General features: G+C 35.8%; 13 protein-coding genes and 2 long non-coding RNA genes across 19 annotated transcripts; 7 read left to right on the top strand and 8 right to left on the bottom strand.

Annotated features, from left to right (window-relative positions):
- Positions 1-3,628: 3,628 nt before the first annotated feature.
- On the bottom strand, positions 3,629-6,072 carry LOC133860373 (uncharacterized). The gene is made up of 4 exons (XM_062295995.1): positions 6,033-6,072; positions 5,688-5,757; positions 4,569-4,650; positions 3,629-3,949 (listed from the first exon to the last, which is right to left on the bottom strand). The coding sequence occupies exons 1-4, from the start codon at positions 6,070-6,072 to the stop codon at positions 3,629-3,631; spliced, it is 513 nt and encodes a 170-aa protein (XP_062151979.1).
- A 2,450-nt stretch (positions 6,073-8,522) lies between these two features.
- On the bottom strand, positions 8,523-11,502 carry LOC133861747 (transmembrane ascorbate ferrireductase 1). The gene is made up of 4 exons (XM_062297546.1): positions 11,129-11,502; positions 9,531-9,579; positions 9,034-9,233; positions 8,523-8,927 (listed from the first exon to the last, which is right to left on the bottom strand). Exons 1-4 carry the CDS (start codon positions 11,270-11,272, stop codon positions 8,619-8,621), a joined length of 702 nt encoding a protein of 233 aa, XP_062153530.1. The 5' UTR covers positions 11,273-11,502; the 3' UTR covers positions 8,523-8,618.
- Positions 11,503-18,801: 7,299 nt separating this feature from the next.
- On the bottom strand, positions 18,802-23,742 carry LOC133860372 (uncharacterized). Its single transcript, XM_062295994.1, has 8 exons — positions 23,362-23,742; positions 22,822-22,980; positions 22,360-22,656; positions 21,774-22,064; positions 21,543-21,665; positions 20,978-21,446; positions 20,436-20,872; positions 18,802-18,852 (listed from the first exon to the last, which is right to left on the bottom strand). The coding sequence occupies exons 1-8, from the start codon at positions 23,740-23,742 to the stop codon at positions 18,802-18,804; spliced, it is 2,208 nt and encodes a 735-aa protein (XP_062151978.1).
- Positions 23,743-32,270: 8,528 nt separating this feature from the next.
- Positions 32,271-36,378, top strand: LOC133861743 (uncharacterized). Its single transcript, XM_062297541.1, has 7 exons — positions 32,271-32,404; positions 32,507-32,707; positions 32,794-32,916; positions 33,046-33,083; positions 33,183-33,285; positions 33,449-35,589; positions 35,822-36,378. Exons 1-7 carry the CDS (start codon positions 32,336-32,338, stop codon positions 36,066-36,068), a joined length of 2,922 nt encoding a protein of 973 aa, XP_062153525.1. The 5' UTR covers positions 32,271-32,335; the 3' UTR covers positions 36,069-36,378.
- Positions 36,379-38,231: 1,853 nt separating this feature from the next.
- LOC133860371 (protein SHORTAGE IN CHIASMATA 1) lies at positions 38,232-49,935 on the bottom strand. The gene is made up of 9 exons (XM_062295993.1): positions 49,551-49,935; positions 48,306-48,398; positions 48,128-48,214; positions 47,953-48,024; positions 44,766-46,753; positions 43,859-44,066; positions 41,299-41,793; positions 38,577-40,232; positions 38,232-38,462 (listed from the first exon to the last, which is right to left on the bottom strand). The coding sequence occupies exons 1-9, from the start codon at positions 49,857-49,859 to the stop codon at positions 38,364-38,366; spliced, it is 5,007 nt and encodes a 1,668-aa protein (XP_062151977.1). The 5' UTR covers positions 49,860-49,935; the 3' UTR covers positions 38,232-38,363.
- Positions 49,936-52,228: 2,293 nt separating this feature from the next.
- LOC133861613 (low-temperature-induced 65 kDa protein-like) lies at positions 52,229-54,091 on the top strand. The gene is made up of 4 exons (XM_062297401.1): positions 52,229-52,354; positions 52,443-52,775; positions 53,001-53,753; positions 53,891-54,091. Exons 1-4 carry the CDS (start codon positions 52,279-52,281, stop codon positions 53,899-53,901), a joined length of 1,173 nt encoding a protein of 390 aa, XP_062153385.1. The 5' UTR covers positions 52,229-52,278; the 3' UTR covers positions 53,902-54,091.
- A 12,694-nt stretch (positions 54,092-66,785) lies between these two features.
- On the top strand, positions 66,786-69,258 carry LOC133860370 (protein FAR-RED IMPAIRED RESPONSE 1-like). The gene is made up of 3 exons (XM_062295992.1): positions 66,786-66,864; positions 66,968-68,037; positions 68,134-69,258. Exons 1-3 carry the CDS (start codon positions 66,786-66,788, stop codon positions 69,256-69,258), a joined length of 2,274 nt encoding a protein of 757 aa, XP_062151976.1.
- A 40-nt stretch (positions 69,259-69,298) lies between these two features.
- LOC133860132 (uncharacterized) lies at positions 69,299-70,303 on the top strand. Its single transcript, XR_009898867.1, has 5 exons — positions 69,299-69,392; positions 69,480-69,548; positions 69,638-69,763; positions 69,845-70,143; positions 70,233-70,303. It is a non-coding gene; the product is annotated as an uncharacterized LOC133860132 (long non-coding RNA).
- Positions 70,304-76,122: 5,819 nt separating this feature from the next.
- On the top strand, positions 76,123-84,163 carry LOC133861740 (pentatricopeptide repeat-containing protein At3g60050-like). 4 transcript variants are annotated; one of them, XM_062297536.1, is made up of 2 exons: positions 76,123-76,258; positions 76,386-78,455. In XM_062297536.1, exon 2 carries the CDS (start codon positions 76,486-76,488, stop codon positions 77,935-77,937), a length of 1,452 nt encoding a protein of 483 aa, XP_062153520.1. In that variant the 5' UTR covers positions 76,123-76,258; positions 76,386-76,485; the 3' UTR covers positions 77,938-78,455. The 4 variants fall into 4 exon arrangements, 1 of the variants encoding a protein (XP_062153520.1); XR_009899070.1 differs by adding an exon at positions 83,620-84,163 and having other exon boundaries at positions 76,136-78,064; XR_009899071.1 differs by adding an exon at positions 80,748-80,893 and having other exon boundaries at positions 76,136-78,064.
- A 228-nt stretch (positions 84,164-84,391) lies between these two features.
- Positions 84,392-85,443, bottom strand: LOC133861741 (heavy metal-associated isoprenylated plant protein 39). 2 transcript variants are annotated; one of them, XM_062297537.1, is made up of 3 exons: positions 85,259-85,443; positions 85,040-85,121; positions 84,392-84,836 (listed from the first exon to the last, which is right to left on the bottom strand). In XM_062297537.1, the coding sequence occupies exons 1-3, from the start codon at positions 85,265-85,267 to the stop codon at positions 84,595-84,597; spliced, it is 333 nt and encodes a 110-aa protein (XP_062153521.1). In that variant the 5' UTR covers positions 85,268-85,443; the 3' UTR covers positions 84,392-84,594. The 2 variants fall into 2 exon arrangements, with proteins under 2 accessions (XP_062153521.1, XP_062153522.1); XM_062297538.1 differs by having other exon boundaries at positions 85,040-85,118; positions 85,259-85,440.
- A 4,838-nt stretch (positions 85,444-90,281) lies between these two features.
- LOC133859226 (heavy metal-associated isoprenylated plant protein 31) lies at positions 90,282-91,136 on the bottom strand. The gene is made up of 2 exons (XM_062294553.1): positions 90,823-91,136; positions 90,282-90,725 (listed from the first exon to the last, which is right to left on the bottom strand). The coding sequence occupies exons 1-2, from the start codon at positions 90,908-90,910 to the stop codon at positions 90,397-90,399; spliced, it is 417 nt and encodes a 138-aa protein (XP_062150537.1). The 5' UTR covers positions 90,911-91,136; the 3' UTR covers positions 90,282-90,396.
- A 13,377-nt stretch (positions 91,137-104,513) lies between these two features.
- Positions 104,514-116,500, top strand: LOC133861736 (uncharacterized). Its single transcript, XM_062297534.1, has 6 exons — positions 104,514-105,254; positions 106,361-106,953; positions 112,411-112,603; positions 114,751-114,815; positions 115,035-115,245; positions 115,772-116,500. The coding sequence occupies exons 1-6, from the start codon at positions 105,069-105,071 to the stop codon at positions 116,132-116,134; spliced, it is 1,611 nt and encodes a 536-aa protein (XP_062153518.1). The 5' UTR covers positions 104,514-105,068; the 3' UTR covers positions 116,135-116,500.
- A 1,951-nt stretch (positions 116,501-118,451) lies between these two features.
- LOC133861750 (uncharacterized) lies at positions 118,452-119,428 on the top strand. The gene is made up of 2 exons (XR_009899072.1): positions 118,452-118,602; positions 118,719-119,428. It is a non-coding gene; the product is annotated as an uncharacterized LOC133861750 (long non-coding RNA).
- A 1,731-nt stretch (positions 119,429-121,159) lies between these two features.
- LOC133860369 (uncharacterized) lies at positions 121,160-129,793 on the bottom strand. The gene is made up of 8 exons (XM_062295991.1): positions 129,365-129,793; positions 128,854-128,995; positions 127,304-127,395; positions 127,033-127,126; positions 123,484-123,683; positions 122,301-122,513; positions 121,563-121,822; positions 121,160-121,477 (listed from the first exon to the last, which is right to left on the bottom strand). The coding sequence occupies exons 1-8, from the start codon at positions 129,671-129,673 to the stop codon at positions 121,327-121,329; spliced, it is 1,461 nt and encodes a 486-aa protein (XP_062151975.1). The 5' UTR covers positions 129,674-129,793; the 3' UTR covers positions 121,160-121,326.
- Positions 129,794-137,406: 7,613 nt separating this feature from the next.
- LOC133861456 (E3 ubiquitin-protein ligase PUB23-like) lies at positions 137,407-138,981 on the bottom strand. Its single transcript, XM_062297250.1, has one exon. The coding sequence runs from the start codon at positions 138,927-138,929 to the stop codon at positions 137,727-137,729; it is 1,203 nt and encodes a 400-aa protein (XP_062153234.1). The 5' UTR covers positions 138,930-138,981; the 3' UTR covers positions 137,407-137,726.
- Between the last annotated feature and the right edge of the window lie 3,096 nt (positions 138,982-142,077).

Genomic DNA, 142,077 nt, shown 5'->3' with positions numbered 1-142,077 from the left:
TATTTTTTTAGATCAAAACCTAATCTGTTAAAGCTATTTTATAGCTCAGATTGTGTGCCATCTCCTAAATCAAGCAGAGGCTTATGTAATGTATAGGCATTTTTCTGTTGTTTAGGTACCTTTTGAGCGGCTGTGGTCTGTAATGGTTTGAGTCTGATTTTGCCTGGGTTGAGGAAACTCTAACTCCTATGCCTCTGACTTTGTGTATTTGGGAATTATTATAATCATGAACATTCGACCATTTGGTCTCTTTTAATATATTGGAAGGGATTTTCAAAAAAAGAAAAAGAAAAAGGATTCTTTCAATATACAACAAAAATTAATAAATAAACATGATCATTTAGGAAAAGAAAAAGAATGTTAATTTCCTATCCTACTACTCCACCAAACATTTCCATTGGAGCTTGAATCCTCTCTCCTATGGCCTATGGAGAAGCACAAGAGATCCTTCTCATCAAGTCTACTTCATCGCTAAGAGGGAAGAGATTTTAACCATTTCATTTCATGGTTATAATTTAATATTGTTGTATCTAATGATGTAGATAATGATGTCAGGTGATAAATATATTAGCATGTCATTCAAAAATTTAAATGATATGGCATTATTTACACTGATAGTTGCAACAACATTAAATTGTAATATAGAATGAATTTTCTTCCTTTCAAGTGAAATTGAGAATATCATGAAGTATGGGAGTGGTGGCTGCCCCTGGGTGGGCACAATTCCTTTATTCTCTTGCACTTGAGGGGGCTGCCAGGGCCGTCTAGCCGAGAGGGCGGCTAACTTTCTTTCTTTTTCTTTTTTCTTTTTTCTTTTATTTTCTTCTTCTTCTTCTTCTTCTTCTTTTTTTTTTTTTTTCAATTCTGTTAGACAATCAACCAAAAAAAAAAGAAGCAGAATTTTCTATTTGTTGTTGGGGTAAAATTCAATGGAGTCAATTAATAATGTAAAAACTCGTAGAGCAATTTATTTATGATGGGGTAAAATTCTAAAGAGTATAAGTGTATAACTATATTTTCATAATTATTTTGATTATTTATTTGATAACAGAGGTTTTATTTTACAAGTAGCTGAAACACATGTTTAGAATTTTGGGTTTAAAGTTAACTGAAATATTGAAGTTGAAAAAAAAAACACTAAAGCGTGTGGGGCCCTGGGTGTGATAGCATTTTCTTTTTTCTTTTTTCTTTAAACAGACAATTACAATTTCCAACCTAATTTTTTTAAAAAGGGAAATTTTAAATTTAGGTTTTCATGAAAATTTTAATCTTCAAGTTTTCAATTTTGATAATTAAGTCCTTAAAGTTTATTCTAATTTTAATTTTTAAATATGTCTCCATGTCAACCTAGTGTTCAATTTAATTAACGATATACCACATCAAACCAATTAATTAATGCCATGTCACTTTTATTTCACACGTTATGTGCCAACTGCACGTGCCATATGACACAATTACTTTAAATAATTTTTTTATTATTATAACCTTTTTTTCAAGTTTCATTTTTATTTAAAGTATATTTGTAATGTGAAGTACTATACCATATGATATGCACAATTGACAAATGACATGTTAAATGAGAGTCAAATAGCATTAATTAATTAATTTGATATGACATATCATTTATTAATTAGATGGTAGGTTGCCTCCAAGGGGTAGCTCAATCTGCTGGAGACCACGCCTCATGAAGCGAAGGTCACTAGTTCGAATCCCCCCTCCCCCTTTTGTGTGAACATGTCAAAAAAAAAAAAAAAAAAAAAAAATTAGATGGTAGGTTGACAAATGAACCTTTTATTTTTTAAACCGCAGGCAAAGGAGTACATTTTTTTTAAAAAAAATTGATTTTAAAGGCTAAATTGTAATACTATCAAAAACTTAACTGAATTTTTAAATCACACATTTTGGAATCGCAAATACGAACGGACATTAAAACCTAAATGTTAAATTTGATTTTTCCCTTAAAAAAACCTAACCAAACTTTTGACCTTTACTGGCTTGGCAATAAATTAGTTAACCATTTTAGTAATTAGGTGCCCAACACAGGGAATGGGATCCTGTTCGTTTCAAATGAAATAGATGTTATCAAATTTATGGTAAGGATTTAAAGTCAATATATTTAATGGTGTACATGATTTTATATTATTTTAAATTTTAAAAGACGTGCTAATATTGACTTCATATACACCATTAGATGTACCAACTTTAAATCCTGACATTTCATTTAAAATTGATACTATCCATTTTTATGGCGATTCGACTTGGCATGGTCTATGTAGCTTAAGCTGCAGCATTGATGTTTCGTGTATTTGAAGAGTTCAATTTAATAAATTATAGCTATAGGAACTATAACATGTGCATTGCTTAGCTTATTGACCCCTAGCCAATATTTCAAACTATAACTATAAGACGTGCGTTATTGAGTTCGAATTCTGTCTCTTTCATTTACCTCACATTTCAATTAAATATTTCATGTGCTAAGCCTCAACTATTAAATACGGAGTTTGAGCTCACAAGTGAGGGAGGGTGTTAAAGTATTAATTAGATAATTAAATTTATCACTCTTATCAACTCAAGCTTTTAAAATAAATGATAATTTAACATTTATCACGTCTCTGTCATTGAAGATGTCATATATTAGACCTCTTAAAAGACCGTCAAACCTCTTTCCTACGGAGGGAGAATTTCCAGAACCCCTTGGGGTTGTATTTTAAATAGTTTATACTATCTACTGCAACAAATTAAGAAAGTAGACACAACTAGAGGCTATCATTTGTTCATGGAAATCTTAAATTCCAAGCACAAAAAAGAGCTGTGGAATGTGTATAAAACCGAATAAATTTAGTTATCCTATAGTCGGAAAATTAAATTTATACCAGGGGCAATTGTTTTTCAAGGGTAGGCAGCCAAACTCTTAAAGCATTTCCTCAATAGTATCATTTGAATTGAATTTGCATCATCATCATTTGAAGTAGGGGTGTATAAGCAGAACGTTTATTAATCACTAACCGCATAACTATGAATAACTACAACTAGATAATCACGTAGGTTTGTTGCGGTTACCGATTATAAGAATTGATAAAAACGATTAATAACTGGGTAACCGGTTTTATACTGTATTATATATATTAATAGTAATTAAGTTAGAGAATGGATGAAGGTCAAATTAGACTTAGTGCAGTTCACAAATTTTCTATGGTTCTGGTCGACCCACAGTTACACTTGCGTGGGAAGTTGCTGAACAAGAAACATGCTTGATATGTGTCTTTGCTAGGCACACACAAATGGATGGATGAGTTGACTTGGTGTTGTAAGTAAAGCATAATTTGACAGAGGCTATGACATTCCTAGTTCTTGTAACAATTTTACTAGCAATTATGTCTTCAACAGCCCCTTAACAACTTGCAGCATGGCACAAGCGAATGTCTTTAAAATAACTGATATTTTGGAAAGTACGATGTAGTTGAAGTCAAGCTTCATTCTTAATTTGAAAAGGAAAAAAAAAAATTTATCCGTTGCAGAAAACCGCTAATAGGCTTGTGGTTGCCGTTATTTAAAATAAATAACCGTCTAGATCAATTACGGTTGCGATTAGGAAGAAATAACCGCAACCGTAACAACTTTTTCAACCCTAATCTAAAGTAGAACTAGTGCAACCAAAACACTTCTTTGGATTCTTTGGAAGATAACCACAACCTGAACACTTGTTTGGATTGGGATGAGTACCACTGGCATCATACTTATGGGCCCTCTCGTTTGTCTTGAGATCTTTCTTCTCGTGTTTAGATTCAATTACTGCCTTTTTTCCTTCTAATCTCTCCTTGGACCGAGCTACCTCGTTGCAAACCCATTCCATTTTTCTGTGCTTTGATGTTTCTACTTCTAACTGTTTCTTGTGCATTAACCTCTCTGCTTCTAACTGTTTCTTGTGCTTTAAAGTCTCTGCGTCTATCTGCTCATCATGTGTAAAGTAGGTCTAAGTTATAATCGTCTATTGTCCATCTATTTTACGAATTTACTATTGAATCTGTCGGAAATTTACAAAAAAAAAAAAAAAAAAAGGAAGAAGAAGAAAAGAAAAGAAAAAGTAGGAAAATTACAAACTTTGTCCTTGAAATTTGAGGTCATCACAAATAACTCTTTAGGGTTTAAAAAATGACAAATAACTTCATGTGGTATGCCTACATAACAAATAATCCCCTCCATACAAATTTCGGCCATTTTTTCATTAGGTTCATTTTGAAAAATTATACATTTACCTTCAAAAAAATTATAAAAATAACACGAAAAATAGAAAATAAAGAAGAACTAGCGCTGGCGCCACCTCAAGTAACCAAACCTGTAGCGGCCAAGGCTTTTTTTTTTTTATTATTTTTTTTTTTTTGTAATAAGTTTTTAGGATAAATGTATAATTTTTTTCATTTGATCGAAAAATGGCCTGAATTTGTCCTTACAGAATTATTTGTTTTTTCTTTTTAAGGGTAGGGGGTGGGGGGTATGAAGAAAGTCGATCGACCTTAAGAAATAATGTCAGGGAAAAATTCATCTAATGCCATTGATTTTTCGGTTACCTCGATCTGTGTCTTCTTAGCATGTAGAGATACTAGCTTTGTTTTGTGCTTTTCCTCAGCGACAGCTAGCTCTCTCTGAGCTCTGACACATGCAAATTTTAGTAAATATACATTGAAGCATTCTGAGTTCAACTCATCATGAAGATTTATAGGATTAACAAATCCAAAGGTGTTTCTTTCATTTAAAGAAAAATCAAGAAGAAATTGGAATAAGAGGTGTTTTTCTTTTCCTTCTTTTTTTTTTTTTTTTTTTTTTGGGAATAAGAGTTGAATTCTGAATAATGTTGTAGATGTTCGAGATTTAACCTTTTTATCAAATCATTTTTAATTGAAGATAGGGGCTTAAGAAGAACCAGCCCATATTCAATACAAAGGCATGAGAGGGCCCAATGAGTTAGAAGAGAGATGCTAGGGCTATGTTTTGCAAATCACTCCCATTTTTATTTAAAAAAAAAAAGTTAACTCTCAAACATTTGATTTTTATATTACATCAATCACTTTTTAACAATTTTCTTCACTTTTATGTCACATCAATTACTTTTTAACAACTTTTTTCATTTCTTTTATACAAAAAATTCAAAATTTCTCTATACTTTGTATCACATCAATTATTTCTTCTTCTTCTTATTAATTTTTTTTTTTTTTTTTTAAAAAAAAAAAAAAAAAAACACAACCTAAGTGTCTACCAAACACATCCCTAGGTTTCTCAACACCTTTTCCAAAAATTTATCTTATGTGATTTATTGTTTTAGTAAATAAAAGCATAAGGGGATGAGATCGTGACACATTAGTTTAGAACTAATTTTTTGAAAAAAGACTTGAAAACCTAGGGTTCATTTGGATATGTAATTTTTTTTATTATTATATTCTACGATTCTTTACTATCTTTAAAATTGTGAATATTGAAAAAATTTATTTTTTAAAAATTATGTTTAGATGCTTTAGAGAACATGAGACAAAATTGAAAAAAGTTGAATAAAAATTGATCGAGTAACATTTAAATTTAAAAAACCTACCGAGACATTTTTTTCAAAAATAATAAGAAAATAATGAAAAATAAAATGCTACCCAAACCTGCACCAGCATTTCTCAAAAATTAAAACCCAAGAAAGCACTTACCTGTTCATTGATTTGGTCTTTTCTTTATCCACCCATGCAGCGAGTCTTGGGGTGTATGTTCGTGCCTCCGCTATAAGGAAGTAGAGAAGTCAAACAATTGGACAATGCTCGATTAAGCCGATCCCCTATTAACACATACTTTTATATATATATATATATATATATATATATATATATATATATAATGGAATCATATGTTTGAATAAAGTGAGGTTCAAGCCAAACTTTGTTATTAAAGTCTAATATACTCTTTCACATTGAACCAACTCTAGTATGAATGAATCATAGTTTACATGAAGGGTTAATTAACGAGTGAATAAGAGATATAATAGACCTTTCAAATACCATGATCACGCTTAGGTAAAGTTGTCATTCTAATCGTCATGTTATCTTTTGCTTAAAAGAAGAAGAATAAGATATAATAGACCTTTCAAATACAGGCACTTTAAAGATCTAGTAGTGGGAGTACTTTAATTAAGATTTTAGCCTAATTTATACTATTGGGAACGGAGGAATGAGAGGCTGGTATAGGCCATGCCTTTAGGTGAAAATAAATAAATAAATAAACTACCAGCCTCTAGCAACAAAATTTTTTTGACCCCTGACTCTTGCCCATAATAGTTATGGCTCCGTCCCTGACTCCCAGTACTATCATGCTTCAATATGTACCATGATCAATAGAACCTAAAACACCGCGAATTTTTCCTTTAAATTAATCTTGAATAAATATATATGCTCACATATAAGACTAATTAAAATATCAAATACAAGATAATACACCTTCAGACATCTTATTACTCTTTGAGGCTGTCGAAAAGTGGCTTAAGTTTTAATTTCTTGTCTATCCAACTACTCTTGCTTTCTAGTATATATGTGAGAACAGGAACATGGCGCCCATATATAGGTTTGTCAAAAGCGAGCACCCATCAGATAATCATAAAGATAGGTTAAGCACGCTCTCCTTCCAACAAATATTCTCTTTATTTCAAATAATCTAGATATTATTTATTAGATGATTAGGATTTAAAGTTGATTGATCTATCGGTGTATATAATTTCATGTTATTTAAATTTTATTTAAAAGGCGTGTCAACATTAATTTCATATGTATCGTTAGATATATCAACTTTAAATCTTAACCATAAAATAAATACTATTAATTTCATTTGAAATCATTCATACTTAATTACACCAAATATTTACGGTGCAATCTACGAAGTACCAATGGAGTACCCATAAGAAAGTCATAAAGACAGGCTAAGCACTCTTTCCTTCATGCTTGTAATTACACCAAATATTTATGATGCAATCTAGGGTGTACCATCCATATCTCAAATATTTGATATTGTTTATCCATAAGATGTTATTTCACGCATGCATGGGAACTAGCAATTAATTTGGTAAATTAAAAAAAAATATTTGTTTTATTGAATCGAAATAATGTTAAATCATTCTATGATTTTGAGAAATGCTACAGATTTCAAAACTTTTTCCCAAATTCTTGTTGCCAAATGATTTGGAACTACGTTCATTTAAGACAAAATAATAATAATAATAATAATAATTGGGTTGCAGCATTTCTCATAATTTTAAGCGAGCGTCCGTTGCCTGATCACTAGGAGCCAGTGTGTTGTTTCTTAAATTTTTTTGCTTTCCCTAGTTTTCTTTGGGTTGTTAACATTATCTTTACCATAGGTTTTGTTTTGACCATCATCAGTATTTTCTTTGCTACAGTGGTTTATCTTTGGGTTTGCTACTGCAGTTATTTTTTTGCTGGGCTAGAGATTGAGCTATTGGACCTTTCGAGATTTGTGGCCTTTCTTACGCCTCTAGGCTGCACCATACGTGGTGCACCTCATCAAACCGCCTTAACTGGCAACCACTTTTCTTGGTCTTTGTATCAATAATAAATAGGATCGCGTCATTTATTTGATAAATTTTCATTTAATTTCTATTTACCACCACTGATGAGGTTAATTCGGAGCTCTTTGTTGGGTTGTTCAACCCTATATTTTTATTTGTTGTAATTTCTTGTTGATGTACTTAAAATATATATATATACAAGGCCATAACTGTCCACACTCTTTATCTTCTTTTTTCTCTACACTATCCTCATCTTGGCCATCCACGTCTACATCTACCTTGGCTAAACCATTTGTTTATTTCGATTTGAATTTTTTATTTTGAACTAAAATTATAAAATTTAATAATAATACTCAAGATCGGCTAACATGCAAACTCGAGCTCGAGCTCTCCCAAAATTTAAACAAACCAAGTTAAAGCAAGCACTATTCGCTCAAGCTTGACTCATTTATAGCCATAGGTTTCTTCATTTTCTTTTATTTTCTGGAAAATAGTTCTCTTATTTGTGATACCATCCGAACCTTTTGATCATCGATCAGTTGCAAGAATTACTAAAAAAATCTTTCAACGAAATTATTTTTAAAAAAAATTGGTTTAGCTAAATATTTTTTTTGGTGTTTGGTTTGTACAAAAAATCAACGACATTGAACGATGGCCAGTGAGCCAGCGGGTGAATTTCGGCAAAATTCAATGATGGTGGAGAATAAACTGCGATAGAGTGCGTGCAAAAATGAAAAAGTTCAAACTGAAAAAATAGTTTACGAAAATAAAAAATGAAAACCATTTTACTGATCAACTTAAAGAAGCTAAGGTTTTCGTAGTTAGCTGAAAATGTTTTTGATTTTCCCAAGAGTTTCGATCATAATAAACACTGAAGAATATGAAAAACTTTTTCCAAAAAAAGTTTTCCGTCAAAACAAACTGAGCATAAAAAAAGCGAGTAAATGGAGAACAAACTCAAAATTACAACATATAAGAAACAAGACACAATTTATATCCAGAAAATAGAGATAGTAAAACATATATCCTTGTTCCATACAATATAATCCATCAAATATTAAACAACATCTTAGACTGTTATAGGGGAATAGCCCTGGTCTTCTTCTTCTACCGGAGCATGAGAAAGAACAGATAATACAACAAAGGCTCCAAATAGCACTGTAATAACGGCAGTGAAGTTGACAAGGAAGGCCTCGGAGCCATACTTAGCGAGCCCTGAATTTTCCAGGAAAGTAAGCTTCTCTAAGAACCCTAATGCAGCGTTGCCGACAGCCAACACGTAAACAAGAATCCCAAATACCACGTGCCAAGGAAGAGACACGGTCCTAAGCCCAATCGGCGCTCCAGGGTAGAAGAAGATCACGAACCCATATATCCACTGCATATAATTATTTTCTTATGATTTTAGGCCATCTTTTTTTAAGAAGAAAACTCAAATAAATAATATTATGAAAAATTAAATAAATAAATTGTTTGTTTATTACCTGAATGCCATAGAGGACAATAATCCCAATTCCAAGCCAGGAATGCAAGCTGTAGAGATTAGCAATTGCGCTCTCATTATGGTATTTGAATGCAGCACAAATTCCCACGATACCAAGTATCAGAGCAATAGCATGGAGCACGAGATGTATCAACTTCTTCACATCTTTCCTCAAAGGAAGTGATTTATAGCTAACAATTGCTGCATTTTTATTTTTATTTTTTTTAGGAAAAATTAATATCCACTGTATATTATGCAGCAGTAACCGAGATAAAAGAATAATGCTAGGAACAATCTTTTTATCCTTTCAATATTGATGTAACTTTTAAAATGATCACCATTGAATTTATAATGAATTATTATTGAATTTTAATTCAATAATGATTATAAGAGTCCCGTCCACTTTAAAAGAATAAAAATAAAAAGATAATCTCTAACATTATTCAAGAAAAGTACGTAATTAACCTCCATTTTAAAGATGTCATATAAATTAATTACCTTCACCCCCAATGATAATTAATCCTACCAACATCAGGAAAGGATGAATCTGTGGAAAGAAATGGACGTGTGAGACTTGCAAGGATGCCCAAAAAGCAAATAAATAATGAATAATCTAGCAAATAAATATTGCGTGCGACATTTAATAGACATGTGAAAAGACATTATTAGCCATTGAGATATGATATATTGCTACCTCAAGATACAACTTTTAACCACCTCTGCTCACGTAGTAACGTTTATTACTACTTAAAAAAAAAAAAAAAAAACACTAAAACTAGCTAAGGGATCACCTTACCACGTGAACAAAATAATCAAAAATTGTGTCTTAAGATGACAAAATATCACATCCGGGCCTTCACCACGTTTCTTGGGATTCTTGGGATTGGGCAGATAGAGCTAAAATAGAAAAAAAGAAAAGGAAACAGAGCCAAATTTGAGAGTACTCATTTCCAAATTTAACCTCAATGCGTCATCTTTATTCTTATTCATTTACTCGGTCCGAAGGAAACGACGCCGTCACATGAAGAGTAACATGCCAAAAACAATGAATTAAAAAATTCCTGAAGAGTAACAACAGAAGACCTCTAGTCTTTCATTTGGCACCACACGCATGCAAAGCACGTGGGTCTTCCGGTTAAGCATGCCATGAAGAAATCCGAGACGTCATTAATTTTTTTTTATACAATAATATGATGTGTTCAATATTTTTATTTTTTAATTTTTCTTTAAAATATTAAATACATTAATATTATTATACAATTATTATGTACATATTTTAATAATATTGGGTAGGTATCGTATGTACGAATATATATATATATATATATATATATATATATATATATATATATATATATATATATACACACATTAAAAAAAGACAAAACAAGGTTGAATGGTAGTTGTCACTTGTCGTGCGAAGGCCAGACGCTACTGCCCTTCTAAAAAAACAAAACATGCAGGCTTGGACAAACTGGCTGTGGCAAATATAATTTTCCATTCAATAGCCTTACGAAAAATCTTTTATCGATTATCATACTTTGGTTTAAGTTTGAACCACCGTATTTGCGAACACTAAACAGCCTGTTTAGTGTTTACACCAAAAGGATATATGATTGAAGGGTTGAAAGGGTCCAAGCAGGTTGGATGGGGCATCCAATACCATATCGACAAGGATAATTCCAAATGCCAACATGAGGAATCAAATTAAACTTATTTAATTATGGCATATGGAAGGCCATAATTAATCCTCCACCAACCATTGTTTAATATTGTAAAAGTGAGGAGATTAAACTCCATTTTAATACCAACTTTGTTGTGTTTTTTCTAAAGACGGATGCCGATCGATTGGAGAAAAAATAGGGCCGGCGCGCCCAAATCACTGACCAAAAACCACAACAATTTCCCAAGCCCTACGCACAAACGAACAAACCCAACCCTCCCATATATAGAAATGACTAAAATCAAACAAATATCATCTGAATCCCACAAGAGAGAGAGAGAGAGAGAGAGAGAGAGAGAGCTTCTACCATAACCAAACCCTACAAACTAGCAGAGACACAGAGAGAGAGAGAGAGAGAGAGAGATGGACTTACGTTAAAGATGAGGCTCTTGTTGGTAGACTTCCATGCGAAACCACCTCTGAAATCTATTGTCCAAACCAACACCAAAACCAGCCCCGAAAATCCCAGCGCGTGTACCACAAAAGTGAACGGAACAGCTGGTACACCTAAGGCCATTGCTTCTCTCCCAAGACTCTCTCTCTCTTCTTTCTCTTAAATCTGGAAGGAAAAAGATGGAAAATTGTGCATCTCTATTTGTAATTTTGTGGTTACGTCAGTTGTCTCCGCTGCCAGTTATTTAACCAGATGTGACCGTCGGATAAATATCTTTATCACCGTGGGATGGATGCCACGTTGGTCACTCCAATTGGAGACTTTTGGGGCCTGGGTGTTCCCTACTTCGTGTCTTTTCCTCTACCCTTCGTTCCTTGTTTACTTACCCTTCCTAGTTCCTGCCTTTGCCAACTCCAGTATTTCGTCCAGATTACCGTGGTAATAGCCCTAGTGGCTTTATGAGGGAGGTTTTCGTTAAAAAAGACACAAAGAAGAAGAAAAAAAAAAAGTATAAATTTTAAAAATATAATACTTTTTCGAATTATTTTAAAAATAATTTCCCAAGCTCAACTAACAATTTCTTTTTTCTTTTTCTTTTTTTAATGAAAAAGACGGGTGTGAGTCATCTTTTTTTTTTTTTTTTTTTTTGAGACAGTGAGTCATCTTTGTATACCATTCTGTTGATTTTCGGATCTATATATATATATATATATATATATATATATATATATATATATATATATATATATATATATATTTGTATTAAATGGTGGTTGAAGATAGTGGAGTCCAAAAAGTAGTCGTCGGTGGTTGTGTTTGCATGTTTGTGTTCAACGGAGACAGTGGCGGACCCAGCCTTATAAATGTGAGGGGGCCAAATTGAAAGAAGAAAATTTTGGAGGAACAAACTAAAAAAATAAACAAAATATAGGGTAAAATTTTATATATATATATAGAAATTTTTTTTTTTTTGGGGGGGAAATTTTGGGGGTTGGGGGGGCCAAGGCCCCCCCTAGCCCCCATATAGGTCCGCCAATGAACGGAGATTTGAGAGTTTTGGGCATCTAAGATTTCACTAAAAAGAAAACAAGAATTTAGCGTCGTTTTATGCACTAAATAGTGCCGTTTAATTTGTCCAGTAAAAGACGTTAAATTATTTATTGCCATTTAAACAGGAAATTACGCTAAATATAATGTCGTTTACTTTTCAAACGACGTGAAATTTAAATTAGCACAGTTTAAACAATAAACGACACTAACTTATTAGTTTTATTTACTATTCAAACGGCGCTAAATGTGAATTTAGTGTTATTTGAATAGTAAAAGACGATAAACTCAATTTTTTTGCGTCGTTTACTGTTCAAACAACACTAATTCTTATGGTGAAAAATTTAGTTATATATTTTAACTTAATGTTTTTAGAGATAGGAAGAGAGAGAGAGAGAGAGAGAGGAGCTCATCTGTGTAGAGGAAGCTTGTGCTCCTGTGCAGGAGCTTCCTGCGTTGGAGCTCTCAACTCTTGCAAAGAAGAAGAAAAAGAAGCGGATGAGGAGGAGGATCTTTCTATTTTTATTTTTTTTTTATTTTTTTATTTTTTTTAAAAAAAAATTATTCATATTAGTGTTGTTCATTGTTCAAACAATGCTAAAAATTTTGTGCTGTTTGAGATCATGCATCTTTAAATTAGCATTGTTTAAACAGTAAACGGCTCTAGCTAATCTAGAATCGTGTCTCTATGTTTAGTGTCATCTAACAAATGATACTATTCAAATGACGCTAAATGAATAATGCTGTTTTTTGAGCCATAAATAACACTAGCTATATAGATAATGATATATTCAAGATTATCAGTAATGAAGAAATCATGCAGCGGTTTCAAAATATGAAGATTCATCGAGAACATGCAACTGAATAAATTAATGCTTGAAATATTTTTAATTAATTATTATTTAACCTTTTTTTTTAATCTTGACACCTTTGAATTAAAATCATGACTAAGGCCACCGTGTATATGCCCTTGAGGAGTGATTAAAGGCAGACAACCAAGGTGTTTGGGAAAAAGTCTAATGGGGGTAAGGAAAAATTTTGAGGGTCGACCTACCTCCGCCCCTAGTACACACCAATCCTTCATCGACCCACCAACCGCTCATTCCCGTCTTTAGTCGCAAATTAATCATCAACATCTTTTACAAAAAGATGAGATCTGCTTGGCCAAGTTAAAAAACTTTATTTACGAAATCCCCTCATACATGTGGGAGGTTTCAAAAATTGTTATATATATATATATATATATATATATATATATATATATATATATGAGTCTGTCGTGTGGAAGTTTAATACACAATTTTATGATAAGACAACAATAAGCATGGAAAATAATCAATAACCAGCAGATCAGAGATTTTTTGGCCAAAGGAAATCCTTTATGCTGTCGGGGTTCTCACATGTTCAAAAATACAAACCATACTCTAATAGCATATATATGAACAGGAGCGGAACCCGGATTTTCGATAAGGGGGGATGAGCTTAACAAGTGATATTTCTAGAAGTATAAGATTTTTGTTAGAATTTCATTATAGCTTTTAGTAGTACTAACAAATTATATTTTTTATTTTTTATTACCACTAACAATAATAAAAAAATAAAAAATAAAAAAAAACTTGTATTTTATACATCAAAGTATAGTAAGTACCCTTTCGATTCGAAATTATAATTTTAAATTTTCACGATATCACAAACATACAATAGTATAAACTACTGATAAAATAAATGAAGCACAATTTATAGGGTCCAAAAAAAAAAAAAAGTGGTACCTTTGAGCGTACACTATTTTTTTTAACAAGATCCCCCAAAACTCCCAACAATAACAATAATGAGAGTCAAGTCATAACAATATTGTTCCAAAACCTAAATGATAAACCTATTTAAAAATTAGAACATATTTGACCAAATATATAAAAGAGAAACCGAGAAAGCACATAGTCCATTAAAAAAAGACTACTCTTAGAAAACACATAATCCATAATTCGTACAGCTACTAGTAAAGGAAAAAGTAACAAAAAGAAAAATTCCTACGGATTATTTTTAATTTATTTCACAATTTAATAGAAGCCAAAATAAACCCTAACATGATCAATAATTTTTCTTTTATTTTTTCCCCCTTTTTAAATTTATAAATCATGCTCCCCTTTTTCTAGGCTAAAGAGGATGGTCAAATATCTCTGCCGACAGAATCATGTATCCTTATATCGTGCCAATTCTGTTCGTTTGTTTTGTTTCTCTATTTTGATCTAAGAGTTAATCATACATCCCTCAGTAAAGTTTCGCATAATTTTTTTCAAAAATAAAAAGAAAATTCAACTAAACAAAGGGTGGAATAGGATGGACCTCAGAGGTCGCGACCAGCATGGGGCTTCTCCAGGATCAAAAGGGTGCTTCGATTTCTATTGTTTCTGCTTTGCAAGCAAAGCTATTCCATGCTCTATCACGAATTTGTGAGCTTGAAGCTGAGGAGCGATCCTCTAAGAAAAAAGTGAAAGGCTTGCTGAGGAAGGTTGAAGAGGAAAGCTGGAAAGGGTTTCACGGTTGCTGAGGTGAGGAAGGTTGTGAGCTTGCAGACTTGCAGTTGTTGATTGTTGTTGGTACAGTTTCTGGTATGGTGACGTGTCTCTTGGTGATTCGCCTCCTCCCTCAATAGAACTACCTCGATTCTTGCAAAATAACAAACAACTAGTCGGGGATGCCGACTACGCCCACTCCGATGCCTAAGTCAGTTCAAATCAATTTTCTGGAGAATATTTGTTATCTCAAAAGCTCAGAGAATATATATTTCATACTTGGCGTAGTTGTCTTATTTATAGGCTTGTAGTTGCAGTTCTACTAGGATTCTTGAAGCCCAGTTGAACTAGGAGTTTGAGTCCTAGTTTGTTTGAATCTTAACCTTATCTTCAGGAATTTGAATAAGGCGACAGAGTTCAAATTGGATAGTACTCCTGCCTCTTCAATCTTAATTCCACGTTATTGGCAGTCTTATCCCGTTGATAATGGGATAGAGGCTTATCCTTTGTCTTCCGGGATACTAGCCTTATCTTACTCTAAGACAATTGTAGTATACTTTGACCAACCCCCCGAGGAGATATCCGAGACATGTTCGCTCCGACCGGACTAGGAGATCTTAGAATATCATCGCATCGTAACAGAGTTGTAGAAAGTCCGAGGTATTACTATACCGAGGCAATCTTTTTATACCGGGTTGTGATGAAAACTTCCTCTGAGGCGTAAATATCCGAGATATGTTTGCTCCGATCAGACTAGGAGATCTCGGGATATTTATTATCATTACTAAGTTCAATAGGACCGAGGTGTCATCATACCTAGACGATCTTCTTCTATTGGGTCGTAACAAATATCTGAGATGTAACTCCGAGATGTAGCACTGAGATGTTTCAAGATTAGGATCCACGTGTCCTCAGGGTCAATTTTATCCCCAACAGTTACCCCCCTAATTCTCTAATTTCAAAAATGAATTGAAATTAAGGGAATTATTTATTGTCTGCGAACCTGTTCTCTGTTATTACTTTTGTCAGAAATGGCGCATCTTTTTAATAGTTTGAATGTTTGAACCTTACCGCTTCTTTTTCTGCTAATGACGTAAGCCCTGACGCCGTGCTATTCCTCTATAATCATAACGTGATATTCTCGAGGTTATGTCATTTAATTTCTGGATCTGAAACGTACAACCCTTCGGTTTTCGAAGATACTGAAATGATGGCGCCTCTTTATATTTCGGACGCGTGAGGGAGTATTTAATGTTTGGACTACTTTCACTATTCATCCTTTGACATATTTTCATACTCTTTCTTTATCCTCCATTGTCGCCATCTTCTTGAGTTTCTTTTCTTTCTCTGAAACTTCTACCCCTCCTTTCTCTCTCTGAAATGGCTCCCAAGAAAGCTACCTCGAATATTCCCCCTACCTCTCGGGTTCGAACCAAAAGGTCTGACGGCTACGTAGACCTTTCTCCCCTGGAGAGCAGGGTGGAAACCGCCCTCTTTGAAAGGTATGAGGGTGTTCTACGGCTGAATTACGACATTCCTTCGACGGTGAGGATGTTCTATCAAACCCCTGGGGCTCGACTTATTGATGGCGGTGACATCATTCTGTTTGAAAGGATGTTTCAAGCCAGACTCCGGTTACCCTTCCCAGAGATTGCCCGGGACTTCGTCCTCTTTCTGATGGTTGCTCCTAGTCAGATCATGTCCAACGCCTAGAGATATCTATTCGCTTCGTACATCCTTTGGAGGCTTGTATTGAAGAAGGAGATGAAGATTCTTCAATTCTTGAATATTTATAGATCGAGGCAGACTTCAGAGGGAATGATCGAATTGTGTGTCCGTCACCCCCCTATATTCATCAAACTTAAAAGTGGGTTGACAAACAACAAGTTCTGGGAGCAACAATTTTTTTGAGTCTCTGGGGAATGGGAATGCCCCAAAGGTACTTTTTTGCCCGAGAACCGTAGGATGTCTCGGACCTGGCAATTGTTGCGGCCTGATCGAAGTAAACCCCTTCAATTAGCATATCCGACCGGGAAGATGTCATGAAGATAAGCAACTGGTCTGCAATTAGGGTTAAGGCCGAGAAGTTTGAGGAAGTTGATTTTGACAATCTTGTGACCGAGGAGAATTTGAGGCAATTTCTTGGATACAATATTCCGAGGGACAAGAAGACGATCACCAAAAGAGGAGCTGTCAAGAAAAGAAGTGATGCACCTCCATCTCCGAGGCCTGTCATCAAGAAGAGACCTTTTGGCAGAGCTGAAGAAATTCCTGAGGATGTTCCTTTGAGGAAGAAGCGGAAAATCCTTCTGGCCGCCTCAGGTGTGAAGAGAACTCCTCCGAGGGTGTCCATGGCTGGAACCAACACCGAAGAGGGATCAGCGAGCTTTCGAGGTTTCGTTCCGGAAGTCTCCCCTACACAAGAAGCTGGCTCTTCGCCACATTTTGTCTTAAGAGATGAGTCTGGCTCGGAGGCATCGTACCAGGGCCCTGATACTCCTCTTGAGGAAACCAATGCCGAAGCCTCCACAGTAACAAGTTCGGTGCCAGAGAGATCTGAAGAGGAGGGCGAACCGATACCTGAGGCCCATAACGTGCAAGTCACGCGTCGGGTGAAGCACCCGGCGAGGAAAAAGAAATTCGATGCCCGAGATCGTCTGGTCGAAATAATTTCTGAGGCTAAGCGGATGTGGGGTAAGCCAGTCATAAGGCCTTCTGATGCCGAGGAGGTACGGCAAGAGTCTGCCCCTTCGGGTGAAGAATTTGTTGAAGAGAGGGATGAGGATGTTAGCACCCCCCAAAATGAAGTTTTCGTCGAAGAAACTGTGGAAGAAGATACTCCTCAGACTCCTTCATCAGAGCGTCTAGGAACTCCCCCACCCCCCAGCTATGACTGCGAAATGGGGGATGCCACCCCTCAAGAACCATACATAGCTCCTGATCAGACCGAAGCCCAAATGGGAACACCCGAGAGGGAAAATACTGAAAAGCCAGGAAGTTCTCAGCAAGCGGGTGTTCAGGATACACCGGGTGCTGGTCTTGAAGTAAGGAGCGTGAATCAATCCGAAACGAGCCAACATCTCAGAGAGCCTGAAGGATCTAGGGTCAATACCGAGGCCACCACTCTCGTGGCAGATCTGCATCTCGATGCTTCTAATAGGAATAGATCCCATACCGAGGCCAGCACTGTTGAATTAAGGCCTAATGAGTTTGAGGCAGCCTCGAATACGGAAGCCGCTCCTTCTGTGGGCCCTAGCTCTTCTTTTAGACTTTCAACGAGCTTTGAAGTCTTGGGCAGAGGCCTTCTTGGTCATCCAATGGAGGCCATAAAAAATCTAATCCTCGAAGGGTTCCTGGGAAATGCAGGGGTTTCCTCCCCCGAGAAAATTGCTCAAGGCATTCTTATTTCCCATTACCAGGTAAGTTTTCGAAAACAAACTTTTGTTTTAACCAATTTTTAGCACTTCATTCTAAATTTGCTACCTTCCTTTTTATAGCTTTTGGTGAAGATGACAACCCTCTGGCAAAGGTATGAAAATCGTCAAGTGCAGCCTACTGCTCCAGCTCCAGAAGCACAAGCTCGGCTCTCGACCTTAGAGAAGGAAGTAGCAACTTTGAAAGCTCTCCTTCAGTCCAGGGACGAAGAGCTCGCTTCCCGGGACTTGATTATATCCGAGGAGCGCTCCGCTACATCTCGGTTAAAAAAGGAAGTGTTTGAGGCAAATGAGCGGTATACTCGCTCTGTTGCAAGTCTTTCTGCTGAACTTGATCATACCGATCAACTGGCTTCTCGCTTGCGGGCCGTGCAAAACGAATGCTCCGAAGCGTGCAAGAATAGTGAAAATGCTGAAGCCGAAAAGGAGAAGCTGAAGGCCGAGGTTGAAAGGCTCGAGGCCGAAAGAGACAAACCTATCAAGGCACAGGACCGTTCGGAGAGTCTTTTGATCAGACTTAGGGCTAGATATGATGCAAGCCAAGCGAAACTGAAGCGCTATCTGAAGCAGCTAAGCTATGTGCCATTTCTTCGAGACCAGAACTGGGCTCGGGGATTCAACTGGGGGTTCGAAAACTTTTGAACTTTGGTGACGAACTCTAAATATAAGTTCGACCCCGAAACTGTTGGGCCGCATCTAGTAGGATTTCCTGACGAAGCAGTCCAAGAAATGGAAGACTTCGATAAAGAATTTATGCCAGATGTTCCGAGTTGGGGCACTGGCACATCGGATCCTTGAGAGGATCCTCTTGAAGAAGCTGCAGTCTAAGGGTTGTTCCTCGGGCCTGAATTTTTCCTTCTTTCTTTATGAAATCTTTGTAACCTGTAAAAGATTTTATATATCACTGAAATGAAATCATTGAATTGAAATCTTAACCTTTCAATTTCTTTATCTCTGAATTTAGATGATCCATATTTATAGCATCCGGAGACCCCCGACTGAGGGGTTTCTTGTCTTGGTATCTTTTCCATAACCCTTTTGGGTCGTCCGAGGAAAGGACTTGGGCCGATTCTATCTTGAATGTTCTTATCCTTCCGAAAACCTCCAATCTCGCCGCGGTATCCTTTTCATAACCCTTTCGGGTCGTCCGAGGAAAGGATTCGGGCCAATTCTTAATCTTATCCCTTCGAAAACCCCCAATTGAGGGGTTTCTTCCCATTGAATCCTTTTCATGACCCTTTCGGGTTGTCTGAGGAAAGGATTCGGGCGGATTCTTATCGGGATATCCTTAACCTTATCCTTCGGAAACCCCCAACCGGGAGGTTTCAACTTTTTGTATCCTTTCCATGACCCTTTCGGGTTGTCCGAGGAAAGGATTCGGGCGGATTCTTTTCTGGATATCCCTAGCCTTATCCTTCGAAAACCCCCAACCGGGAGGTTTCAACCTTTTGTATCCTTTCCATGACCCTTTCGGGTTGTCCAAGGAAAGGAATCGGGCGGATTCTAATCCTCATCCCTTCGAAAACCCCCAACCGAGGGGTTTCTTCCCATTAAATCCTTTCCATGACCCTTTCAGGTTGTCCAAGGAAAGGATTCGGGCAGATTCTTCCCTGAGCATCCCCACCATAACTCTTTCGAGTCGTTCGAGGGGAGAAGTCGAGTGGATGTTGATGTAGCTTGATCATCTTTGGAGAAGTTTGATGAAGAAGTGCTTTCATTCTGTCTCGGACTGCTGCTTTATTCTTAGCAGAGATCAATCAATACCTGGGGACTGTCTGTTCTTCCTTTCTCTCGGTGTTGTACTAACTGAGAAGTTTCTTGCCTTGATATCCTTCCCATAACCCTTTCGGGTCGTTCGAGGAAAGGAATCGGGTATTTATAGCGTTATACCTTTAGTAACCCCTAACCGAGGGGTTTCTTCCCATTGCATCCTTTCCATGACCCTTTCGGGTTGTCCGAGGAAAAGATGCAGGTGGATTCTTTTCTAGGTATCCCCCCATAACTCTTTCGAGTCGTTCGAGGGGGGAAGTCGGGCTATTTCTTAGACTTCTACAATTGTTGATATGAATTGGAAAGAGATCTTCTTTATTGAATATAAAATTGTGGAGAAAAAACAAAGAATTACATATAATATTTCTTCAAGTGCTCGGCGTTCCATGATCTCGGGAGTATCTTCCCTGTCTCGGTCATCAGGCGATAAGCTCCTTTCTGATGGCATCCTACTACCTTATAGGGGCCTTCCCATTTGGGTGCCATTTTGCCTTCCGTTGGATCTTTTGTCATTAAGCTCACTTTCCTGAGTATCCAATCTCCGAGCTGAAACTTCTTTGGGACCACCAATTTATTGAAGTACCGAGCTATTCGATTCTGGTATGCTGCCCATGTAACTTGAGCGTCGTCTCTTTTCTCCTGTAAAAGATTTAGATGTAACTTGGCATTTTCGTCGTTGAGCTCAGGATTGTAGTAAGCTACACGAAAACTCGGGGATCCCACTTCGGCTAGTATCACAGCCTCGGTCCCGTAGGTGAGTGAAAATGGCGTCTCGTCTGCTGGAGTTCTTTTTGTGGTTCGGTACGACCAGAACACCTCTGGAACAGATTCAACCCATGCTCCTTTCTTCTTTTCAAGCTTTTTCTTCAATGTCCTTACCAGGGTCTTGTTTGTCGCCTCTACCTGCCCGTTCGCCTTTGGATAAAGTACCGAGCTATAATAGTTTTGGATACGAAGTTCTGAACATCACTTCCGAAATGGTTCATAGTCAAACTGCTTACCATTGTCTGGGACAAAAGCATGAGGGATCCCAAACCAACACACCACCGACTTTCAGAGGAAACTTGTGATATTTGTTGTGGTTATAGTTGCTAACGCTTTTGCTTCTGCCCATTTAGTAAAATAGTCTACAGCTACAACTAAAAACTTCCGACTCCCTTTCCCTACAGGCATTGGGCCGACAATATCTACCCCCCATTTCACAAATGGCCATGGAGAAGTGAGGGGAGTAAGCTTCTCGGGACTTGTCTTCATAATTCTTGAGAACCTCTGGCATTTGTCACAGTGCTTTACAAGAAGAGCTGAATCCTTACTAATCGTAGGCCAATAATAACCTGCTCGGACGGTCTTTTGTGCCAGCATTCTTCCTCCCGAATGATTTCCGTAAACACCTTCATGGATTTCCTTAAGAACATAATCCGCCTCAGTCTTAGGGAGGCATTTGAGCAGGGGTTCGGAGTATCCCCTTTTATACAATACTTCTCCGAGGAGGCAAAACCGTGTTGCTTGTATCTTTACCTTCCGAGCCGCAACCTTGTCTTCGGGTAGCAACCCATTTCTTAAAAACTGAATAATCTCTGAAGCCCATTATGGTTCATTCGGCGTTGTATCTACTTCCATAACGTTAACCTTCGGGGTTATCGATGGCTCGGTCAAAACGATAATCTTCCTTCTAGACGCTTCAATCTCTTCATCTATTCCTGATGTAATCTTTGAGAATTCATCTGCTCGAATATTTTCATCCTGAGGTATCTTCATGATGACGACCCTTTCGAAATAAGATTGAAATTGGCGAACCTGTTCCAAATATCTGGCCATTCAATCTTCTTGTGCTTCAAATTGACCTTGAACTTGGCTCACCACTACTTGAGAGTCACTTCGGATTTCAACAGTAGTTGCTCCCATCTCTCGGGACAATGCCAAACCTGCTATTACAGCTTCATACTCGGCTTCATTATTCGTTGTGACAAAGTCCAGTTTTATAGCAAAACCGAACTCTTGACCTTCAAGATTCCTGAGGAGGACACCTACCCCGCTTCTGCCCCGTGTTGAGGAGCCATCCACATACACGACCCAGGTTAATTCTTTTGGAAGTTCTTCCGCTTCGGGGATGTTGCAAAATTCCACCAAGAAATCTGCCAAAACCTGTCCCTTGATAGACGTCCGAGGATGAAACTCGATATCAAATTGTCCGAGTTCCACCGCCCAGTTGACTAACCTTCCCGAGAGATTAGGCTTTTGTAGAACCTTCTTCAACGGATACTCGGTTAAGACTCAAATAGCATGAGCCTGAAAGTATGGCCTCAATCTCCTAGCTGAGATAACCAAAGCGAACGCCAATTTTTCGATCCGGGGATATCTTTCCTCTGCTCCATGAAGTGCTTTACTCGTAAAGCAGACGAGTTTTTGAATACCCTGCATCTTCTTTGACTAGAGCCGAGCTTACCGCTGAGGGGGATACTGCCAAATAGAGATAGAGTATCTCCCCTTCAGTAGGGCGGCTCAACAATGGAGGGTTCGTTAAGTATTCTTTCAACTTTCTGAAAGCTTCCTCACATTCCTCACTCCACGTAATTGCTTTTCTTAAAATTTTAAAAAAGGGAAGGCACTTATCTGTTGACCGTGAAATGAAACGGTTTAGGGCCGCAATCTTTCCTGTCAGCCGTTGGAGTTGCTTTGTCGTTCTCGGTGCTTCCATCTCAAGGACAGCCTTGACCTTCTCTGGGTTTGCTTCAATGTCCCTCTGTGATACCATGAACCCCAAAACATTTCCTGAAGAAACTCCGAAGGCACACTTCATAGGGTTAAGCTTCATCTTGTATTTTCTCAGAGTCCGAAAAGTTTCTCGGAGGTCTTCTATGTGTTTGGTTTCCTGAATACTTTTAACCAGCATATCATCTACGTATACCTCAACTTTTCTGCCAATTTGATTCCGAAACATCCTGTTCACTAGTCGCTGATAAGTGGCTCCCGTATTCTTCAAACCGAAGGGCATCATCTTATAACAGTAGAGTCCTTGGTCTGTGATGAAAGTAGTTTTCTCTTGATCTGCTTCTTCCATGTAGATCTGGTTGTATCCCGAGAAAGCATCCATAAAGTTTAGGAGCTCATGTCCAGACGTTGAGTCGACCAACAAATCAATCCGAGGCAAAGGAAAACTATCCTTCGGGCATGCCTTATTCAAGTCAGTGAAATCTACGCACATCCTCCACTTACCATTAGACTTCTTCACCAGTACCACATTGGCCAGCCACTCGGGGTAATCCACCTCCCGAATAAATCTGGTTTTCAATAACTTCTCTACCTCTTCTGCAACAGCTTGATTTCGTTCGGCGGCAAAAGTCCTTCTTCTCTGTTTCACTGGCCGATGATTTGGGTCCACATTCAGCTTATGGACAATGACCGAGGGATCAATCCCTGGCATATCTTCATGGCTCCAGGCGAATACATCACTATTGCGCCTTAAGAAAGCCACCAGATCTTCCTTCATGAGTTGGGGGAGTTGTGATCCAATACAAACTTTCTTTCCCAGATCGCCTATTTCGAACTCCTCCAAGCCTTCCACGGGCTCCCCCAACGGTGATTGCTGTTTCCCATCCTCCTTAGCTTTCTCACCCAGATTGTGCTGCCTCGGGGTACTTTTCAGGGACAAGTTGTAACAACGTCTAGCTTCCTTCTGGTCTCCCTTAACCACTCCAACTCCTTCTTCTGTCGGGAACTTCATACTGAGATGCGGTGTTGAGGTCACAGTTTTTAAGTTGTTGAGAGTTGTCCTTCCAATAATGGCGTTATATGCTGAAACTCTGTCAACTACCAAGAATTTCACCATGATGACCTTTTGCCTCAGATAAGTCCCTCCTGTCACAAATAGATCGATCGAACCGAGAGGCAGCACCTTCTCTCTAGCGAAACCCTATAAGTGGCATGAGATCGAGACCACTTTCTCCCGTGGGACTCCCATGTAGTCAAAGGCTGACTTAAACAGGATATCGGCCGAGCTCCCTCTGTCAACAAGGATCCGCCGAGTCTGATAATTTGCTACTGTTAGGGTGACTACAAGGGCGTCTGTGTGTGGAAGTGAGACTCTAGCATAATCATCATCCGAGAACCCTACAATCAGAGGGTTGTATTTCCAAGACTTGGGGGGCTTTTGGACCGAATACACTTCAAAATCATCCAGCTGCCTGGCATATGCCTTCCGAGCCCAATTGGACTCTCCTCCTCCTCCAAGCCCTCCTGAGATGGTGTGAATGATGGGAAGGTTGTCTTGCTGCTCCACCCGAGCTCTACTCCTGCTTCTTTCTTCCCCCCGAGGCCGAGGTGCTGGTTCTCTGCTTCTTCCTCTTCTCTCTTCCTGCCTCAGTTGATAGTTTCTCTTTTCACTCCGATCTTCTTCTCTTCTAGGCCGCGGGTATTGGTCCCGCTCCTGTTGGTTTCTCTCGTTAACGAGAAATCGAACTAGGTTCCCATTTTCGATGAACTTCTCAATCAATTGTCTCAGTGATACACACTACTCGGTCAGGTGACCATATGAATTATCGAAGGCACAGTATTTGTGAGCTAAACGTGGAGGCGGATCTCCTTAAATGGGCCTCGGCCTCTGGTAATTCAGATCTTTTTTGAGTTTCATAAGCACCTTGGTGAGGGAGGCATTTAATGGAGTCCACTTGTAATCTCCGAAATTCTTCTTTGTCTTCTTGTACTCCCTGGGACCAGCATCTCGTATGGCCTTGGGATTCTTCTTTTTCTTGGGTATCTCAATGGAAGGCTGTTGTTGCTGCTGAGAATTACCGAGAAGGGCTCGGAGTGTTTCCTCCTGATTAATGTACCTGTCCATCTTCACCATAAAAGTATGAAGATCCTTCGGTGGTTTCAACGCCAAGTCGGCCATCAACGGTCCATCTTTCTTCAATCCTTGGAAAATCGCGCCGTAAATGAATTCGTCTGGCGCACTTTCTGTCTCCAACTTTTCCTGGTTGAATCTCCAAAGATAATCTTTCAAAGATTCGTTTGGTCCCTGTTGTACAGATAGTAGATACCCTCTGGGTTTCCTTCTGGTCCTACCGGACACAAACTAGGCCAGGAACTTCCTTCCAAGGGTGTCGAAATTATCAATTGACCTTGGGAGAAGGTTCCTAAGCCAGTCTCGGGCCTTTCCTGACAAGGTGAGGGGAAAAGCTCGGCACGCCACAGCGTCAGGTGTCTTGTGCAAGGACACGTGAGACCGGAAATTATCCAAATGCTCCACTGGGTCTTCACTACCTGAAAAAAAAAAAAAAAAAAAAGAAAAAAAAAAAGAGATTTCGGGTACCTTAAACCTTCCGGGCAGGTCAAAGTTGGATACTTCCTCGGTAAAAATAGACTCCTTATACTGTAAGAGGTTATCCACAAGAGAGTCTTTCCCGTCACGCTTCTGATCCATAGTTATTGATAGTGCATCATACTTCGCGTCCAGGTCCAGTACCATCTGCTGTAGCCTTTTTTCAGCATCTGTTGGTGGGGGTGGAACCGGGTTAATGGGCTCCACACGGTCCTCGGTCCGTGGCTCACCTTTCTCTCCTGACCTTTCCAGGTTTCCATTAGGATTTGTTCCTTCAACCGCATCATGATTCAATAGTGGTGGAGTCTGAGCAGCTATCAGCAAAGCATTCTGAGCCAGCAAGTCCTCCACATTCTTCTGCGCCTGAGCCAACTGTTGGCTCAGTTGGGTTATTCTGGCCTCTGGACCGGCAGACTCTACTTCTCCGCGGACATCATCTCGACCTAGATTTGGACGTTGCGCTTCTTCTTAGGTTTCGTTTTGAACCGGATTAGAACATCTCGTAGTCACCATCACAGATTTATTTTTCGTAAGAACAACTCTTTGTTCCCACAGAGGGCCCCAAACTGTTGGTACAGTTTCCGGTATGGTGACGTGTCGCCTGGTGATTCGCCTCCTCCCTCAATAGAGCTACCTCGATCCCTGAAAAATAACAAACGATTAGTCGGGGGTGCCGACTACGCCCACTCCGATGCCTAAGTCAGTTCAAATCAATTTTCTGGAGAATATCTGTAATCTCAAAAGCTCAGAGAATATATATTTCATACCTGGCATAGTGGTCTTATTTATAGGCTTGTAGTTGCAGTTCTACTGGGATTCTTAAAACACAGTTGAACTAGGAGTTTGAGTCCTAGTCTGTTCGAATCTTAACCTTATCTTCAGGAATTTGAATAAGGCGAAAGAGTTCAAATTGGATAGCACTCCTGCCTCTTCAATCTTAATTCCACGTTATTAGCAGTCTTATCCAGTTGATTATGGGATAGAGGCTTATCCCTGATCTTCCGGGATACTGGTCTTATCTTACTCTAAGACAATTGTAGTATACTTTGACCAACCCCCGAGGTGATGATATCCGAGACATGTTCGCTCCGATCGGACTAGGAGATCTCGGAATATCATCGCATCGTAACAGGGTTGTAGAAAGTCTGAGGTATTACCATACTAAGGCAATCTTTTTATACCGGGTTGTGATGAAAACTTCCTCCGAAGCGTAAATATTCGAGATATGTTCGCTCCGATCGGACTAGGAGATCTCGGGATATTTATTATCATTACTTAATTCAATAGGACCGAGGTGTCATCATACCTAGACGATCTTTTTCTACTAGGTCGTAACAAATGTTCGAGATGTGACTCCGAGATATAGCACCGAAATGTTTCAAAATTAGGATCCACGTGTCCTCGAGGTCAATTTTATCCCCAACAATTGTGACTTGTAAGCTTGCAGACACAACAGACGTGCTGGTCCTTGCTGCTTGTAGACGTGCAGCTTGGCAATGCAGGCTTTGATTGTGACTTGTGAGCAGGGATATTTTTGGTTTTCCAAAATAAAAGAGGGGTTAAAGTAAAGAAAAAAATTTAGGGGGGACAAAAAAATTATTTTGAGGGGACAAATTTATAAAATTATATATTTTAAGCTAAATTTTAAAACTTTTGCACGTGGTTCCGCCCCTGTTAATATGAATCTCTAAAGAAGATATTTAAAAATTCCTCCCTGCCATGTCAAAATTTTCCTTAGACCTTATTTGTTTTGCACTATGATGGGTTCAAGGTTCATAAAACTATAGATGATACAACAAAATATCAGATCCCTTTCGATTTACAAGATTCATTTTCACTCGATTGGGATTTTGGAAATATGTAATACAGTACTAGTACTGTAAGATGCTGCTGTAAATCCTTGGAAATTGGAAAATAACTGAAATATATATATATCATTAGAAACAAGAAATGAACCCGCCAGAACTTCATTCATGAAACAAGAACGTGCAGTTTAACCCAGAGAAGTGGAGGGGTTTCAATGTCTAAAATAGTAGAGAGAGGGTGTTTACATGTTGATGGCACAATTGAATTGGTATAGGTATAGTAATGAAGAGGTTTTTTCCCTGTTAAGAGATTTGTGTATAAATTTAAAATAAAATAAAAGCGGAAATAAGAGAGAAAAAAGAGAAAGAGAATTTTTACGTTGTTCGATTTATGACATATGTCCACAGAGTAAATTCCAAAATGCTACATTGTGCTCAATATATAACTTAATTGTTTATAATACATAGGTCCCTATTTATAGTTGAATAAGTCGACCTATACAAATAAACCTAAATCGATTTATACAAAGAAACACAAATCGACCTATATTAAGAAATATAAATCAATAATATTATATTAAAAATATATTTTATTCTAACATTTCCCATCGGCATTCTTCTCTTTCAAAAGGTTTATGTGAGACGATTTTTGGAAGATGCTTATGCTAAGCGAAAATGGTCGAAGTATACAGCCAAGTGAAGCGGCCGGAGTCAAATTGTTATTGTCGACTTTTCTACTTACAGCTTCATTTTTTTTTTTATTCCAGAATTCTTCTGGCCGTACATAAGATAATTTAAATATGTTACATGTAATGATTTTCTAAATGACACAAGCAAGTCTTGTCAGGAGATTGAAATGCATGCGTCTTAAGTCTTAATTAAATATTACTTTATGATAATAATTGGATCTCAATGTAATTTATTATTATTATTTAGTTTCTACTTTCTTCATAAAACTCAAATTAATTAACAATAATCTCATACATAGTCACATTGTTGATCCGTCTTTATGCAAATAAATTAAATTTTATGATCTAAAACTCCCTTCCATTATATATATATCCTTTTCATGAGTTTGAAATGCAACAGGCAAATGAAGAACAAGGAGCACATGTACATCAAGCTTCTATTTAATCAGTTGGGCCTTCATTTAATTGATGAATACGATTAATTATGCTCGATCTTTACAGCTAGCGTGGCTTTCGTTTCCACTAGCTATATATGATGATTATTAAGTGAAGAGAGGTAATTTCTTTATCTTTTCTTAATAAAGACAAATTAACTAGCTAGAACTTGATTAGGAATTTTTTATTTTATTTTATTTTATTTTTTGTAAATACATTACATAACAAGAAAAAAAAAAAAAAAAAAAAAGGTTATATGAAACAAAAATTTAAGAGGGGTTGGGTTCCTAACAACAAACCCAAACAAAAGAAACAGTGTCGAATATTCTGAAAACAGAAAATAAGAAATGGGTTCATAAATGATTTCAAAGGAACCATAAAGGAACCAATCCTCTATATTTTGGACAAAAGCCAAAAAATTGATCGTATAAAGCAGTATAAGCACCAAAATAGAGAGCGTGTGCATGGGCATATATAGTCGTCTCGAGACCCTTCAACTCTATCCGAACCCACAATACAAGGAACGTGTACTGAGGCATGACCCTCGAAATACCCTTTAACCCTACTCGAACCCCTACTTGATAACAATAACAACTACCGAAAAGCGGTTGAGGATGGAGAGCCTCCACAACATGATAATACCAAAAAGGAACACGTAGACTAAAACCCAAAAACAAAGACCAAAAATACAGGGAAGGAAGATGATGGTGTGGTGCGTCTAAGGAGGGCTGAAGGTGAAAGAAATTAAACTAGATCTGAGTTGGAAAAATCCAGAAATGTTGAGAACGGTTAAAACAGAGATACAAGCAGCATCCAAGGCAATTAAGTTTGAGACAACGTGCTTAATTCCATGCAAACAATAATCAGTTTGGGCAGCAGGTCTATCAATTAAGAGAGTAGGTTACCGGCCAGCAAAGACTAAAGCTCATATTTCTTGTAGCGATATGTATTAAAACTCGTAAAAGATATGGATAAGGGGAAGTTTAGGGTGAATTAACGGGCAATGCCACTGATGCAGCCCAACAAGTAGCTCTCAGCCTTTCAACGACAAAGTTTTTTTTCTTTTTTCTTTTTCAAAAGTAATTCTTAAAGGAACGTATTATATTATATTAATGTCAAGATTTTCTTTTTCTTTGTCTTTTAATGGTTGGGTAGGGATAAGATAATTTAACTACCTTGCTGACTGGATCAAAAGGTTGCTCTCAGTCGACAAATAATTATGCCCTCAAACAGTGGCCCTTAATTAATTGGTAGCCTCACATAGAGCATGGAACAGCAGCCATACATGGCACCTAACTAACGTACGCTCATCACCCATACATATGCTTCCAATAGTTGGAATGATGAGAAAATAAAAAGATAATATGTGCATTACGACGACGTAGTGAATTTTTTTTATTTTTTTGTTACAGTAAGGCTCTGCTATGTTCTCAAAGGCTCAAGCTGATGAACTTCTTTTATTTACCTGAAGAAAAGAATAAAGTTATCTTTTGGCTACTTCAATAAGAAGTTAAGAACCGTTGTGATTTTAGCATATCTGACCCCAAATATATGCTTTTCTGCTACTTTAAGAATAATTTAGCTTCTAATTAACTAACATCTAATTGCTATTCAGTTCCAACAGTCTTTTTTTTTTTTTTTCTTTTTTTTTAATAAATTAATTATTAGATATGTATGATTCACATAAAAGAAAACATATCTAATAATTAATTTATAAATAAATAAATAAAAATTAAAGAAATCACGTGTCCCTCGCTTTCAATTGAAATTTGAAAACATGGAAATACCAGCTAAAACTCCTATTCATCCAACTGGATGGTGGGAGAGAGAGCACATGCTCCCACGTGTTTACAGAGCAATTTAAGTGGGGTTTGACCCCAAGTAAGGCACCAAATAATAATCTTTAGGTATCTTGCCAGTTGGAGAGGATATGATATTGACTTTAAAGGGATATGATATAATTGCCAAACCACTCTTTTTTCTTTCTTTCTTTTATTTATTTATTTTTTTAAAAAAAAATAAATTAAGTACTGATAATTACAATTTTGGCCGTTCGTTTGAAATGAGTAGCTTTGATAAAATGTATCATATCCGGTACAAAATCCTAGATATTGCTCCTATCTCCCATTTTTTAGTTATGGGGGCAAATGTGTGGGAGCCAAGGCGTTTTGGCTCATACTAAGTAGGTATGTAAATCTCATTATATAGGTAGATAATACTTTTATTCCGTATTTGCATTTTACCGATAGTAAATTTTAGTAATTGTATCCACACTTTACAAAATCCACCCATAACCACAAATATTGGACGAATTTTTTGTACTAACAACCGATAACATCTACTTTGCATTTGGGTTCTTTTTTTTTTTTTGGCTTTTTTTTATGAGTTTTTTTTAAGATAAGCTTAATTTAATTTTTGAACTAAATATACTTATAAATTGTAATATGAAAATACAAATTGAATTGGGATTCTGTCTCTAAGTCTCCTTAGAAGTCAGAGCATAAGCGTGAGGCGACGACAAACAACCAAAATAAGCCTATATTACATATGTAATTGTTAATCAAATAAACCGGTTGCCCTACTCCTTTCCCTAAAGGACTTATTAGTTTTATAAGACAATTATATATATGGGTATGCAGATGCAAATATTATCCGTCTTTTTCTACCCATATTCTGCTATTCACCTGCATATCCCACTCGGAATTAAAAGTTGAAAATCCGCCTGTAACCCATGCGAATAGGCAAATAGCGGTACAAAACAACTTTTAACTGCCCTCTTAAACACCCTTAATCATTGGGGGCAAACACAAGTATTAGCTTTGGGAGCTTCGGCCTCTTCAAAATTTTAGAAATTTCTTTAAAATCTAATTTTGTTTTATAGGATAGATTCCCAAAACTTATTTATTTTCTCCATTTTTTTTTTTATATATAATTTTGACCCCCAAATTAAAATTTCTGGTTCTGCCCCTTAATATCATTGCGTCATTGTTTTATTCTAGGGCAGATATCAACCTCTTCCTCTGCCATTAAATACACTAATACCTCTGAATCAAAAAATAATAATAATAATAATAATACACTATACTTCGCGATGCTCTAAAATTTTTGTCACATTTATGTACGACGGGCTCTTTTAAGAGTTAAGAGAGAAACTTGAGGAAAAAAGAACGAAAGAAACATTGAAAAAGAGAAGAGAGACAACATATGAAGGAAGAGTCAATTTCCGAATTTTCGTTAATATCATTACCAAATTACATTTCCGAATTTTCTTAAAATGTTTGATTTATTATTTTAATGTAAAACTATTCCGTTTTAATTTAAATGTTTGTTTTCTTTTGAAATATCCTAAAATAAAAATCCAGTTTTCAAAAGTGAAAACACTCGCTTTGATTCTATATTAAACAAGAAAAAGAAAAAGTAAGATTCTCACTAAAAAATTGATTACGCTATTAATTATTTAGTGGATCTTCTAAACCATGTTGAATAGTTAATTACCTAGAGGGAGCAACTTCAGAGGCACGCCAACTGGCGGTGACTTCGGTGTATCTATTTACTGGGCAGATGGACAAAACTATTTCCTTCATGACATTGATCAATCTTTTCAATCAAATTCATTTTTAGACTCCAAACCTTATTTCCACCAGAAAAATTCCATATTCATATTCATTCAATTTATATACCTAGAATTCGAAAAGAATTTCCAATTCTCTATTATATCTAGGGCATTAAATATTATATGCAATAAGCAATCATAAAGGCGGCACTGAAACCATACCTAAAAGGATGACTTTACCGTTGAGGTACTGTACTGGGTCATTTATGTCATTCAATATCTCCAAGCCTCCTGCTTTATGCAAGCAAAAATTAAACCAGAATGTGATTGAGTCATGTTCCTTGGGATAATACGTAAGAGAAGCTTCCTATTTTCTACTGGGACTTTGCCATTTCTTTATCCAGTCCGTCTTCAACTTCTTACTTCAGACCTCTTCAGTTAGTGTTTTAAGCTGGAAATAAGGTTTGACAGGACCGCAGCCTTCGTTTGCTTTCAGAATATTCTTGTATACCACACTAGTTGAAGATCATGACAAGTCATTACTTCTCCAAATCCCAGTGAGGTGAGTGAAACTTGTATGAAGATTTTCCAAGATCTGAAATAGACACAAGACCAGAAACATGTTCAAGTCATGGAGCAAGAAGAAAAAGGTCAAAACTTTATTCAAATTGGAGTTTCAGGCAACTCAGGTATCAATTCCACCAAGGAAAAGAAAACGATATTTCTTCTTATTTATCATATCAGATTCTACTGAGACATGATCTTACCCAGCTTTCCATCTCCATTTTCAGGTGCCAAAATTGAAAAAGTCTACACTGACGATATCTTTGGTGCCAGAGGATGTTGGAAAGCCGACAGTGAGACTACAGAAAGCTGCAGTTCAAGATGGAACCTGTTCGTGGGAGAATCCTATCTATGAGACAGTGAAACTCATCAGGGAACAAAAAACAGGAAAACTCCATGAGAAGATCTACAATTTCATTGTTTCAACTGTATGGAATGGTCGCAGCAGCTTCTCAGCTTTTCTCCTCTTTCCTATTGGGTTTTCTTAGCAATTCCTATATGTTTATTCTGGCAGGGATCATCAAAATCAGGTTATGTTGGAGAAGCTTCAATTGATCTCGCAGATTTTGTGGCAGAGACCAAACCGTTGACTGTTTCTCTGCCCCTTAAGTTTGCAAACTCTGGCGCAGTACTACATGTAACTCTCTCTCTCCATTTTGTTTGAGCTCTGACTATCAATATCACAATTAATAAAACCCGTGTCGTTGGATTGTAAAACGCTTGAATGATTTCTCATTCCTCATTGTTAAAGTAATTATTGACACAGGTGACAATTCAGAAGATGGAGGAAGCCAATGACCAAAAGTAAGTAGGAAGCACATATCATTAACGCTCTATCCATCATAACTTCCTCATTCTTCTTGGCTCTCTTTTTTCGTGTGTTAATGGTTCTGCTAAACTCAGAGATGGTGAAGAGCATGGAGCTCCATTTCTTTCCCATGACGAAAGCTTGAAGAACCAACCAGGCAATTGCAGTCCAGATGAAAACTTGTACAATTTTGCTGAAGTAAGTTGTCACGTCATATTTCTCTTAACTGTCTTCCTTTAACAATGTTCAGGAGTAGGACAACAATTTCAGTTACCTTAAACATCAAAACATCAAAAATACTAGGAACAAATGGCATCATCTGGAAAGTCGTTACTAAGTTATTTCTTGCTTGTTTGCACAGGATGGGTATCTGAATGAAAGCGCATCCCAGATTGCTGAACAAAATGGCATCTTCAGAGCATCTACTGGCTCTAGTGCTACATTAGCATCATGCTGGGATATTAATTCTATACAAAGTTCACAACCAGATCTTGGATTGAGAAGTAGCAACATCCATAAAAAGGGAATTGCCAATGCCATCACCACAAGAAAACATGCGCATCAGAGATCAAACACATATTGCTCAGTGGATTCAGCCTCGGATGGAAGTTTAGTTGACTCAACAAACAGCCTTGAGGAAAACCTTACAAGAGAAAAATTGCAAGACGCTTCAGATGATTCCATTGGAAAACTCAAAACTGAAATTGCTACTCTAATGAGGCAAGCAGAAGTATCAGAAATGAAATTACAGTCCCTTCGGAAACAACTTGTGAAGGAGAGGAAGCAGGGAGAGAATCAATCAAGACAAATTATTAGCCTTAAAGAGGAGAAAGATGCGCTCGAAATAGAATGTGAACAACTCAACTCACTGCAGAAATGTATTGTGGAGGCAGAAGCTCCAAAAAGATTGCATTCTGAGATTATAGATACAAGGGTTCAATTAGAAGAGGTGAGGCAAGAGCTTAATTATGAAAAGAAAATAAGTAGCGATCTTCAATTACAACTGCAGAAGACACAAGACTTAAACTCTGAGTTAATTTATGCAGTGAGAGACCTCGAAGAAATGCTGGAGATAAAAAATAGGAAAATATCAGATATTTCCACTTCCAAAATGAATGGGGATAAGAACCCAGAAACACTGAAAGAACTGGCTGAAGAACATAATGATTCAAAAGAAGTAGACTTGTTGAAGGAAAATATCAGAGACCTGAATGGTGAAATAGACTTCTACAAGAAACACAAGGAAGAGTTAGATATGCATATGAAACAGCTCACCTTGGACTTTGAGCTTTTGAAGCGGGAAAACTATGATATCTCATTGAAATTAGAGCAAAGCCAAGTACAACAACAGATGACACAAAATGAATGTTCAGTGTCTTTGGCTACAATAAAAGAACTTGAATCCCTGATAGAAAGACTAGAAGAAAAGATCAAGAAGCAGGCAGAGGACTTATCAGAATGTTTGTTCTCCATCAATGAGCTTGAAGGTCAGGTTGATGGTTTAGAGAAAGAACTGGAGAAGCAGGCACAGGCATTTGAAGAAGATCTAAATGCTATGACATTTGCCAAAACTGAGCAGGAACAGAGAGCCATCCGAGCAGAGGAGGCCATGAGAAAGACGAAGTGGAATAATGCTGTTACGGCTGAGCGTCTCCAGGAGGATTTTAGAAGGCTTTCTGTGGAAATGGCATCTAAACTTGATGAGCATGAGAAGCAGGCTATGAAAGAACTGACAGAAGCTAATGAACTACGCCTGCAGAAGAGAACTCTGGAAGAACTGCTCCAGAAATCCAATGAAGAGCTCAGAAAAATTAAAGATCAGAATGAAGTACAAAAGCAAGATCTTTTGAACCAAATACATTTGAATGAAAAGCAAATAGAGAAGATGTCATTGGAACTAGCCCAAAAGTCCCAGCAACTTGAATATGCACAAAAGCATGAGAGAGAAAATCATAAGGCTTTCTCGATGGAGATACAAATGCTTAGAGTAGAGGTGGAAAGGCTCACAAAAGAAAAGTACAACTTCTATGAGCAAGCAGAAACGGATAAAATTAAGACATCGATTGGTGAAAAAGAGATGCTCATGCAATCATGGAACAAAGAAAGGGGTGATTTGGAGAAAAAATTAGCTTTAGCAAAGAAGGAAGCAGAAAAAATACATGAAGAATTTAGTAGTATGAGGTCCTTAAAAGATGAGAAGGAAATAGTGAATAATAATCTGCTGTCAGAAGTGGAAAAACTAAGAGCCCACCATGACGAGTTAAAACATAACTTGTACAAAGAAGAATTGGAGAAAGAAAACTTGAGGAAACAGATATTTCAACTGAAGCATCAGCTAGTGAAAAAGGAAGAAGAAATCACCAGTATTGAGAAGAAGCTCATGAATTGCAATGGAGAGTCTGAAGAAAGAGAAAATGGCATGAAAAACCTGCTGCTTTCTAAAATGAGTGCTGCAGAAGGCATGTCAATCCAAAAAGAAGTTAGTGTAGTGCCACATCAAAGGTACAAGCATTGAATTAAGTGAACTTCAAGTCCATATCTTTTTAACTCAATCCATCGCTCCTTTATAATTACTATCTGTTACCAATATATTTAGCTTTTATGCCCAGTCGAACATTTAATTTGTACTAGGCAACTTTTATCATAGGTGGCAAAGTTGAGTTTATATTCACTGATTATTTTCTTTCACTTCTTTTTTTCATCTACCTAATTATTTTTAATTGTGTTTTAACAGGAGAGTAGAAACTCACTCGGAGAAAGAGCTGAAAGTCTCCACTTTCTATACTAAGGATGAGTGTAATTGTACCAACTTTTCGTCTGAAGTGGCATTACTGAAGGAAAGAAATAAATGTATGGACAAAGAGTTGAAAGAAATGCAAGAGAGATATTCAGAGATAAGTCTCAAATTTGCAGAGGTAGAAGGTGAGAGGCAACAACTAGTGATGGCTGTACGCAACCTCAAGAATGGTAAGAAGAATTAGCATTCCAATGTGCTGGATATCAGAGACTGGGAGCTAAGCAATGGTAGAGCAGCCAGATATACTAAGCAATTGAGCGTCAAAGCCAGGTGTGACCATTACTTTCATTAAAGTGTGGTCAAGAAAACAATATCAAGTACATCAAAGTTATCATTCGTTTATTGCTCATTCCTCCATTTTGGGACAGTATAAGCAACCAGAAAATCAACCTATTCTGCTAATATACTCAGCTGCAGATCAAAAAAATCCAAGCCAGTAGATCTAGTCAAGAAAAATGTATTATTTTATAATTATCAACTCAATTCTTGCATCATGCAGCCTCTATTCATTCATTTATGACATTCATTAGAGGATGTAGTTCTAGGAGACAATCAAATCTCTGGAATTTGGCACTTAAAAAAGGTTTCTATTGCTCCAAATGACAGTGAAACAAAATTTGAAATGGTTATAATTTTTTTTCTTAAGAAAAAAGGAGTAATCCCATATTCCAGATTATATTGTTCAGATTTAAAGCATACTGCTGTCAATGAATTCATACTCATACTAATGCCAATGATCTTTAGACCAAATGTGTCCCCTCCTGACATATATAAGGGTTGGAGGGAGACCTGAGGGATTCAACGGTTCGACCCCATACAAGTGTGATAGTTGTAATTGCTAATTCATATTCATAAGTCATGCCACCAATGATTAAAATTGACACTGAGTTTGGTTGGGGCAGATTTAGATTTGTCATCTAATTCCTATACTATGAGATATAAATTGCTTTATCAGAATGGTCTTTTTGGTTTTTAATTAATCGTCTATTTTTATGGTTTTGGAATGTATAGAATTATGCAATCCAAATTCACTGGCATATGGCACAGTATAACCAAGGAGAGTTAATACAAAGCTTTCAATCTCATTGCATGCTATGAAACACATCATGAAAAAGAGCTTTAAAATGGTTTCTAGCTTTACAAAAAGTAAAAAGATTGACTATGTTCACTACTATTATTATGAAAAGATTCTCGAGAATTAACATCAGCTTCTGGTTTTAAATATATGGGTATGAACAATAAATAGACTATATGAGTAAAAAGAAAAATGGTAAATTGCATTTTACCACCCTAAACTACAGGTCCTCTCTAAACTTTAAATTCGAGCAGTCAACTCCCGATACTATGTGATTATTTGTGATGTCTCTTCATTGCTAAAATTTCTCCAATTTTCTATAATACTAAAGTTCCACATGTTTATCACGAGATCACTGAAAAGAAAAGAATAGAAGAAAATAAGCACGTGAATTTCAAGATTATTATAGAAATTGGAGAAACTTCGATGGTAGAAAGGAATTGCAACAGACCCCATAGTTTAGGAGATTGATCGCTCAAATTTGAAGTTTAGGGGGAAAGTTACAACTAGCCTCAAAGTTTATGGTTGGAAAGTGCAATTTACCTAAAAAAGCAAGTGTGCTTTCCTTTTATGTCACTAATGAGAATACTAAGACAAATTCTTGAAGATAGCATCAACATATAGAATTGTCAACTAGTCTCCTGTGTTTTTGAAAGTTGAAGTATTTGGAGATCTGAAGATCAATATTAGTTGTCAGTTTGATCTCTTTAATTTCCCACAAATTTCCTCACATTAAGTTCACTTTCCCTGTTCGAAGTGGTTTTTCCTTTTTCCACTTTCTACTAAATTATTTACTCACAGTTAAATAAACAATATGAGGAAAGGAGTTGAGTCCAAAACATATACTACGTGCTGCACAGAGAGACAGAGAGAGTTGTATCTGGTGTAAAGCTTAATAAAGTTTTTGTATTCAAGCTTGAATAAGGCATTCGAGAATGCCTATTGGGTCTTTGCCAAAAGCTTTTATGCATAAACAATAAATCAGTGAAGTCAATTCTATATTATTGACCATATCTTCTAACTTTTAGCATAAACAGGGTATCAGATGCAATGTTCGAACTTACCGTTAAAGAGGCCAACTGTAGATCTGCTTCAGAAAGTGTTGCAGTATTCTACTCGTAGCATGGCCAGGGCATCAGATGCAAAGTTGAAGCTTATCATTAAAAGCCCACTTATATATATGTTTTAAAACATGTTTCAACATCTCCGTCATGTTGATGCTATTGCAGCAGGTTCAGGCTTGCTGGCTGCACAAAATAACCAAGTTAAATGACACCTATAACACTCAATATCTTTCTATGTTTAGACTGAGAAAAAATACCATTGTTATGTGCAGGATTTCAGAAGATTTTTTTCATTATGATCCTAAGTCAATACACTTTGCAGGAAAACTTTCTTGCCATCTTATAATTGATTCTGGAACTTTTTCCTCAGACCATGAGTTTTATCACTCCAGACGAGCTTGGTTTGGCCTCCACTTCCATTCTTTGCAAAAGATAGTGTCTGAAGTTGATTGAGTGCTGAGTGTTAAGTTGTATTAATATAAACAGAACTGCTGCAATGTTGTATGCATTAAAAGGAAACTGTCTATGATATGAAAAGGGAGTATAGACACACCTGTCGTGCTCTCTTATCAGCAGGGGTCCATGTGGGAAGAAGAGAGGATGAATTTTTATTTTTTTCGGATGAGCTTGATGACAGTATAGATTGCTTCTGTCTCTTTTGTTCTGGTATCTTTCTAGGACTGCTGCCTCCTCGGTACTTGAAAAAATCAAGAATAGAAGGACTTCTTCTTTTAGAAAATTTTGATATATTCCCTGAATACCCCAAAGAAGGAGAAGACATGTCACATGGAAGGGACTGCTGACGCAATCTACTCTTTTCCCTGATTCTGTTAAGAAACTCTATCGTCCAGGGTGAATTTTGATGTGGATGGGCTGAACTGAGTGCATTTGAGAGGGGTGTTCCACCATAAGATGACATTCCATTCTCTTGGAATGATAACCCCTTTAAATTTCCTGCAGATCTCTGTGTTAAGCACTCCTCTAAGAGCACCCCACATTGTTTTACAGGCAAAATATCATTTTTTAAATCTGTACTTGAGTAATCATTAGCTCCTTCTGGCAAAGTTTGCCTCTGATCCTCCTTAAAACTCCAGATATCTGAATCTGAGTTGATCTCAGCAGCCATTGAGCAAGGAGGGTGACTGCCTTTACCAAATGACAACTTTCTTACAGTTTTATGCTTTCTTGTGGAATTGTTATCCATCTCAGGCACCAAAAGAGAGACATTCATGGAGTTACCGATAGAAAAACAGTCCTGACCTGATACAGGACTCTCAGTTAGGTCAATAACTTCACCGATAAGATTCTCAGATTTCTTGATGCTACCCCAATCCAAAGTGTTCATCGTAGCTGAATCTGATCCCTGATTTTGACCAAACATGATATCACCGGAAGAGAAATAAGCCTTTTTTATCTCAGTTGATATGTTATGACTCTTAGAAAACTGAAAACCGTATGGCTTGGTAACACTGGAGGGATTTATCGTCATCCCCATATCCAATCCCAATTTTTGACCAAAAAATACATTTGGAGGTTGAGGTAAACTAGGTTTACTGATCTCATCAAATATCTCGGGATCTTTTGACACCCATGGATTATATGGCTTGGACACTGTAGAAAGTTCCAAAGTGTCGTCAGTGAATTGGTTTAGTGGCGAAAAATGTAGTATTTCATCCATACGTCTGTCAATTTTTTGAGGGCTACCACCATATTTTCGTCTTTTTCTTCCAGAATCCACATTAAAACGGCACCTTTCTGAGTCAGGACCAGAGGATACTGAGGAGCAGTCTGTCATTATAGATTTAGAATCCTCCAGCTCACCATATTTGCACAAAGCACTAAACAATGTGACACTCTCCTCAGAAACATGATATTTTTGGATTGCATGGATCCTGAATTCATGCGACCATTCAAGAAATTCAATGAGAATACCTCTTGAAGACAGTATTGCATGAGCTGTCAAAGGATTAATGGACGGAAATTTAGTAAGAAATGATTCTGCAAGAGTTTCTGACTCAGGCATTTTAGGATAAAGGCCCCTAGTCAACTTAGTGGCATAACTAATGCAGCTCAATATAATTTCATCCGTCAACTCAGATGAATAGGAGCAAAAGAGCTGCAAATCAATTCCCAGGCTCGCTGCCGCAGCATAGAGTCCATCTGAGGATTCCATTATTGTGGAAAGGAAGCTGCTTTCTCCTTCAAAGACCTGAGAAAAAATATTAAATATACAAATGAAGGGTTCAAAATAAGTTCAGTGCATGAGTCATAACTGTCAAGAACAATCAATAATAAATTTTTTGATAAGTAATAATCTATAGTACCAACTTTCATCTTCCAACCAACCATCTAGACTATTCTACCTCACTGTGCAGAATATGATAAGCAAAGTTTTCAATTTTGTGATTATATACTAGATTCCATTACTCTTGCCAGTAAATAAAGCAGTTCAAAATTCCACTTAATATTAAATTGGATAAACCAGGCCAGGCCAAGCGTACAAAAGCAATTATATATTAGAACAAATCAACACTTTTTGGTCTTTTTTTTTTTAAGCAACAAAACTTTGTCAAAAGCAAACACCACAATGGTTAAACCCTGGTACATGGGATGTATCAGCTGAACAAACTCATACTATTTAAATATGAAACCATGTCAGGATATATCCTTATGAGGTGATTTTCTAGATCATTTTCATTCATGCCCATAAAATGTCTAAAGTCGTTTACAAGAATATCTCTAATACATGGACAAAATAAAGGAGTTTAATTCATAAAATGCAGGAGTCATCATGGAATGCTGATGCTATGTTAAACCCTATTCCAATGTATCAGTAATTTTTTTCTTATTTGAAGTAACCCAACAACATCAAAGAAATTCTGAAAAAGAAATATATAAACCCATGCGTCTGTGCATCCATTATTGTTGCCTTTCGAGACAAGGGCTGAAACAAGCTGATATGAGTTGAGTATTAGGCTGCTCAAGCCTGGATGAGGTATCGTAGGAGCAGTCTTGAGTGAAAAATCAAGTTAAATGGTAGGTTACTCAAGATCCTTTTTTTCTTTTTCTTTTTTTTATTTTTATTTTTACAATCTGAGCAAAAGGCTCCTAGATAGGCCCTTACTGAGAACATCTCAAGCAAAACTCAAAGAGCTCAATTTGTCTTAGAGCCCTGCTGGGGAATTCATTAGTTTCTCCATAGGATTGTTTGACAAATAAAAGATCAGATTTAGCTATACCCCTAGGTAAACCAGTCATATAGGTATGGAAATTACCAGAATGCAGCCATCGAATGCAAAACTCAGCAACGTTAAAACATTTGTCGCAATATTCTCAATGCACAAAGGTAAGCATGAAAAGGCTTCATCTAATGCAGTTGCTTTCTTTCCAATGTTTCTGCAATCATACCACACTAGGCAAATAGCAGAACTGATTATAACATCCACTGGCAAATCTGAATCTCGTTCCACAACTTGCGCTCCTTCTTTCTCCAATGCAAGAATTCTTTGGTAGGTACTTCTTCGGGATACTATCATTTCCTTATTACGATTTTGAGTGTTCACAATAATGACTGTTTCAGGGGAAGGCACCATGCATTGCGATATATTCTCTGATTTCATTGGAAATGGCACAGTGGGAACTGGCAGAGGCATACGGCAAACTTCTGCTTCATCTGCAGCTCCTGAAGATCCCATATTAAGCTTGTCCTCAATGGGTAAAAAGTTTAACAGTTTCTCTAGCTTCTGGATGTTCATATCCTCATCCTCTTCCTAGGATACAACTAGTGTAAGCATAGTTGAATACTGATAGGTCAACAACATGAACCAAAAATTGACAGTAACATTAGAAAGAGACAGCTTATTCTGATATAGAGACAGAGCATCCCTTTAGCAGATCGGTATCATGAAATCTTAATCCATTATCAAAAATAGTCTCAAATTTCAAGTTATCTAATGTTCATGAAAGAAAGCCACATTTTTGTTTGTGTCTTAAAAAATCATATCCAACTGTTATGCCACTAATTCTTCACAAGGTAATTTATCTTGTTAAAGCGAGAAAATGACCAATATTTTCAAAAATAAAAATTTACAGGTATGACACTTGGATACATCAAACCATTTTATGGCAGAAAGGCCCCTCTGTTAGCGTTGACCATTAGAATGGATGAACAACCAAATTTGACCAAAATCTTCCAAAAATACCCTCACTTTGACCATTGAAAAACCAAATTTACCCTTTATAATTATTAATCAATAATAATAAAAAGAAAGGGGGTGGCTGAAGCCACTGGGGTGGCTCGCGGCCAACCCCAGAGTGGTTGGGGGTGGCTCATGTGCCACCCCCAAAGGTGTTGGGGTTGGCTCGCAAGTCACCCCCATGAGTTGGAGGTGGCCGCGAGCCACCCCTTGAGTGGTTAAGGGTGGCTCGGGAGCCACCCCCAGAGGTGTTGGGTGTGGCTCGCAAGCCACCCCCTCGTCCTTGATTTTGGGTGGCCAATCCACCCTCATGGGGTGGTTGGGCCACATTTTGGGTTGTACCCTTTTTTTTTAATTTTTTTTTATTTTATTATTTTGGTTTTTAAAAAAATAGGGGTATTATAGGAAGGCTGACAGAATGGTAGTTTGATGTATCCAAATGTCACTCCTGTCAGTTTGTGGGGCTTTTTTAAAAATAGTTGATAGTTCAAGAAGCTTAAATGTATTTAACCCCCATAAAAACTATTACACCTTTTGCAAAAATACTTCCAAACTACCATTTTCGGTACTTAGCATTCCAAATCGATACTTTTATAAGTTTTTAACACCAAAATCTGAGGAAGAGTGCAAATTGACATGAAACTATCGATTTAGGGTGCTAAGTACCGAAAATGGTAGTTTGAAGGTGTCTTCGTAAAATGGAAGATAGTTTGGGGGAGGGGGTTAACTGTAATTTCACCCAAAAAAAAATTCCAATATCTCACTCAAAATATTTTCCCCACTTTCATGTTTTCTAGATCTTAGTGGACCCATAATATATTATCAGTTGTAAGCATATCACTGTTTGCAACAACTTTCTGATTCTATATTGAATAGGATTAAGTTTTTTATTTTACAGAATGATTTAGTCAATAAAAACAAACAAAAAAAGAAGAGGAATTTGACCAACCAATTTAATGGACACAAACACACATCATAAAAAGAAATATTTGGACAAGTAATATGCTTGTGTTTCTTCCCAGGACTTTGCTGTGGCAGGACCAACAGTGGGTCATCACCTTTTCTCTAATTGCTACTTTTTGGTGTCATGAAACCAGATAAGTTGCTACCCCATCAAAGTGAACCCACAAAAAGAAACAAGCATCTTGATTAATGGATCTAGCCCCATGTCCAACCGATGAAAATGTAAATTACTTAAACTTTTTATCCTATCCAAAATAGTATACTGTAAGGTAAAATGTCATACCAGACAGTTCAAATGTCATATTCATCATTCTGCTTCAAAAATTATTTTGCTCCGTTTTTGCAAATTGAATAGCATATATCTACCTTTAACTTGAATTTGAATTCAGCAAACTTTTAGTTGGAACCAATCTCAGGCACACGTTTGTACTTCACTGACATATGCTAGTCAAACCAAACATATTCCCATGGAAACATCAACACGTAACATTCCATATTCATCTTGTAATATTACATTTCACTCAAAATTGTGCCACATGAATATGAGTAAATATGAATAGAATGACATTTATACACGACTGACATTTGACAGTTGATTAGCCAAAGACGTGCATGTAATTTGACAAATAGACAGATAAGATATATGTGTCTTTATGCATGTAAGCCAGAGACCTACCATTATTATTTCAGTATTCTGAGGCATATCAACACCTTCACAAAGTGCTTCACAAGCACTAAATTTATCCAGTTCCACTCTCAAGAAGTGAAGAGGGGGCAACCCAACCAACTCTGAGGAAAGAGAGGATACTCTAGAAGAGCCATGTGAACCTCCATATTCCAAGATTTTGCTGAACTTGTTGAAGGGAAATAATGCAGAAACATGCCTTGAGTAATAAGAAAGGAATTAATATTTGCAGTTTTAGAACTCCTTCAAAATACATATAGCTTACAATAGGCATTTAAGCATACATTGCAGTTCTCCACTAAACACAAAACTGATCCACACTTGCACAAAAACAGACATTCTAGAAATATAAAATCCCCAAACTATCAAAAAACAGATACTTAACACAGTTATTGTAAACAAGCAGCAGGAATGGCATATTTCCAAGTCCGATACCAATGCAAATTTTAGTTTAAGGGAAATGAGGACAATAAATTACTGATGCAAACGAAATAAGCCATAGCAACAAGAAATTGGACGTAAATTCTACCATCGCAAGGATTTTTCCCTCATTTGACTCTCACTTCCAAGAAAAAGGATTGGCAAGACACTAATTTAACATTTTTAATTTTTTTTTCTCGCAGAAGCGCTGCACAAGCTAAATATGATTGAAATCCTTTTTCGCAGTAAAGAGGAAACAAGAAAACAAATAGATGAATCAGAAACTTCAACAGATATAGACATAGATGATATTGTTCAGAACTGAAAACAATCAGGCATGTTAAAGGCAAATGCGAAGCTCTATGATCTATCAAGGGTGAGTACATCGTACAATATCTTACGAGACCAGTGCCATATTAAAGATGTCCTATTAATAGGGATTCTGTGGAATAACACAGCTTACGAGAGTAGAACTTACTCATGGGATACCAATAGGCAATCTGTAACCAGCAGGGCATCCATTCTAGTATTTGTGAATTCAGTTTTGCACAGATCTGATTGATTTGCATGTGCATAATTATTCTGGAACTCACTAAATGATAATCCCATGGACATCAACAAACTCTTCAACGATCGCCAGAAAATTTCTTCAGCCACAATCAACACTTTCAAATTCCTCTGGGTAGTGTTTGAATGTAAAATCTTCTGGACACAAGTCAGTGAGGGATGTGAGTTAGTAACTTCTCTGTCAACCTTCCTGTGTGCATCTTCAATCAAGGACCATAGGATGCCTAGTCTTGACTTTAAGCATTCCAAGCTTTGACATAACTTGTCCACATATAGATGAGCTGGATGGATGCCATAGAAACACATGTACCAAGCCATCTGTTTAATTGCACATAAGGTAACAAATACCATAATGTTTCCATCTCTGTGAGAAGTGGTTCTTTTTGCGCTTGCTTTCTTAATGCGGTCCATTAACTTTTGTTTTGGAAGGCTGAGCAATTTAAAACTATCTGCAGCTAGAAATGGGAGATCTGTCTTTACCAGCTCTCTTTCATTCTGCAAGATGGCTAGATAGCTCTGTTCAAAGTTGTCTATGATGGCCAGAATAGTATCAGACAGCTTAACTTGATACAACAAAATATTGCTCTTCTGCAATTGTACTCCAGTGGATGCACATGCTGCCCTTGAGTTACTGGATGGAATCTTGGGAAATTTAGCATTAGTGTCAACTGCCTTAATAGCAGAGTCATTATTTTCCCAAGCATTAGCTTTCCGAGGATTCAAGAAAAAATCAAGATCATTAAATTGTGACATAGACTTGAATAACAACGAAGCCCTCTCGTTATCTTTTTCAGTTAAATGTTCTTCAGGTTGTGGACATTCATCATCCAACAATTTGTTTGAAGCAGCTCCCACCATATGACCAGTAGGCACAGAAATTCCATGAAAAAGCAACTTTTGTGATTCCTTCCTTTCTTCTGTGTTTGGCCCATTCAAAGCATTATCTGAGAAAACAAAGTCAAGTAGCAACGTCCCATCATCAAGAGATTCCAGATCAAAATCAAAGCTACGTGAATCTACCTCCTCCAACATACTCTGATAGGAAGAATAGATTCTAGAGTTGCATTTATCTTCTTCCAAAAGGTGCCAATCCAAGTATATCCCATCAGATACAGATAGAGGCAATGGATTTAAGTCAGCTAGTACTTCCACAACAATGCAACATAGTGACCTTAACTTTTCATGATCAGAGAAAAGTGGTACAGGCAATGATTTGAATGTGTTATCTACAAAGGCTAGCTCATTGCTAACAATCAACTCGTTGAAATTCTTAAAGTTCATGTCTTCCCTGAACATCCAGTCACATGTTTCTGGTTCATCTGCTCTCTGTGTTGTAAAGATTTCAAAATGTGGAGATGAGTCCATGTCAAGGAACTGGAATTCCTGAAAAATAACAGGGCTTACTAAGAAGGAACAGTCAACATGTGATACCCCTTCACATGAGGAGTTTCCTTGAGTCTCTGAAGATTCCATGACGCTTATGAAGTCCATTTCTGGGAAAATGTCCACTGATGCCAGCCCAGGTTCCAGGCATTGGTTTGATAGACAATGATCTGAAAGAAATTTTGATATATCATATTCCCTAGAACCCAAAACTTCCTCGCCATTTATGGCCATGTTATCTTTCTGAAGCCAACATTGGGGTTCAGTGTTTTCAAGAAGTGAAACAAGTTCTTCCTCTACAGACAAGTATGTGACACTTTTCAGACTCATCTCATCAACTTCTAGAGAGGGAAATACACTTCTTTGGAAGCACATTTGATCCTGAACAAAACTCTCATCTTCAAAGACATAAACCTTTTGCTCCATGTGCAACTCTGCAGTAACATTTTCAACCGAATAAATCAATCCTTGAACCTCATGAGGGGACTGCATTGGAAGTGCTTGCCTAAGAATTTCCTGCAAAAAAGACCCAAGTTCGGAAACAAATCAAGTTGTAATTTTTTTTATTGCAGAAGTCCTAAACAGATAACAAATTGCAAAAACTGAAAAATGACCCCTGGATGCTGTTAGACTCCATATAGAAAATTCTTGTTCTAAAATATGCTAATGTTGTGAGGCAGCAATAACAAACAAGTTACCATCAAAAAATTAAAATATAACAAAGTAACTACCAATATACTTTAAATGAATAAAGTATCTCTCCTATTTTGCTTTCTTGTGACCCAATCATAAAGGTTTCATGTTTTCATGCTCAAGCCACAAGGCTAATCCTATATATATTTATATAAATCATGTGTGGGGGGAAACAACTGCAAGAAAAGTAAAACTAATTTGGCATGAGTACCTAATCCTATCAAAATCTGAAAACCGTTTTTACTTTTTGTTTCTCATCATAAATGAAATAAATATAGACGGCAAAAATAATCTACGACAAATGATTTTTACACCATGTAACCTACGATGACCTGTAATATTCATGCTAAAGGATTCAAGTCAATTCACCTTCTGTTATAGGAAGTCCAACTAAAAGCCTCTTAGAGAGTAAATAGTTTTCCTTTTGCTTTAGTTTTTGGAATTTACATAAAACCAACACAGGAGCATGGGTAGCATCTCGTACAGATAGATACATCTCACTCTCTGTAAGCAAGCGAAGCAATCAAGTAAAGCAAGCTAGCAAGGAGGTTCATTAGGGTTTTTATTTGTTGGAATTTCCAGTTATCTTGGTAGGAATTTTATATCTTTATTTCTGTCTCCACAAATAATTTTTTTTCCACAGGGGATCGTGATAGTGCTCCGGTGCAGGATTTCACATCTGATTATCTAGGCCAGAGGAGGCTCGAAAGACCTCTCGTCCTAGCAGCCGATCACTTACTAATAGCTACTACCAGATAAGCATAGAAGATTAACAGGTAAGAGAAGTAGTCAGTAAATAGATATACAAAAAGAAATCAAAAAAACAAAAACAAAAACAAAACAGGGAGGCTACTCAATGATGTCTTCCTGAGACAATTTGAAACCAAACAGCAAGGACATACACACACACTGCATTATCCTTCATCAACTACAAATGCTGTGGCAAAGGGAATTAGAACGGAAATATATTTTTTAGCATATTATACAAATACTATGAGTTATAAGATGGTTAAGATATATACCAGATTAGTTTCATTGTTTGGAACTCCAGACGAAATTTGCATCTGCTCTTTCTCAAAAAAGCAGGCATTTTCCTGCAAAATTCAGCCACAGTTAGGGAACCAAGAGCACATCCCAATAAGTTTCAAAAAGATGTGGAAACCAAATGATCCATTCTTTTGTAGACATTCATTCTACCAAAAAATCATCCAGCTCTGGTGTTTCGAATTGGATTACTTCATATCTTCTTGCGTCCTTATCATAAACAGCAATCCCATTATCCTTCTGCAATGAAATGAGATATACTCTAAAGAAAACCCCTGAAGAGACCAAACAAGAGCATGAAATAAAGCTAGTGAGAAAGCCATTATCATACTTTTGGTTTTGGCAATTCAGTCTCTAGAGTTTCAGATCCAGAAGTTGTTTGACTCTCCACTTCCTTCTCTTCGTAGAGAACCCCAGCTTCTTGCTGCAAGTCAACACAATCTATATAAACTAAAAGGGATCCCAACGCGCTAAACTCCCAGATACCTCAAAATCCTTTCAACCAAACTTGCACGAGAATTTCAAAAAATGTAAGTTCAGATTCAAAAAACTTTTGCTTCCACCTGGTTGTGTCATTAATGCAAGAACTGTCATAAAACTGAATTTCTGAACCAAAAAGATCAAAATTAAGCTTGGAGTAGAAGTTTTGAGAAAACAAACGAGTTGAAGAATGATAACTTACTCTCCTCCTTTCGGTTCCCCAGAGAGGGGGGGAAAAAGGCTAAAAAGAAAGAAAATTAAATTATGACTTCAAAACTTTTGTTGTTTCCATTTTCGATATATCACATAGCTTAATAGCTTCTTGCGGATCATGCATTTACTTGAATAGAATGTTTTGCCTTTGATACCGAATTGATTTAGGGTCCGTTTGGATTTGCGATTTCAAAAAGTGCGATTAAAAAATAGCGATTTTAAAATGTGCGATTTAAAAAAATGATTTTTTAAAAACGCGGTTAAGCGTTTGGCAAAATCGTTGTTTGGCCTTTAAAATTGCAGTTTAACCTTTTAAAATACTACGTTTTCAAAAAAGCACCCCATTGCCTGCGATTTGAATAAGCACTTTTCTGCGTTTTCAAATTGCAATTTTTTAAAAACACAGTTTCCAAACGGTTAATTTTCTGCGATTTGGTTTAAAATCACATTTTTTCTCTATGAAATCGCAATCCCAAACGCACCCTTATATAACTAAAATTTCTCATCCAAAATCGAAAAAAAAACATAAACATCATATTCACATTCAAAAACGGCTTTCTCGAATGTTGGAAAAACATTACTCAAGAAATAATCGAGTACATCCAAATTACACTGGTTTAGAGTAAACTCAAGGGTTCAGCCCTAAAAGACATAGTAAAAAATCTTCGTTCAAGTTCCAAAGCAGAATTAGTTAAATTGTGAAGAACAACACACTTGGAAAACAAAAAGGCCAAAAACAAAAGCAAAAAGAGACAAAATCTAAAATCAAATATAGATAAATCAAGCTCACTTTTCACTTCAAATAGCAAACCCTAACAACTTCACTCGAACATTAAAACAGCAGAATCAGGCAAGAAGAAAGCCAATTAATCTGGCGATTCACCTGCAAAAGGCGACTCTCGTCGAAGCAAGCATTGCAGCTCTGAGACGGAACAGAGGCACCGAAGTCTTCGATTGTGGCATCGTCGATATGGTCAGGGAGAACGGCGGAGAAAAACTTGGGGAGAGCGGAATGGATCTGAAAAGAGTGGATTGGGAGGAAGACGTTGAGGGGCGAGAGGAAGGGGACGAAGTCGTGGAAGGTGGAGAGAGGGGCAGGAGAGAGACGAGGGACTGGGAGGTGAAGGAAGGTTAGGGGTTCTAGGGTTTGGCTCGGAGAGAAGTAGTCGACGTTGAGGAAGCGAGTTCGCATTTCAGAGAGAGTAACAGACTGATTTTGGAAATGGAATTGAATTGAGTTTTGGCGGTCACGTTTGGGGTGGCTTTTATATCAGGGGTCGCGAGGGTCTTGCTAACTTGCGCTCTTGATGCGCATTGTGCACAATTTGTACAGAGCAGAAATAATTGAAAAATAAAATAAAATAAAAAACTTTTTCCTTGTTAAGTTTATTTTAAGGATAATTGAACCATTGGTCTCTAGAGTTGACCTAAATTACGAATCATTTCTTGTGATACAAAAAGTTCATGAATGGTCCTTGTAGTAACTATAATTACGAATCACTCCCTAAACTTGTTTTTCGTCCACCAAATTAACAGAATCCGTTATTTGTCACGTCATATAAATAGTGAGACAACTTCTAAATATCATTTGTATTATAATCTAGTAATGGACTTTGTTTACTTGGTAGACAAAAAACAGATTCAGAGAATGATTTGTAATTATAATACCACAAAGAGTGATTCATAATTTAGACCAGCTCTAAGAACCAGTAATGCAATTATCACTTTATTTTAACTCAAGTAACTAAAATCAAAACGTAAAACGACTTATCAAGGATTCTTTTCTTTTCTTTGTAATTGTAAGATTTATTTGTTTAACCTTTGAAATCTGGGTCAGTAGTGGACATTTTCCCAATATACTTACCAAGTTACCATGCATTGAAGATGAGTACTGGATGAGTTAATCAAAAACAAGAATTTGAGAAATCATGAATGCAGGAAACATAAAGGGTTACGTTGGGTACGTGTTGCGACTTGCGAATTCCGTTGAGTGTCTTGGTATAAGAGATGGACCAATCTATCGTTAAATTTAAAGGTGAATTTATAAAAAAAAAAAAATATGTAAGAGGATGACACCAAACACATATATTGTCTCTTTGATAAAATATTTTTCTCTTCTCGCTTTATATATAACATAGAGAAATGCTTATTTGTATTCTAGCGTACATCTGCGTTGAGTTGGCATGTTCCATCTATCATTGATGTTCTTTTTTTTTCCTTTTAATTAATGGTAGTTGAAGCATGCCAACTAACAAGAATGTACCTGAAAATAGATACCAGAATTTTTATTTGTTTTTTAAAAAAGAAAATTAGAGTGAAGTGTGTCTATACGTACTCTACATTAAGAGAAAATTACAATTTAGTACTCCAAACTGCCGGCCGTTTGCAAGTAACCCCACGAACTACTAACGTTTAGACTCCAACCCCCCAAACTACCAAAAAGTTTTTAAAATGCTCATTTCATCGAAATATGCATATAATACCCCTGCCACTTACCATTTTTCAATTAAAAAAAATAAAAAACTAAATGGCCACCCTCAAGGGCCAGGGGGTGGCACGTGGCCACCCCCGAGCCTAGGGGTTGGCCAAGAGCCACCCCCCCCCCCCCCCCAAACACTTATTTTCTGTTTTTTTTTTAAAAAAAAAAATAAAAAATAAAATTTTATTTTGTTTTGTTTTTGAATTTTTTTTATTTTTTTTATTATAAGACAGATACTTTGGATCCTGCTTGGACGAAACGGAAGATATTATCTTCCCCAATAAATAGAGGTAAGTCTTGTTCATTAACATCTCGATCAGGTGTACGCCATGTAGACGAAGCCTCTAGCCGGCCCCACCTTAGAGTGGTGGTTGGGTCGAGGTGCTCCACTTAACCCCTACCTTCATGCTTATATTATTCACTTCTTACGTGAAAAAATGCGTCCAAAGGAGCTCAGGTTGATACAAGATGACCTCTTTGCTTATTATGTTTTAATTGAAAAATGACACGTGACATAAATATTATAGGTATATTTCAATAACATTGACATTTTTAAAACTTTTTGATTGTTTAGAAGCTAGAGTAGAGTCGACAGTTCATAAAACTACTTGTAAAAAGGCTTGCAGTTGTATTTTATAGTGCTAAACTGTAATTTTTCACTATATTAATGTGATGGTCCAAAAACATTACTTCACGGGGATGCTATTGGTCCATAATCTGTGGACGTGTGTAACGGATGTGTTCCTCTCCCGCTCGCTAAACGTAATGCTCTATAAAGAAGCCGTTAACTCTGGAGAGGATCCATACTCGATAGGATCCAAATGCGTTAACTCTCTAGGCTATCCAATCCCGCTCCTGATAAGATCGTCCACTACAAAAAGAATATTGCCACACGACGTTGTGCCACGTGTACAAGTACTTACGTACCACGCGTCACCGAACTGAGACGTGTCCTTGTTGCTACACGTGTCCTCACCGATAAAACGCCAGACGGCCCAGACCCGTGCAAAGGTGGCAAAGCGGTGTGTTTTGGTCTTCTCTATATAAACTCTTCAAGTTTTGTCTTCTTCGTATACTATCTGCTTCTTGGACAGTAACTACAACAACCAAGCAGATTATTTTCTTTGAAAATATGGATTCACGTATAACACATCCTGATCATGGTCACAATTACGATCATGACCCCCATAATGCTGCTCTGCATCCTGGTAAGGTCTCTGTTTAATTTCTGGGAAGTATATATGTAATCTGTGTTAATTCTCTGTTCTTGTGGTGATTGTGAATGTTTTGTTTCAGTGGCCCAAGGTGAAGATGAGCACGCCCATGAGAGGAAGTCGGTGATGAAGAAGGTGAAGGCAAAGGCAATGAAGATAAAGGACACGCTCAAGAAGCATGGCCATGGTCATGACCACGACCATGATCATGATCATGATTATCAACGCGTTGGCCATCATATTGCTGATGATCATGATCTTGATGAGGAAGATGACGAGGATGAAGAAACAGTTGAAGACCCAGAAGTTCATGGTGTGTCAGAAGAGAGATACGTTACCAAAATCAGTGAGCCAATTACATTATCACATTCTCCAGGAGTTTATGGGACCAAAGCCACTGATCCAACAGGCACAGGTCAGACCATTTTCTATACTGTTATATATGTGTGTGTGTACGTATACATTAAATTAATTCATTTTCACTTCTTCGAAATATCTACTAAATTAATTATAATCTCATACTTTTAAATCTCGTGAAGTATTATGAAAAGAGCAGCTTATAAATTTATTGTGAAGGAAAAGAGTACAATGAAATTAGCGCGCAGTTTTGAAGTTGAATCATTTATGTATAATGCATCAGGTGGTGAGGTAGCAGGAATCACCCCAATACTTCAGTCATTTGTCAAAATGAATGTCCATGATGAACCGGATCCAAAATCCGCTGGAGTAGCAGACCATAACTTGCCCATTTCAACCGGCAATCAGTTTACCAATTTACCTACTGGAAGCCATGACCAGTTCTCTCCAGAACCAGTTCCCCCCGAGCCAGAGGCGAAAGCCTTCCGAGATAAACCTCAACTCCCAGAAAGCTTTACTACCAAACTGGAAAACTACCCACATGATGATATATCCGGGAAACCATCAAACCAGAGCAGCTACGCTGAGAAAATCTCATCAGCTGCCACCTCTGCCATCGCTGACAAAGCAATCTCTGCGAGTAATGTTGTTGCTTCAAAGCTCGGATATGGTGAGAAAGATGACACAACCAGGAATGAAGACAAAGGAGTAGTGTCTGTGAAGGACTACGTTCTGGAGAAGTTGAGGCCTGGTGACGAGGATAGGGCGCTATCTGAATTGATTTCAGATGCATTACACAAGCAGAGGAGGCCGGAAGAGCCAGAGAAGGCAAAGATGCGGCCTGTGGGGAAGGTGACAGAATCAAAGGAGGTAGCAAGCCGGTTAGGCACCAAGGATGAGAATTATGGGAAACGGACGCAATCGAGCTATCTGGATAGCCAGGGAACGGGTGTGGTGGATAAGCTTAAAGGTGCTGTTGGTTCATGGTTCAGGTTACGTGGAGAGTCGCAATCCCAAGTTCCTCAGCAGCCGCATGGTAATTATCTGGGGAGCCGTCTTTACTGGTTTTAAGGTTAACCAATTTGGTATAAAAGCTCTCTCTTTAGACTACTAAAGGAAAGGAAAGGGCCTTTCATTCAACTCTTCTTTTAATTTGTTTCAATAACATTGCAGGTGATCTGTGATCATGAGGGTATTTCAAATTCTGCTGGGGGAGATGTAGGATACAGTAGCCATACTGAAGAAGGAAGAAGGCTTCAGGAGAACTAAGAAGAGTTGATCCTTAAAAGTTTGTTTTTTAATCAAATGTATGGTTTGGTGTGGATATATAGAATAGCAATAATAAGTGAATTGACATTACATTTGTGGCTGCTAGCTAGTTTTTCCACGAATCGGTTTGGATCTACTTACGATGTAGTGTATGCATTAAATTGGTACCTATAGATCGAAGCCAAAAGGTTGGATATGCATGGGTTTTTATTGTATATATCCAAGTTTCAACCAAATTCAGTTAAGACATCTTGGTCTGCCTGATCAAAATTATAGGAAATCTCTCAATCTTGGGTTTCGAAAACTTCTTGGATCGATAAACATATATAAAAGCATATATACTAGGAAAAACAACACAATAATTCTATAATTTTGTCTAATTTAGAATACCTACAGATCGCCATTAACTTGATGTGAATAGAGTTTTCTAATGTATAGAAAGGAGAGGGATCATCATCTTCATATATATATATATATATATATTTTCTTTTTATCATAGATTAGGGGTTACACCAATTAATTTAGTGATCACTTAATACTATTACATCTATCAGTATGTCATTATATGTATAGGGTATAACTGTATATGCCTAATCCATTTCAGCAAATTTCTATAATCACTGGAAGCCCAATTATAGAAATTTATTCTAACATGCATCGATATCCCTTCATTTGGCGACATTTGATTACTAGAATAAATTCAAGACTTCATTTTCAAAAACGACTCTCAGGTTGAATTACGTACTTAGTAGCTTGCCATTCATACACACAATTTAAATTAATTAATGATAACATCTTAATTAGAAAGTAGAAAAATATAACATCTTAGTTTTATGATTTAGTCTAATAAGAAAATCCACATCAGACCATGGAAGCTATTACACCATTTAATAACTTCACACTACATACATGCACGCGCGCACATATAAAATCAATGCGGTGGTATTTGTAGTATATATGAAAATAGCCGAAGAAGATCCTCTCCAATTTGAGAAATAGAGAAGAGTTATTTTATCTTCAAAATTTTACATATAACATATTTACATATGACCAATCATTGTGCCAATTCATTCTAAGTTTTTTTTTTTTTTAGAATAATGTTATTCTTCACATTGATATCGTACCGCATTACAAAAAAAAAAAAAAATTACTAGCGGCGACCTTTTGTCGCCGCTAAAAGTCTTACTGTCGCCGCTATTAATCACTTTACATGTCGCATCTATAACTTTTTTTTGTCTGCGCTAAATAAGTTTTGAACCAAAACCATGTATCGTCGTTATTTCTCTATTAATAGCGGTGACAATCAATAGTAGGAATCAAGATGTCACTATTATTGGTCAATCAATAGCAGCGATCAAGATGTCGCCACTAATACCATTCAGTTTTTTAAAAATATATATATATTTATATAATTATCTGCCAAACTTGCCATTAAGCTCCTACATCATACAAGTTTTTCACACCGTATTTGAGTAAAATATGATTTACATTCAATTAAAAATATGAATACAAGCATAAATGTTCAAGCCTAGAAATTGAAGTTCACATTGGACATAAATTACATAAGGATCTCAACCTAAATTACATGGCTTGTTCAAAATAAAATGGAATCAATAACGAAGTCTGACAACCTGAATTCCACCGAAGAAGAAATAGTTTCATAAGTGCTAAGGGGGCATCGCTCAGGACACGTTCGAGGAATTGGGGGAGGTGTCATACCTACACAATCAAGTTCCTCTCATGCACGCCATGCTACCCAATCTGACAACCACAATGAGTGCAGGATCAAATAGCAAGTGTCAAAGAAAAAACAACAAGATAAGAAAAGATTGGAAGAATCATTATCTCATATTTCTAGGCTGAAGGCATCACATGCTACTATGCAGGCACATTGGCATCATATCCAATTGTCCCTACATAGTAGCATGTGATGCCTTCAACGTAGAAATATGGGATAATGATTCTTCCAATCTTTTCTCAATCTCTTGCTCTTTTTTCTCTGACTCTTGTTGTTTGGTTGTCCACTCATTGTGGTTGTCAGACAAGATGGCTTGGCGCGCACGAGAGGAACTTGACTGTGTAGGTATGACACCTTCGCCCCATTCCTCGAACGTGTCCTGAGCGATGCCTCCTTAGCACCTGTGAAACTATTTCTTCTTTGGTGGAATTTAGGTTCTTGGAGTTTGCTATTGACTCCATTTCATTCTAAACAAGCCATATAAACCTTAACTAAATAACTCTTGAATGTTAATTATACATACTAATTATGAATAAACATTTCATTTACTTACATATAGCTTCTCAACATCTGGGTTCGCAATTGGATATGATGTCTGCATAGTAGCATGTGATGCCTCCATCCTAGAAATATGGGATAATGATTCTTCCAATCTTTTCTCAATCTCTTGCTGTTATTTCTTTGACTCTTGTTGTTTGATCCTACACTCATCGTGGTTGTCAGACTAGGTGGCGTGGCACGCACGAGAGGAACTTGACCGTATAAGTATGACACCTCCCCCCCATTCCTCGAATGTGTCTTGATCGATGCCCCTCTAGCACTTGCAAAATGTTTCTTCTTTGGTATTTTAGGTTGTCAGAGTTTGCTATTGACTCTATTTCATTTTGAACAAGCCATATAAACCTTAGCTAAATAACTCTTACATGTTAATTATACATACTCATCATGAATAAACATTTCATTTACTTACATATAGCTTCTCAACATCTGGGTTCACAAAAGTCCCGTTCATTCTTGTATGGGTGTCCTTATAAATTTTGATACGCTTGGGCCTTTGAGAAGTAATCTTTGCCTACACATAATACATATAATTAACAGTTACACTTAATAACGTTACTATAAAATTATAATACTATAAAATCATTATCTTCTTGTAAATAACATTAACGAACGAACAGGCGCTGGCGGCATGATTTGTTACCATGGCACTTCTATTTTCCTTATTCCGGGAAGACACCGCCTTTAAAATTTTAACCAAAAATAAAAATACTCATTAGATTTCTTACAATTGTATGCAAATCTTATCAATCTTAATTGACTATTCAAGATAATAAGATATATTTACCACCTAGTAGTCGGATTCAAATGAGTCATATATAGCAGGCCATTTTTCACGAGAAATACCTTTAGGAACATTGGCCCTTGCTTCGACTTTAGCATTGGCCACCATTGTAGAATCTTTCATATCAACACCTTGAAAAATGAATTTAGTAGGTGTCTTTGTATAAATTTGAGCGAGTCCTGCTATAGCATTTTCCCAGATGAAACTCTAAGCCACTCTTGTGTGATTTTTGCTACAAGTCCAATTTGAAGTTATCCTAAGACATAGTCGCGTTTACCCTATACAGATCTTCCCTGTGAAATCTCCATCGAGTATATGCCTGATCAATTCCATGCATAAACAAGTGACGCTCAACCACTTCAATGTGCCTATAATATCGATTTGTGCAGTCGTGACATGGACACCTCATCATATTATCTACATCCACACATCTACGTGCCATTCTCAATAATTCTTCAACACCTTTTGATATAGCTCTGAACATCGGGTACTTTCTTGCATCCAACTCTTATCAATATTGATGTCTATCTCTAGTTACTCATTGCCTACATTTAATCACATCACACTCAGTTCAAGCTATTTATAAGATTCTACAAGCTAAACAAGTTATTTATAAGATTCTACAATCTAAAGTTGCATTTTACAGGTTAATACACACAAATATATATTTCATTTGATATCCAGCTCTCTCATATCCTACCAATGGAAATCTTTTTTTTTTCAAATCTTTTTTTTTTCTTTTTTTTTTTCATTTTTGGGTGGGGTAGCGTAAAAAAAGGGGGGAAAAAAAGGCCATTATTAATCCAGTGCACCAAGGCTAATCTAAAAGTTACATGTACACATGATAGCCAAAAGAACCAATGGCCAGTCCTAAGGACCCTAATTCTAGATATTTGGAAGTCATGCAGTGAAAGAAAATATTAAAACTTATTTATGTTTGTAGAAATAATGTTCCTCATATAAAACTTGTTGAGAATAACCTTCCAGGCTTAAAGAATTCCTATATGAAGGAGAACCCATGTGATTAAATAATGCTTAATGATCTTTACATGTAAAATCCAAACAAATGCCACTTTCCAAGTTTCTTCTCTCTAGCTACATATGCATGCTAGATTTTGTTGAAGATACAAAATTGAAAGACAAAAAAAAATCAATTATTCTAGCACGTCATATATTATTTGGACACCAATTTTTCAGTAATATTACTAATGTCAAATGCTCTAACAATTAAAATAGTAATTACTTCAAAAAAAAAAACTACAGCACCTACGTCAAATCCGATAATTATAAGTTTTTGTTCGGTAAGGGAAACCAAACTAAAAATTCGGTAATGTGCCTTGGATTATTGTGGTCCAAATTTGAGCGTTTAAGCAAGTAGTCATGTTCAATAACACTAAATATGAGGCAAGACATAATCATACGAAGAATAATTACAGATCTTCAACAACCAACTTTTTTTTTTTAAAAAAAAAAAAGGGGGTAATTACCTTTTCTCCCTATGAACTACCGGATTGTGTCTTTCTGCTCCCACGAACTACCACTTCGACCAAAAAAGAGCATCAAACTACCATCTTTACATACTTTGGCCCCTTTCGTAAGAGAATCCCGTTAACTTGGATGGAATATGCCTTTTTTACCGTTAATTTTGATTTAAAGACCAAAATGCCCTTTACAATAATTAATAAAAAAATATTAAAATTAATATATTTAAAAAAAAAAACTAAGGGGGTGGCACCCGAACCACCCCTAGAGGTGGCTCCGGACACCTTTGGGGTGGCTCATAGCCCACCCCGGCCTAAGGGGTGGCTGCACGGCCACTCCAGAACCTGGGGTGGCCGCGCGGCCACCCCTAGTTACGGGGTAGCCGCGAGCCACTCGGCCACCTCAAGGGTGGCGGCCTTTTCCTTTAGTTTTTTTTTTTTTGAAATATGAGGGTATTTAGGTCATTTTTGAAATTAAGTTAGGGCATTTAAGTCTTTGCATGAATTAGACTGACGGAAGGGGCCAAAGTATGTAAAGATAGTAGTTTGATGCTCTTTTTTGGTCGAAGTGGTAGTTAGTGGGGCCAAAATGGCACAGGCTGGAAGTTCATGGGGAAAAAGGTAATTACCAAAAAAAAAAAAAATGGAAACCCTCTACATGCACTTTCGAATCACTTCTAATTGTCATGATTCTCATGAACATCCCCCTCCAAAAAAAGAAAAAAAAAAAAAAAAAAAAAAAAAAAAAAAAAAAAAAAAAAAGAAAGAAAGAAAGGAAAAAGTCATGAAGAAAGGTTTTATTTGACTGATCAGCTTAAGCAATCAAATAACAACCCAACAACTAATATTTCACTTTCCTTCAATAATTATAGATGCCATATATATATTCTGGTCTAGCTAACTTGTGGCCTAATTTAACTCTATAAATATGAAGAAGAAAAAAACGTCTGTAAAAAGTCTAAGAGCTTCTGCGAAAGAATTAATTGCAATTGCTTTTGTCATCGACACCAAAAAAAAAAAACAAGAGATGTTTGGTTTGAGAATGGAAATGTAAAAGATTGAGGAAAAAATTAAAAATCTGAAAAATCCAAGAACAGAGTCTACAAGAACTGCAAGGTAGTTTGCTTTTTCACATTAAAATTGATTAAGTAAAAATTTGATCTAACATGCTTTGAACTTCAACACCAAATACCATACAAATTACGCACAAAATCAGATAAACCCTTTGTAATCGGAAAAGAGTGTAGTCTTTTATCTTTGGGACTGTAAGTTTGTAACACAAAACAAGCATCTCCCAAAAATTCAACCACCCAATAAGCAACAGCCCATGAAAAAACTCCAAATCTCCATAACATTAAAATTAGGGTTGGCAATTTTTGACACGACCCGCGAATCCGACACGAACACGACACGGGAAAATAGGGTTTGGGTTTAACATAATCGGGTTCGGGTCATAATCGGGTTGATTAAAATCGTGTCTAGCGGGTCAACCCGCGGGTTGACCTGCCAGACACGATTATCACCCGGTTATATTAAAAAAAAAAAAAAAAATTATAGAAACTTCAGGAAACCGAGCACTAAGCAGGCCTTTTCTTCTTTTCACTTTCACAGTTCACTCATTTCCTTTTCATTTTCACTCAACACTGGCCCTCTGGAAGAGCTTTTTCTCATCTCCGGCGATTGACTCCTTTGTGTCGTTAGGTGAAACGACGCCGTCTGCGCTCGGCTTCGACGCCTTCTTCTTGGGCCACTTGGACGAATCCTTGCTATCGGTCTTGGAAATCGGCTGCTTGGTTGCCGCCGACGAGGCTGGCTTGGATTTGGGCTTGGTGGAGGCCTTCAGGGCCGAGTCTTCCAAGGGCTTGGATGCGATGGACTTCACGTTCGTGCTCGGGGTGGAGAGTTTTGGAAACTAGGGTTTGTTCACAGAGAGACAGTGAGCGTCGAGCGAGGATTGTGATTTGTGTGTGGTTTAGCTATGATTTGGAAATGCGATGGAAACAGGATTGTGTTGTTCAGAGAGAGACAGAAACAACTCTTCCACAACCTCTGGATTGCTTTGTTTGCTTCTCTCGACTGGACGATCCTTCGACCTTCATCCTTCTTTCTTCTTCTTCGGGCGATTGTCACACCGTGTTACCCGGGTCGTGTTCGGGTAACACGGTTGACAAGTGGGTTGTGTTCGGGTTCGTGTTGAACTCGAATATGTAATCGGGTCAGCCGAGTCGACACGAACCCGAATTGCCAAGCCTAATTAAAATCATACATCATAAGGGAAGATTTTTACCATTATAGAGCCAGAATAAGTGGGTATAATGAAATTACAAGTAAAAGCTTGAGATTTTACCTTCTTAATGGTCGAAAAATCCTTTGGTCCCAACCTCTTTCTTTTTCTTCTTCTTCTTCTTCTTCTTCCTCTCTCTCTCTCTCTCGTTACCGACCAGAAAAGGGGGGGCCCTCGTTGAAAAAGGGAAGGGTGTTTAGGGTTTTGAGGAAAGTAAAGGAAGAGGAGTGGGAGAAAAAAAAATTTGGACCGAAATTTCTGATTGCGCCATTATCAGACTATGCGTGCCCAGTTGTTTTAGTATAAGTGGCAACTAATATCACATTATCAGTGGCAAAGAATAAAAAATAACAAACTGGTTTGATAAAAAAAAAAAAAAAAATAATCCCTTAATTAATTATCACCACTTTTGCAGTGTTCTCCCTAAAGTTTAATTTATCTCAATTTAGTGTATACAACTTTCAACTGTTCATAATGTCACCCATTTATTATGATTTTCTGTTAAATCCCATAAAATTACCAAAATACCCTCGTTAAAAAATATTCAATTAAATTGAGAGAAATAGAACTTTAGGAGAAACAGTGTAAAAGTGGTAACAATTCAGGAAGTTAAGTGAAGTTACCCCCAAAAAATTAAACATTCACTCTGTCAAATTTGATTAATCAATTAATCGTATCACGATCAATTAGACTAATGCACTAGGATAGATCGTAGTAATACACTAGGTTCGATTGGATGATTCTATTGATCCTATGATCCTATCATGATCGATCAGACTAGTACACTAGGATCAATTGGATGTTTTATCAAATCTTCATTGTGTCAAGTTTGATTGATCGAACTCTATCACGATTAATCAGACTAATGCAATAGGTTTGATTGGATGTTCGGTCGATCAGAGTAATACACTTTGATCGATCAGATCTTCTATCGATCATATGATCATATCATGATCGTTTAGACTATTACTTAGGATCAATCGCACGTTAGATCAAACATTCATTGTTTCAAGTTTAATTGATCGAACTCTATCACGATCAATCGGACTAATGCTCTAGGATTGATCGGATGGTATATTGATCCTATTATTCTATCATGATCAATCAGATTACTACACTAGGATCGATCGAGCGTTCGATCGAACCTTCGATGTGTCAAGTTTGATCGATCAAACTTTATCATGATTAATCAGACTAATGCAATAAGTTCGATCGGAGTAATATACTGTGATCGATCAGATCTGCCATCGATCCTATGATCCTGTCATGATCGATCTGACTAATAGTTAGGATCTAATTTCACGATCGATAAGAGTAATGCATTAAGATCGATGAGATATTCTATTGATCCTATGATCATATCATGATCGATCGGATTATAATACATTTGACCAAGTCTAGAATCCAATGCACTACGATTGATCATGACAAAAAACAATTAATATATATATATATATATATATATATATATATATATATAGGTTTTAATTGTTTTAAAAACTTTTAATAGGCTAATATAATCTTAATAAGCTTTAATGTGATTTTTTATTTTATTTTATTTATTTATTTATTATTATTATTATTATTATTATTATTATTATTATTATTATTATTATTATTATTATTATTATTATTATTGTGTAGGGGTCAATAGTGGCAACACCAATTGTCACCGCTATAGACCAATTATCAACGACAACATTCACATGTCACCGCTTATGAAGGACCATCAACGGCAGATCTCACTTGTCGTCATTGATGATCTTGTACATGTCGCCGTTGATAATGGGTCAATAGCAGCAACCCTAGATCGTTGCTAATAATCTAAATTATATTTGCATCCACTAATAGTGGCTACGACAAAGTCAGTATTAATAATTGACTATTAGCGGTGACTTGTAAATGTCACCGCTAATGAGTGAGCTTTAGCAATGACTTTTGGGTTGCTGCTAACAAGTTGGCCGCTAATGTGCAAGTTTCTTGTAGTGTCGGTTGATATGACGTGTTTTAAGTGACTGATATAAAAAGTTACTGAAAACACACAATGTCACCCTGCTATATATGGTGTGATATGAGTATGAAAAAATAGCATTACTCTTCTTTTTATGTTTTTCAATGAAAACTCTTTTAATCTTTTGCAAATAATTGTTAGTTTGTTTTGTATATTTAACAAGATGTTAAACTAGGACCTTAAGTAACTTTGGATGGATTGTTAAGAAAAAAAAATAATAATAAAGAACAAATCATTATTAAGCTAATCTCATGTCAAATCTGAGTAGTTTTGTATGTATTATACCTTTAATAATTTGATAAAGGTTCTATGTACACGTCATTACCTCTAACATGCTATATCACACACCACTATTTTATGGTCAAAATTTTATTATATTTACATCTAGTAATATACACAATGTCATATTATTTAAAATTATAACATATTTATCATGTATATCATTATATCTTTAAAATAAAATCTTGATCGCAAAGGATCGTATTCGGTAAAGATATATCATTAAGGATCATATTTAGAAAAGAGAAATGCTAGAGTTTCTTCTAGTGTCATTCTATGCTGACATGACACCCTGTTTTTAATAAATAAAAACTGCAGCTTGATTTCTCTCTCCTATTTTTATTAAAAACTACAGGGTACCATGTCAACATAGAAGGACTTCAAAAAAACACTAGAAGGAGCTCTAGCATTCCTCTTTAAAAAATTATATGCCTCGTCAAAATTAGGAAAAGCGACATGGATTCACTTAATTTTTATTGAAGTACATTTTTATCCCATTAATTTCATAAATTCTCACAAATCTATTATGTACGTTCACTGAGCTTTAAAGGTTATCATTTATGTAACAATGTCATTGCCAATCAATATGTACAATTTGATTGGGTATGGAAACTAAGCATGTATAAACGAAACGGTTAACCGTTTCGTAACCGTTAATTGCATAACTGTATAACCACTTTTGAAGGCGGTTATAAATAAACGCTAACCGTCTAAAGCGAAGGGTTAACGGTTTTAGGGATAGAGGTAGGCGGTTAATAACCGCTAACCTCATACTCTTATATATAAATAATATAAATATTTATATTATATATTTAATATAAAAAATAACTTCAACACACAAAACGTTGTATTTAATTTTATTAAAAAAAAATATTCCATCTGCTCTAAAATATTTAATATAAAAAATAACTTCAACACACAAAACGTTGTATTTAATTTTATTAAAAAAAAATATTCCATCTGCTCTAAAATATTTATTCTCTTTGATAACAAGCAATGATTATACTTGAGATCACAATTTATTATCAATATCTTAAAATTTGCAAAAAGTTCAAATCACTACCTTTGAACTGTTAAATCTAAGATTCCGGTGCCTTATTCAATTTTCTCCAAGACCTAAAGTTCATCTTTAAGGTAACAAATTAAGGGGGTTTGATGGAAATCTCATTGGCCAAATGGGTATTTGAATTGGTAAGCTTGTTATGCAACTTATACCGTTTTATTTTTTCAAGTTCATTTATGTATATGGATATATAATTCTTTACACTTTTATTGGTATATATTGTTTAATTTTACAGGGAATCGAGGATTACAGTACATTTGTCAATGGATACAACATGGACTCTTTCGATTACTTATTTAATAAGTCCTTATTTTTATTTTTTTAAATGAAAATCTCATTGGCCAAATAGATATTTAAATTGGTAAGCTTGTTATGCAACTTATACCGTTTTCTTTTTTCAAGTTTATTTATGTACATGGATATATAATTCTTTAAACTTTTATTGGTATATATTGTTTAATTTTACAGGGAATTGAGGATTACAGTACATTTGTTAATGGATACAACATGGACTCTTTCGATTACTTATTTAATAAGTCCTTATTTTTATCTTTTTTAAAAAAATCTAAATTAAGCCAAAAAAGGTCCTAAAAGTCTACATATAAAAAGTGGTTATCAACCGTTGGTTATAGATTTTAATAACCGCTAACCGCCTAAGTGGAGCGGTTACGCTTGCTAAAATTCAAGAACTGCCTTAGGCGGTAGGGATGTACAACCGGTTACGATTGCGGTTATTTGCTTATAACCGCAACCGGTAGACCGGTTGTAATTTTTACTAATTGCCGGTTATTCGGTTATTTTAAACCAGTTATTAACCGGATACTTAGTTTTCATATATTGTTGAATTTTTCAAATTTTTTTTTTATTAAATCCAATATTTGGCATTTAGTTACATTATTTTCTGTCTTTTCATATTAGATTTAAATCGCTAACTAAATTTATGTCAAAAAAATCTCTCTTTGAACTCGTATATATATGCTGCAGTGTCCTTTATTCTGTTCATGGGCAATTTAGTATGAAGTGGCAAAAATTTATCTTTCTTTTTCTTTTTGGGGGAGCGAGTGTGATATCTTCATGGTTTGTGAGTATGTATCTTTCTCTTCCCTGTGCTGTACGTAGTTTAATGTGTTTCATTTGAACACCGGCCCGAGATATGATCTATACACAAAAGCCTCACAACTCTCACACAACAGTCCTACGTGGCAAGCATATTTTATTGTTTTTTTTTGTGTTTTGGTTCCTGCGGCTAGAAGAAAACATGCGAGAGAGGGAAAATCAAAATTTCCCTCAACCGAGCCACTGCCCAGTCCCTCTCTCTCTCAAATTTCTCTCCGTGCAGATCCCGTCGCCGGCAGATCCTCTCCAGCTCCGGCAGATCCTCTCCACAAATCTCGTCGCCGGCAGATCCTCTCCAGCTCCAGCAGATCCTCTCCACAGATCCGTCGTCCGGCGTTCCCGCTCCGGCAGATCCAGCTCTCTCTCTCTCCGGCGCCCGCTCCCCCAGATTCGGTCTCCAGCTTGTGTGCAATGGAAAAACGACCCATAGGATTGAAGAAGTAGAATATTATTCTCTTACCCAGCTTCTTCTTCTACTTCTCCAGCTCTCTCTCTCTCTCTCCGGCGGGCTCCCTCTCTTCGCCGTTCTCTCTCGGCGTCCGGCGTCCGGCGTCCTCTATCGTCCGGCAGATCTCATCCCAGTCCAGCTCTGTCTCCGGCAGATCTTCTCTCCGGCGGGCAGGTATTTTTTTTTTTTTCTTTTTTCTTTTTTGCTGCTACATTCTGTTTGAAATTTTGATTTGGGGTTTTTTTGTTCTTTTTTTGTTTTGGCTGCTACGTGAACTATGGTTTTGCAGCTTTGTTGTTTTGCTTTGCATTTTGCTTTATTATAATTTTTGGGTTGTTTTTCCATTGCACACAAGGTGCTTGATAAAATGCTCCATTGACCAAGTTCAGACTTATGAAAATTTAAAATCATCAGCAAGCTCCCGTATATATACACGAAAATTTCTTATCAAAACATTGGAACCTCGTTATACTTTTTCACCATATGAATGCATCGATCTTGACTGGTGACTACAATTTGATAATATTTTTCCTTCAAATTAAGATGCATGTAGGCTTAAGATTACTCTCTACAGTTTGATAATAATCAGTTGTATTCCTGTTATTGTTATTGTTAATATATTTTTTATTTATTCATTAAATCTAGCCCCAGCATCACACATCTCAAATCTTCATCAAGATGAACCAAGTATCACTAGTAGTGCTTGTCAAAATCGATCTTATACCCATACCTTAGAAACTATGTTAATATAAGCTTGTCTTTTTACTTCTCTTACTTTTCACAATTCAAATCAATAATCTTTCATATGTGTGCTCAAGTTCACCAAGCTTATATTAATATTATTCATTTATTTAAGGTAGTATTAGAGTAATAATTTTGAATTCAAACTTTATATTAATAATTCAAATTTTATTTTAATTAAATATTCTATGCATGGGGTATGGTTACTTCTTGTTATATGCATGCACTAAAGATAATTTTGCTTTGGCTCTTTAAAAGTACTATTTTTTTTTCTTCTTAATATAGCATTTTCCAAAATGGACTCTTCAAGTTCACGATTGGATACCGAGGGTCAATTTGACGGTGCTTTAACCCATCAAGATGACCATCAAAATGGTTAGATTTTTGATTTTTTTTGTTTTTATTTCTTTATTATTATTCTAGGCTTTTTTTATAAATACACTTGGTATTCTTTTTTGGATAGATGTGGGTGAAAAAGTTGAAGAACCGAAGGATTTAACGACGTTTATTTCAGATGAAGAGTTGAGTGATAAGGATGATGAGAAAGTTGAAGAACCAAAGGATTTAATGACTTTTAGTTCAGATGAAGAGTTGAGTGATAAGGAAGAAAATGTGGTCCTACCCGTGGTGTTAAAGGATGATGAGAAAATTGAAGAACCGAAGTCATCAATGACTTTTAGTTCATTAGAAGAAGTTTGCTCTTATTATAGGAGGTATGCTAAGCAAGTTGGGTTTGGTATAGCGCATAGAACCTCGAGAAAAACGAAGGGTATAAAAAGTTACGTAATGCTTATATGTACTCGTGGAGGTGACGAGCGAGCTACAAGTGATGTTGCGAAGCCAATTCCAACAACTAATAGAACAGGGTGTGGTGCCAGGATTTGTGCGAGATTATGTGGTGATGGAACGTGGTTTTTGAGTAAAGTTGAGCTGACGCATAATCATTCGTTAAGCCCGGGTAAAGCGAGATTTTTTAGAAGCAATAAGATAATTAATGATGCTGCAAAAAGAAGACTTGAGCTAAATGATAGAGCAGGAATACGTCTGAGTAAGAATTTCAATTCTTTAGTTGTTGAAAGTGGGGGGTTTGAGAGTCTTTCTTTTGGAGAGAGGGATTGTCGGAATTATATTAACAAGGCAAAAGAACTTCGTCTTGGTAAAGGGGGTGCCCAAGCACTTTGTGATTACTTCAGAAGAATGCAAAAGCAAAATAGTGGCTTCTACTTTATGATAGATATGGATGATGATTGTAGGCTACGAAATGTTTTTTGGGCGGATGCACGGAGTAGGGCAGCGTATGATTTCTTTGGGGATGTTATTACGTTTGACACAACGTATTTGACCAATAGCTATGACATGCCATTTGCTCCTTTTGTAGGAGTGAATCATCATGGTCAATCTATACTTTTGGGGGCAGGACTAATTTCAAGCGAGGATACAGACACATTTGTGTGGTTGTTTAAATGTTGGTTGGAGTGCATGAATGGCCAAGCCCCTAAAGCAATTATAACAGACCAGGATAGAGCTATGAAAAATGCAATTGCTATTGTTTTCCCTGAAAGTCGACATAGATATTGTATGTGGCACATTATGAAAAAATTCCCTGAAAAGTTTGGATCACATGCTAATTTTGATGGCATTAAGAGTGCCATAAATAAATGTTTGTATGACTCTCAAACATGTGAAGAATATGAGGAAAACTGGAAAGATCTACTGGAGAAGTATAATCTTCATGATAATGCATGGTTGAATGGGTTATATAGGGAGAAGACATTTTGGGTGCCGGCATACATGAAAGATACGTTTTGGGCGGGAATGAACACTACACAGCGAAGTGAAAGTATGAACGCATTTTTTGATGGTTACGTGCACTCCCGAACCACATTGAAAGAATTTGTTGATGAATATGATAATGCTTTAAGGAGAATGGTTGAGAGTGAGACACGTGCTGATTTTGATTCTTTCAATCGCACAATCTCGTGTATAAGCGCCTTGCAGTTAGAGAAACAGTTTCAAGTTGTCTACACAAATGCGAAGTTCAAAGAAGTACATGATCAGTTTGTGAAAATGATGTCCTGTAATAACTCCCATCTCAAAAGTGAAGGTGCAATTTCCACGTTTGAAGTTATTGAATATGTTGCCGTTGGAGACCACTTAATAGAAAAAACATTTCTTGTTTACTTCAATGAAGATGAATTGGAAGTGAAGTGCACATGTGCATTGTTTGAAGTAAGAGACATCTTATGTAGGCATTCACTTTCCGTGTTACGGACAAAGAAAGTGACAACTTTGCCACAAAGATATATTCTTGACAGATGGAGGAAGGATATTAAGCGAGAGTACTCGAAGGTTAAGAGTAGTTATGATGCCATTGGTGATAATCCACATGCTCAAATATATGACAAGGTGAGAAACAATTTTGAGGAATTACTGTCGCTCGCATCAGAAAACACGGAGGAACGTTGCATGGAACTAATGAAAAAAATTGATCAAATAAAGGAGTTGTGGCGTTGCGAAAATCAAGCTTCTGGCATTCCAGCTACTATCACATCTTCTGGTTGTCAAAAGGTGCTTAGTCCTCATAAGGTTACTTGTAAAGGGAGGCCACGAACAAAGAGAAAGGTGGCTGTTATAGAAACAGTGGTAAAGAAATCCAATGTATCAAGCAAGCCACCAAGAGACAACAATGCTAAAACGAAGAAACGAAAAAATCAAGTTAGTGATTTCTTTATTTTTTTTATTATTGATGTCCACATTTTACTTGCTTAAAAACATGTGTGCTTTCCCACATTGCATAAAATATTCTTTAATTGTAGGCCTCGAAATCAACGGAAAATCAAGGCAACACTAGTCAATCTCCGTTGCCTTCTGTACCTTCTGCAACTCACGATCATAGTACTCAGGTGATTAGCCAATATCTCTTTATTTATTGGTTGATTTTTGATAATTATTTGATATTTCACGAGGATATTTAATGTTTGTTTTTGCAGGATTCCGTCGCTTCGTCATCGACAGTTGCTCACACCTTCAGTGGTCACCATCATTCTATTCTTTCTCAGGTATAATTTGTGTTTTTTAAAGTCATTGTTTCTTGATTGGAATTTATATGCGTACAATAAGAGAAACGAATCATGCGTGCATTCATTAGGTGAATTTGTCGATTGACCCCATAAATCTGTTGTCCATAATGATAAGCCAACACAAATACCAAGAGGCTTTCACTACAGCCTTACAAATGCGTGATGTGTCAATTGTGAATTGGATTTGCTCCCAGGTAAATCACTTGATAGTATTGTGTTATTAAAATGCATTCATTTTAGATTTTAGATGTCTGAATATTAAAGCTGATTTTCAGGTCTTGACTATGGATCCTCTCCCTTTGAGTCAAGAAGTATTGCTTCAATTGTTGTGGTTTTTACCATATTGTATCAATACCAACCCAGCCGTAATAATTGCTTGGATGACACACGTTTTTAATTCCATAATCCCAACTGATCCGGCAATTGAAATGCATGTGCGGCCCATCTTCAATCAAGTTTATGCCGCACTCAACCATATAAGTGTCCTGCCCACAATTACTGATGCTGTGCGGTCAACTATACGTCTTCTGATGAATGGTTTACTTCCACCTTGAGACCAAAATGATAGTTAATGGTATTTGATTTATTATTTTGGTTATCGTTATGTTTTCTTCAGAACAATATAATGGTCTTGTTTTATAATATGTATGTGTTTTCTTGCAGAGCTGAAATGAATATTTTGTGTGGGAGTTGTAATGGAGCTAGCTTTCAGATGGACTCCTGGATGTAATGGAGTTGTAATGAAGATTGACTCCATTATTTTATTTTATTTTACTTTTTTTTGTTGTTCTTGTACTAGCTTAAAGAGGTTGAAGTGAATTTTGGATGGTGTATGTTATTCTATAAATACATGTATATGTAGTTTTATGTATATTATATGTTCATAGATGATTCGGATTTAATAATTAGTCAGTTATTAATTGATTGATTTTGTGGATTTGGGTATTTGATAATGGTAGTTGCTGATGTGCTGATTTGGAAGAATTGGTATGGAGTGTTTGGAGCTTGTCTTGTAAGGTGGCTTGATGACATTCAAGGTTCTGTTTGAGTGCAGCTAAGGAATGGTTACAAGAATCAAAAGATATGGATAAAATGGAGTGCATTATTGCTAAATTTTTCATTTTGCTGGTTGACAGCATATCTAGAAAATGGTATAAAATGTTAGTTTGAGTTGGTGATTTCCTTTGTATGTCTTGCCATGTTTATGTCTTGCCAGTTTACAATCACTGTACAAGGGTTGATAATGTTCCTCTCCAGGTTTTGGCCCATGAGATTATAAACTTTTTTTATTTGCTAAGACTAGTCTACGCCCATGTTGACATGTCCACAAAAGTAGTAGACCCTTTCTCGGCTTTTCTACATTTGTTTAGGCTCAGTTTGAGGGGAAACCTTTGTTTAGGCACCAATATGATTGAGTTCAAATCTTTCTTAATTATGAATTTTTTTTATTGGGCTGATGACATTTTCTGTAATATTTTCCTTTCTTTTTGTAATCTTTCAGATTCTTTATCTTATACATTTTCTATGTACAGAGCTATTGCCCTTTCTAGCCTTTTGTTTTTCAGTGATTGTTTTATTTACCAAAAGATTGCTGCAACAAACTATTTTCTGCCTTTATCAGTGAACAAACTAAACTGACAGTACTAATCAAGCATGAATCCACCATATTAATGATGGTTGACAAAAATTAAGCACTCCAAAAATCAAAATTACTATAAAAATCAAAAAATAAAGGAAAAAATGGATGGTAAAAAAATTGTTGAAGTTATACGGGAGTTGACAAATTAATTATAACTAGAAGTTGGAACCGACAAGCAAGACTTGAAATCTCAATAAATTCAAGACAAGGAAGAATAGAAAGGAGAAATTACAAGACTTTTTCTTCTGACTAATCAAGTGCTGATTTTACAGATCAACTTCCATCATAACTAAAATTCAGAATTTCTATTGTTCAACTGGATAGAACGTAAAATATTTGACAAGGATCATTTTCAACCTTCTTGTTTCCAACAATTCATTCTAACATTAAGTAGCTAACTTTAGAACCACTATAACCACTGAGATAAATTATAAGGCCCAAAATGATTACGACTACTGCTACCCAAAACATCTTTCTATTACTTTGACGTAGACCCAACTCCAGTCGAAGTCTAGCATATTGTTCATTGTGTTTTGTTTCAATCAGCTTCTCAAGTCTGTCAATATTGGTCATTGTCATCTTCTCAACTTTTTCAATATCGGCCCGTCTCCCTTCCTCCATGTCTCTCATATGTTCCTCCAATCTCTTCTCATAAGAAGTCATGTGGTTATCAGCCCACTTAAAAAAATCACAATCCCCAGCTTCCTGTGTGAAAACGAATAAATGTCATAAACCACTAACAAAAAATTAAGTCACAATTAATTAATTTTAAAATTACCTTATACTTTATACAGCCATACCACTTTCTTCCGGGGTTGTCACTAGTCCATGAGTACCTTAAACGTGCACACACTCCACAATAACATAACGGAGGGGGTCTTGACGCATCACTATTTACCGACATTTTTTCGGGCCTACCCCAAAAAAGAAAAAAAAAATTATATACATATAAATATGTTAAATAGATCAAACCATTCAATTTGGACATGAGAATTTTATGTATGGTGAATGTAAGCCTCTAAGGCATGTTCAAGTTCATGTTCAATACTCTGCACCAACCATTTTAAAGAGGCAACATATACAAGAAATATAATAATTCCCCTACAACAAACTATAGATCCAAAAAACCCATCAACCAATTCAGGCATGCATTAAATCCAAATATCCAGTACACCTCATCCTACGCGGCTTTATTTTTTCATTTTTTTTTGGGTAACATTTTTTTACATCACATTAGCGTATATCAACTCTATATCAAAACACATAGGGTGTGAGACCCATACATGTGAGACCGACATGCATAGAAGAGGTGTAGACTTGGTGTAAACCAAAGTGACGTAGAAATAACACATTCAATTTTTTTTAATCAACCAACTTTAGTGATAGATTAAAATGACATAATGACGCCATGTAGGATGATGTGGGAGAGAGGTGTATGAAAAATGTAGGAGAAAATCAAGAAAATAGTATTTGGGGTCATTTTAGCATAGTAGTATAATTATATCCACGAGCAATTGAAATACCAGTTGCTCAGTAAAAAATCCTATTATTGGACCTATGGGAATCACACACCAAAGTATATTATGTTGAAAAATGTCAAGTAGGCAGAGCACCAATATCACTTCAACACACTGCATCAGAGAAGTACAGGCATCAAAACATGTTAAAACCCATAAACATATTCTTCTAGAAGGCAATTGAAATCATTCTAAAACACCTAGCCTATTTTTAGTTTAGGGGATGGTAAACTATAGTAATGAAGCACAACAGAAGGAGTAAAATCTACAACACAATGATTATGGGATATAAAAATGAACTAAACCACAAGAACAAACAGTAGATGACCATAAATTACAAGCTCATATATATATACTGGGACCTCAAAATACACTCTACATGTGAAGGGAGATCGAATACCATCCAAAATATAACTCCTATTCCACCAGCATAGCCTTATCCAAACACAAACCGATCTAAAAAACACATTAACACAAACATTTCAAATCTACAAAAAATAAAAATCATAGTAACCAACATTATCCACATTTTATTTAGCACCAAAAAAGTGTTATCCACATATTATTCAACATGGGCCAAACACTTTCAAAATATGGCATCTCAGTCAACAAGTGCTAAGGGATTGGGAATGAGAATTTTCAATATTCATCATAGGGAAGGCAATGATGTTGTTTAAGACAAAATTTCTGCCATCATTGCTCAAATGATGTCGAGCAAAGGCCTTTCTTCCTTCCATTTTACAAACAAACAAATCTACTAGCCAGTAAATTAGTCCAAATCCACGAAAATCTACAACATGTCTGAAATCTACTAGCCAGCTCAGTGGAGCATTTTATCAAGCACCTTGTGTGCAATGGAAAAACAACCCAAAAATTATAATAAAGCAAAATGCAAAGCAAAACAACAAAGCTGCAAAACCATAGTTCACGTAGCAGCCAAAACAAAAAAAGAACAAAAAAACCCCAAATCAAAATTTCAAACAGAATGTAGCAGCAAAAAAGAAAAAAAAAAAAAAAATACCTGCCCGCCGGAGAGAAGATCTGCCGGAGACAGAGCTGGACTGGGATGAGATCTGCCGGACGACAGAGGACGCCGAGAGAGAACGGCGAAGAGAGGGAGCCCGCCGGAGAGAGAGAGAGAGAGCTGGAGAAGTAGAAGAAGAAGCTGGGTAAGAGAATAATATTCTACTTCTTCAATCCTATGGGTCGTTTTTCCATTGCACACAAGCTGGAGACCGAATCTGGGGGAGCGGGCACCGGAGAGAGAGAGAGCTGGATCTGCCGGAGCGGGAACGCCGGACGACGGATCTGTGGAGAGGATCTGCCGGCGACGAGATTTGTGGAGAGGATCTGCCGGCGACGAGATTTGTGGAGAGGATCTGCCGGAGCTGGAGAGGATCTGCCGGCGACGGGATCTGCACGGAGAGAAATTTGAGAGAGAGAGGGACTGGGCAGTGGCTCGGTTGAGGGAAATTTTGATTTTCCCTCTCTCGCATGTTTTCTTCTAGCCGCAGGAACCAAAACACAAAAAAAACAATAAAATATGCTTGCCACGTAGGACTGTTGTGTGAGAGTTGTGAGGCTTTTGTGTATAGATCATATCTCAATAAATAATAAACTCATAAAAATATAACTCTATTTAATTATGTATCTTAACACCAGAGTAGATCGAAGCTCTATTTGTGAATAGTGTCACGCCACATGGGGTGACACTGTTTACAGATGTATCAATATTATATTGTTTTTCCTCCTCTCTCTCTCTCTCTCTCTCTCTCTCTTTAAGATTCTTTCTTCTTCTTCTCTGCATGTGTTCTTTGCGCGCGTTCGTTTCTGGGTTTTCTTCTCCCGCGGAGGTTGGACTTGGCCTTGTCGTACATGTGAGTGGCAACTTCAGGATTACGATGGGGGAGACGCTACCCCTCCTCCTTTTGCTCAATCAATGACACGATGCGCCACGCCGCATGCCACGACGACATTATGCACCATGATGGGCCACAAACAACAGGTTTTGCTCCTCCACGTTCAGCTCTGCCGCTGGGGTCGAGCTTGTCTCCAACTTCTCCATCTACTCCACCATCTTCCCGTACCACTCGGCTTACTTCGCTAGCTTCGCCGTAATCTTCCCTGGTCAGTGAGGAAGCCATTGGAGGCTTTGGAGCGAACACACACACACACACACACACACACACACACACACACACACACACACACACACACACACACACACACACACACACACACACACACACACACACACACACACACACACACACACACACACAGAGAGAGCAACTTGACCTTACACACAGAGCAACTTGAAAAGGTCAAAAGAGAGTCCAGAAATTTCTAGGTGTAGAACGCGTGGGTGCGTGGAGTTTGGAAATTTCTAGAGGTGCAAAACGCTTGGGGCAGAGTGGAGAGAGGTTTTTAACAAAAAAAAAAAAAAGAATAAAAATGATTATTTTAATAAAATAGATAAAAATCTAAATAATCGGTTGGAGGGTAGTTTTGAAAGTAGTTAGCTAAATTAGCAAAAAGTGGGTTTTAGTTATCTAGAATAGATAAAAATTTGCATCATTCACTGTGAATGCTCTTAGCCTTCCAATCCCTCACTACAAAGAAAAAAGTATGCTAGCTTTACATCAATTAGGAGGATTAGTTCATTACCTAATAGCTATCTTGAAATCGCTTCACTGCAGTTATTTCTCATAAACTTATGCAATGTTGTACGTACAATTACCTAATTACGTACATGTATTCGTATTTTAAAAATTATAAAATAATTTATCAAAATTCACCTGTTACAAATGTATTGTGGCCCCTCTTGTAACAGGTGAATTTTGATAATTTTTTTTGATAATTTTTTAAATACGAATACATATAACTAGGTAATTGTACGTACAACATTATATATATATATATATATATATATATATATATATATATATATATATATATATATATATATATATATAAATTATAATTATATATAATAATAAAAATCGGTTGCGGTTATTCAGTTATTAACTAGTTTTTTAAAATACAATAATTGGTGACCGCAACCGAATACACGGTTATTCGGTTATTTGGTTGCGGTTATTTTTAATTTTTCGATTTTCTAATTAACGATTGTTGGCGGTTATTGGTGGTTATTGGTTATTTTCGATTAATAAGCTCTCCACTTGTACACCCCTATTAGACGGTTGCAGTTAGTAATTAATATCTAATAATCACTAATTACATCTGCTTGTACAACGATGCCAATAATGAAAACTTTTAATCTAGTATTCCACGGACTACTTGTACCCTGCCAACGTGGTTCGCTCCGATTGGGCAGTGCTGAAAATGGGTGCTATTTTACGGAAATACCAAAGTCTCCTCCATATTTCCCCTCTCTGGAAGGGCATAATTACTTGCAATAGGATCCTCTCGCAGGTTGCCCCATTTGCTCACTCACACAAGCAAAACCTCAGGCGGGAATTAGAGCCAGCTCAGGAAGACTGATATCGCCCTACCAATTAGCACAATCTCAGGTAAGTCATCCACCTCCTTCACAAGTGAAGCGAAGTCCTTACTCGATGAACATTTCTTATTCGATTCAACCCCTTTTGTGTATCTGGGCCTTTTCATTTTAATGGGTATCCTTCAATTTCATCATAGGAAGCTTTTGGAGCTCTCTATGCTTAGAATTTTCAATTTGTTAGTAGGTTTCTTGGATTTTTTGGGTACTGCAAAGTTTCACTGATAATGGGGAGTAGAAATGAACTCTATATATTTGTTTGGTCCAAGAGTGGTTCCCAAAATCTCCTGTTTTTTCATAATTTCACGAAAATTATGCGACCGTGGGTTCGATGGCGATAAGGTTGATAATGGGTTTGGGTGCATTGAGGAACCCTTGGAAGGAATGTTGAGATATTCGGACTTTGATTCCATTTCTTATGAAAAACCTGATGAAAGCCGAGTCCGGGGACATTTCTCGGTGAGGCAGGGTTTTTTTGACAACGCAAAGATTGATGCCAGGAGGATTCTTGAAGTTCTCGAGCAAGATTGCCCGGGGTTTGATACGAAATTGGCTCTAGACGAGTTGTATATAAGGCTTTCTGGGCTTCTAGTGAGGGAAGTTCTGTTGGGAATTTTGAGGAATGTAAATTATGGCAATAAGATGCGGTGTGCAAAATTAGGGTATAAGTTTTTCGTGTGGTCTGGTCAGCAGGAGAGTTACAAGCACACAGCAAATTCTTACCATTTAATAATGAAGATCTTTGCAGATTGTGAGGAGTTTAAGGCAATGTGGAGGCTACTTGATGAGATGATTGAGAATGGGTTCCCAACCACGGCACGTACCTTTAACATATTGATATGCACTTGTGGTGGGGCGGGATTGGCTAGGAAAGTTGTGGAGAGGTTCATAAAATCGAAGACATTTAATTATAGGCCTTTCAAACATTCATACAATGCGATTTTGCATTCCCTTCTCACGGTAAACCAATACAAGTTGATTGAGTGGGTGTATCAGCAGATGTTAGCTGAGGGTCATTCTCCAGATATTCTAACTTATAATGTTGTCATGTGTGCAAAGTATAGGTTGGGAAAGTTGGATCAGTTTCATAGACTGCTTGATGAAATGGGTAGAAGTGGATTTTCTCCAGACTTCCATACATATAACATTCTTCTGCACGTTCTGGGCAAAGGAGACAAACCACTTGCAGCCCTTAATCTTTTGAATCACATGAAGGAAGTAGGTTTTGATCCGAGTGTTCTTCACTTCACCACGTTGATAGATGGATTTAGCCGGGCTGGAAATTTGGATGCCTGCAAATATTTTTTTGACCAAATGATAAAGAATGGGTGTATGCCTGATGTGGTTTGTTACACTGTAATGATCACAGGATATATTGTGGCTGGGGAGCTAGAGAAAGCTCAGGAAATGTTTGATGAGATGATAGTCAAGGGACAGCTTCCAAATGTATTCACATACAATTCCATGATTCGTGGGTTTTGTATGGCAGGGAAATTCGAGGAGGCATGCTCATTGCTTAAGGAAATGGAATCTAGAGGTTGTAATCCGAATTTCCTTGTGTACAGCACCCTAGTGAGTAATTTGAGAAATGCTGGAAAGCTTTCTGAAGCTCATGAAGTAATAAGACATATGGGGGAGAAGGGGCAGTATGCTCATCTTGTCTCGAAGTTCAAGAAATATAGGAGATGCTAAAGTGACAAAATTTTTAAGTGGAGATTATTCTCTTGTAACCTCATAGGGATGTTACTAATTCATCCAGCTCAGTTGACAACATGTACTTGCCTGCTACTTCAGTTATCACAGAAGCAAAAAGATTAAAGTATGCACAACTTTTTCCCCCTAATACTATTATTCTCTTTTTTATGCTGAATGATTGACATATAGAAAAGATCCAACTTGTCGGTCATTCGCTTTGTATGCTTCATTGTCTTTGAAAATCAGCAGTTCCTTCAAGCTTCATGCATACTGTAGATGTACTGTCAGTTGTTACGTTTCCTTGTCACTTACCTTTTCCGGTATTACCATGGTTCACTACAAGAGCTGTATTTATCCTATTGTCATAGCTACAGTTTAAGGTTTGGTCATCATTGCATGAAAAATAATGAACATTTTCCCTGGAGGAGTTAAATTGTAAAGCTGATATTGATGGAGGAGTTGCTGTTGAATCCCAATGACAAAGCAATTCATATGAAGTGAAATCTTTATATCTATATCTATCTATATATCGATCTATATCCACTTATCTATCTGCATGCACACACTCAAGAAAAAAATTTAATGTAACAAGTAAAAGAAAATTAGAAAACACCTGCTTGTAGGTAGTTGTTAAATTCAGTCCTCTTTACTACTTATCAAAAAAACAAAAGCAGTTCTCTGTTACTAGAAAATTATGCAATGATCCTTTCACCTGAAAGTTTCTAGTGGGTGTTGAAAGTATTTAAGCAATATCATGTCATGGGTAAGGTAGCGGTAGATACAGCTTCAGCTTCTTGTAGAAGTATCAACGCTACATACTTTTCACCTAACCATGGATCTAACTGAACTAAAATGGGTGCTACACTGATTTTGCTAATGCTTCAGTCTTAATGTTTCAAACTCGAGTTACCATTCAACCGCATGGCAAATTGCTAGGAACATCATTCAGTCAATAATATGGTGATTTTAAAACTTGAGAAGATAAAAGGGATGGATATGGTTACATGGTAAACTTGGACACCTGATTCCTTTCCATTTTCTACCATTTTTTTTTTTTTGCATTGGGCTTATAGGCCCTTTGGTTTTCTTCATGTTGTCCAGTGGTAGCTTGGTGGCGATTGTGGTTTTTAAACCTTTATGTCAAGTTGTAAGTTGGAAAATTAACTACCAGTGTTAGTGTTTGCTCATTTTGCTTATTAGTCTTTCCATTAAAAAAGAAAAAACAAAAATGATGACCTTTCCTTGTTGGGTTGTCTCAATGTAGTATATGAAACTTCCCCAAAGTAGAAGTTTATGCTTTTTCAATTTCCTATACTACCCTGACCTTTTTTTGAAAAATAAACAAGTCTTACCAAAAGGTATGACACTAATAATATAAAGAACATTTAGGAAGATCACTATATTTTTACTTTTTCATTAATAATCTTTTCATTTCAGACCATATAATCTAATCGAGATGGAAGGAGTAATGTTTTGTTGTCCTTTGTCATGTTAGTGTAAGTAGCTATATTGAATAAATTGCACAACATTTTTTTCTTCTAAGTTATCAAAATAAATCATACAACTCTTATTATAGGATCCTTATTTTGCATAGACTGCTGGGAAATCTTTTGAAACTTTTGGCTTTTTTCTCATCCTTAGGTGGTGGTGAAATACCATTTTTTCTAATCCTGGTTAAGAAGTATTTCAAAACTTCAAATCGAGAGGATGCTGGTACAAAAATTGATGATCTTAGTTCCCCCCTCTAACATCCGTGTTCTTTTCAGAAGGGAGAAAATTAAACATTTTTCTGCTGGTCATCTGTAAGGCTATTTACCCAGCATGGATTACTTGGCTGAGTAATTGATTTACCTTTGATTTGTTTTTATGAATCAATCTGCTCACTAACGCATTATAACTTTTATTAGTTTTGTGAAGTTTCCTTAGATTTCATGAATTAATTTTTCTTCATGGTTAAGTCAAACCAGAGCTTTTATTCCACAAACTTCTATGAAATTAGCTTCCTTTCCACATGACCTAAAATCCTTGTTTGCAATGATTATGTAGATGGACCATGGCATAGGTGAGACAGTGGTTATTGTTTGGTGTGTAATGTAGTAGTCCAGAGGTGGAGGGGGTTGACTCCAGAGGTAGAGTATATATAAGTACTCCAGAGGTAGAGTTGGTTATGGAGAACCGCTGTGTTAAATGTTGGTGATGATATCTATGAAGTGGTAGCATTGTTGCTGGTGATGGCAATTGCATGGCACACGCAACATGATTGATCTACTACTTATGTCTAGGGCATACAATAGTGTTTATTAAGAAAAAGATCCCAATTTTTAGGAAAAAAAATACAAAATCAATCAATGTGGTTTCATCCATTTGCAATAAGCTCCCTAGGGTTTAAAAAGTGACTTAAAGCACTCTATGGTAAGCAAAAATGGCAATAAGCTCCCTGCTCCCAACTTTTGTTGAAAAATTTGAGAATCCGTTATCGTGTCATGTCAAAACCAATCATATAACATGTGTCTCCCTATTATACAAAATATAAAATATAAAAAGGAAAAAAATATAAATATAAATATAAAAAATGGTGCTATATCTCAGGTTCATTTGAATTGACTACATCAAGCATGTCCTGATATCATTTTAAATTGTAATTAGTCTTATAGGGCCGGATACCCTCCAGGAAAACCATGGAAGACTTTTGTATATTCAACATAAAACCCTCTCTGCAGTATGGATGTTTTTTCATTTTCAAGTCGGTAGATATATATATAATATGTACTTATTAACTGATTTACTAACGAGTTTTAACTATTTAGGTTCCAATCCGGAGTCCTCTTTGTTCTTTTACACCATGGCTTGATGGAATAAAGAAATTTACATGTATGTGTGTGTGTGATCTTATTGCTTACTTACGCATTAGACTAGTAACATTGGGATGCCTTTTGTATTTGATTTACTAACGAGTTTTAAGTTCCAATCCGGAGTACTCTTTGTTCTTTTACACCATGACTTGATGGAATAAAGAAATTTACATGTATGTGTGTGATCTTATTGCCTACTTATGCATTAGACTAGTAACATTGGGATGCCTTAATTACAATACAAAACTAAGAAAAAGGTCTCTTGCCTGCCCCTCTCTCAACTCCTTTATTCAACTGCTTAAAGCCCCCGTGATGTTTCGGTTGGAAATTCTTTTGGGTAGGGAATGCGGAAGTGTAATCATGAGATAAGTTTTTGATAGTTTGAGGGTAGGGTTATGAAAGAATATCAGGAAATGAGAGAAATTTTTGTGTCTTACCAGATTTGAGGTCAGAGATGGATCCATGATTAGCTTTTGGTGTGGTCAGTGGTGTGGGAATGTGGCTTTAAAGGTAGCTTTTCCAGTTTTATTTGGTATAGCTCATACAAAGGATACCTTTGTTGCGGTTCATTTGGAGTTTTTGGGAGGTTCCAACCAATGAAATGTAAGCTTTGCTAGAGCAGCACATGATTGAGAGATAGATGTCTTTGCTTCATTTCTCTAGGTATTGCACTCAGCTAGATCACTCTTCGAAGATCACTTGTGGTGGGTACCCTCCAAAAGAGGATTATTTGAGGTCAAGTCATTCTATTGCTCTCTGGGTTGTACTTGGAAGAGTGTAGAGCAGACTTAGGTTCTTTTGAGAATGGCCTTTTTCGTGTGGTCGACGGCTTTAGGTAAGATCTTTACCTTAGATAATTTCAGGAAGTGACACGTCATTGTCATGGACAAATGACGCGGAGTAGGGCCAGGTTAATATATTTTGGGGGTTAAGGCGAAAATTTTAAACTAGACATTTTTTCGTAGGCCCCACTCTAGTGATGGTTGGTTTTGTAAAGTTATGACTTGTATTTCAACAAGTATTTTTACGTGGTTCCTACTCTCTTCATTGGCTTCCTTGTAGTTCACATTATTTTAGTTGAGTCTCCTAATAAGAGAGAAAATGTATATATATATATATATATATATATATATATATATATATTGGTATTAATTGTTATGTTCTTGGGCCTCTAACTATTTATTTTTCTATTGAAGTTAAAGAGTCTCTAAAGAAGAGATCGTGCTTCTTTTTTTCTTTTTTTTTTTCTTTTTCAAAACCATTCTAGATTATGATTGGGCCTTTTTTTTTTTTTTTTTTTTCAAACAAACCTATCTTTGGGGGCCTTATTCTATTGCGAAAAAACTGTTTCAGCTTATGATTAGACTACTTTTTTTTTTTTCTTTTTTTTTTTTTTTTTTTTCAAATAAACTTATCTTTGGGGCCTTATTCCACTAGAAAAAGCCTTTTCAGACTATGATTAGGCCTTTTTTTTTTTTTTTTCCCCAAATAAACTTGTTTGGGGGGGGGTTTATTCCATTTGGAAGCCTTAGGTGACCGCCTAACTCACCTTATGGTTGAGTCGGCCCTGACGTGGAGAGTCCGTTGACCACCTTCTTCATTGTCACGTGGCTTATACCATTTGGACAGCCTTTTTCATTAATTGTGTTGGGTTGTCTTGAGTCATGCTTAGACATGTAGTCGATCTGTATGCCTGTTGGTGGACCTTTGGCAGTCTATGGTGTGCTGTAGTCTCTTTTAATTACACAATTATTATTTTTTTTGTTAAAATGTACAAAATCTTTTTTTTTTTAAAAAAAAATTAGGAAAAAATGCACCATCAGTCCCTGTGGTTAGCCTAATATACAAATCGCTCATTGTGGTATAAAAGTGAATTCAGAGGTCCATGTGGTTGGCGTAATTTACAAATTGCTTCCTGGAATCAAATTCCGTTGGAAAATTTGACAGATTCCGTTAGGTGCCACGCCAGTGTCAATAAGATGGCGACACGTGGCATTTTTAATAAAAAAAATATAAACATATTAAAAAAGAAAAAAAAAAAAAAAAAGCACTTTCTGAATTTAAAAGAGGCCGAAAGACGACATATTGATATTAGAAATTTTAAAGATTTAAAATTATGATTATAAAATCCCTTATGCTTGGATACGTGTAAGTTAAGTTATCCGAGAGATTAACTTAGAGCCCCAACTTGGGGCTTGTGTGTTTCTGTATTTCATGTGTACATGTATGCCCTCATCTCTGTTACTCTGTTGCGCCCTTGTAGAACAGAGACAGTGAAAATGCTGCTCAAATGTTAGCAGCTTGAGCTATCCACTGAAATTACATGTTCTAATTGTTTTGACAATCGCTCCTAGTCTCTTACTGTCAACAACGGCTATTTTTTTTTTTTTACTTATGAACTCCTTAGTCTTCAAGCTTTGCCGTAGTGTTTCCAATTCTCATAATACATACATATTCCATTCTTTTTTAATGTCATTGTTGATGCAGGGTTGGTGGCTGTTATTACTATTTTATTGACTTTTTTTAATTTTGATTATTGGTGGGTTATGATTGGGTATCTAAACGAAGCATGCACAAAACCTTTCTACGAATTCTGATATTCTAATTTCCCGAGCTGACGTAGTAAAAAAATGGCGCACTTTTTTTATGACAAGAAACTAAAAACAGATATAATATTATTCCACTGTTTGCATGGCAAGAAATTAAAAACAAATATGTTTATTCTCCTCTCTCTCTCTCTTAATCACATGATATTCTTCTAAATGCTCATTTGCCAATCAATTGCTACCCACTTGAAGTTAAAGGAGTCCCTGTCACCCAATTTCAGGTTGTAGTAACCAACCAAAGTTGTATGGCCTTTCTTGCCGACTCTATTTCCACTTTCTCAAGCTGTGGATGCGATAGTCAACAATGCCTTTGGCGCCTGCGGCATCTCAACATCAGCAACTCACATACACGTCTGGATGGTCCAACCCATGGAAAACTTATCATCAAGATTCAAGACAAGCACGTAAACGGACTTTGTTCGGATGAGCAATTTGTGTTTGCACGTCGGGTTTCTCGATCGTGTCCAAGTAAGTTAACTCTAACCCGAACCCGACCTGTCTGATAAAAAGCCTGTCATAGTAAGTGGGATCCTGCTCTGATCCGAGTCATTTACTTGAGCATTCAACATCAGGTCACGATCAAGCCACCTAGGCAAATTAGTGGGTAACCGCTAAATTTGATGCTCTCAAATTGTACCATGCGTCCGTCATATTAATCCCTCTACACCCATGTATATCTCGCTCTCAAAGATTGGATTTAGCAATTTGCTTTAATTTGTATTGATTCAATTCCTTTCCGATGAATTTTCCCGTGGCGGATTTAGACTTTTTTGGTGTACTTCCACTTGGGTAGAAAATGACCCACAAACAAATAGAAGAGCAACTCGGGAAGAAAATTTTCTTGCACTTTTCTCTTTTCTCTGTTCTTTTTTTCTTTCTTTTTCTTGTTCCTATCAAGACAAAACTGGCGGTGTTTTGACAACCTCAAAAGCGATTTGCGCTACGTGGGATTTGAAGACGTTTACGAAACCTACATCTAAAACACTGCTAAAGAAAACAACCCCCATGAACCAATTGTCCCATGAGCGAGCTAGCTTTTGTAATTGAAAAGTTTCTTCATGGGAAAATTTTCATTAAAGCTTATTACAAGCAATCCTCTACACATACTGAATATATATATATATATATATATATATAACGAAAATTAACAAGAACTAGTAAGTAGCTAGGATTGATTGAACTTTATGATCTTCTCCTTATTTCTTTTCCTCTTTCTTCTCTTCCTTCTTCTCTTCCTTCTTCTCTTCTTTCTTCTCCTCTTTCTTCTCCTCTTTCTTCTCTTCCTTCTTCTCTTCCTTCTTCTCTTCTTTGGCAGGCCCAACTGATACTATGTCCACTTTCCCTACTTTCTTCAACTTCTTCACTATCGCCACCGTATCCATTTGTCCTATCACTGTCAACTTCTGCTCCTTCAGATCTGCCGCAATTGAATCAACCCCTGTTGATCAAATCAAACAATCAATAACCGTACGATATGCAAGATGTACAAAAACCCACATTAGATTCATTATTTCTTTCTCCAGCAAGTGAAGTCAGATATATTCTTCTTAATTATGAGTCTCATGGCTTTGCACAAGAAACGAATTTTCTTTATAATTTGCACAAAACATATATATATATATATATGTATCAGATGAATACCATATATATCGGCCGCAGCTTCTATCGCTTTCTGCTTTGTTTTGTCATCGGTCATGGTCAGGACCTTCAACACCACCTTCTGCTACAAATAAATCCAAAGAGAGAGACAGAAAGGTAAAGAGAGGGTTAACATTTCTAGCGTGTATATTATCATTTACACGTAAAAGCATTACATATATGGAGAAGGGAAACTGAAAACTGAAAACTGAAAATCCGTACCTGGGCCATTTGGAGAGGAAGGAAATATGAATAAGGAAGGCAAAGAGAAGAGGAGAGAAAGAAGGTATGAGGTTGTGAGTTTGCATATGGACTCACATCAACCAGATGGGATACTTTTAGTAGTAATCGCTGGCCTCATGCTACAGTTTTTTGGTACCAAAATCTGACAGATGTTTCGCATACGGGTGTATTTTTATTTTATACCACCTAACTCTTAAAGCTTTTTTCCCCCCCCCCCTTCCCTTTGTATCCTATAGGGGAAAAAAAGAAAAATCAGCACAAAAAGTTGATCCACCTTTCTCTTTCTTTTTCTTTTTCTTTTTCTTTTTTTATTAAAAAAATCTACCTGACAAGTAATTATAGTAGTACCTGTTTATTAAGAGCGGTATAAAGAAGTTAAAACGATAAGAGCTACATGTACTTATTTAAATCTAACTGAGTTATAATCTAATTCAGTCTCATCAAAATATCAATAAACAAGCGAGACTCAAAGTAACTGATACTAATAAGATTAATAATTTACGTTTCGAAAGTTTACCTGTCACCCTCATACACGGCCCCACCTTAATTAGTCAATGGAAATGGTATGTCATGTTCTTAAACAAAATCATAACTAATATTAGAATAGCAATTGGAAGAGATCAGCAACAGAATCGAAAATTCCCATACTCTTTAGTAAATGAGGTGTGGGGAATGATGAAGCCTCTCACATCAAATATAAAAAAGATAATATGCTTAGAAAAAATATAGACATAATATAACGTATGGAAGTAATGGAACCCAAAAAATTACATTATATATAATCTGCATACGACATTAAAATAATAATAATAATAAAAATATTCAACGGAGAATAATTATAATCAGGGAAATAAAATATAATTTGTTTTTCCTTGTCCCGGCCTCCCACTGGACTTCCCCCATCCCACCTGGCAATATCAAGACCAATTTCGATGTTGCAATGGGGCTAGATTTTGCAGTGGCACCTACCGTTATCAATTGGTGAAGCTCAATCCTCCCCCCTCCCCTCTTCCCTTATTTGAATAAAAAAGTTAAAAAAAAAATAAAAAATAAAAATTGGTAAAGCTCAATCAACTTTATAGGTGGTTCAAACTGCAGCCTTATGCGAATTCAACTCCCTTGTCTTCAAAAGGGAATGCACTGAATGTTACTCTTGCCATTAATAGTCTCGAAGGAGTACTTTCACTCAACTCTTTTGAATTTTCATCATTTTTGAAATATTTTTTTGAAAATTTAAAAACTCTTATTTTATTTAGCATACTAAATTTTTAATTTTTTACAATTTCATTCCTCCTATTATGGTTTGGGATTAAAATAGATGGTCAAACGATGGCGCTTATATATATAATACATGTAAATTTTATAAAATTATAAAATTACTCTTAAATAATAATTATTTTTTTAAAAAAAAAAAAAAATTGAGGATATTTTAAGAATTTCCCACCCTTCCTGTTAAGATTTAATGCAAAATTAGCCCATCATGTAAGTCGTATGGTTGTAAGATACATGAATATTTTATAAATACACATGCATGGTTGATTGGACGGTTTTGATGGGTTTGAAACTTTCAATGGCTAAGAACAAAAGCGGTCTAGGAGTAGGCCAAAGCCATCCACTGAAGAGTTAACAGGGCGGCTTTTTGTTTCTTTTTTCAAGATTCTCTTCATTCAAAAGGGTGCAAACGGACGACTTTCTCCTTCCTTCTTAATAATCCAAATAATTAAAGCTATGGCGACATTTTCAGTAGGACCACCATCAGTCTATCATGGTCAGACCTTCACGTGAACCATAAGGTTTGCCACATCGGAATATATTTGACCAAAACTTGACAAATTAATACTGATCAAGATCACATAAAAAACAAAAAATAATAAAAAAAAAAAAAACATTCATATTTTGCTATTTTAACATACAACTTAATAAAATACAATGAATTAAAAAGACTGAAGATAATTTAAAATGGGTAAATATTGAAATTACGGGATTATAATTCCTTAATTAAAAATAATGATTAAGATTAATCTTTACATGAAATTTACTTGGAAAATATAGATGTACAGATGCATACCCTCATAGCTAGATGTCTAAAAATCGAACCCTTTATAGGTTTGGGTCCCTCTCAATAAAAGTAACAAAATCATTATTCTTCCTTTCTTTTTCCAAACCGGTTTGGGTGAGACTTTCATAAAACACTTTTAAGCATAATATCAAAATAAAACATTGAAAGAGGAAAAGAAATAGATTACATACAAAGGTGTGGTTAATAATTGCGATTTCGTAGATAATAAGTGCGATTTTAAATTAAATTTCAGAATATAAATTGTTTGAAAACTGCGTTTTTAAAACTTGTGATTTAAAAACACAGAAAATCTGTTTTTTTAAATTATAGGTAAGATTGTGCCTTTTTGGAAACGCAGGATTTTAAAGGCTAATTTGCAATTTTAAAGGCTAAACTGCGATTTTGCCAAACGTTTAACTGCGTTTTTAAAAACCACTTTTTCAAATCGCGCACATTTTAAAATCGTTATTTTAAATCGAATTTTTTAAAATTGCAAACCCAAACAGACCTTATTCTCCTTATATCATCTCCAACAAAGGCTTTAAATGGCTCATGATAGCTATATTTAGCTATTATGAGCCATTTTAATGCTCTAGCAAACCTTTTAAAATGAAAATTTTGTTATACTAAACTTTCATTTACTGTAACATATTCAACGTTTTGTTTAAATTTTTTGTTCTCTCTCTTTTATTTTGGTTTAATCCTTTATCTCTCCCTCTATCTTCTCATTTTGTTTTGGAAAATAATATTTAAAAAAAGTAAAAAAGTTTGATAGATAGTCTATTGGAGTTTTATTGAAAAATTGATAGCTAAAATAAAAAAAATGTGTATTTTGTGTAGCTAAAATAACACTATTGCTGGTGATGTAGTGTCTTATGAGTTGCTTAGGTGTAGGAGGTCAATGATTTGGGCTTTTGGAAGTGAAAGTGTTTGAAGGTGTTGAAAAAGGGCTTGAGATAGGTGAATATATAGGAAAAGCTTGAAAGTCGAAACAAGGGAAATGGGGAAGAAAATAAAAACAAGTGGAAGTGTTTGAAGGTGTTGAAAAAGGGCTTGAGATAGGTGAATAGGAAAAGCTTGAAAGTCGAAACAAGGGAAATGGGGAAGAAAATAAAAACAAGTGAGAGTCTTTGAAGGTGTTGGAAAAGGGCTTGATATAGGTGAATAGGAAAAGCTTGAAAGTTGAAACAAGGGAAATGGGGTAGAAAATAAAAACAAGTGAAAGTGTTTGAAGGTGTTGAAAAAGGGCTTGAGATAGGTGAATATATAGGAAAAGCTTGAAAGTTGAAACAAGGGAAATGGGGTATAAAATAAAAACAAGTATGTCCGTGTGTTCCATTTAATTAGGTGGCTTGCGAAGATTGGGCTTTTGAAACCAAATACCCTCAAAAGTGGAAGCTAGGTCATCTCTTAATTATTTCTTAGGTTCTTCCATGAAAAGCTTTTATTTATTTATCAAAAACTAGGTGGTCTCTTGCATGAAAGGTTTATGATCCCAATGTAAGAAGATTTACAATGGATGACTTAGTTAATTAGGGTTAAGGGTATATAAATAGCTTTATTGATAAAAAGTTATGTTAAATTAAAATCAAAAGATTTTTAATCCGATTTGTCCTATATGTCATGTGTCATGAATTAAACCTTTAAATTATGCAATTCATTAGCTATTATGGTCTTCTTTAGAAGGCTTCGATCTAATTTTTATTAAACTAACTTAATTGCCTCAAAATCAATAACGACATGCACATCTAAGCCCAATACTTTGAACCAATTCTTGTACAAAGTGTTACAATTTTAATCTAAGAAACCCAATTTGAAATATTTGCTGGCAGTTAGAAATTATAAAAACTATCGCTGTCAATGGAAATTCAAACTTTTTATCCATTGTTTAATTTCAATTGATAATAGGAATAGGAAAAGATAATCTTGTTTGGCATGCACCTTATGTGTGTAATGTGTTCTTTCCAATCAAAAGCTATACAAACAATTAGAGATGCTCACATAGTAGCTACGGCAGCACTATACAGAATAAGATTTTCTCCATTTTAAAATTTTAAAATTTTCAATATTTAACGCAGTTTAAATTTTTTAAATAATATGAAATTGTGTGTACCATTAAATACACTAACTTTAAATCGAACTATAAAATAGATACTATCCATTTCAAATTAAATGAAGAAAATCCTTGTCCGCATCACATTGGGTTATCTTTCAAGACCATTTGAAACTTCAACTATTGCCATTTAAGACTGGAGATACGTTACATGCACATCAATTATACATATTTTGTACATCACTTTTTTAAATCAATCATTAGATCTGTAGGACTTACATGTGAATCTTTGTGGGTCTTACAAATTTAATAGTTGATTTAAAAAAATAATGTACAAAAAATGTACAAGTGATGTGCAAAAATCATTTCTCTTAAGACTGTATGGCTCAAGGCCGATGGACCCAAATAAATTTTGGGCTTGTAATCTTGGGATCAACTAGGTAAGGTGACTAATTAATCAGTCTACCTTAATTATTAAACTTCGTCTATTGTCATAAATGAACTTTTAAAAGTGATGTGTCTTAAAAATGATATATATTTTCAGAAATTTCTATTCAAGTATTTATCCTCCAAACTCTAGTTAAATATAATTACATTTTATTTTGATTTATTTTGTTCTAATTGTTCTTTTCGTCCAATTAATCATTAGCTTAAAGAAATTAAAAAAAAAAAAAAAAGTAAAATAATTAGATAAGTCATTTATATGAATATATATATATATATATATTCGATCGAATAAGTCTTTAATATATACTTTTTTCTGAATTATTGTAAGCTTACTGGGAAATTAAAGCATGAAAAAAGAAACAATTTTTTTTTCCTTTGGCCATTCAAGACCACAAAAAAAAAAAAAAAAAAAAAAAAAAAAAAATCTTAAAAATATTACAAATAACGAGCGCATGAGCTTTGAAGTAAGCATAACGAGCGCAAAAAAGAAAAAAGAAAAAAGAAAAAAGAAAAACATTAATCAGTTAAAATAAACAAAAAAGAAAAGAAAGTGCATGTTCACATAATGGTGCAAGCATGCGGATTGTCATCGCTGAAGAGAGAAGCAATGGCCTCATCGGAGGCGACGGCGACCGAGTAAACAGCAGGGGTATGGAAGAAAGTATGTACGCCGGGGGCCGCTCCGTTTTTGTGGGTGTCATAATAATGGTTGACAATGTAAGTGGGATATTGGTAAAACGAGGCAAAATGAGAGTATCCAGGGAACGGCCATGGCTCCACAGCTTTCCCAGCTCGCTTTATTGCTTTGAGCACCTTCTTCTCCTCCAACAAATACCCTCTTACTGTAATCTTTTGTGTCTCCATTTCTACTTCCACCTCTTCTACTCCTAAAAGTCATCAAATATATTTATAAATATCAAAATTGAAAGTTTACCCTACTTTTTGTACAACTAGCTAGCACGTACGTACGCAGCATTTACGTACCTTTGATCTTGAAGAGAGCTTTCTTCAGCTTTGTAGCGCATCCATCGCAGTCAAGATTCGGAACTCTAACCTCCACCATGGCAGACATAGTTTGTGTTAGCTTCAGAGTTCAGACTTCAGACTAGCTAGCGAAGAGATCGTAGAAGAGCTATTTTCAAGGGTATTTTAAAGCGTCTCGAAAGCTTAGAGAGGCGCCTTGGGTTTTGAAATTGGACAACATGCGATGCGACAGAGGATTCACGCGTGGAATGGAAAAGCGTGACGTTTTGCCGTCTCCAAAGCTGCTTCAATTCTCTTCCCTGTAATCGGCACGCCCACGCTCTTTGTATTTGTAGGACCTCGCGGCACTGATCATTAGAGTAAATTGCTAGCTCAAGAACATGATTTATGGAGTGTTCCCTTATATTCAATATAGGAATAAAACTATAAGATTTGAATCATGAATCCTTAACTTTTGTAAAACACTTCTAGCTCGATCGATCAAGTGGTCGGGTAACAATATTAAACAAGTGAGCTGTTTCGTAATATATATATATATATATGACTTTTTAAGAAAAACCAATGGGTTTGACATTCACAATTTCTCTAAAATAAATGGGTTCATGCTATGTTGATTTTTCAAAACGAAAAAGTATGCATATTCTTTCCGACTAACACTCAATTTATAATGTTATATTGAATTAAAAATTGCATTAATATTCTTCTTAAATTAACAAAAAATTACAATGTACCCCAAATAACAAAAATACCCTTAATAAGAATATATATAAATATTAAAAAAAAAAAACTTATGCTTATAACTCCTAATCTTTTTTCACTTTTGAAGAAAATGTACCTAAACTTTAAAAAGTGTCAATTTAGAGTATCCATCTTTCAATTTTTTTAGTTTGAACCATCCGTTAGAATTTTCCGTTAAATCGTATCAAAATTCTCAACATACCTCTGTGTTTATTTTTTATTTTTTTAAAAAAGTATAAATATTTTTAAAGATTCAGGTATCGGTATTTTTACAAATTCTGTTAAATTTTGACCAACACCTAAATCCTAACAATTTTTTTTTCTTCCTAAAAAAAATGAGGGGTATTTTGAGAATTTTGACAGGATTTAACAGAAAATTTTAATGAATGAATGAAATTAAAAAAAAAAAAAAAAAATTTTGAAAGATGAATACCTTAAATTGATATTTTTTAAAGTTTGGGTACCTACCATTTTTTTCAAAAGTGATGAAAGATTCATAGTTGTAAGTGAAATTCTAAAAAAAAAAAAAAAAAAAAAATTTAAAAACCTAGTGACATATGTCGTGGGTCACAAGACCTTTGCTTGCACCATTATTTTAATTTTTGTACCAAGCCAATATATATGAATGCATTCAGAATTCATGCCCCGTCGATCAAGAAACTAAAAACTTGTCACTCGATCAAGGGTTTTTTTTTTTATTTTCTTCAAATTTATAGAGTTATATATGTATTTTTTTAAAAAAAAAAATTAAGTTTGTGTTTTTACCGAACAAAACGGGTAAATTACACTATTTTAATAATTTGAGAGAATACTAATGTAATTTTTAGTTCTAGAAATATTTTAAATTTGGTGTTAATTTCAAGGATGTGTGTCTACTTTTTTATTTTCAAAACAAACTGCACCTGTTGAAGTGTAGGATGAAACTAGTGTCCCATACGCGCTGTGAAAGAGAGTAGTCCTTGTGAAACTTCCACTCTTCAAACATTAAAGAACAACATCAGCTTTAGCGAAGGATTTTCAGAACAAAGAACTGGACGAGAGAGGACATGTTGAATTTGTATATTAATAAAGGTAATTTGTGGCCGTTGGATCGTATTTTAAACATTTTCAGGGGCTGGATCGGATGATAAGGACGTAATTAACCGTGCAAAAACATACACCCCCTTGCACTTGGAGGATTAAATCTAATAATAATAAAAAAAATATATATATATTCTCTTTAAAAAATCTGAAAAAGTTGAAAGATTGTCATAAAGAGGGTGCAGAGAAACAACCACATAATTCTCGTCCGTCTCTTCAAAATGATTACATGGAGTTTTTATCATCATATTTGTTCTTCTGAAATTTGGGTTAAGGAATATATTCATTATATTGTCATAATTTGTAATGCCTCTTTTGGGAGCACAATGATCATAGTCATAACGGGCTTTGGAGGCCAAGCTTTCATAGTCACAATCCAACACTTTTATTTGGTGAAGTCATTGATATTATTATTATTATTATTATTTATATATTTTTATTTTAAGTAAAGCCATTGATATTGGACCTTACAATAAGTGGCCCAAAAATCAAGGTTTATAGAGCATATGTTGATGTTCGATTTCTGTACAGGATTTGTTTGGGGACGAGTCTGTATAATGTTTTAGTATGTTCGTTGGGATTATGTTTAATAAGTTTCATCTTCTTATTTATTTATTATAATTCTTTCGTTTAATTATCCAAAACATGCTGTACTTAATGAATAAATTCTTTTTCTTGCTTAATGATAAAAATGATATATATATATAATCGAAGCTTTGGTTAACTCGAGCACATTCTGAAGAAGGATTTTGTGCTCTACTTGATCAGGCAATTAATTAAAAAGGGCTTAATTTGAATTATAGGATTGTAGCTTAAAATTGATCATACAAAGAGCAATGCTGACTGGATATTAAATTCAATTACCGAGTGAAAAATAGTGAATCCTAAATAAACTTTAATCATTTCCAATTTTCCATCAATACTAAAATGTCCCTTGACCAACCTTTGCTCCTACTTGCCAACAAGTATTAGAAGTTATAGCTCATAAGGTTCCTCTTCATCAACAATGGGATAGGGGCCTAGCCTGCGGCCTATTTTTCACTTAAATTTTATTTGGCCTATACTAATAAGCCAAGAGAATGGGGAATTATTGGAATAGGAGCTCCGTTCCTATAAAAGCCTACAAACCACTAGCCCGGCCAGGGCTGCCAAGAGAAGCTCCTCATGCTAGGGCTCGTCGGACCAACCCACTCAGTAAGTCCCAACGTGAACGGCACCCCCTCAAAAGAACCCTTCAAAAGGTAACAAATCTCCAATATTAATGACGCAGAAAGTCAAACTCCCAAGGTAGGAAAGAAGTCTAGCTCAAGAAAGTCACCTAAGGAAATGATCCATTACCAAATATCCCAAAAGAGGAACCCCCCAGCACCATCAACGGCCAAATTCGTAACTAAATGGAAGGGCATACCTCGCTCACAAGAAAAATCAAAAATAGTCTTTAGCATATATAAGGCAGTGAGTGGCTGGTCACAGGTAGTATTGTGCAGATTAGCCATCACCAACAATCGGCAGCCGGTACAAAATCTCCCTATCGACGTCGGTTCGGTCGGTAGGTGATTACCAAAAATTAATTTGATAACATGGATTTTAAATTTATAACTACTCGCAATAGAACGAATCTTTGTAGAATATGACTATAGAGAGGGTGTCAAACCTCAAAGACTGTAGTGATTGTTTAATTATGAAGTATTCAAGACTTTATCCAACTCAACTCATAAAAGTTTTTTTTTTTTTTTTTGGATTTAAAACTAAAGAAAGCATAAACTAATGACAAGTAAAGATAAAAGTAGAAGGAGAAGTACAGGGAATTGATTTCATCCAAACCGCATATCAATGACAGATTTGTCTTACACATGGATTCTCTTTATATGCATAATATGAGCGCGAAGTGGTTGTCAACCATACGACGACTTCGACATGAAAATACTTTTGTTAGGAAATAATGATAAGACATCTTAGTTTTGCACTAATCGTTCACCTAACATTTACTTGTAAAACGATTCATGTTCCCTAGCATATCTTATAAAACCTCTATACTAAGCATACATAAGACATGAAAATTCATTTGTTAGGAAATAATGATAAAGTATCTTAATTTCGCATTAATCATCCACTTAAAATTACACTACAATGAAATGCATTTAAACTACAAAGATGTGGAGTGATTCATGTTCCCTAGCATGCCCTATAAAATCTCTCTAATAAGCATACTTGAACTTATGTCAAAAAACATCATTACATAGCCATCGTTCTCTCAATCACAAAAAAAGGAAACGTTGATTTTATTCAAGCTAAAAAGAATTCTCATAGACAAGACAAACTTTTCTTCATGAATAAATATAAACTTTAAGAACAATTAACAAAAGTTTTGCAATCCTCTAGGCTACATAATCATTATATATATTCATAAAAACTTAGGAGAAACACAATCCAACCATGGTATTCAGAAAAAATTGCATCAAAAACCCTATAGAAATTTAGTTACTCATGAAGGATTTGGGAATCTCTTATAGAAAAAAAGAAAACAATTTCCTAGAGCACTTTGGAACTATGGATCATGCTCCTGCCTTCTTTCAGAACAAAAATAAGATAAAAGAAATGTAGAACATAAACTAACTAAAAACTACATCTAAAACTCTTTCTGGAAAACTAAACTAAAAGTTGCATCTAAAAACTATCCCCTTGACTCTCTCGGTTGCCTCTCTATTTATAGAGGAGAAAAGTTGCAAAATATCAAGGGAATAAGATATTTGGTTCAAGTCAGCGCCCACGAGTGTCTACCAGCCACATAATTTGATTTTTGTTTAAATGTCGACATCTGAAGTCTGCAGATATTTTGATGCTTCTAGAAGAATCGGTGGTGCTCGATCATCACCTTTTGGCGATCGATCGACACTACTATCGATCGCCATATTTGGGCGATCGATCGACGTGGCGATCGATCCACACTCTTGGAGCTTGATCATCTTCAATTTCTTCAGTGATCGATCTTCAGTATTTTGGGGCTCGATCTACTTAATACCCTTCAGCTTTTCTTGATGCATTTTAGGCTTAACTTCAATGGTTTTGCTTGTATTTTCTATTAGGATTTAAAAATAAGATAAAACACTAAAACATAATAAAACATTATATTACAACACAAACTAAGGTTTAACATATGCAAATTAAAGGGCTTTGAATGTGTAACATTCAACACTTATCAATAAGTAAAACTATTTCCTTGAAATCGGTTTTCAAACCGACCCAAAATGACGCCACTTTGTTTCATACAAACGAATGTCGTTTTGCCACCCTATATATTCATCACTCTTGAAAATACCCTAACCTAACCTAAAAGGCTGAAACAAACATTGATCATTCAGAGAATACAAAGCCTAAACACTGAAACTTAGTCACTCTTGGCAATGTCGTTCCGAGAATAGACAGGAAGTCCAAATTCTCGCTCAACCTCTCTTGTCGTTGCCAACGTTGTTCTCCCAAACTTTGAAACTCACATTATCTCTTAGTCTCTCTTGTCAAGCCATGATTGAGTTTAAAGAGTAAACAATCTTTTTTGTCTTATATGCCTCATGTACATGCTATTTGTTGACAAGGGCAATCTAAGGAAGGGGAAACCAGAGAATGTGCATCATCAGGCAAACCTTTGAGAAGGTTGTTGAACCAATAGGCCCTTCCTTGGGTCGTGGGACCCCCATCTCCATCCCCATCGGGAGATTGAACTCGGGGTACACATGTATCAAACATTCAATAGGTGGCAAATCAACTCATTATTTATGTGTATTCCGCCCCTTTAAGCCATCGTTACTATAGTATGAGTGTGTGTAAGTGCTTCGATGTGAGGAAAGTGTTTTGCTCATTCTCTTAGCTTAAACTCGTTTATTTTATAGTTGTTAATAGTTATGCCGTTGGCTTATCTTGTGGCTTTTAATCGTATGTTTCATCTTCTAGTTATAATAATGCTCTTAATGCTAATTTAGTAATAGTTTTAGTGTTTTGATGTTTTAGACGTTGTGCTTCTTGCTTGATGAATTGTTATGGCTTAGGGCCACATCAGGAGTGTTATTGAAGCCGTAGGATTTGCTTGTGAGTAGTTTTGTTTAGAAACTAAGTTTCTGCCATGTATGAACGTTCGATCTTTATGCTTCAAACGATTGTTCCTCATTTGTCGAATGTTCGTGTATCGTATCCCGAACGTTCGATCCTCGTGTTCTGAACGTTCGTGGGTCAAGTAGAATACCTACTTTGGACCTATTATAACTTAGAATTAGTTTTAACTTTGGATTAGGGCTAATGATAGTTTTTTCTCAGATTTTGAGGTGTGGAGCCTTAAGAGGACTTTGTGAAGGAGCCTTACAATACAAGTGAGTAAAAACTCACATGGATATTTGTTATTATTTTTTCTGCACAACTTAATTATTTTATGTAGCAAACATGCATCATTACAACTCACATGAAATGCACTTTTGATTACTGTAAACATTATTTTTGTGAAAATGAATTATTAATAACAAGATAATGAAAATTATGAGTTTATAAAGGCAAGCATGTAAAAGACAATGACTATTAAATTGTATCGTATGACATTAACAATGGTATGTGCGGGATAACATCCATGGGCTTACTATACATGTTAACCCTTGGATCCAATGGTTGTTTTGTGACTGTCGTACCATGTTTGAATGAGGGTCATGGTTACAGACGTTATTAGTAGCATGGGCAACCCGAGGTCGGATTCAGTTGGACTGCTAATGATGGACGATAGTGTACATATCTAGAGTACCGGTGTTGTATTACAGGTCCCTCCGGACAACGTTAACCTTGCCGTGAATGGGTTAATACCCAGAGTAGACTATATAGTATTAAGCTATGACATGATTATTTTAATACATCATATATTATATCTATACTACATCCATGATGACATTGTCAAATGATAAACTGTAACATTGCATTTCTATAGATGATTTATAAATAACTGCGTTTTCTACATGATATCTTGTCACTGTATGTATTATTACTCACTAAATCATGGACTTACGCTTGTATCTTTTCTAAGTATGAAAAAAGTATTGTTTCATAGTTTGACTATCTTTAGATGTTGGATTCGAAATGCACCTCGTAGCAGATGCCACTGTTTGGCGTACTGATATCGATTTGGTTATTCTTGAGGATTGATTGCAGAATTCTGAAGATCACTAATGGTAATTAGTACTTTTAGGTGATGTTGTAGGCTTAACATTTGAGGTTTGTTTGTGTATTAAGGTCTATTTTTGATATTTTATATCGATGATATGTATAGTGTGATTTCAGTTAATGTGATGAGTCTTGGTAGATGCGCTAGTTGTAATTAATGTTGATAGAATTTTTTATGTTTCCATTGCATAGTATTCTCTTTTTAAGGAGTAGAGATCTCTGAGTCCTATTCCTTGTGGAATGAGACTGGGAAACGAACTGTGAAGTCAATTAAAACTTAATTAATTTCTTAAGGAGTTACAATGGTGCCCAACCCGCGGTCCATCTTCCTCTTAAATTCATTTTGGTGACACAAATAGATCAAAGGAATGTAGGACTACTAGAATGGGGGTCCAGTTCTTATAAAAGCCCAATCCACCCACGGCATGCTGGGCTTCCAAGAGGAGCTCCTCATGCTAGGGCTCGTTGGACCAGCCCAATCAGTAATGTGTAGCATGAACTGCATACCCTCAAAAGAAAAGCCTGATCCATAAGATAACAAATCCTCGATATTAATTACACGTAAAGTCACGCTTCCAAGGTAGGAAAGAAGTCTCGCCCAAGGAAGTCACTTAAGGAAATGATTTGTTGTCCCCAAAGAAAAGCAAGAGCCAACCGGATATCCCAAAGAGAAACCCTCCAACACCATTAATTGCCAAATCTATGGCTAAATGGTAGGGTATGCCTTGCTCATAAGAAAAACAAAAATTAGACTTAACCTACAGGGGCAGAGCTACACTTTGGCCAGACCCCCCCCCCCCAAGCCAAAGGTTTTCACCAAAAAAAAAAAAAAATCTAAAAAGAAAATTAAATTTTACCCCTAATTTTTTTTTAATTTTTTAGTTTTGGGCCCCCCCCCCCCCCCAATTTTTTTTTTTTTTTCAATTTAGCCCCCCCCCCCCCTAAAGTCTAAAAGCTGGCTCCGCCCTTGCTAACCTATATAAGACCAATGAATGGTTGATCACAGATACACTCTCACATACTTTCAAACATCTCTCACTTTCTTACCTATTTTCTTCCTGCTCTAGTATTGACTTTAGAATCGGAGGTGGTGCTAACAACCTCTTCCAACACACCACTTTGACTTTTTGATTGTTTTGTAGGAATCTTGTGTTGTGGGCCAACGTGCATTGTTACTGTATTAATAGAGTGAAATGACAGTATCATACAACATAATTGAATAATAGTGACGTGATATATATCATTACTATTAAAAATAAAAATAAAAATCTAAAACCACGCATTTCATAGATAAAATTACTATCTATTGAATATGCCAAAAAGGCAACAAAATCCCTTCTATCAAATTAAGAAAATGGTTAAATGCCTTTCTGGTATCTGAAGTAAGGGTCATTATCAAACGATCGCATCGATTTTAAAAAGTATCACATATAGTACCTGTCGTTAATCGAAATACTTACTTGGTACTTCCATTTAGGTTGTGTCCAATTTTTTGATGGAGATCCACTTTACATCCTTTAAAATATTAATACTTGTCTCGTGTACCATAAATGAGAGAAAACTCAACATATCCTATGACTAATCATTATACCACATGTGATACCTGTGGCATTTATGCCACATCAAATGCTGAAAATAAGAAAAAATAACCTAAAACTAAAAACTTTGATTTTAACTAAAAAAAAGAAAAAGAAAGAAAAAGCAAAAATTGGGTGCGGCCAGCTACCCCCATTTTGGCCAAGGGATGGCTTAAGCTGGCTCGAACCATCCCTTATGGCCAATTATAGAGTAGTTCAGCCACCCCCAACTTGCAAAATGAGGGTGGCTGAAATCACTCTCAAGAGCCTTGGGGATGACTCAGCCAGCCCCTATTTAGCCTAGTGGTGGTTTCGACACCCATAGATCGACCGGTCTAGGGGTGGCCAAACCACTCTCATGGCACTTCAGTGTGGTTTGGCCACCCACAAGAGGCCAAAGGAAAAATAAAAATAAAAATGGAGGGTACATATAAGGAAAATGTCCCTTATACTCCTAAGATGTTTATAAAATAACAAAAAATATCTTAATTTAATAATTAAAAATGAAAAAAAAAAAAAAAAAAAAAAAAACCCTAAGTCTGACCCATTGTGGGTCACAAAACCTTATTCATGATGGGTCACAAACCTGACCCATCAGTGCGCCACAAAACGTGATCCATCGTAGGTCAAAGGTGACTCACCATGGGTCACAATTTTTTTTTTCAAAAAAAATGTAGGGTATTTTGGGGATTTCACATTTCTCTATTAAGATTTAACATTAAATTTGGGCAAGAAGGTTTGATATTGCAAAAAATTGAAAGATGGTGACTCTAAATTGACACTTTTATAAGTTTAAGGGTATGATTGCAAAATCGATGAAAGATCAAGGATGGTAAGTAAAATTTTCCTTATTTTTATTTGGGATTACTTCACAAAAGGGTATTGGACTACCACGTGTTTTGACGGAAGGATATCAAACTAGTAAACGTCTCGAATTGGGGTATCAAACTATCAAAACGTCTCATGGAATGGTATTCCATCAAGATTCGCTGTTAAATCCTGACGGGGCCCGCAACACGTGCCTATCACGTGATTTTTTAAGGGCGAAGTACCTGTTTTGCCCCTAAAACCACCCAGCCCCTTCAACAACCGATGTGGGATAAATTCCAACAATCTACCCCTCACACATCAGGCTTGGATCGGCTAACATCGACCTCTTATTTGGATTTGGTTGAGACTTGTTGTAACTTGGGCTTTGATACCAATGTTGAGTGGTGTTTGGCCTATTTCAATCCCAAAAGCTAGCTCATGAGGTGAGGCTTTTCCTTCCTCACACTATTGACTTCCCAGCCCATTCCTTAATCGAGGTGGGATAAATCCCAATATTGGGATTTGAGGGAGGCAAAATTGAAAAATAAAATTTTAGAGGTCAAAACTAAAAAAAAAAATATTTAGGGATAAAATTTTATTTTATTCTTTTTTGTAGTTAATTTTTTTTTTTTTTTTTTGGAAAAACTACTGGGCTTGGGGCCTAAGCCCCCAAGCTTGGGGCTAGCTCTGCCCCTGGTTCTAAAAGATTTACGCATTAATGGGTGTCTTTTATTCCAAAAGAGTTCAATGAATGTGATTTCCAGATTTTGATATAAGTATTGTATTTTGATTTTTGATTCAAGAAATTTTCAGGTATCTAAATGTTTATCTTTTATCTTTGAGTTGATGTTTTTGGGTGAAGAGAAGTTCTCTTGGATGTAGAGGCGGAGGCAGAAATTTCTCATAATAGGGGCAAAACTAGAATAATAAAATAAATTTTTATTCTCATTATATATTTATTTATATTATATATAAAATTATGGTGAACACAATTTAAAATAAGAATAATAACACAATATGTAGATTTGAATTACAAAAGGTATATATATTAGACATATAAAATATGTCATAATTAATATATTAATAAGTTGTCTTGTAGGCAATAGTACAAATCTGAATTGAAGTTTTTCAAAATTAGGTAGTTGGAATCTGCATATTTTTTTCTTAAAAAATGCATCAATTCTTTTTGGCTTGCCTGTGTTGTAATATAAGATTTTTTGGAAACAAGAAAATTTATTTATTTATTAGTTTTAAGTGTTTTTACACTAAAAAAAAAAATTCACGACTTATAAAAATGTATAATTAAGTTATTACAATATTATGGTCATTATTAATCTAACCAATTTTTAAAAAATATCTTAATAAAATGACCAAATAATAACAAATAACGTACCTGAAAATGGCAAAAATGTACTGAAACTTGGTGACACTAGCAAAATCTCAAAGTATAAAGAAAACCTTTTCAAAAGATGTCAATGTTGTTTTTATCTGAATAAGAAAACAATTATAATAAAAAATAATGTTCAATAAATTTATTTCTAATCACATAAATGTAAAATAAATAATCCAAAAAATTGTTAGCATAAAAAAAATTATAAATTCATGATACATCACAAGTGGACAACACTAAGATAATTTAAATAGTTAATACATCTTTACATCTACAAACACAAACACAACTACGCATTAAAAAAAAAATTTGCACATATGTAATCAAACATAAAATAAATTTTTATTAAACAAAATCACACATATTTGTAAATTGTAATTTGTGAAGGAAAAAAAAAAAATTATGTATGATGACACATATGAGTGGTGATCGTGTAGCTAGCGTTAAACAAAAAAAAATGAGTCAAAAAGGACAAACTAAAAAGATGAGTCTATGTATCTACTATCTAGACTCTAGGCTTTATGATGAGTCTATGACAAATGAATTATGACAAAAGACAAATAATTTTTTTTTTAGTAAGGGAGTTGGGCTTGATAAAGGCATTGACACAACATACATCAAAACAAAAGTTGACATTGACACAAGCACGACTCTGAACTCTCTTTTACTCATCTCCATAAACCAAGGCTCTATTTCTAGAAGACTTACAGAACTACAGAATAGAAAACTTACTTTTGACTCATTTCCATTACTTTTTGAGCAATTTTCTTCAACTTTTAGCCCTACGGTAGCAGTAAAGGCTTACAGAAAGAAGATTATGAAAATGTTTGTTTCATTAAAATCATAACTTTCAATGTTTGCTTCGTAGCTTTAGATGAATCAGATTGTGTTATTGACACATAAAGACTAAGGAGATAAGAATATTATATGTTTGTAGTTAGGTAAAAAAGTTTAGTTGGGTAATTTTTGTTGATTTTGTGAGAGGTCAGCACAAATTTAAGGGCAACTTAATTTTTTAAAGGGTTATGCCGGTTTATTGAGTTTAAGTTGCAGGGGTGGGCTCACCCTTTCTTAATTCTGCCCCTGAACTTGGATGTGTAAAACCTCTATGTTGTGGAAGACTATGCATCTTCAGAATTTTCTGTCGTAGAGTGCTGCATCCTTAAACTCGTTTTTTATCTTTGGTCATAATCTCCTTGCCAAATTTTACCTCTCACTCTCTTTGTTGGCCTCTTTCCTTCAATTATGAGAGGTGGTGGGTCGCCTGTTTAGCACCGACAAAAATGGAGAGGTAGAGAAAGAGGGATGAAGATGAAATGCCCTCTTTACATCAGTAAATCAAAGATTTTTTGAGAAATTTTGAAATTTAAAAATTTAAAGGCTGAACCGTTAGATTTAAACCACTGTCTAGATTTGACAATTCGAGAATTTCAGATTTTAAAAAGTTTAAAGGCATCCCAAAAGAATAATGATTTACTACCACCTAAATATACAACTTTTCACCACCTTGATTTATTTTTAAAAAAAATAAAAAACTCAAAAAGTAGTGGGGGACTACCTTGCTACATAGGCAATGTGGTAAAAAATTGTAGGGAAAAGTACATATAACCCCCTCAAACTACCACCTCATTGTCAATGTCCCCCCAAACTACCAATTGTATCAATGTCCCCCCCTAAACTACCAAAAAATGTCAATGCCCCATTAATGACAAAAATACCCTTCATAAAATTATTAAAATAAAATAAAAACTAAAAAAATATTTTAAAAAAATATAAAATAACAAAAATTTATACAAAAAAAAATAAAAAATAAAAAACTGTTTTTTTTTTTGTTAAAAAAAATTATTTTTGTAAGTTTCAGTTATTTTTTCGTTTGGTTTTTTATTTTTATTTTTTTAAAAAAATCATTTTTTTTAATTTAATAAAAAACTAGTTTTTCCTTTTTCTTTTTCGTTTGTTTTTTTTTTTTTTAAAAAAATTGTTTTTATATTTTTCAGTTATTTTTTCGTTTTTTTTTTTAAAAAAAAACTTTCTTTTTTCGTTTTTTTTTTAATATTTTTTTTTCGTTTTTTATTTAATTTATTTAATTTGTTTTTTTAAAAAAATAATATTTTAGTTTTAGTTTTTTTTTTTCGGATTTATAAGGACATTTTTGTCATATTCAAAAAAATTTAGGGTTATTTTTGTCTTTTTGTTGGTATTAGGGGGGACATTAACATTTTTTGGTAGTTTGAGGGGGACAATTGACACAATTGGTAGTTTGGAGGGTACATTAACAATTGAGTGGTAGTTTGAGGGGGATATGTGTACTTTTTCCAAAATTATATCTTTGAGTGGCATTAAATCATTACTAAAAATAAAATTATCTTTATACAATATTATTGTACATAATATTTACACAACTACTCGCATTCATGAACCCATACATGTGAGCCGCGAGTCTCACTCTTCCCACACATGTAAGACTCAGGTGCATACCACGTAATCCCTTCTAGATTTCCAATGAAAAATGTGATATCCCAGAAATTGGCAAGAAATATTGCATAGGAAACTGCTGAGCATTGCTGACATACGTTTCCTCCTTTGTCCCTTTCCCATTTTTTTACTTGCTCCTGCAGAGTAAGGCTTCTCTGTGTGCTGCGGATATAAAATATTAATATTAATATTAATATTATATTCCGTGCCATAATACCTCTCCCTAATGAGCTTTTCTGCTGCAATCACTAGTAGCACTTAAGATTAAAAAAACATAAAAATAAAAAGTGTATTACACATATTTTAAAATGTTTATGTTTATTCTTTAATATGATAATGAAAATTACTATTAAATAAATAATAAATCAAAATATCTATAATAGCGAGTATGTGGAGACTGGATCGTTTCTTTAAAAAAAAAGAAAAAACAAATAAACAGAACGCCACCGAAGGGGTCGGGAGATTCCAACCCTTCTCGTTTCTCGTCACGAGATTCCGCCTCAAAAAAGTCATCTTCGTTTCTATGAGCTTTGCTCTCGTTTTCCATCTCCCCCTGTTTTCTTTTCCTCTCTCTCATGATCTCATCATATCTTTACTTCCCCTTTTCCTCAGTGTTCCCCGAAATTCTTTCCTCCATTCTCTTGTCTTTCTCAGTGTACTTGGAAATCTTTTCTCTTCCTTCCATTTCCCCTTTCCCCTTGATCTTGGCGTTCCCATCGTTAGAAAGTTCCATTAATTAACAAAACACCAATCTCTGAGCCAGGTCCATTTTTCAGCTGAATTTTTGTCCCTATCTGCGTCTTCCTCCACTATTTCGTCTCATTTACTGGCTTCCAAAACCAGGTCAAAGTTTTGCATTGGAAAGCTCCATTCAGGCGAACAGTTGAGGAAAATCAGCAAAAACCCGACAACCCAGGGGAGGGATTCAGCTGGAATCGGTCACCGACGGCGACGTGGTTGCCAGGAAGTAGTTAAAGAAGATAATGAGAGAGTACAATCTGCAGAGGTTTCAGAGATATTTCTCCTACGCCGCGGGGCTTTATTTTCACTTCAAGCACATCATGTGGCGCTCATCTATGCACTCACCTGCAAGATCCTCTGGCATCTTCCTCTGTTGCGTCCTCCTTCTTGTCGGCGCGTTTGTCTCCACGCGCCTTCTCGACATAAGTGTAAGAATTACTAGTCCCCCCGCTTTGTTTCGCCATCTATATATATATATATATATATTCTCAAAAAAAAAAAAAAAAAAAAAAAAAAATGAACACGTTTTGTTCGGCTAACTATCATAGATTTCAAAATAAACTTCAAATTGCACTGTATTAAAATTTATGAGAATAAATAATAAAAATGATGATAATTTAAGAAAAATATCTAATTTATGCTGCATGAGAATAGTAATACTATATACCTATATACCAAGCTACTATTTTACTATGGAATAGTATTACCTTGTCATTGCTAAATATTTTTTTTTTCTTTTATTAAGGCCGATGATAAATTGACAATGCCACATCAATATAATAGTTTTATCATATTGGTGTAATATATAGTATTAATGATATGGTATATAACATTTATCTTTTGAGAAGAGTAATGTTATATATTATACTATTATTTTACTGGGTTAATATCACTGTATTCATTAACTTTAAATCAATTATATATAAAAGGAATTTAAAAGCTAATAGACATGACTACATCAACTGATTGATAGATGTGAAATGGAGTGAATTCAAAGTATGCAATATATAATTATTTTGTGCTAAAGCATAAATAAATATGGAAGATTTCTGCACCTAAACACTTAACATAAATCAAGGCTTAATTTTCAAGTGTTATGCCATTATTGTAGTTGTATAGCAATTATATAAAGTCAATAAATAAATTAATAAAATTAAAATTTAGAAGACTAAGATAGAGAAGAGAGTTGTTGTGTTCAACAATACAGTGCCAGAAAAAGGAGGAGAACGTAACAGGCGGCGGGACTCGTGAGTGTCGGTTACCCCCGATTCAAGTCATTGAGGGCCACGAGTGTTTCGCTATCCCACACATACACGGCCACGTGGAGCCTCTTGTGGTCCCGCTGCTTCTACTAAAATGATCAAGTCTTCCAATTCTGCAAAATAGTCAAACATGATTTATTTGTTTAGGAATTTTTCTTCCTTCGTTTGTTTATTTATTTATTTATTTTCAGATGGACTGCTTCTCTTGGGGAAAGTAAAGAGTTAAAAATTATTATTTACGAATTAAATTATGCGTTTTACTATTTTGACAGGGTATAGCTGGCAATTTAGCACTCCAACCGATACTAACCACTAGAAAATCCCACATATACCCTGACACAAATCTGAAAATTCCCAAAACAGCCTCCAACCCAATTGAGATCCCACTCAACTGTACGGCCTACAACCTCAAACGGACCTGCCCTTCAAACTACCCAACCACCTTCCATCCAGAAGAAGATCCTGACCGTCCATCACCGCCAACGTGTCCAGAGTACTTCCGAATGATCTATGAAGATCTTCGTCCCTGGGCCCGCACGGGGATCACGAGGGAGATGGTGGAGAGGGCCAATCGGACGGCCAACTTTAGGTTGGTGATAGTGAAGGGAAGGGCTTACGTGGAGAAATATCAGAGGGCGTTCCAGACCAGAGACGTTTTTACGCTGTGGGGAATCCTACAGTTACTACGGAGGTACCCGGGTCAAGTGCCTGACTTGGAGCTGATGTTTGATTGCGTGGACTGGCCAGTCATCAAGACGAGGGACTATCAAGGACCCAATGCCTCGGACCCACCGCCGCTGTTTCGGTACTGTGGTGATGATGACTCGCTGGATATTGTTTTCCCTGATTGGTCCTTCTGGGGATGGTAAGACAATTTTTTCTTTTTTCTTTTTTCTTTTTCAAGTACATATAAGTTATATAACTCATTCATACCGGTAATGTACTTCCAAATTAATAATGTTCGGTTCGCAGAATGAGTATTTCATTAGGAAAAGAAATAGTTATTACTGAGGAAGAGTGTAATGAAATAATTATTTCAATTTCTTAGTTTGGTAACAAGTAACTACACATATACTGCAATTAGAAAACACCCAAAATTACTAAAAAAAACCTACATAATTTCTTATTTTTCAAAAAAATTCAATTTTTTTTTTTTAAAAAAAGTTTTTAAATTTTTAAATTTTAATTTAATTTAATTTAATTTTTTTTAAGTTTAGTTTGAAAAAATTAAAGAAAAATATGATTTTTCTTTTTGTTGAAAAGGTTGTCAATTTCCTCAGAAATAGATATTCCTTTTCGTAAGAGAATAATTATTCTCATAGAATGACTTGGACCATTCTAAGGATTTATTCCGCGAACCAAACGAGAACTACCAAAATATAGTTGTGTCTATTTTCTCTCCTAAACTACCAAAAGAATAAAAAAAAATATCCTTAATAAAATTATTAATTTTTTTTTAAAAAAAAACTAAAAAATTATTAAAAAAAAAAATCTAAAATAACAAAAAGTTATAAAAAAAAATAAGCAAAAAATCAAAAATCAAAAGTGAAAATCAAAAATCAAAACTGGTTTTCCTTCTCTTTTTTTTTTTTTTTTTTTTAAAAAAATTGGTTTTATAATTTTCAATTATTTTTTCGTTTTTTTATTCATTTTATTTAATATTTTTTAGTTTCTTTTTTATTTTTTTTCGAATTTATAAGGACATTTTTGTCTTATTAAAAGAATTTAGAATCATTTTTGTCTTTTTGTTGGTTTTAGAGAGGACATTGACTTTTTTTTTTTTTTTTTTTTTTTTTTTTCCGAATTTATAAGGACATTTTTGTCTTACTGAAAAAAAATTAGAATCATTTTTGTCTTTTTGTTGGTCTTAAGGGAGACATTGACAGTTTTTAGTAGTTTGATGGGGGGACATTGACACAATTGGTAGTTTGAGGAACATTGACAATTGAGTGGTAATTTGAGGGAGGATATTTGTACTTTTTTATTATTATTATTATTATTATTATTATTATTATTATTATTATTATTAACACTATTATCATAGTTAAAAAATACATTTTTATTCTAATACTATCTTATTCTGTTGACATGATAGTTTTAATTAGCTCTTGATATATATATATATATATAATTTTTTTTTTTTAACAAGGACGGGTTGGTACTGCTATGTTAGCAAGGTGGGATATTGGTAGTAGTGTTAATTAGCCCTTGATATATATTAACTGTGACAACCCATTTATTTTTTTTTATATAAAATGGAATCATCACAGTGGCATGCCAATTAGTCACTAAGTCAACATATAGTACACACCCCATAACATGTACCTGGTATATCAGAGTAATACATCTATGCAATAGAATACTTCTATGTAGCGGAAATTAAATCTCATAAATTAACAATTGTTAATTATAACAATTGAGACATTTAATTGTCTATCTGTTTAAGGCTTAAACACAATATCAATTACATCAAAAGAATAATGTACAAATTATGTTGCATATGCGACATGGGTCATCTACAAGATATTTGCAAAAGTTAAGACTATTCGAGTTCGACGTCTACAATTATTGCGATAGGCTTCAGTCGTAGTACCCCAAATACATAGCCATTGGGTTATCGTCGACATCAGCGGTACCTGTAGCCAAAACATTAGCATCTACACGGTTGTGGTGTTAGCCATGTCCGCATAAGTGAAAGTATGAGTTTACCAACTCAGTAGTATAATACTCATTGGGTTTTCCCAATGAGCCAATCCTTTTATTTCTACCGTATGTTTACAATAACAACTATTATCAACATGCTGCTTTCTATTTTAAAAACGTATTGTAGCTGATGAGAGTAAACACCGGTACACATAAACAGGTGTAGTCTTATTATATTATACATTCATACATATATAACATATATAACATATGCTCTCTAGCCGTATCTATATACATATGTTTCGTCCCATTCAAACTCATAGACATATCGATACGTTTAGCACGAAATCCCGTACAACATGTTATGCAATCTAGCAGTAACGGTATACATACGTTCTGTCACATTCAAACTCGTACGCATACTGATACATCAAGTCATGAAAACATTTAGAACATAAATCATATCACACCATCATCGTGCTATGCATGCTCATCATCTGTTCTCATTGGTTTTTGTCTCTGTTTCTGATGCCCTGGGGCTTTATACTCAGTGGTCTTACATTTGCTATGACGTCCCACATCGCCTGGGTATGAGAATGGGTATGTGCTTTTATGTATATTCACACATTTCTTGACACAACGCATTTTAAAGCCTTGATGGCTATAAACCTATTAGAACTCCGCAGTTAAGCGTGCTTTTGCGAAAATAATATCACGATGGATGATCTCTTAGAAAGTCTGGTTTGGGAGAGTCAAAAGCGGACAATATTGTGTCATCGAGGGTGGGTCGTTACACTTGCTCTTTTTGATGCCCTGTGGCCTTATATCCGGTGGTCTTACACATACTTGTTCTTGTTTACTGTTTCTGATGCCCTAAGGTTTTATGCCCGGTGGTCTTACACTTGCTCTGATGCTCCGGGGCTTTATACTCGGTGGTCTTACACTTGCTCTGCCTTGGTATCTTTCAACCTTGGTCTTAAGTTCAGCGTCAATGACTTCATTCCATGCTCATGCTCATCAAGTTCTATATTCATCATGATCATGCTATCATACAAATGCAACATTTTAGCATCATGTTCTTTCCACATTCTTTTAAGCATATTTTGAAAACATATTTCAAATGTCAATTCTAGGTCAAGTCACAAACTGATAAAACATTTCTCATAATTCTTCATGGTATTGAAAATAATTACAAACACACATATTCATTTCAAAAATCATTGGCTCAACAATATCAAATCATATCATTTTCTTAACATTAAAGCACAACAAGTTCTCAGTGAGTAAAATACTCACTTTGGCTAATTGGTTTATGGCTTAAAGAAGAATCCTCAACCAAAGCTTGGCAATGTACTTCTGCATAAGAACATTGCGTGACACGTTAGCATTTTTAACTCTAAACTCTCACTTAGCCCTTGAATTGTTGAAGGGTTATACCCATGAAAAACCCTAGAAATGTAGTTCTCAGTGAGTAAAATACTCATTTTGGCTGCTTGGTTTATGGCTTAAAATAGAATCCTCAACCAAAGCCTGGCAATGTACTTCTGCATAAAAACATTGCGTGACACGTTAGCATTTCTAACTCTAAACGCTCACTTAGTTCTTTGAATTGCTCAAGGGCTATACCCATGAAAAACCCATAGAATTTCTAGGGTTTCATTGACAACTCAACAACAAATAATACTACTCCATAAGATATTTTTAGGGTTAGACATTTAAAACTACAATTTAAACACTAAAACCAAAAGCTAGGGTTTAGGACTCTTACCTTAAATTCACCCAAAATGTGACCCAAAGCTTGGAGACTCGAGATACTCCAAAACACTCAAAACCTAAAGAAAACAGAAGATTAAATTCAATCTCTCAATATTTATACCAAAACTAAAGAGATTTAGAATTTTCAGATTTTACCTCAAATCGAACGGTGAAAACGTAGATTCCGCTTCGTAGATCACATTTCCGGAGTCGGATTTGAGATCGGAGGCTTGAATATTTAAGAATCAAGGGTTTTGTAGCAAAACCCAGAGAGAGATTTTAGGAATAATGGCTTAAAAATCCCCCTGTAATGATTTTAACAAAGGCTTGTCCGAACACATAAGTGCCATGTCCGGACACGCATAGGAAAAATTGCAAAATTGAAGTTTCTGCAAGATTTGTCCGCACGCGATATTGGTCCGTTTGGACACGCGCAAGGATCGGCACTTAATGGAAATCCCGTCTGGACACGAGTCTAGCTCGTTCGGACACACGCATGTGTTTTAATTCCCTGTGGGTTGCGTCCGCTAGCCTGTCCAGACACAGCTGTGAACACAATCTTTCTGCCAAGCCCATTTGGACACGCCTCTTGGTCTGTCTGGACACGATTCACAGAAAGTCACTATTGACTTCCTGATCAATCTGTCCGGGCACAAAGATGGTCCGTTTGGACGCAACATACAAAAATTCAAGCTCAAACATTTTCTAAGCATCTTCTAAGTATTTTTCTCCTAATTTCTTAATTAATTAGTCTAATAAACATTTTAACACTTAATTAATTTCTTAAACATTACATTAACAATGTCTAATTGGTACTGCCATGTCAGTAAGGTGAAATAGTGGTAGGACAAAAGTATTAATTTTCAACATTACTCTTGACTCTTTGTAAGCCGCAGTAATGTTGGCACTGATGCGTCCGATTTGATTAGGATTGAATTTTAAGTAGGTATTATAATAATTTTCTTTTTCAAATTTTAATTATTATTATAAAATTAAATGCTTTAGATTTTACCATATAAATTTTTATTATATTTAAAATATTAAAAACATGATAAATATTGAGGTGATAAATATTGAATTGTTAAAATAAAATATGATAATAAATGCTGATATGAAAAAAATTTGAATTATTTAATTTGAAATAATAGTTGAGATTTGAGGAAATGTCCAGTCTAGGCTATCCTAAATATTTTATCAAGTAGATTTCTTTTTTCAACTATTGTTTTCAAATTAAATTATGGAGATTTTGTCTTATTAGCATTTATCAGTTCATTAGTTATCATATTTCTCACATCTTTATTTACTTTAAGTGGAGATAAATATGATAAATAATTAAAATAATGGTTGAGATTTGGTAAAATCTATTTAGTAGAATACCCTAAGATTTCTTGAGGATCCTGATCTATTAACCATTAATATACTATAAGGAACCATTATCCTATTAGTAATAATGTCCTAGTTATTTAACAAACCATTTTCCCTGTATTTATTTTGGATTCTATCTATAAAACCATTGTTGTTTTTCCATTTATGCGTCAGAGGAGTCTTCTCTTCTATTTAAAAAAAAAAGAAAAAAAAAAAGCAACAGAATTGTATGCTGGACAGTTGATGCAAATTACAATTAGCAAAGTTGTGTCTGTTAAAGAGTTTTGAGAGGAGAAAGGAGGAAGAAATTGATTGATGTGATATAAACGTAAAATGAGTTTTGAATTTTTTGTTGAGTCAAATCCTGAACCTTTTCCTTAAATAGAAGAATAACTATTATTCACTAGTAAATGACATCATTTCAATGATAGGATAAAATGGTAACTGTCATAATATTGATTGTTAAAGGGAAAGAAAGAAAGGGAAAAACTTTTTTCCATTCAATTGATCTTTTATCATCTCCCTCCTAAGTCCTAACATGACATGTACTCTTTTGTAGGCCTGAGATCAATATAAGGCCATGGGAATCTTTGTTGACGGACCTAAAAGAAGGAAACAAGAGGATAAGATGGATGGATAGGGAACCTCATGCTTACTGGAAGGGCAATCCGACGGTTGCTGTAACAAGGCAAGAGCTCCTCAAATGTAATGTCTCGGAAAAACAGGATTGGAACGCTCGTGTATATGCTCAGGTAATATTATGAATTTCTTTCTTTAAATGATCTATTATGGATGATACTCCGGCCTACCAACAAAAAAGGAACGGCAATTCGGCTCTTGAGCTTAGTTTATAGTTTTCCATGGGAAGGCTTCGATTGTTGCGTGCCTAATCTTAGAAAAGAGTTATTATTTTTCATGAGCTACTCTTTCCTATCAACTAATGCTATGTACCACCTTTCCATCCGGACGGAAAGGCTTTTTCTTCACAATGAGTGGAAGGGGGGGTCCCCACAAAAGTGAAAAGGAAAAACCTTTCCATCCGGGTGGTACATAATATTACTACTACTTTCCTATCACTAGTCCTTATCCACCATGTGCTCAAATAGTTTATCGTCATAAAAGAGAAAGAAAGAAAACTCTAAAATGCACTTTGAATTAGAAAGAAGAAATACATATGGCACTACACATCAATACTAACATATTATTCCAGTGGTTTCTAGCTATCTCTTCTTTAGGTTTGTTAAGAAAATAAATTCGGGGAGTTGGATATCAGACTATGAAAGGCCATGCAGCAGAACAAGGAAGGAGATGAAAGAATTTTCGATATGTTTAGTACAGTCATGTCTTTGCTAATAATACAATGAAACTAAAGATAAATGCCATGATTCATGCAACTAAACGTGCAAATACAGTTAGAAAAAGCTAAAGATGGAAATACAATAATCGAATATTCATGACGGCTGACAGTATATGGCAAGGAGAAAATTAGAATGTTGTAATACTCACTCTCAAGTTGGCGCATGAAGTTTGGTAATGCCCAACTTGCCAAGTAGTCTATGGAACTGATCATGACCCAGGGCCTTGGTGAAGATATCTGCAAGTTGTTGACCAGAGCGAACATGAGATTGAGAGGTGGGGATGACCTTAGCACGAAGTTTTTGACTTAGAAGCTGACAATCAATTTCAATATGCTTAGTGCGTTCATGAAAAATGGATTGTCAGCTACGTGAAGAGTGGCTTGATGATCACAATAGAGCTTGATTAGGGTGCAGGTGAGCTATGCCAAGGTATTGGACAAGTAACTTGGGCCAAAGAAGTTCACAAGTGGTGGCAATCATCGCACAATTTTAGACTTCAGTAGAAGAGTGAGACACATTGGTTTGCTTTTTAGTTTTGCAGGATATAGGACTGTCACCAAGTCTAGTGAAGTAACCAGTGGTGGAGTGCAGAGTAATAGGGCAGCTTGCCCAATCAGAGTATGAAAACCAAAAATCTGGAAGTTGCATTTAGAAGGCGAGACAATATGCTACAGCTAGAATGCACTCACCCTAGAAGGCGATGGGAAGATTGGATTGAAATTGCAAACATCACGCTGCATTGAGGAGATATTGATATTTAAGTTAAGAGACCCCATTTTGTTGAGGGGTTTCAACACAAGTACACTCATAGAAGAATTGGAAGAAGAAACTGAATTACAAGGTTGAGGTGAGAATTACCAGCAAGATTGGCCGATGGGTTGATATTGGGTGATAGAAGCTCCATTAATTGACGATATTGGTCAGCAGAAAGCCCTAGAATAGCACTCGCTTGTTGTTGTGATGAACCACGACTTGCGGCTGCATGATGAGATGAGGAGCCCTTGTTATTAGTAGTTTTCTGATTGGTACATGAATGATCCAAATTGGGTGGATAACCCACTAGTTTGTAGCAATTTGCTTTCCAATGACCAAGAACACTAAAGTGGTTACACTTTGGTCATCCACACCATCGTCCCTTAAATCATGCACTAAACTTGGAAACATTGTTAGCAAATTCTAAAATGGAAATACAATAATTGTATATTCATTACAGCTGAGAGTATACGGCAAGGAGGAAATCAGAATGTTGTAACAAGGGGAGCTCCAAGTGGAGCCTTCTTTAGGGTGTAGGTGGGAACCTATCCTAAGAGTATACCCTTTAAAAAAAAAAGAAATCAAGGGCTTTTTGTTCTAATTATCTACAGGTTTTATTTTTGGCTGGTTCCTGTGTTTTTGAGTAACATGCTAATAAGGATTTTTATGGTAATGGGGATTGATAAAGTAATCTTCTCTGTTATGAGCACATGGAATTTTGCAAATGCGTTGTGTCGTCTATCACAAAAATGTAGCTATTGTTATGATAAATAGAAATCCATTTGCAGGATTGGATGCGGGAATCACAGGAAGGGTACAAGCAGTCAGACTTGGCTAGCCAATGCGCTCATAGGTGAAAAGATTTAAAATTTTCCCTCTCGTTCTGCTTTTTGAGCATAGCACATGCTTTTCAGTTCAATTTTTTTTTTTTTTTTTTTTTTTTTTCATATAATTTGTTTGCTCTACTCCATGTTCACTTTGTCATCTCTCTCTCTCTCTCTCTCTCTCTCTCTCTCTCTCTCTCTCTATTTGCATTATAAATTATTAGTTTTGGCTTTCACAATGTATGCAGGTATAAGATCTATATTGAAGGCTCTGCCTGGTCTGTCAGTGATAAATACATTCTTGCTTGTGATTCTGTTTCCTTACTGGTAAAGCCCCACTACTATGATTTCTTCACGAGAAGTTTGATGCCAATGCACCACTACTGGCCTATAAGGGAAGATGACAAGTGCAGATCTATTAAGTTTGCTGTCGATTGGGGCAATGACCACAAGGAAAAGGTAATATTATACTTAGGCTTGTTGAACAGATGTTGGTGAAATTGTGCCCAATGCTACCCTCTCCCAATTCTGTCATCATTATTAGAAAGTACGGAGTATCCTTTTGGTTCTTAAGTGTTGAGACTAGGTTTCTGCTGTATTTACTGCAGTGCTCCACCTGTAGATGACTATGTAAGTATTATCAGTGCCTAAAATTGCTACAAGGGAATGATTTCAGATAATAAGTTTTGAACTTCCTCAGGCCTGATAGAAGTAATTGCTTAGAAGCTCAGTGGCTTTCAAATGTCAAATTATCTGATCATTTTAGTTCTTTTGCCATGAGTAACTCCTATGGTGAACCCACCATGCTTGATTTGGTCACAACTTTGACTTCAGACCTCAAGTACATAGAATTATAGAGCATATAAAGGATACAGTACCAAAGATTAATTTTTCAAGCAATGAGCAAAAAAGAACAGAAGCTGAACAGCAACTTTAATTGCAGATTTCACTTTTCTTATTTACTAATGTTTCTTGGATTATTCAGGCACAAGAAATTGGGAAAGCTGCAAGTGAATTCATTCAAGAGGAGTTGAAGATGGAAAATGTCTATGATTACATGTTTCATCTTTTAAATCAGTATGCTAAGCTCTTAACATTTGAGCCCATTAGACCTAGTAATGCTGTTGAACTCTGTTCAGAGACAATGGCTTGCCCAGCAGAAAGATTGCAGAAGAAATTTTTTATGGAATCCATGGTAAAAGGTCCCATGTACAGGAGCCCATGCACTATGCCTCCACCATATGATCCTCCATCTCTTCATACCTTCCTGAAGACAAAGGAAAATTCAATAAAACAAGTGGAATTATGGGAAAAAATGTTTTGGGAAAATCAAAATAAGCAAGCTTAGAAGACTTCTTGTCAAAAGTCTACATATAAATGTATACTTGGTATTCGGTTACTGCTCAATTATAGTTTTCATGTATGTACCCTTTTATATTATGTCAACACATAATAAATAAATCATTATGTGAGTAGTTGAGAGTTGAGAATTGAGAAATTTCTTTTCTATTGATGTTGATCACAGTGGTGTGTGCAAGTCTGGTTAAAATGTATTGTGAGATTTGAAGGTAGCAATTGTGAGCTGTAAATAGGTATCATTTATAGACTTGCTTGAAAAGCCGGCAAGATACAGAATACCATAAAATGGAGATGATCTATTTCATAGTCAGGATTGAAAGTTGGTACACTGAGGGTGTACCTGATGTTAATGTTAGTACTTTTCTTTTCTCTTCTTTTTTAAATTTTTTTTAAAAAAATTAAATTATGTCGCATCATGTACTTATACACGGTTAGATGCACCAACTTTAAACCTAACCATAAAATAAATAATTTTCGTTTGGCATGGTTCATTGTTATTAGTGATGGACTTATGATGAGATCCCAAGGGCCATGGCCCCATGTTCTAAATAGAAAAGGGCCCAAAATTGTAGGCTTGGCCCCTACCTAGACTTACTGGTAGGGTTGGTAAAACAGGTTATCGTGTTAGGTTCAAGTCAACTCGTCAACTCGTTTATGCCAACTTGAACCCGACACGATTAGTTAAATGGGTTGGCGGGTCAACCCATTTAGCTAATCATGTAATAAACGGGATAGCTAAACGGGTCAACACATTTATGACTTGAACTCGTTTAGTCTAAACTCAAACCCTATAACTTCGTGTCGTGTTCGTATCGGATTCACGAGTAGTATAAAAAATTGTCAACCCTACTTGCTAGCCTCTAGCCTTGGCCGGTTTGCCCATAAAATCCTTGAAACTTGCAACCCTTATTTACTTGATTGCAACCCTTCTTTGCTTGATTGCTTCTAGATACACAACAAAAAAGCAGTGAAGAGCAACAAGTAATAATACCAACAATTAGGGCTAGCTCAATACATTTTGAGGCTTAAAGCGACACGGTTAAATGATGTTTTATTTTATTTAAATAAAAATAAAAATAAATGTTAATATTATATATTTATTTAAAAATTAATTTTCTCACTTTTTTTGGGATGCAATAGTGTTCTCTTTAAATTCCGATTGGAATTTTAACCGCTCAGTGTTCAGCACAAAGTCCAAAAAATCTCTATCCACAACATAACTGAATATTATTATTATTTCCAGTCTCTCCATTATTTTCAAGAAAATTAAAAAATTTATTTGAGAATATCTTTAATATTATTTGATTCTCTTATTTAATACTATCAACTTTTTTTTTTTTTTTTTTTTTCCCATTTTCCCCTCCCACACTTTGAATAAAAAAAAGAAAAAAAGAAAAAGAAAAAGGAATACCGAAAAATAAGGGAATACGAACAGCCGTCATCTTTTCGGCTCTGCATTTCGCAACACAACAAGCCTCTCTGAATTTTGCAATGCAAATTCAAGTTAGTTTTCAATCTGAGTTCCTCTCAATTTTTGTTTGTGAATTATTTTTGGATTCACCGTTGTGTTTATGACTCCAAAATTTCTTCTTTACCATTATCTTTTCCTGAAGGTGCTTAAAAAGTTGTTGTCGATATACATATATATCAATGTTTATATTGGGAGTTTTGTGGTGCTTGTTCTGTAATGATTTTCTGAAGAATAAATGGATTAATTAGCTCTGTTTATGGTTGAATTTGTATTGGTTAGATGCTTAGATGTCCAACATAATATGATGGTTGTTGTTAACTACATCTCTGATATATGGAGGCCCATTTTATATGATTAAAATTGTTTTTGCATATGAGCATTTCATGCTAGCCGTCAACTGAAAAAATAATAAGAACTTGGTGCTTACTCATGCTTTGGCCCTTCTATTTTAATACATATTTCATTCACGTTTTGGACCATCTGATAAAAATTTCTAAATTTGTCATTGATTGTTATTTTAACTTCTGTAGGACTATCAGAAAAGGTCCAAGGAACAAGAACCTAGGTAGGTATGAAAATACGGTTATGGTTAGCGGTTATTATCTTTAACCGCTAACTGTATCCGTCTTAGGCGGTTATTCTACTTTAATAACCGCTACCCCCGCTTTAGGCGGTTATCGGTTATTGAAAGCTATAACCGCACCGTATAACTACTTTTAAATTTGGCATTTTGGCCTATTTTTAGGTGTTGGCCTTTCCTAGGCTTTTTTTTTTATTTTTTTATTTTTTTTTTCTGTCAAATGTATGATATCATTTAAAACCCCCTTCACCAACTTGACGTTAACAACGCCTTCCTCCATAATGATCTTGATGAATATGTATACATGCTGCTTCCCCTTCGTTTTCTAAGAAAGGGGGAGATCAGAGACCAGAGTTTACAAACTCAATAAATCATTGTATGGCATCAATCAAGCATTGAGATAATGGTATGCAAAACTCTTTTTCACTCTCATTAGTGCAGGTTATCAACAATTTAAAGAAGACTATTCACTATTTGTCCGATCTCACGGGGGTAACTTCACAACCATTCATGTGTATGTAGGTCACATTCTATTGGTAGGAAATAACTTGGAGCAAATTCAGAAATTCAACTAAACTTTTCTCCAAAACCGAATTTCCTCCTTCCTTCACAGCCCCCTCTTCGTTTCAGCTACTTAGGGAGGAGGGAAGGACCTCGTTTCTTCCCTCCTCTCTTCCTCTTTCTTTCTTTATGAATATTTTTGCTTTTGTTGCTTTTAGCCTAGAGGTTTCTCTAGCCCTTTCCACCTTTCATGAGGATTTATCCTTCGTTTCATTCGACTTATCTTGCTCGGCTATGCAATCTTAGGGTCTTGGCTTCTACACCGCACCGGTTTCTTCCTCCTCTATGTTTGATGATTTATTCCCTGCGTTGGTGTCAAGTTTCTAAGTTTTTAGATTTGATTTTTTCAAAGTTAGATCTACTTTCCTCCATTGGTCCCGGCACTACACGTACCACTCCATCGCTCTCATCGACGATCCAGCTTCCCGACGTTACTAGCCGCGTCTTCTTCTGCCATCAACGCCCCGGAACGCTTGAAATCCATGCCCTGGAGCTCTCCACCCTGCCAGTCCTTGTTGTTGCAGTATTTTGGGGAGTTTTTTGCTGCTTTTATATTATTTTATCTTACTTGGGTTATTGTCTCTTTTTAAGGGAGACTTTTGTATCTGAATTTGTGTTGGTGCCTTTCTTTTCTGTGATTCCAAATTCGGACTTTAACAGTGTTTTTATCACTTCAGCCTCTTTCGGGTGGTTGTTATTGATCCCAAGTGGGGGTACAGATAAACTTGTCTTAATCTGTATCTCTTTAGCTTATGAAACTGCCTTGTGCGTCTCCCTTGAGAGGACCGGGTCATTTGTTTGACCCATTTCTTAATATTTGTAAATATTTTAGCATTGTATTGATAAACGTTTTGGGTCTATTGTTAGGGAGCTCATCCCTTTTTTATTTATATGATCATCCACTTCTTCTTCCTTTTGGATGAAGAGTGGAAAGGATCCTCCATCGTAACATTTTCCTTTAATCAATTAGAAAAAGAAAATAAAAAAAAAAAAAAAAAAAATTCAGAAACTCAACAAACATTTGAGTGATAATTTCAAGCTCAAAGATTTTGGTACCCTAAAGTATTTTCTGGATATTGAAGTGGCTCGTTCGACAAAAGGCATATTCCCATCACAAAGAGAGTATGTCTTTGAGATACTTGAAGATATGGGCTTCAATTCCTCGGCACCAAACCAAGGACCCTTCCGATGAAGCAAAATCTAGTACTCAGTGAATATGATGGAGACCTTATTGAAAATCCCTCTTTATCCCGGCACCTAGTTGGTAAGTTGATTTATTTGACCATTACCAGACCAAATTGGTCATGTGCAATGCACGTGTTTGAGTCAATTTTTTGTGGACAAGCCACATACATCCCACTTAGAATGCAGGACACAAAGTGTTACGATACATCAGGTAGTCACCAAGTCAAGGAGTTATCGGCCGCAAACAATATTCAATTACATGCATTTTGTGATGTAGATTGGGCACGATGTTGAGACACTCGAAGATCCGTTACAAGGTATTGTATTCTACTTGGAGCGTCACCTATCTCATGGAAGACTAAAAAGCAAACGTCAGTGCCGCGGTCTTTAGCTGAACCTGAATATAGAGTTATGGCTTCTACTTGCTATGAGATTACTTGGTTAAAACATTTATTGACAAATCTTAATGTGATGTATCCACAATCGATCAAGCTATACTGTGACAATAAGGCAATCATCCATATAGCCTTGAACCTAGTATTCCATGAAAAAAAAAAAACATAAAGAGATTGATTGTCATCTCATTCGAGAGCAACTCGAAGCGCAAATTATCCAAACCTTCTACAGTAAAGCACTTGGAACAACACAATTTCATCATCTCCTTTGGCAAGTTGGGTGTCTTCAATATCCAGTCCAACTTGAGGGAGAGTGTTAAGGAAAGAGCCTCACCAGCCACCAGAGCAAGAAAGGAAACCACATCAATCTCTAGATCACACGATTAAATCTCACTAACCACAAATCTGTAAATCATCGTATTTTGTTCTCTGAATTGTTGTATAAATACCCCTCTTGTACATCCATATAGACACTGAAATAAAAAGTTATTTTTCTTCTTCATTCTCCATCTATCTGTCACACTGGCTATGTCTGGTATTATCAGTTTTTCTGGAGCAATTTGAGTTGGAAGGTAAGCTTGTGCCCTGTGGCCTAGGTGGTCATGCAGCTCATCTACACTTCAAGTGCAAAGATATGCCTTATTATTTTCAAGGCCCAATCAATGGATGGACAGATCCTAAGTTACTAGGCTTTTTCTGTTAAAAGATGGATACACACTGCTTCTCTAACTCCATTGTCCCCTAGATTAATACCAAAAAAAAAAAAGGGAAAAAAGAAGAAGCATAGTTATGTGGTAAGAAATATGATTCAAGACAAGCAGCCTAAAAAGCATTAATCATAACAGATGAATTCATAGTATGATATAGACTACAGGTTTAGTATAAAACCCATACAACAAAAAAGGGGAAAAAAATTGACAGTAGTGATCATGAAATGTAGTTGTTAGGAAGGGCTGAAGATCAAAAGGGAAAAAAATGACAATATTAATTTAAAGTGCTCGCCCTTTTACAATGTCAAGGCTCATTTCACTTGGATCTGTTGCTTGCAACTCCACCTGAATGCCATCCAGTTCCCTCTTGAATCTATCCTTTGAGCTGGCATACACCATCTTACTTCTCACTCTTGATGTATCCGGCGACCTGAAAAAACAAGAGATTTTTAACTTTCACAGCTACCATTGCATCTCATGCAGAAGGAGAAATCAAGAGGAGAAACTAAATTTACCATGCAATGAAAAAAATCTTGCTTTTCTGGCAGTTCTCTTCAGTGATGAAATCAAAATCAAAGACAGCGTAGCGGCACTCATCAGCAGGAATAGATGCGGTGAAGTCCTCGTAGGTTTCATCCGGGCTCCCGGCCTTCTCCACCACCACTTCCTGATTCTCAATCTTGAAGATAATGAACCGGTAGTTCCTCTTTGTTTTTAGTTCCAAGAACTTGAGTTTGCATTCATCACTCACAGCCATTCCAGACGCTGCATTCGCCTAATTAACCCAAACATTTTATTTTGGAACAAAAAAAGAAGATAAAAATCATTATGCATAACAATAAAACTGATAAGGATATGTTTGTTTCAGCATATTGTCAGAACATAACAGAAATTTGATTTAAAGTAGCCTTCTCATTTTGATTGTAGCTTTAAGAATAAGCTAGAGATGAATAAGCTGTGCATGTCTACAATATTCCAAACTAAATAAGGGAAAGCAGCTATCAGTGTTCTTTTTGGAGAATTAGAGATATATGTAGTGGAAAAATCTATGAACCTGATCCAAAATTTCAAGATTCCCGGCACTCGATGCAAAGAAATGAGATCATTCATAGACAACTAATGTTAAATTGTCAACCAAATTGGTATGCCATACCTGCTTTCTTCCTTGAATGGTTGAAATTTCTTTCTAAATCCATTCTCACCCATTATAAGAAAATCATACAAAAATGAAGATCCGAGAGAGAGAGACGTACCATGTTGGGCACCAATAAGAGACTGAAAGTCTTATCAAAAACGAAGAAGAAAGAGGAGAAAGAAAGAGAGAAATGGGAGAGAGTAGAGCAGAGGGAGAGAAGAGAGATCCTTATTTTAGGGGGGAGACAATAAGAGATGAGAAAAAAGCGGGGAGGAAGAGAAATTTGAGGGAGAAAACAAAGGCTGAGAATTTTCAATGCTTCAATGGCCGATCATGTCCACAACTAACACTTCATATCGCCACGTTATGATTGCATGGCCAACCATATATAAAAATATTCGACTACTTCCTTTCTTCCAACCTCCTCAAAGCACCATTTTTTTTTTTGGAGTCATTACCAAACCGTGTTCTTCTAGGCTGGCACAAATATATTGCCCAATGTGCCAATGTCCAGAGCAAACAGAAGTCCAAGGCAAGGTGGTTTGGCCTATGGGCTATGATAATTAAGTATTTTTTAGAGAATTTTACCCACATTTTTAAATATAGATTTGAGTAGGAGTCGAAAATTCTGACCAAATACCATTGGAAATAGAAGCTGTTGACTTTGTAAGATCGACGGAAAATATATTTGCATATAAATAAACTGGCCCACTACAACCATCATCATCGAGAGAGAGAAATAGAACGAAGAGAACAAATTTCTACTACAGGCGATGCAGACAATCGATTCTAATGCTAATTGTATTCAAACAAATTTTGATTTATTTCCTGCCCACCACGAATTTTGCTTCGACTCTGAAATTCACAGTGCTGCTTCCTTTATATTCAGCCAACTCCCAAAGATAAGAAAAGGAAAGAAAACTAGCACCTCTTTCTTCTTTGTGTCCCGACACGAACCTAACATGAAATTAAAAAGTCAATATTGATGGGTCTAACCTGTTTAATTAAATGGATCAGGTTAAGATTGACCGTTGTAAGCTTCGACACAACCCGAACCCAACACGAACTCAATATAAAATTAGAAGGTTATAGTTGAAGGGTTTGACCCGTTATTGTGAATTTTCAGCTGATATAGCAACTAATATAAAAGCCGGGTCAGTCATCCATATAGAATAAAAATTAGACAGAAAGCCAAACTGCCATTAAGGAGAACTTAGGGGGAAAATCTCAAGACTACAATATCGTCTGGAATATTGCAATCTTCCTGTGAAAAGTTCATACAACAAAATTTATCAAGCCACAAAATTCACAATTTTGGGCCCCTGTTTCTTCTTTGGTTTTACATAACTTTCTTTTGAATCAGATGCAGAACCAACTTTTGACTCAGAGGGCTTATCTTTGTTAGCACTATGTGTGTCATCAGTCGAGAAATCATCCTCAAGATCGTCGCCGCTAACAAATTTGGTCACCTTTCCTCTTGGCCTTTCTTCATTACCAATCGCTGGAAACAAGTACAATGCCAGCAAAATAAATATATCAAAACACCTGGACAACACTTTCAACCAAAAGGAAATGCAGAAGTCGACTAGATATATTTAGAAGGAGATACATAATAAAACAAACATAGAGGGAAAGAGGCCTTATATACATGCATGTCTGCTGAGAATGTATAAAATCTATTCCCCAAATCTGAGCCCGCTTGAGATTGACTGTAGTAGATTTGGATCCAAACTACTTTTAGCCATCCAACTTTATTATTTACATTAATTCTTCAACAAATTTAAATCTATTTTGAACCAGTTTCCCTAGCCGAAGCACTCACCCATACTAAGTTCTGTATTTTTTTTTTATCAACTTTTTAAAGGTGCTGTAGTGTTAATAATGTATATCAGTTTAATTCCAGATCGGGCACCGTCGAACATTCAACCTAATACAAGATCCAGCGACATGTACCTAACTCCTTGACTCCCAATTAGAACCACCTGTTTCCATATATTTTAAATTAAGGCAAAAATATTGCACATGAAATAGTGAAATACCTCTGCAATTACACATTTTTCTGTTCCATTCCTAAAAAGTAGTGGTCAATCCTACAGCATAATATATTTTTTGACAAGAACCTAATGAGATCCAAAGAGTTGATATTTCTACCCTTCATATTGATTCTCCCCCGTTTTTTAACATCTTATTCGTAAATCATAACCAATCAATAGCACCAACATCTGGAATCTCAGAAATCATGCAGTGCACATCACTAGAATGGATATAACTTATGTCTATTCCCATTCCCCACAGCATTGACTTTGCTACCTACCTAAACCAAACATTAAAAATTCATGGTAACCACAGACCCAACACCCCAGAGAGTATAACTTTGCCATTCTCTAAAATCGTTTTGAAGCATTGGACTGCTTCTGGCTCTTTATAACAATGGTTGAGAATAAAAAGAAATGAATTTAAAAATTCTAAGCATTGATCATGGTCACGCGTATTTGTCTAATAAGTTTCAGGCATTGTGTGAGGAAAAAGAGATACGCAGACAGTTAATGATTCCTGGCACTCCGCAACAAAATGGTGTTGTAGAAAGACAGAATCGTAACTTATTAGAAATGTTTAGATCGATGATATGGTGCAGGCTAACCTCCCTATCATTCTGGAGGATGCTCTTTTAATTGCAGCCTACATCCTCAACCGTGTGCCTTCTAAGTAAGTTCCCACAACCCCATATGAATTATGGAATGGCGCAATTTTAATTGCAGCCTACATCGTCAACCGTGTCCCTTCTAAGTCAGTTCCCACAACCCTATATGAATTATGGGATGGCGCAAAACTAAATTTGAAGCATATGCGGCCTTGGGGTTCTAGGGTATATGTTCACAACACTTCTCATAAGTATGGGAAACTTGGCCCTAGAGCAAACAAACAGATCTTTAGCGTGATGTCACATCATCGAGAATGATTTTCCTAGCATTGGTGAAGCAAAGAAAGATTGAACTTTATGAGTTGCAAGAACTTGACGGAGTCACACCATCTCTTGGCGAGGGTGGAGAATCTCAATCTCATCTTGAAATCGCCAAAGATAGTGGGAGTGACTTACTTCCTAGTGGGAGTGTACCAGTTAGTGGGAGTGTATCACTAGAGAGTAACTTACAATGTTCTCAGATATGTAGAAGCGAACGTGGAATCATTTTTTGTCGTCGTTTTGAGACTAAAAGGGAGTCTTTCATGCATGCTTCGTGTGACCTTGATGAGCTTGTTTCTTATAATCATTAATTTCACCTACTTCAAATGAATGGTTGACTGCTATGAGAGATGAGATGAGTTCCATGACAAGGAACCAAGTCTGGGACATGGTTGATCTTCCGCCTCGGTGCAAGACCATTGGAAACAAATGGGTATTGAAAATAAAAAAAATGCAAGGCCGATGGATCAGTTGATAAGTTTAGTTTTTGGCCTGATATGTGGTGTAAAGACAACGCCCTAAAGGAAAGCTTTCCAATTTATATGGTATTGCTTGCGCAAAGGATGTATTTGTAGCGGCTCACTTGGAGATTTCTGGTGGCTCCAATCAGTGGAACATAAGCTTTACTAGAGGGACTCATGATTAGGAGGTTGATGTCTTCACCTCGTTCTACAGTCTACAGTATTCAGTTAGAGTGAAATGAGAAGATGAAGATAAGCTTTGGTGGGCCCCTCCAAAAGAGAGTTGTTCGATGTTACATCCTTCTACAATATTCTATGTTATAGTGAACGCTTTCTTTTCCCTTGCAAGAGTATTTGACGGCCTAAGGCTATTTTGAGGGCGGTTTTTTTGTCTGGTTGACGATCCTATGAAAGATCCTTACCATGAATTAGGAAGCGACATGCAATTGTAGTCGACAGGTACTGTATGTGTGAGAAGAATGAGGAGTCTGTGGACTATCTTCTTCTCCAATGTGAGGTTACTTGTGCCTTATGGAATGCTTTTGGATATCTTGAGTCATGCCTAGACGAGTTGTTGACTTGCTTGTTTGTTAGTGGACTGCTTGTAGCACTCGAAGTGTCGTTGGGTGGAAGATGATGCATTCTTGCCTCCTGTTATTTCTTCGGAGAGAAATGAATGATAGGAGTATTGAAGACCGCGAGAGGACGTTGGATCTTATATTTATTTATTTTTCTATACTCTTTATCCTCAATAGCGGCATTTGTATCCCTTTTAGAGCTTAATTTTCAAGATTTTCTTGATCTTTTTTCTCCTTCTAGCTAGTTGCTTTCTCTTGTATACTTCTTGTATACCTTTTTTTTGATAAGTCTTCTTGTATACCTAGAGGAGCCTTATGCTTTTAATATACATCTTGATTACTTTTTTTTAAAAAAAAAAAAGAAAAGAAAAGGGCCTCACACCATACCATAACTTATGCTAAAAAGAAACTCTCTATCATTCCTATGTAGTCATGAATTCACAAACAAATCCCAAAAACTTCGTACTCTTTCCAAAGACTCAATCATTTTAAGTCTTATTTATTATTAACAAACTTACTCAAGGTTAGGCTCTATGAGAAGTAAATCTTTCTAGTATTGTAACTTCCATATCCAAACTTTAGTTTCATATATTTTCTTGCAAAGCCATTCTGGATGTCATTCTTTTAACATCCAAAATTCTGAATTTTGAAATGTCTGGTGGTATAACAATCCCCAACATAGTTACTGTATACTCGAGTCATGGTGGTGATGAGGATGATAATGAATGGTTTACCACCATACTTATTTTTAGATATGTGAAATGTCACAATTATATAAAAGTATACCTTCTCACTACTGAGCACTCCAAGGAATGAAATACTTTAGGAATTGACGATCTTAAAACTTACATGTGTTACCTGCTCCCCTAGCAGCTTTATTGCCTTGGTTAGGACAATCTTTCGCCAAGTGTGTTATTCCACCACATATTTTACAACCACCACCCTGAGGACATAGCAAAAAATACCATATAGAGTAACATCAGGTTCAACTTACAAGGAAGTGCAGGGAGGCTCAAAACATAAATCATCTATCTCTTTGAAAGCTACTTGCTTGCCATCAGAAGAATATGGTATTCTATGTTCTGAAAAACTCAAGCATCAAGATGATAAATCAGTAAACCTTCGGATAGATTCCATGAGTATTTTGAGGACAATTCTTGCTCAAATGTCCGCGTTCATTACATATGAAGCAATCGGCAAATTTAGTACCTCCTGAAACGCCAAACAAAACAAAATGACAAAGTAAGGGCCAGATTACCGAACTAAACATTTTGTTGCCGTCAAAGGAGGACAAAACCAGCCATTTTATTGCATGCAGGTTGGTAAGTTTATTACACTTGCAACATACAACTAAAATAAGTAATCTATCAATTGATTAATATACCCTATTGATGATTATCCAACTATGCATGGTATTCAATAGTATTTAAGAAAGTGTTATATCACTGACAGACCAAAGATACAGAGATGAACTGTTACAAACTTACAATAATTCTTTCTGTGCGTTGATTGATATCTGTTACTCAAGCTGCACTGGACTAAGGCTGCTTTATCATTGAATAAAGTAAATTTCCAAATCAATTGTGCAGAAAAGTCTCTTGTAATACTTTTTGACCCCAAAGAATCTATATGATACTGTAAAAGTTAGCATGAAGAATTCTAATAAAATTTATTTATTTATTTATTTATTTATTTTTCTGTTAAATAATTCAATTTTATTAAAATGCACAAAGGGACACAAGCCAAGAAGACATGAAGTATACAAGAGAGACCCCCAATTAAGGAGAAGAAGAACACAAATCCAGAAATTCTAAAAAGTTAGAAAAGCGAGAACGATTGTTAGCCGCCATCCGAGCATAAAGGTATTTGAACATAATAGTTTTTAACTCTAACACCATTCTCTCACGATCTTTGAAGCTTCAAACATTATGTCCTTTCCAAATACACCACATTAAGAATAGAGCTGCCGTCCTCCATACTTCTAAATTGTAGCGGCTTCCAATCTGACCTCTCCAGCTAGCCAACAACTCCACCACCCTTTGAGGCATGATCCACTCTAACCCAAAAAGGCAAAAATTCGATACCCACAAATCTTTGGCAACTTTGCAGTGGAGCATAAGATGAACTTTGGTCTCCCCGTGCTTCTTGCACATGCAACACCAATCCAACACTATGACATGCCTCTTTCTCAGATTTTCTAAAGTTAAAAATCTTCCCTAACACTGCCGTCCACACAAAGAAATCCACCCTCAAAGTAGCTTTATTTCATTCCCAAAATTCATTTTAAAAGCCTCTCTCTTCCTTTCATCTCTCTAAAAGCCCATACAAAAACATATTCATCCACAACAGTCAAAAACCCAAAATGAACTTGTTCTTAGAATGAGGATTACTTAATTGTTTAAAGAGTCGATTTTTACACTATAAGATAATGGCCAAATAATAATGATCAAATTGACAACAACATCATCTGTCATGAAGTTATTAACCCACCTCTTGACAAATATTTGTAATTATAACAACACACTCATGTTAACTTGATGTAAATTTGGTGGCATGTGAATGTAAGTCGACAAACTAACTAAAAGAAGATATCTAAAGTGACGGTCTGAAATACATAATTCAAAGTACAAACAACTTGTTGTGGTACAGAGCAACCAAAAGGTAGTTTACCATCTTGAATAGGTTGGCGGCACATAGCAATGGAATGCCCAGTTTCCCCACAATTATAGCAAAACTTCTTATCCACTGTCTCATCATCGTTGTTAGGGCAATTCTTGAGACTATGCCCTCGTTGCCGACAAAGAAAACATATCTGCAAGCATCACATAACACAGAAAAGCCCCACCATAAGTTGATTCGATGCCGTAAAAGCCAATTTCCCTTTTCCAATAAAACTTCAATTCCAAAAATCCTATCGAACAACAAAGAAAACCCCACATTTTATTCGATCACAAACTGATTTTTCAATGACACAATGCTATCAAACTGAAAGCTGCATGAAATTCAAACACAGTATTGCCTGATTGTTAACTGCCTGGAGAAAGAAAACAGAACCCACAGTACATGAAACCAAATCCGCACATATTTTTAAATTCCATAGCACTTGCAATGCAAAATCCAGAAAAAAAAAAAAAAAAAAAAAAAAAAAAAAAAAAAACAGAAATAATGCAGAAAACCAGACCTTGTTCCTTTCCCATTGAGCTTTCTCAGGGCAAAGCTTAGCAATATGGTCTTTGGCTTTGCAAATAAAACAGCTCTCACCAGGCTTCATCCCAGGGACTCTAAGTGGGTGTTTATTAAACCCCTTTCTAATTGGTTTGCTTGGGTCATTGGGTGCTTTGGATTCTGCCTTTTTGCGCTTGAACTTGCTCTTCGTTTTCTTCTTCTTCCTGTCTGGGTCTTTGGGGGGCGTTGGCTCTGGCTTAGGGAACAGTTCAGGGTTTGCTTCTTTGTACCTCTTGCGAGCTAGTCTCTGTCTTTGGTTCACCATTTTTGGACGAGACTGTGTGAACTGTGAAGGCTCTTTTGTTGAAGTGGTTTTGGAGGAGGGTTGGGTTTGGGGACGAAGGCTCTTCGTTTCGTGATGGAAAGAAAAAGGGTTTAACGAGGAGCTGTGATCAGCTATGGTCGAGTTCATTATAAGTTTGCTTTCATACATTTATAATTTATTATTATTATTATTTATTATTGGTTGAAAATGAGGAAGTCCTAAGCCATTCCAACGTACAACAAGAGTATCTTTCAACTTTCCATTGGGCTTTATAAAGAAATCAGTAGGATGATGTAGAAGTTTCGGAGGGGGCATAAAGAAAATGAAGGGCTTCTAGCTAAACAATGCTGGGGACTAATGCAAAATCTTGACTTGGTGGCTGCACAAATCATTGGCGCCAAATACTATCCACAATCCACTTTTTTGGAGGGAACGTTGGGGAAACGCCCATCTTTTGCTTGAAGAAGCTTAATGTCTGCTTGTGATGTCATAAAAAATGGGTTTATTTGGCGTGTTGGAGATGGTAGTAACATTAGAATCTAGGACGATAAATGGCTGCCTACTCCAACTTCTTACTCCATCCAATCTCCACATAGAATTCTAGCCTTGGATGCAAGAGTAGATGAACTAATAGATTAAGATACAAAGTGGTGGAATTCCTGTCTAAAAAAAAATCTTAAATGTAGAGGAAGCTCATACTATTTGCTAAATCTCTTTAAGCCCCGTGCCAACAAAGGATACCCACATTTGGCGAGGCACAACAAATGAGGTTTTTTCAGTCTGCAGTGCATACCATATGGAGAAGGAATTCCAAACTTTTCAATGCAATGGGAGCTCCAAACAAGGTGCAGGGACTTTAATATGGAAAATGATTTGGAATCTAAAAATTCCAAATGCGGTTAAAATGTTCATGTGGATAGCGTACCATGATCTTCTTCCGACCAAACAAAATCTCCTCCTGCGCGGTGTCATCTCTAATGATTTATGTCCTTTTTGTTTGCAAGAAGTGGAAACTGTGAAGCATATTCTATGGAGCTGCCCTTCAACACAAGATGTTTGGAGGTGGGCCAAAAAAACTAAAAAAAAATGCACGGTTGGGGGCCTTACTTTCGCTCATATTTTTTAGGAGCTCATAGGTTGTTGTGAGATAATGGAACTTGAGCTTATAGCGGTTGTGGCATGAAAGATTTGGTTCTGGAGAAATATTGTGATCCATGGAGGTGAGTTTATTCATCCCCAACACATTACAAGGGAGGCAAGTCTTTCTCTGGATGAGTTTCGAGAGGCTATCAAGTCAAATTCAAATACACATAGCACTAGCCTTGGAGAAATTTCAATTTTGTGGCATTTACTCCCTCCTAGTACGTATAAGGTTAATTAGGATGCCGCAATGGATAAGAAGCATGAGTGGATTGGCCTAGGTATAGTTGTTCCGGATTTTAAGGAGTTTGTGGTGACTGCACGAAGTACTACCAGATTTTTCCTAGTTGAACTTGTGGTGGCAGAAGCTTTGGCGACCTTACATACAGTGGAATTCAGTAGAGAAATGGGCTTTAGTGATATAATTATGAAGGGAGATGCTCTACAAATTGTTAAGACGGTAAAAGATTTGGACCCAAATGGGAGCACCTATGGCCATATTGTGGAAGGAATCAAAATGGGGTTGAATCAATTGCGATCTTCGAAGATAGAGCATGTGAAGCGGGATGCGAACAAAGCCGCTTACAGGGGCAGAACCACGTGCATGCTGGGGGGGACGAATGTCCCCCCAAAAGTTTTAAAATTTAGCTTAAAATATATAATTTTATAAATTTGTCCCTCCAAAATAATCTTTTTGTCCCCTAAATTTTTTTCTTTCTACTTTAACCCCTCTTTTATTTTGGAAAACCAAAAATATCCCTGCTCACAAGTCGCAATCAAAGCCTGCACTGCCAGGCTGCACGTCTGCAAGCAGCAAGAACCAGCACGTCTGCTGTGTCTACAAGCTCACAAGTCACAATCAACAACTGCAAGTCTGCAAGCTCACAACCTTCCTCACCTTAGCAAGCGTGAAACCCTTTCTAGCTTTCCTCTTCAACTTTCCTCAGCAAGCCTTTCACTTTTTTCTTAGAGGATCGCTCCTCAGCTTCAAGCTCACAAATTTGTGATAGAGCATGGAATAACTCTGCTTGCAAAGTAGAAACAATAGAGATCGAAGCACCTTTTTGATCCTGGAGAAGCCCCAAGCAGGCCGCGACCTCTTAGGTCCATCCTATTCCACCCTTTGTTTAGTTGAATTTTCTTTTTATTTTTGAAAAAAATTATGTGAAACTTTACTGAGGGATGGATGATTAACTCTTAGATCAAAATAGAGAAACAAAACAAACGAACAGAATTTGGCACGATATAAGGATACATGATTCTGTCTGCAGAGATATTTGACCATCCTCTTTAGCCTAGAAAGAAGGGAGCATGATTTATAAATTTTAAAAGGGGGAAAAAATAAAAGAAAAATTATTGATCATGTTAGGGTTCATTTTGGCTTCTATTAAATTGTAAAATAAATTAAAAATAATCCGTAGGAATTTTTCTTTTTGTTACTTTTTCCTTTACTAGTAGCTGTACGAATTATGGATTATGTGCTTTCTAAGAGTAGTCTTTTTTTAATGGACTATGTGCTTTCTCAGTTTCTCTTTTATATATTTGGTCAAATATGTTCTGATTTTTAAATGAGTTTATCATTCAGGCTTTGGAGCAACATTGTTATGACTTGACTCTCATTATTGTTGTTGTTGGAGTTTTGGGGGATCTTGTTAAAAGAAATAATGTACGCTCAAAGGTACCACCTTTTTTTTTTGGACCCTATAAATTGTGCTTCGTTTATTTTACTAGTAGTTTATACTATTTGTATTTGTGATATTGTGAAAATTTAAAATTATAATTTCGAATCGAAAGGGTACTTACCATACTTTGATGTATAAAATACAAGTTTTTATTTATTTATTTTATTGTTAGTGGTAATAAAAAATAAAAAAATCATTTGTTAGTACTAATAAGAGCTATAATGAAATTCTAACAAAAATCTTATACCTCTAGAAATATCACTTGTTAAGCTCGTCCCCCCTTATCGAAAATCCTGGTGCCGCCCCTGGCCGCTTATACCATAGCCAAAGAGACTATTTGGGTGCATAGATAGAGTTTGTATTGAAAAAATTTCAACTTGTATATGTGATATTGTATCCAGGAAACTTTTGCTCTTAGGTGATTGAAGTTTTTCAATAAAGATTTTATTACTATAAAAAGAAATAAAGAAATAAAGAAAAAGAAAAGAAGGGAGTCAAAGGAATTTGGTGTTTTGACATTATTCGTTTAAAACCTTCCTGTGCTAGTTGCCACGTTTTGTGCAAGCGCATCAATTACCATATTGATAACAAAAATCCCCTTTATTGTCCAATTATTTAAGGAAAAAAAAAAAAAGAAAAAACCCTTACCAAATATTTTATGGATGGTATAAAAGGGTTGCAAAGCACTCGAGCTTTTAGAAAAAGTCCATTTATTTCTTTAAACTATCATTCTATATATATTCTATAATTGGCAATGCCTTCCTCAAATTTTTGATTGCATTAATATTTTTCAAAAGTTATTAAAAATGGTCGATGTCTTTCTTTTGTCTTAAAAAAGAAAAAATAAAAAATTTATCAAATTTTTAAAAAGACAAAATATTCCCAAAATTTTGAAAAAAAAGAAAAAAATAATTTGAAGACCCACGGCAGCCGTGGGTTTATTGAATTATATATATATATTTTAAAAAAAGATTCATGTCTTTTTTATATATTTTTTTTAAAATTGGTGTGACTTTTAAAATTACCATTAGACACGTGATAAATTACTGTTGAATTTTAATTTAATAATAATTTTAAAAATCATATCAATTTTAAAATATATATAAAAAAAGATATGAGTCCTCGTTGTAACAACACTATAGTTGAAGACCCAACTTTTGAAAATTGTTAGGCGTTAGTATCTGTATATACACGTATGAGCATGATGACATGATTGTGGTTCTTTTGGACCCAAATCTTAAGCTTCATGAGAGCACTTTTAATAAACTCTTCAAATTTTAGTTAAATTTTTGCTAAAAGGTTTACTTCTATTATTTTGATTAATCACTTTTTAAGAGCATCACTCACCAAACTCTCTACATATTTATTTACTTAAAAAAAAAATATAGATATAATTCTTTAATGATTTGGTAGATTTGAGTCGGTTAATTTCAGTTGACTAGGAATTAAAGACTCTTGCCATGAACAAAACCATTGCCCCGTTGCACCACAGTTGAAAAAGGCCGGATGCTCCTTTATAGTTGTCATAACCTTCTCAGAAGCTAAAAAATAAGATCCAAAAAGAAAATGAACCTAATTAATTTCAGAAACCGCCACGACAGACAGAAAACGAACCCAATTTCAGGGATATAAATTTTTTACAAATTGGTTTATAAGAAATTTCATACAACCCACATATAAGATTGACATGTGTTCTTTGGCATGTGTTTCTAATAGCACGTGCTTTTCATTTTCTTTTTAATAGCATTAATAAAAAAAAAAAAATATGTGCTTCTCACATATCAATCTTTTACGTGGGTTGTATGAAATTTTCTACAAGCTAGTTTGTAGAAAATTTATGTCCCAATTTCAGCGTGAAAAAAAAAAAAAGGGTTACCACCCTGATCTTTTATAATTTTTACAATCTTACACTTAAGCTTTAAAAAATGTCAATTTATGGTCACAATCTTTCAATTTTTTGCAATGTCAACTCTTCCATCCAAGTTCAAGGTTAAATCAAATGGTTGACTAGTAAAATATTCCTTAGAGCATTTGTAGTGAAGTCGTCAAAATTTGCTAAAATTTTGACGAAAAATATCACTTTTGTTATTTTAGCTACCTAGTTTTCAAAAGCTCCAAATATCAAAACCCTTAAATATTCTTTATTTTAAAATAAATACTATTTTTTCATTAACCTTTCAATCAACCAACCAACAAAAGACCCAATCTAGACTTCCATTGAACCCAACCCCACTTCCATCGGACCCAACCTTTAATTTGATAATCAACGACTTCATGACCGGTGGAGGCTCGACAGCCGACTGTTCATCATGAACCGGCTTCTTCAACAACCGGTGAGGCTTGACGAATGGTCAAGGCTCAACCTTCTCTGCTTCGACGACCGGTGGAGGCTCGACCTTCTCTGCTTCTACATCCACTGAAACCGACTTTCCACGACGGCCGGCTTTTCCTCACGACCGGCATCTTCTCGATCGATTTTGCCCTCAATCAATTTCCACCTCTGACCAATAACCTTCACCTACAAAATTTAAAAAAATATTGCAAAACAAGAAGAGAGGATCGACTTTGCTCTTTGCAGACCAGATAAGCCATTTTAGCTTTCACCAAATTTAATGTAGCAGATATGAGTTTGTTACAGACACGATTTTGATGAAACACAGTTGATTTTGACGAGCTCATTACAAATGCTCTTCTAACCTCAAAATGTTTACAAAATTACAAAAACACCTTGATTATAATTAAAAATTAATTTTTAAAAATAAATCAAGTTTGACCTGCCTTTGGTCAAACGTGACCCACGGCAGGTCACGAACTTGACCCAGCGGTGGGTCACAAACGGGGTGGCCAGTAAATAAAGTTTTCTAAAAAAAGAAAAAAAGAAATACAATTTCTAAATCTAGTTTAGCACCAATGGATTTAACCCATTAAAAAATTTACCTACAAAGTACGGTTCCCCTCCTTTAAATAAATTCAACAATTAGAAGTACCCAATTCGAATCAGATCGAAGTGGGAATCAAAACAAATAATAATTAAGAAAGCGATCGAACAGACATAGGTCTTCTTCGAGCTCCACGACGACACGCGCGATCTCGTCGTTGTCGAAAGAGGAAATTAAATTGAAATAATTTTTTAAAAACTGAGCTGCCGTTGCTCACATTTTTTTTTTTTAAAAAATATTATTTTATTATTATTATTTTTTTTACTTCTATTTAGTGTATTTTTGTCTTTAGGTGACATTGTCAATTTTTTATAATTTGAAAGGACATTAATGTAATATTTTAAAGTTGAATAGACATTGACAATTGAGCGAAAATGTACGTGAACTTTTTCCTAAGTTTTTGAACACGTAAAAAAATAAAAAAAATTCTATATATTTAACTCCCATCACATTGCCCATCAGAATTTGATGTTTTTTTTTTTTTTTTCAAACTCCCGTCCAACTCCACCCATATATATATAAATTGAATCAGACAAAAGTTGAAAGAATAACATGTCTTTTTGTTTAATATATATATATAGGCATACAAAACTTGAGAAATGTAGATTCTAGACGTTCTAGTGGATGGTAAAAAGCAGGACAGGAGGCGGCCAAACTGCAAGAGGTAGGCGCTAAAGGACGCTTGCACAGCACAACTATATATTATTTTATCTTGTGCTTTTGAAAAGGTAAAAGAAAGCAGGTTTAATTTTGAGGAAGTCCAAAGGCTCTTTTAATTGACTACGTACTTTTTCTTCTTAATTGGGTGCTGGAGACAGGCCTGACTAGTTGAACCTCGATCAATTATATTATATATATACATTTATGGATCCTGAACCACCTAAGTTACTGTGTTTAAAACCTGTTGGTTGTAGCAACACGTACAGCCGGCCGGCCGGCGCCAGCGGAGATATTCCAATAAATGTTGGAGAAAATTGAGATGGAAATTAAAGAGCTAGAAGAGAAGATAAGAAAGTACAATGTCAGGCACTTATTACGTGTTTCGACGTCCATTAATTGTACGTGACCTTTGTTTACAAAATATAAAATCTTAAGATTTACATATATATACATCTTTATCGTTCACTTGATGGACTACATTAATGTTTCCTTTAAAGGTTTTCATAGGAGCTCGATTGAGATAAATATAAGGGATAATATTATCGATGGCGAGGGTGGCCGCGCACCACCCTTTATTTATTTTTTTTAAATTTTTTTTTTTTTAATAAATTTATATTTAGTTATTAAGATGGACAGGTGTCTCTATTTTATTGGTTGATGTGGTGTTGACGTGACATTTAATAGAATCTGTCAAAATTGTTAACGAATTTTGACTCCAAGGATCGATTTGTAATTATAATTTACCACAAGGACCTCTCATGAACTTTTTTAACCATAGGGAGTGATTTGTAATTATGGCATACCCTAGGGACCAGTGGTACAATTATCCCTAAATATAATATAAAAACTATTGTTCTTATGAATATTATCATTTTTATTACAAATTAATGCATGTGATTGTCCATAATTAGTAAAATAATTAAGCAAAACGATTTTTTAATTAAAACACTGTTCCTCTTAGTCTAGCTCTCATCCAATAGAAATTTACAAGAAAAATTTCCTAGCTAGCGCTAGATGGGTGATAAGCGTTCGACCAATTAATGGTACCAAACTAGCTAGAGACATATATAGACGAAAATAACAAAAGATTAATGCTAGAAATTATTATTTTTTTCTTACAATGCTAATGTACGTAGCAATTCAAATCAATCCTTAAATCAATTATTGTTAAAAAAAAAAAAAAAAAACAACAACGGTGGGTAAATTGGTTTTGACATATCAACATTATAAGATAGAAATATAGTTTATAGCGTTACTCTTAAGAAAACGGCATTATATACCTTACCTGCACAATTATTTTTGGGAAGTAATATTATCGCCGGAAATTCATAACATTGCAACGATCACTTTATGCAACAAAGAAAATGGAGAAGAAATTAAGATGCATTACAATCTTCTGCGAACGTTGAAAACCATAGTTCCAAGTTCCAAACCCACCCAATTAAGCCATTATGGAAGGCTACCAATATCCTCCAAATTAAATAAAGAATAATTAAATCAATACTTTTACTGTTAATAATGTCGAACATTATTGAAGTACTATAGATGTTTTTGTCCATGATCGATATTTCCTAGCTAGTTTCAAACAATTTGTACAAGAACCAAGCCCTAGAGTTCTCTCCCTCTCTCTTTCTATCCAGATGGATACGAAGAGAGCAAGCTTTTTCGTATGCATGAAGAACTCTTCCATGCCCTAGCGTGCAATATAAGTATCTCTCTTGCTTTTTCTTTAGCCTTGCTCCCACAGTCCGTTTGAAGCATCGAACAGAGCTTTGCCACGACACCCAACTCCAACATTTCCTGAACAACAGCCGGAGTGGCCGAGAACTTTGAAATGGCCAACAGAATTCTCGCTGCCTTGTCGCTCGCCACCTGGGAAACCCTCAGAATTTTCTTCGACACAACGGCAAGCCCCGCCCCGTGATCCAACAGCTCCGCCCGTCCCTCGGCGCATTTGCATAGCGTGTCCAATACCATCAGCATCATCTCACAAGCCCTCCGGTCAAAACAATCAAGAAGAAGTTCTATCAATACAGAAACCGCGCCCGCTTTAACTGCTTTGACTTTGTTTCTTCCCCATGGACAGAGCTGGATTAGTAACTTTAATACCACATTTGAGCCCTGATGGATCTGATCATGCAAGACGTGGACTAATTCGACGAATAATTCGGTTTCCAAACTGATCAGCAGCGTCGGTTCAGCCACTTCCAACATGGATTTCAATAACAAAACCGCATAAGCGCGAGACTCGTAGCACGCACATTGCATGACTCGTATCAAGGATTTGACAAACTCGCCATTTTTCCCAGTAAGAGTCTTTAGAGAGGCTTCAGAAAGTTGTAGACTGTAGAGGATGCTTAAGGCTTCGATCCCATCACTTGAAGCTGCTTCGACTGTTGACACAATGGAGGCTAAGAATTCAACGGCGACTGAAGCTTCCATGCAACGTTTATTGGCTGAACTCTCGGAAGCGAGTAAGCGGAGCTTTTGCAGGCATTTTGTCTTCAACTGTGGGGTTTTGGCATTGTTGAGGAGCTTGGCAATCTGTATTTTGTTGATCGGAGGCTTCGGCGTTGGGATCCTTTCGATGCCATGAGAAGCATTGACGGTGCACCATGATTGGATCAATCGCCTGAGAGTGTGGTTTGGTGTTAGATCACAATCGGCCGGAAGCGCTTGTTTTGTAAGTGGGCAGGTATTGTTTTTCCCGGAAAACAACCATTTCTCGATGCTTTCGCGGTCGTAGGTTATTCCGGTAGAGACTGTAACGGGGTCTTTCATGAGCTCTAGAGAAATGGGGCAGAGAAAGAATGGAGGAACATCGATCTCGTCCATTGCTTTAAAACAAATTAACCAAGAAGATAAAGAAAAAGTACTGTAAAACTAACTCAGATGGAATTCAATTTTCGAAGACGTTGGCAGGAGAAGGTGGGTTTTATAGGCGTGCGGAGGAATGAGTATATGAGCGTTGAGAGAGAGAGAGAGAAAGAGATGACTTTTCCAAGCTATTGAAAGGCTCAAGAATGACCAACTTTACCAGGTCATGAACGGGTGGTGCTACGACTTGCTAGCAAAGCCAAACTCAGACAGCTCAATGCAAGGTGATCACTTGAGGGTGATAATTAAAAAAGGCGCAAATAAATTAAGGATTTATTGTTTTGGTTTTCAAATGGTGAATAGTTCAGTTTCATTAACTGAATTTGTCCGCTGGATTTAAAATATGATTAAATCAGTTTCATAAATTGAATTTGTCCGCTTGATTTAAAATATTATTTTTTGTATTCAATTAATAATATAATCAACCCATTTAATCTTTCTTGTGGCAATATTATGGATTTTAGGTAAGATTTTATTAGTTTTCATTTTGAAAATCCTCTTTATTCATCAAAGCCACTATTTTAACTTCACTTTATGATATAATTATTTAACACCCTCATCCTGCAAAGACAAAAATTATTCCTAACACTTAGGAAAAAAAGAAAAAGAAAAAGCACATGCTTTAAACATGCCATGTCACCTTTGTTTTTGTTTTTGTTTTTGTTTTTTTTCTTTTTTCCAAGCCCTCATTACATGCCAAATGGCATCCTCTCATTATTTCTTCTAAGGCCTTTAGTATAAAGAGCTTTATATTTATTTTTTTTTTTAAAAAAATAAGTATCTATAAAATAGGAGTCCTTAATTAGGTTTAGCCGAGGGCCGAACTACCATTGAGCCGGCCGGAGGTAGAGGAAAGAAGTTGACGGAATATTAGTCGGATTTATTCTCAATGTTTTTTCATTTATAGAGCTCGATCAACAAAAGGAAAGTGCGCGTGCTCCGGCCAATCAACAAGTCCTACGGACGTGGTAACTTGCATTTTGGTGAAAAAGAGATAAATTACGAAGGGTATTTAATAATAAAAGGAAAGAGAGATAGACGAAATAAAATACGAGAAATGGCAAGAGTTTCAATCTACCTAATCATTGTTGACTTGAGGTGGAAGAGCTAGCTGGGAAAACTTCAGCTATTGTAACCCAATCGCCTCGAAATTTCACTTCTGGCAATATTTATGTCGGCGCCGGTCATTTCTTTGTTGTTTTTTAATAAAAAAAAATTAAGAATAAAATAATTAAAGAGATCGATTCAAATGCTTCTCTCTCTCTCTCTCTCTCTCTCTCTCTCTCTGTATATATATATAATTAAACAATCGATCAGATACCTACAAGCTAGTAATCTTGTCATCTACATGATCTTCTTATGAAAAAAAAAAAAAAAAAAATTGTTATAAAATTAGTTTTTGAAGCATTCTGCCGGTAATTTATATTCAACTGCATTGTATTCATTTATTAGTTTTTTTGTCAACGTACAAGAAATAAAATTATAATCTCCTATCCCTATCAAAAAAGCAAGTATTTAATTTATTGTTCTATATATCTTTGGATATAATGGTTCTTTTTGTTAAAAGGACTATCCCATCTCTAAAATAGTAGATCTTGAGTGATCTCATGGTATATTGTCAGTTGTCTAACGACTCGTAACAACTCCTATAAAAAGAGTTAAATTGGGGTTTACCGGCCAAATAAATGCAGAATGTGACTGATTTTAAAATTTATATACCACACAAAAAATGACCAAATAATATGAAAACAATAAGAACAATCAACACATGAATTAATTTGGTGACAAAGGAGAAACATTTTGAAGAACTCTTTAAAAGGAAAATCATTTCGGAGCAGTCAAACCTAGGAAACCTCTGTAATAGAAGAACCAATTACAAGAAGTTCATACTTACAAAACCTTTATAACGGACACTTCCTTGTACCAAGCAAATGACTTGCTTGTTAGCTCCGACCGCAATAGCTCCAAAACCTCTAGTTTTCTACTGAGCTTCCTCTTGCAATCTCTAAACTCGAGTAGTTGAAGGCTTTTTGTGAAGTAAAGGTTTGTATGGTTTAACCAAAATAACTCTTAAGAGAAATTCATCATGAATGCTCAAGGATTAAAAAAAAAAAAGAGATAGAAAAAAAGAAAAAAGAAAAAAAAACTCTCTTAGCACAATGCACTATGGCCTAGAAGTTTGTATAAAATCGTGCACCAATAGGCCTTAAATAGACTTGAGAAACTTGGGTTTGAAGACTGAAATCAAAATCTCAAATAATGCAGATTTTATATCAGCATTTAGACCTCAAACTCGTTCGGACGAGCTAATGGTTCCATTGCATTCTCGCTTGAATTCTCAATTCACTCAATGGCGCGTCCAAACCTAATTGCGAACAAGCACTTATGTAAGGGACTCATCTAGACTTGTCTACAATCGAGATTGCGAACAACCAATATTGCCATACTTAAACATATTCTTCAACTCACATCTTGTTCGAACCTGATTGCGAACAAGATTGTAGACGAACAGTTCTGCCAAACTTTGAATATCTTCAAAAACGTATCTCGTTCAAACTTGATAGCTAGTAATATTGCAAAAGAGTAGTTTTGCCAATCTTGAATTTCTTCAAAAGTATGTCTCGTTCGAACTTGACTGTGAACGAGATTGCAAAGAAGCCACACTGCCAAGCCATAAACGTGTCTTCAATTCCTTTTCAACACAACTAGCTTGTTCGAACTAACATGCGAACTAGCAACACTGTCTAACTTGAACAATTTCTAGGGCTATAAATGCGGGCGTGCATTAACCGCAACTATCCTCTATTTGCATATGCGGATAGCGATTTTAGGGCATGCCCCGCATTCCCTTGATATATATATAAATTCACTAAAATGATGTCGTTTTAGATTTGGTAAGAGCTGATTGTTTAGGTTATGTTTAGGTTTTTTTTTCATTTCATCTAAAACAGGCCCAAAATGCTAAAAACACGTCCAAACTATTTTCAAATTGTTTAAAATAGGCTGTAATAGAGACTCGAAGAAGTCTCAAAAGGCACATTACCTCATATGTGAATAGTAGATAATAACTGCATTTAATAACCACAATAATCACACTAATGCATAT

Source organism: Alnus glutinosa, chromosome 2 (assembly GCF_958979055.1).
Source record: "Alnus glutinosa chromosome 2, dhAlnGlut1.1, whole genome shotgun sequence".
NCBI classification, from domain to species: Eukaryota; Viridiplantae; Streptophyta; class Magnoliopsida; order Fagales; family Betulaceae; genus Alnus; species Alnus glutinosa.
This window is presented reverse-complemented; position numbering and strand designations above follow the sequence as displayed.

Excerpts from the sequence above, each read along its gene's own strand:
- LOC133860373 (XM_062295995.1), bottom strand. The coding sequence starts at position 6,072 with ATGACGATTAGAATGACAACTTTACCTAAGCGTGATCATG. Across the intron at positions 4,651-5,687 it reads AAGACCAAATCAATGAACAG|AGCTCAGAGAGAGCTAGCTG; the intron begins GTAAGTGCTTTC and ends TGCATGTGTCAG. Across the intron at positions 3,950-4,568 it reads CTAAGAAGACACAGATCGAG|ATAGACGCAGAGACTTTAAA; the intron begins GTAACCGAAAAA and ends CATGATGAGCAG.
- LOC133861747 (XM_062297546.1), bottom strand. The coding sequence starts at position 11,272 with ATGGCCTTAGGTGTACCAGCTGTTCCGTTCACTTTTGTGGTACACGCG. Across the intron at positions 9,580-11,128 it reads ACAAGAGCCTCATCTTTAAC|ATTCATCCTTTCCTGATGTT; the intron begins GTAAGTCCATCT and ends TTCTTTCCACAG. Across the intron at positions 9,234-9,530 it reads AATTATCATTGGGGGTGAAG|CAATTGTTAGCTATAAATCA; the intron begins GTAATTAATTTA and ends ATAAAAATGCAG.
- LOC133860372 (XM_062295994.1), bottom strand. The coding sequence starts at position 23,742 with ATGGTGAAATTCTTGGTAGTTGACAGAGTTTCAGCATATAACGCCATT. Across the intron at positions 22,065-22,359 it reads TGGCAGTATCCCCCTCAGCG|GGACAGGTTTTGGCAGATTT; the intron begins GTAAGCTCGGCT and ends ACGTCTATCAAG. Across the intron at positions 21,666-21,773 it reads GAAGTGACTCTCAAGTAGTG|ATACCTCAGGATGAAAATAT; the intron begins GTGAGCCAAGTT and ends GTCATCATGAAG.
- LOC133861743 (XM_062297541.1), top strand. The coding sequence starts at position 32,336 with ATGTTCAAGTCATGGAGCAAGAAGAAAAAGGTCAAAACTTTATTCAAA. Across the intron at positions 32,405-32,506 it reads TGGAGTTTCAGGCAACTCAG|GTGCCAAAATTGAAAAAGTC; the intron begins GTATCAATTCCA and ends CTCCATTTTCAG. Across the intron at positions 33,286-33,448 it reads ACTTGTACAATTTTGCTGAA|GATGGGTATCTGAATGAAAG; the intron begins GTAAGTTGTCAC and ends TTGTTTGCACAG.
- LOC133860371 (XM_062295993.1), bottom strand. The coding sequence starts at position 49,859 with ATGCGAACTCGCTTCCTCAACGTCGACTACTTCTCTCCGAGCCAAACC. Across the intron at positions 41,794-43,858 it reads AGAATACTGAAATAATAATG|GAAGAGGATGAGGATATGAA; the intron begins GTAGGTCTCTGG and ends GTTGTATCCTAG. Across the intron at positions 40,233-41,298 it reads CATTCGATGGCTGCATTCTG|GTCTTTGAAGGAGAAAGCAG; the intron begins GTAATTTCCATA and ends ATTTTTTCTCAG.
- LOC133861613 (XM_062297401.1), top strand. The coding sequence starts at position 52,279 with ATGGATTCACGTATAACACATCCTGATCATGGTCACAATTACGATCAT. Across the intron at positions 52,355-52,442 it reads TAATGCTGCTCTGCATCCTG|TGGCCCAAGGTGAAGATGAG; the intron begins GTAAGGTCTCTG and ends GTTTTGTTTCAG. Across the intron at positions 52,776-53,000 it reads CACTGATCCAACAGGCACAG|GTGGTGAGGTAGCAGGAATC; the intron begins GTCAGACCATTT and ends ATAATGCATCAG.
- LOC133860370 (XM_062295992.1), top strand. The coding sequence starts at position 66,786 with ATGGACTCTTCAAGTTCACGATTGGATACCGAGGGTCAATTTGACGGT. Across the intron at positions 66,865-66,967 it reads TCAAGATGACCATCAAAATG|TTGAAGAACCGAAGGATTTA; the intron begins GTTAGATTTTTG and ends TGGGTGAAAAAG. Across the intron at positions 68,038-68,133 it reads TGAAAAATGCAATTGCTATT|AGTGCCATAAATAAATGTTT; the intron begins GTTTTCCCTGAA and ends GATGGCATTAAG.
- LOC133861740 (XM_062297536.1), top strand. The coding sequence starts at position 76,486 with ATGAACTCTATATATTTGTTTGGTCCAAGAGTGGTTCCCAAAATCTCC.
- LOC133861741 (XM_062297537.1), bottom strand. Across the intron at positions 84,837-85,039 it reads AGCTGCGGCCGATATATATG|GGGTTGATTCAATTGCGGCA; the intron begins GTATTCATCTGA and ends TTTGATCAACAG.
- LOC133859226 (XM_062294553.1), bottom strand. The coding sequence starts at position 90,910 with ATGTCTGCCATGGTGGAGGTTAGAGTTCCGAATCTTGACTGCGATGGA. Across the intron at positions 90,726-90,822 it reads AGCTCTCTTCAAGATCAAAG|GAGTAGAAGAGGTGGAAGTA; the intron begins GTACGTAAATGC and ends GATGACTTTTAG.
- LOC133861736 (XM_062297534.1), top strand. The coding sequence starts at position 105,069 with ATGAGAGAGTACAATCTGCAGAGGTTTCAGAGATATTTCTCCTACGCC. Across the intron at positions 106,954-112,410 it reads GATTGGTCCTTCTGGGGATG|GCCTGAGATCAATATAAGGC; the intron begins GTAAGACAATTT and ends ACTCTTTTGTAG. Across the intron at positions 112,604-114,750 it reads ACGCTCGTGTATATGCTCAG|GATTGGATGCGGGAATCACA; the intron begins GTAATATTATGA and ends ATCCATTTGCAG.
- LOC133860369 (XM_062295991.1), bottom strand. The coding sequence starts at position 129,673 with ATGGTGAACCAAAGACAGAGACTAGCTCGCAAGAGGTACAAAGAAGCA. Across the intron at positions 122,514-123,483 it reads GGCCCAAAATTGTGAATTTT|TCGGCCATTGAAGCATTGAA; the intron begins GTGGCTTGATAA and ends TTGTGGACATGA. Across the intron at positions 121,823-122,300 it reads TCTTATTGGTGCCCAACATG|GCGAATGCAGCGTCTGGAAT; the intron begins GTACGTCTCTCT and ends TGGGTTAATTAG.
- LOC133861456 (XM_062297250.1), bottom strand. The coding sequence starts at position 138,929 with ATGGACGAGATCGATGTTCCTCCATTCTTTCTCTGCCCCATTTCTCTA.